At 35.7% G+C, this 120,342-nt stretch overlaps 7 protein-coding genes and 1 pseudogene across 8 annotated transcripts; 3 read left to right on the forward strand and 5 right to left on the reverse strand.

Annotated features, from left to right (window-relative positions):
- Positions 1–17,158: 17,158 nt before the first annotated feature.
- Positions 17,159–19,201, forward strand: LOC125581538. The gene is made up of 7 exons (XM_048747170.1): positions 17,159–17,244; positions 17,309–17,438; positions 17,513–17,632; positions 17,719–17,895; positions 18,002–18,223; positions 18,301–18,563; positions 18,811–19,201. Exons 1-7 carry the CDS (start codon positions 17,159–17,161, stop codon positions 19,199–19,201), a joined length of 1,389 nt encoding a protein of 462 aa, XP_048603127.1.
- A 3,297-nt stretch (positions 19,202–22,498) lies between these two features.
- LOC106380451 (kinesin-like protein KIN-14N) lies at positions 22,499–27,530 on the reverse strand. Of its 2 annotated transcripts, none has more exons than XM_013820210.3 (17): positions 27,280–27,530; positions 26,813–27,088; positions 26,206–26,350; positions 26,018–26,127; positions 25,834–25,953; positions 25,555–25,758; positions 25,115–25,291; positions 24,959–25,033; positions 24,729–24,875; positions 24,505–24,643; positions 24,303–24,412; positions 23,913–24,074; positions 23,626–23,834; positions 23,465–23,546; positions 23,272–23,376; positions 23,091–23,195; positions 22,499–23,006 (listed from the first exon to the last, which is right to left on the reverse strand). In XM_013820210.3, the coding sequence occupies exons 2-17, from the start codon at positions 27,005–27,007 to the stop codon at positions 22,827–22,829; spliced, it is 2,265 nt and encodes a 754-aa protein (XP_013675664.1). In that variant the 5' UTR covers positions 27,008–27,088; positions 27,280–27,530; the 3' UTR covers positions 22,499–22,826. The 2 variants fall into 2 exon arrangements, with proteins under 2 accessions (XP_013675664.1, XP_013675663.1); XM_013820209.3 differs by having other exon boundaries at positions 27,174–27,517.
- Positions 27,531–37,993: 10,463 nt separating this feature from the next.
- On the reverse strand, positions 37,994–39,771 carry LOC106380453 (21.7 kDa class VI heat shock protein). The gene is made up of 2 exons (XM_013820211.3): positions 38,795–39,771; positions 37,994–38,366 (listed from the first exon to the last, which is right to left on the reverse strand). The coding sequence occupies exons 1-2, from the start codon at positions 39,108–39,110 to the stop codon at positions 38,128–38,130; spliced, it is 555 nt and encodes a 184-aa protein (XP_013675665.1). The 5' UTR covers positions 39,111–39,771; the 3' UTR covers positions 37,994–38,127.
- An 11,606-nt stretch (positions 39,772–51,377) lies between these two features.
- On the forward strand, positions 51,378–53,199 carry LOC106380454. Its single transcript, XM_013820212.3, has 2 exons — positions 51,378–52,239; positions 52,437–53,199. Exons 1-2 carry the CDS (start codon positions 51,474–51,476, stop codon positions 53,078–53,080), a joined length of 1,410 nt encoding a protein of 469 aa, XP_013675666.1. The 5' UTR covers positions 51,378–51,473; the 3' UTR covers positions 53,081–53,199.
- Positions 53,200–54,608: 1,409 nt separating this feature from the next.
- Positions 54,609–56,526, reverse strand: LOC106380455 (50S ribosomal protein L24, chloroplastic). The gene is made up of 4 exons (XM_013820214.3): positions 56,234–56,526; positions 55,567–55,605; positions 55,113–55,343; positions 54,609–54,951 (listed from the first exon to the last, which is right to left on the reverse strand). Exons 1-4 carry the CDS (start codon positions 56,348–56,350, stop codon positions 54,739–54,741), a joined length of 600 nt encoding a protein of 199 aa, XP_013675668.1. The 5' UTR covers positions 56,351–56,526; the 3' UTR covers positions 54,609–54,738.
- A 1,022-nt stretch (positions 56,527–57,548) lies between these two features.
- On the reverse strand, positions 57,549–60,400 carry LOC125581539 (calcium/calmodulin-regulated receptor-like kinase 1). Its single transcript, XM_048747171.1, has 4 exons — positions 59,380–60,400; positions 58,424–59,164; positions 58,147–58,350; positions 57,549–58,062 (listed from the first exon to the last, which is right to left on the reverse strand). Exons 2-4 carry the CDS (start codon positions 58,433–58,435, stop codon positions 57,736–57,738), a joined length of 543 nt encoding a protein of 180 aa, XP_048603128.1. The 5' UTR covers positions 58,436–59,164; positions 59,380–60,400; the 3' UTR covers positions 57,549–57,735.
- Positions 59,012–60,024, reverse strand: LOC125582156 (calcium/calmodulin-regulated receptor-like kinase 1). Its single transcript, XM_048748709.1, has 3 exons — positions 59,708–60,024; positions 59,380–59,533; positions 59,012–59,164 (listed from the first exon to the last, which is right to left on the reverse strand). Exons 1-3 carry the CDS (start codon positions 60,022–60,024, stop codon positions 59,012–59,014), a joined length of 624 nt encoding a protein of 207 aa, XP_048604666.1.
- A 7,066-nt stretch (positions 60,401–67,466) lies between the features above and the next one.
- On the forward strand, positions 67,467–69,235 carry LOC106379120 (annotated as a pseudogene).
- The last annotated feature ends 51,107 nt before the right edge of the window (positions 69,236–120,342 follow it).

A 120,342-nucleotide genomic window follows, 5' to 3' on the forward strand; every position in this document is an offset into this window, starting at 1 on the left:
TTTCAAACGAGGTTCAATCGGTAGATAACAACGATATATGGTAAAAGAAGCAAACACTCCAACGATATAAAAACATATTTTTACGTATTGGTTTCGTTTGATTACTGTACATAACACATATTATAGACACATACATTATACATGTATATAAGTAGCTTTTTTCTTGAGAAATATAAGTAGCTATTTTTCTTGCTTTAAGATGACATTAGTATTTAACTATTCAACTAGCATTGCAAATATTAATATATTTGTGTGTGTCAGTTTTTTGAAATGTAAATATAAGATTCCCATGACATCTCAGGTTCATATAAAACATTGCTATACAGAGGGGTAAAATATAAGAATTATTCTTAGGTTCACCCCCTAGGGTGGTGAAGGTTCACCAACTAATAGGATTGTGTTATTTTATATTCGATATCTTATAAAAAATGAAACAAAATATTGTCAAATTATATTATCTTTTTAAAATTAAAAGATAAAAAGAAATAAATAAAAAATAGTAGTAATTACAAAAAAATATTTTTAACGTCGTCAGCAAAACATTAAACCCTAAATCCTAATCCCTAAACCCTAAATCTTAAACCGTAAACCTTTGGGTAAACCCTAAACTCTATGATAAATCTTAAACTCTAGGATAAATCTTAAACTCTAAATCAAAATCACTAAACACTCGAGGGTTTAGGGTTTAGGATTTAGGGTTTAAAGTTTTAGGGTTTAGTGTTTTTATTTAGAGTTTAGGATTTATCCAAGGGTTTAGGGTTTACCCAAGGGTTTAAAGTTTACCCAAGGGTTTAGAGTTTACCCAAGGGTTTAGGGTTTATCCAAGGATTTAGGTTTACCCAAGGGTTTAGGGTTTAGGATTTAGGGTTTAAGGATTAGGATTTAGGGTTTAGTGTTTTGCTGACGATGTTAAAAAGATTTTTTTAATTCTTTTTTTCTGTAGCTGCTATTTTTTTTTACTTTAAAAAAAAAACATAATATAACTTGATAATATTTTGTTTCCTTGTTTAAAAGATATCGAATTTGAAATAATGAAATCCTATTGGCTGGTGAATCTAGAGGTTCATCCTAGGGGGTGAACCCAAAAATAACTCAAAATATAATAGCACCTCTTCTGTTTTATTTATAAGAAAACTAGTTAATACTTTAAGTTATAGGTGTATAACAACGAATAATAACATCGTGAGCTTTTCGCATTTTCTAATAGAATTTTGCATAAATGTATCACGTAGAAGGCAACTTATTTTCTTCGGGCAAAGCTAAATTGATAAATAGACTTATCAACTACTGCTCAGAGTCGGGGATATGAGGATATCCATCGAGACACCGTGGGTATATACCATTACTATATTATACTAATCTATTTAGCAAATTCTATTATGTTATTTTATATGTTCATGGTCCTCCTTGTCTTGATATCTTTATATATATATATATATATATATATATATATATAGTACATACACAAATTTAATCATATGCAAAGTAATTACAGGGGATATTATCCTCTTCTTCTTATTATAAGCTTCCACTACTATTATTTGAAGAATCACAAAAAAAAACTATACTCCGGCCAATCCAACTGCTTTTAGTTTGATTAAATAATGTATGCAGAAGTGACGTTATATATCAACTTGAGTATCTTATCTATGATAAACTTTCAATATTCTGAATCAAATGTAATATCGTATGAGTGTTCTATATATTTTAGAGTTTGACTTATTCCGTTACCAAGTTCGGTGGCAGCATGAATTGTGCCGTTAGTGCTCCAGATGTTTCTTAGTTTAACCTTATCCAGAATTCAAGAGCAGTTGACTATATAAATCATACAAAAAGTTTATGTTTTTTCGGTGTTTCAAAAAAAAAAAAAAAGTTTATGTTTTTTCTAGGCAACATTCATTATTTATTTTATTATCCCTTAATATAAAACATTGTTATTTAATGTTTTCACACTACATTGGACACGTGTGAACCTTACGTCGATTTAAATTTGAGTATACTGACGTGTCGGTCTTACAATCGTTTAACAATTAATGCGTTCACACACTAATTTTTTAACTCCACTGTAGATAATTTAAAGTGTTTATACTAATTTCTTTTAATCAGTTTATTTTTAGCTACTGCATTTTTAACATTTGTATTAGTGAACTGCATGTATCTCTCTACTACTAATGAATAATATCATTTTGAAAGAAAAAAATTACAAAAATATTAAGATTCCCATAAGCTAAAATGCTGAAATGAGAATGTTTATAGAAATTAAAAGTTTTGTATCTTGCCGAACTTAACCATGGTTGAGGTTTCTGTACACGAAGGTTATAAATATTGTGATTGGCTATGCATTAAGGAAATTAAGGTAAAAACATCATACACAGAGTCGTATCTTTAGTTTAGCCAAATATTACTTTTCTGTATGAAGTTTTCATATCATACCAAGAATTAGAAACATAATCAGATTACTAGAAAAAATAAGAAATCAGAAAAAGCTTTAAAAGAAAAAAAGTTCATGAAATCGATAGAAAAACAGAATTCAGGTGCCGACTGAAGAGATCACATTATTTTTTACGCAACTCTAAAAATTTTCACTCGATTGACTCGTGTTTTTATTATATTTACCAAGAATTTTTATAAGAAAATACACGTTAATGGTATAGACTACGTCAGTTTTGCAACATGCCCAACAATATTGACACGACGCCCAACCATTTTTATTGGTATTATTAAGTATGGTCCAATAATTATGTATGTTAAACAAGCCTAGAATATTTGTTCTAAATTTATGTTATTTTGCTTTATATTATTAGAAGAAAGTAAGTCTGTGAAAAATATCTGGATCCAAAGAACCAAATTGAACTAGATTTAAAAGTAATACTAAACACAAACTAAAACTGATTAAATACTCACGTGGATCTAAAAGTTTAATATCAAAAAAAAAGATCCGAATCTGATACAAACTAAAATATTTTAGATACCAAAAATATCTAAATCACAATTATATATTTTAATATGTTAATTATTTTATTTTATTTCTATAAGATATTCAAAAATATGAAAACATCTAAAAATTATAACCATAGTCACAAGTAAATATCTAAAACACCAGAAAATATTCAAAATACTGAAAATATTTATTTGTTCTCCATCCAAATATTTAAATTGAACTAATTTTTATGTAAATTTAAATATTTAGTCTTACATTATTTAAATTTTTATGTTTTATATTATTTTATTTCTGGATTTTGAAGATTTAAGTATATTTGAATTTTTGTTAAAAAAATACGTAGTTAAAATGGGTACCCGAACTTGAATCCGAACCGAATCAGCAATGATTCGAACCAAAACCAAATCAAAATTTGTAAATATTCAAATACGATTTAAATTTCTAACTTTAAAAATCTGAAATCCGAATAGATAAATTGAATCCAAACGGATATATGAATATCAATCCCTAGAAAAGCTATACAACAAATCTTTTAATACAACATAAAATAAATAATCTAATAAAATATTTTACTCCGTGTACAGCGTGGATTACCATCTAGTTATAATCCATGTTCTAAAAGTCGACCGCCTAGCCGCCTGGGCGTTACGCGTCACTCTTACGCCCTGATTTATGCCAAATCGGTTAAAAAAATCGGATATCCGATTTTCTTTGCCTAGACCGCCTAATCTATTTTTCTTAATTATTTTTTTTTTTATTTTATTTTATTTTTAATAATATTTTTATTAATTTATTAGATCTATAATTTTATAAATATCATTTATATTCATAATTTTGATGAAAATTACACTATATTAAATTTATATATTCTATTTATGTGTTTTGTACAATCTTAAACATGAAAATGTATTAATGTTATACACAATCAAAGATTAACATGTTTTATAACATAGTAAACAATCTAAAATTTTTGCCCCGCATAATTTCCGATTAATCCCCGATTTTCTCTTTAGGCGCTGGGCCCAACCCGACCGTCCGACTAGAGCCTAGCGCGTTCCCGAACATGGGTTATAATCTGTATAATTTGATTTGATTTGTTATCCTTTTCGATTTAATACAAAAAAAATCAGATATTTATAACTTTAGGAATAAAACAAATAATAATATGTAATTCTATAAAAAAATATGCAAATAACAAATATTAATATTTTTTAAAATGAATTTTCGTAATGATCCCCTATATGAATATGTAAGTAAAAAGTTGTATATATAAATTAAAATTATTAATTTTAGGAAAAATTTCACAAATACCACATTAATAGTACCATATTTTATGTTTACACTAACCATTTTTACCCTCACTTTTAATGAAGGGTAAAAGACTCTTATAACCCCTAAGGTTAATTAATCTAGACATAGGGTTTAGAGTTGAGGGGGGTGTAGGAGTTTTGGAACGTGAAATTTAGGATTCTAATAAATATATAAATAAATATTTAAAACATTATATTATTTTAATATAGTTTCAAACATAATTTTCAAAAAGAAATTTTGAAAAAAAATACAAAAAATTATGATTTTCAAAAAGAAAATTTGAAAAAAATGCAAAAAAAAAATTATAAAAAAAGTTCGAATTTGAAAAATTATAATCCGAAAAACATTTTTTTTATTTTTTATTTATTTAAATAATGATTTATTATATATAGAGAGAACAATGGTATAAGAGTCTTTTGCCACTTAATGAATAAGATATTTTTGAAAATGTATCTTTAGTGGCGGTAAAGATGAAAAGTGGTAATATGAAAGTCGTAAACATGAAATTTTCCTTAACCTATGTAAATTTTAAATATTATCACATTAAATTGATTATATATTATTAGATTTTTAAAAATTAAACAACATTTTATTTTTAATAAAATAATGTTATTTTATATTAATTTTGGATTTTTGAAAAAAAATAACTTTATTTATATGGACCGAAACATATGTACAGTAAATATATATATATATATATATATTCAGATATTAATAGCTAGATAGTTCTGGATCAGTTGTCCAAAAAAAGGGAAAATTGCCAAAAATACAATTTTCAAAGTACCAATTTTCATGTTTACACTAACCATTTTTACCCTTATCTGAAGGGTAAAAGACATTTATAACCTTTGGATTAACTTTGAAAAAAAAACATATGGTTAACTAATCTCTATTATTAAAAGAGAAGTACCCATTAAAAAATACCCCTAAGTTTTCTAACTTATTTACACTTCCATGCCAGTGAGAATTAAATTAAACTACCTATTTTAATGCTTGGAAATTCTTTTCCAGATAAATTAATGAGTTTTCCTTAATCAAATTTAAACTTAATGTCATTAAATAAACCTACATATTTTAGTGCTTGTCTTTTCCAGTTAAATTAATGAGTTTTCCTTAATCAAATTTAAACTTAATGTCATTAAATGAACCTAAAAATACATTATATTTAATGTAGCTTATTACGTACGAGTACGACCCAATAATGAACTTGAATTTTATTTTTACGAAAACGTGAATCACTTGACTTATGTAATATTTAAAATATATTAACTACAATATAACAAATGCATATAACCTACCTATACTTTAGTTTGAAATGATCATGTTCAAGTTTTATATAGTCAACGTACATCATGCATCGATCGATGTACAATATTCAAACCACCTATAGTTTTCGTTTTTTTATAGGATGTATTTCTAAGCTTTATAAAAAAACAAATCAATAAATACAAACTCAAAATCCAATATCTTCTATTAATCAAAACAAAATATCTTCAATGTCGTATCTTTAATGTACCTATTAAATATAGAAACTCTAACCATAATTACACTAATTATAAGAATAGATTTGATTCCAACCAATTGATCTATTACTTCGGTAATTGATTTGCTTGCAGAAGAGGAAACAATAAATTTAAAATTTATAAGAATATAAAGATATAGAGATTCCAACCAATTGCCTATAGTTGCGTATGATTTCCGCATAATAAGCTTCAAATTGAACATTGAAAAAGATAGAGAAATTTTTTTTAATCTTTTACCGACACAAACTTAAACAAAACGAAGAGTTAAATGTAATTTTTTTTGTTACACTTCCCGGAAAAAAACGGTTACAACATGGGCTTTCATAATATGGCCTTTTAACATATTAATGTTATGGACATTTAATAATTATCTTGACGAAAAACAAAGACTATAAATAATTTATTATTAATAAAATTATGAAATTATTTACAATTTGATGACTAATTCATCGCCCTTTTTTATATGTTAATTTTTTCATAGAAGTTTATAAATTATTTTATTTTCTTTAAACATGTATAACTAATTTATAATCTTTTATGCCATACTAAGTCATAATATAATATTTTTTCATATTTTACATTAATAACCATTGTTTTTATATATCGTCTACAATTCTCTAATTACGTCTATTTGTTCAATTTTTTTATATGATATCGAATATTCATCGTAAATAGATGGTTTAAGATGCCAAAAAAATAATTTACTTGGTGAATATAATACATCAAATATTACAAATACATTATTTAGTTAAATAAATAACCAAAAACCGAAAATTCAAATCCGTGCCGGCGCGCGGGTCAGGGTCTAGTGTAAACTTAAAACATCAACTCTAAACCCTAAATCATCAACTCTAAACTCTAAACTCTAAACCCTAAACCCCGAAACATCAACTCTAAACCCTAAACTATAAACCTTCAAATCTAAACCCTAAAACATCAACTCTAAACCCTAAACGTAAACCCTAAACTCTAAACCCTATATTTTTCTGAAATTCGAACCCTAAACCCTAAAACACTAAAACTTTAAATATAAACTCTAAAACATCAACTCTAAACCCTAAACGTAAAACATAAACTCTAGGGTTTTAGGGTTTAGGGTTTAGGATTTAGGGTTTAGGGTTTAGAGTTGAAGGTTTAGGGTTTATGGTTTAGAGTTGATGTTTTAGGGTTTAGGGTTATTTTTTTAGGGTTTAGGGTTTAGAGTTTACTTTTAAGGTTTAGGGTTTAGTGTTGATAGTTTAGGGTTTAGAATTAAAGTTTAGGGTTTAGGGTTTAGCGTTGACGTTTTAGGGTTTAGAGTTGAAGGTTTAGGGATTAGGGTTTAGAGTTGATGTTTCGGGGTTTAGGGTTTAGAGTTGATGTTTCAGGGTTTAGGGTTCGTATTTAAAAAAAATAGGATTTAGGATTGATGGTTTAGGGTTTAGAATTGAGTTTTAGTGTTTAGGGCTTGAATTTCGAAATAGTATAATTTGAAAAAAATTAAAAAAAAATATTTTTTATTTTTTTTTAGTTTTTTATTTAGGGCAAATCTCCAAAATAGCACATTTCTAAGTTTATATCACAAAAATAGCACTCAAAAACTAAAATGACCAAAATAGCATCTTTCTAAGTTTATCCTTTGAAAATTTTAATTTTTTTTATTTTTCAAAATTTGAAATCTTATCCCCAAAACCTCATTTCTCAACTCTAAACCCAAAACCCTAAACTCTAAACCCTAAACCCTAAACGCTAAACCCTAAACCCTAAACCCTAAACCTTAAACCCTAAACCCTAAACCCTAAACCCTAAACCCTAAATCCTAAACCCCACCCTTTAACTCTAAACCCTAAGTTTGTGACTTTTGATAAAACATTAAGTGCTATTTTTGTGACTTTTGACCTTGAATGCTAGTTTGGGAACAAAAACTTGATTTAGTGCTATTTTTGTCTTTTTCTATTTTATTTATTTAAATATTTATTTATTATATATGTAAAGAACAAGAGCATAAAAGTTTTTTGCCGCTTAATGAAGAAAGCATTTTTTAAAATATTTCTTTAGTGGTGGTAAAAATGAAAAGTTGTACCTTGAAAGTGGTAAACATGTAATTTCCAAAAAAAAATAGTTGTGGATCAGATACAGATTCGAAGATTGATGATCCAAATGAAATAATCTTTAAATTTTGGAGTGCTTTGTAACCATCTCTGCGTGTTAATACGGAGTGCTAAGGTTTATCTTGGTTAATGCATTATCAGATGACTAAGACTAACAGAACATATTGGAACGGAGTTTTAGTTTTGTTTATAAAGTAAGAAATACGACGGTGGAACATTCATGTTCGAAAACGCAGCCGTAACGGTTGATTCCTCGCTGGTAAAGTACTCGACAGAGCTTCACCGTCGCCATTATTTAAAATCGCTTCAAAACTTGGTTCAGTAAAAAAATTATTGTGACGATTTCGTGTCCTTGATCGGTGTATTTATCATATTTTAGTGTAGTAGCAAAAGAAACTAAGATTAATTGAAGTAAATGGCTAAAAATGGTGATTTGTGTTGAAAATATGAAAACGGCTACAAAATTAGGTCTGGGTAAAAGAAAATTTGAGGAAGAAGATGAAATGATAAATTACTGTTTTCTAATTCATTAATAAAATAATTAAAATAACACAAAAATAGCTTACTTCTGCCTTTTATCTCAGGTTTAGACGATTGCGACTAACCACCGTACCATCATATATATACACTGTCATAACGGGCACAAACAAGTATTAGAGCTACGTATTGAATATATTTAAAAAATTTAAATAATTGAAAAAATTATGCCCCGCTTGCTCCCTGATTTTCCGCCTTTCAATAACTCGCTAGGTCTGTATGTGCTGCATACATTACGCCTAGCAAATTTTCAAAAATGGAAAATACAATAAATGTATCACTACAAGAAAACAGCGATATTCTGACGGACATTCCGACGGAAAATGAAATCCTCGGAATATACCGAGGAATTTCCGAGGAAATTCCGAGGAAACCCAATTTTGGGTTTCCTCGGAATTTCCTCGGAATATACCGACGGAATTCCGAGGAAACTACAGTCCGTCGGAATATTCCGAGGAAATTCCGAGGAAAACTGTGTTCCTCGGAAAAAACCGATGAATTCCGAGGAAATATTATAGCCGTTGGAGAGCCGTTGGGGGATTTTACAAAATTCCGAGGAAATTCCGACGAACAAGTTTTGTCCGTCGGAATTCCGTCGGAATTTCCTCGGTATGTCGGCAGGATTTAAACTATAAATACAAGCACTCCTCTTCCTCTTCATTCACTTCATATCTTCATCCTCCCTCTTACTCTATTTACACACGAATTTGATTCATAAAAAATATGTCTTCTTCAAATTATTTTCGTTCTTGGATCGATCGACCTCATTTGGATCCGAACACGAGATTGCTTACGGAAGAATACCAACGAGGTATAACTGAATTCATGGGGTTAGTTCACCGACAACCGGAAGCAAAAACAGGTATGTTAAGATGTCCTTGCTCTAATTGTAAAAATAGAAAGGTTATTAAAGAGTGGGATGTTTGGACTCATCTATATTTGAGTGGGTTTACACGAAGTTACAAAATTTGGTATCATCATGGGGAAACTGATTATGAACATGGTAGTACTAGTGAACCTCAGCCAGCGGTTAGATTAGAAGAACCAATTAGAACGGATGTAGATTATGGTGTAGGTACTGAGCAGATGGTAAATGATCATTTTAGAGGGGAAGATTTACCCAATGCAGAAGCTAGGAGATTTTATGATATGTTGGATGCTGGAAAGCAACCATTGTACGAAGGTTGCAGAGATGGTCATTCAGCTTTATCATCTGCTACAAGATTGATGGGCATTAAAACAGATTATAATTTGGCTGAAGACTGTGTGGATGCGATTGCTGATTTTGTAAAAGGTATTCTACCCGAGGATAATGTAGCTCCTGGTTCATACTACGAGGTTCAGAAACTCGTAGCTGGTCTTGGTTTATCGTATCAGGTAATAGATGTATGCAGCGACAACTGCATGATTTATTGGAGGGCGGATGAACAGCGGGTTACATGCAAATTTTGTGGAAAGCCTCGTTATAAAGATACGAGTGGAAGAGTTCCAGTGCCATATAAAAGGATGTGGTATTTACCTTTGACGGAAAGGTTGCAGAGGTTGTATCTGTCTGAACGCACAGCGCAACCAATGAGATGGCATGCGGAGCACTCAACAGATGGTGAGATCAGACATCCTTCAGATGCAAAAGCGTGGAAGCATTTCCAATCAAAGTATCCCGACTTTGCGTATGAGAGAAGAAATGTCTACCTTGGATTATGTACTGATGGTTTCAGTCCGTTTGGCAAGAGTGGAAGACAGTATTCTCTATGGCCCGTCATTCTTACACCATACAACCTCCCCCCAAACTTGTGCTTGCGACGAGAGTTTTTGTTTCTCTCGATTCTCGTTCCCGGACCAGAGCATCCTAAGAGATCACTTGATGTGTTTCTTCAGCCACTAATATATGAGTTGCAACAACTATGGGCTCAAGGTGCTGAAACATACGATGTTTCGTGTAAAGAAAACTTTCAAATGCGGGCAGTACTAATGTGGACAATAAGTGATTTTCCAGCATATGGTATGTTGTCTGGATGGACAACGCATGGAAGGCTATCATGTCCATATTGTCAAGATAACACTGATGCTTTCCAACTAAAGCACGGAAGGAAAACGTGTTGGTTTGACTGTCACAGGAGATTCCTACCACCTGATCATCCATATCGTAGGAGTAGGAATTTGTTTACGAAGAACAAGAGGGTGTTTGACAGTCCACCTCCGGAAATTTGTGGGAAAGATTTGAAGATACAACTAAGAGATTTTGGTGCAGAAAGGACGCCAGAAGTCGGTGGACATGAGCGTTTTCCGGTAGATGCTGTTGGAGAACTACATAACTGGCACAAAAAAAGTATTTTCTGGGATCTGCCATACTGGGAGGATCATCTGCTAAGGCATAATTTAGATGTCATGCATATTGAGAAGAACTTTTTTGACAATCTCATGAACACGATCCTTAATGTTCAAGGTAAAACAAAGGATAATTTGAAGTCAAGACTGGATTTAGTCGATATATGTGCTCGTTCAGAACTTCATGTTGATGAGAATGGTAGGGCTCCTTTTCCCATATACCGACTTGATGCAGCGGGAAAAGATGCGTTCTTTGATTGGATTTCAAACGATGTGGAATTTCCAGACGGTTACGCATCAAATTTGCGTAACTGTATCGACAGAAAGGAAGGAAAGTTTACTGGCTTGAAAAGCCACGATTGCCATGTAATGATGCAGCGCCTCCTTCCGTTCGCCTTCAAGGAACTATTACCACGAAATGTTCATGAAGCAATTGCAGGGATAAGTGGTTTCTTCCGCGATTTATGCACGAGATCAGTGACTCTTGAAGGTATTGAAAATTTGAAGACTAACATAGCCGTGATTCAGTGCAACCTTGAGAAGATATTTCCTCCCTCATTTTTTGATGTTATGGAGCATCTTGTTATTCACCTGGCAAGAGAATTGGAACTTGGTGGTCCTGTGCAGTATAGATGGATGTATCTGTATGAGCGGTATATGTTCCATTTGAAGAAGATGGTGAAAAATTTAAGTAGGGTGGAAGGTTCTATAGTCGCACAGATGATCAATGAAGAAACTTCAAACTTTGCCGAGTACTACTTTCCAGCAGAAGTTCAGACCAAAAACAGAAGACCTGCTCGGCATGATGATAGAGGCGAACGGGCAACATATCATGTTACGGTTCCAGACATTTTCACAGACGTTGGACGACTTAGCGGAAAACCAAAGGACCGTCGACTTACTGAGCAGGAGCGCAGTCATTTGCAAACATATTTGCTCACCAACTGCGAAGACGTTCTTCAATATGAGAGGTAAATAAATGAGCTTACAAATTTTTATTTTAACAAGTTGAAATTTAAATCTTAATTAATTACATTATTGTCATCATATACAGGATTTTCATGGCAGAAAAGCGGTTCGAGTATAGATACGCCACAGAGGACGAACTAGAAGAAATGAAGCAGAGAGAATTTACTGGATGGATGTTTACTTATGTGAGTGCTTTAAACAAATTAAAATATATTTTATCACATATTTATACTAATTCACATTTATTGATATAATATATATATATGTGCTATTAATAGGTGTCTGCTGGTTTGGCCAGAGGTGAAACATTTGACGATTGGATACGTGAGATGGTCGTTGGACCAAACTTTGTTGTGAAGTCATATCCGAGATTTTGTACTCGAGGATATGCATTCACAACTCAGAAGAGGAGACGTTCGAGTACGACTTATGATGCTGGCGTTTGTTCTGCATCAGGAGATGATGTATACTACGGACACATACATGAGATTTTGGAAATCAAGTATTTGGGCATGGTTGGATTGCGCTGTACTGTTTTCTATTGTGATTGGCACGACAACACCCCAGATCGAGGTGTGAGAACAGATGCATTTGGTGTTACATCAGTAAATTCGAGGCGAAAGCTGCAATATTATGATCCTTTCATTCTTGCTTCTCAGGCCGATCAGGTAATTAAATGTTAATTATTCAGAATGATTCATCATCATGTGTATTAATTTATAATTTTTCTAAATGTTACAGGTTTGTTATATCAAGTACCCCCGGGTAAGGAACAGAGATGATCCATGGGTTACTGTTACAAGACTCAACCCGAGAGGCCGAGTTCAGGGAAGTTCTGAGCTGGAAGACCCACTACAACCAAGCACATCCGGCAACTGTAGTGCAGCAGAAGATTTAGCTGGAGTTGGCCTTGTAGTCGATTTAACCGACTTTGGAGAGGAAGCCGTCGTTCACGTAGAGGATGAACCAGTGATTGGAGAGTTTCACCAAGATCCAGATTCAGATTCATCTGGTGATGATGACTCGGAAACAGACTACCATTGAACTTATTTTTTTTTTTTTTAAGAAATACCGAGGAAATTCCGAGGAACACTTGATATAACCTCTTTCCTCGGATAATAGTTATTTGGTTTATCTAGCAAGGCAAAGCTGAATACGAATTAAAAGCTACACAAAACACAACCAAATAAAACAAAGAAACCATGTAAAAGAAATACGAACTCATAATTAAGAAACCTAAAAAAAAACTCAGTTCAAAATTAACAGAAAATAAGACCATAAAACGTTAGAATAGAAAAGAAAATAAAATAGCCGGTGATAGCTCCTACTCCTCGTCTCCTGCTCCAGATGTTCCTGCATCGTTGGGTCTCTTGGACCTCTTTCTTACCCTGTGTGTACCACTCGAACCCGAACCAGAGCTGGATGGAGAGTTGTCCCGATGAACTACATCATCCTTTTGGCAACGACACGGCCTGATACGTGAAATGGCAGCCCAGATCTTGTGTAGCATGTCGTTGTTTGTCTTTATGCTCTGATCTCTCCAATGTTGTTGCTGGCGCGAAGTGGCGTTCGGTGGAAGCTCTTGCAGCTTGTACTGGCTGGAGTCTGATGGGAGTAGCTGATGGGGTTGTGAATCATCTGGAATGGCTTGTGCAGCCTCATCTTGTCCTTCTTCATCAACCACGCCCTTGCCTTTGGTCTGATATTTTGGCGTGAAGAAGGATGGCTTGTCTACTAGTGCGGTAGCAGGGGGTAGGAACTCAACTGCAGCCTCTGAAAGTAGAGCAGTCAGGCCGATCTGAGGCAGGTGGCAGTAGAGTGTTTTCTTCGCTCGGTCCTGGAATACGTAGACGTAAGGACCATCCCGATCGATCCTCGAGTGGGGACCAGCTATGAACTCCTTACTTACTAGAGAAATGACATCCAGGTAGTTCCAAGCAATGTTGTTCGATCTGTCCAGTGCTACCTGCTGGTTCTCGCAGTCTACACCCACATGTCTAAGGATCCGAGTAATCACTGCACCAAATCCACATGCATTGCTCTTGGATTTGGTTACTTTCCCCTTGTATCCTGCTAAGTTTGCGGCCAGCACCGCTCCCATGTTGAAGGCAGTAGCAGGTGGGAATGTAGAGTTTCCAAATGCCGGTAGCAAATGCCTCACACCTTGGTACAGGAGGCACAACTCCCATTGCGTGACTGATGCGGCTGTGGTTGTCCCGTATAGCAATGAGCCAATGAGGCGTGTCGCATATCTCAGTACTGGGCTCCGGATAAGTGACTCCTTTGCCTGAGAAGATCTATAAACCCCTGTGCCAATCGTTTCCCAGAAGTTCAACAGCTCTGAAGTCCAATAAAGACCAGATGTCCTCTCCCCCGCACTCAATCCAAATAGTCCGCAGAGGTCTGTGAAAGATACCTCATAGTATACTTTCTGCACTACGAATGCCAGAAAACCTTCCTGATGGCTATCATCGGGACGGGTGACGTATGCGGATGCTATGAACTGGCGTACCAACTCCGGATAAGTGGGTTCCTTGAGGTTGCATAGTTGGCCTAGACCCATGTTCTGGAACAGTCCTTCAATGTCTGCTTTGATTCCCAATATTGTCATCGTCTCAGGACATGCTAGTTGTGTAGCCGGAACGGCTACCTTCTTCATGTTGTTGTAGTGGGTGGTATCAGACTTATCCCACTTCTTTGGCCTTTGCTTCTCCAGCTGTGACGAACCCTCTTCTTGTGTGTTTTTCTTTGCTGATGTTTTCGTGCGCTTCATTCTCTACAAAATAGAATCATTGCTCTCAACATGGTTATAATCAATTAAGAACTCAAAGCAACATGAAAATGAAAAGCGAAATCGAGTTGTGATAAAAAAAAACGAAATTGAAAAAAATTCTCTATCCCTAAATCATCTCAAATCATGTTCCAAACTCGTTGATCACAGACAATTGTGTTCTATTCCATGTTTAAACATCTGTTTCATGCATATTTGATCAAGGAATCAACACGGAAATAAGAAATTCACAAAACCCAAAAAATTGCTCAAGAACACGATTTCAGAATGTGGAGATTCGCGGAGTATACCTGTCTTAGGGTGAAGACGAGTGTAGGAATCAGGTAGAGCTCGAAAAATCAAGTGGAATAGAGCCCAAAATTGTTCAAATCGGATGATTATAGAGAGAGAAAGGGGGGGCGAATTATAGGGGAAATCGGAGGGGATGAGAGTTCTAAGGTTTAGATCCAAAAAAGGTCGGGTTTTGCCTTATAATTCTGTTTTCCGAACACGCATCGATCGATGCGTTTTTGTTCTATAACGCATCGATCGATCACATTCTTACGGCCCGGGCCATCTTGGTAATCGATCGATGCGTTTTTGTTCTATAACGCATCGATCGATGCGTTTTTAAAAAAACATACAAGATTTTCCGAGGAAATTCCGAGGAACAATTCAGATTGTCGATCGATCGATGGGATACTCTCATCGATCGATCACAATCTTACGGCCCGGTCCATCCTAGTAATCGATCGATGCGTTTTTGTTCTATAACGCATCGATCGATGCATTTTAAAAAAAACATACAAGATTTTCCGAGGAAATTCCGAGGAACAATTCAGATTGTCGATAGATCGATGGGATACTCTCATCGATCGATCACAATCTTACGGCCCGGTCCATCCTAGTAATCGATCGATTGTTTTTGTTCAAAAACGCATCGATCGATGCGTTTTTAAAAAAACATACAAGATTTTCCGAGGAAATTCCGAGGAACAATTCAGATTGTCGATAGATCGATGGGATACTCTCATCGATCGATCACAATCTTACGGCCCGGGCCATCTTAGTAATCGATCGATTTGTTTTTGTTCAAAAACGCATCGATCGATGCGTTTTTTTAAAAAAAATTACGTTTTGAAACCCCAAACACTAGTTCGTCGGAATTTCCTCGGAATATTCCGAGGAAATTCCGAGGAAGAAGAGGGTTTCCTCGGAGTTCCCTCGGAATAATCCGAGGAAATTCCGAGGAAATAGGGTTTTTAAACCGAAAACAACGTTTTGCCGTTTGAATAACACCTATATAACCCTTATTAAGTGTCTTACGTTCATTATGAAGTCAAAAATTTGTTCCTTACCGTATAATTAACACTTTTCCGATTGTATGAACGAAATCTCGCAACATAAGAGAAACACTTATACCTTTTAATGAACGGTAAAGGGAATACTTTCAATTAGTTTTGAAATTTGTTATTTCATGGTTTATGCTCATGTATACAAAGAATCCTCAATGGTATGCATTACAATTGTATAAGAAATGAAATACGGCAAAAAAAATTGATGTTTTGAAACCCCAAACACTAGTTCCTCGGTATTTCCTCGGAATATTCCGAGGAAATTCCGACGGATATTTTACTATCTGTCGGAATTTCCTCGGAATATTTTCATTTTACCGGGCAAATATTTCGCGAAAATTGAAATTAGAATTCCGACGGAATTCCGACGGATAATGTCCGTCGGACCCTAGGTTTTATAACCACGAGCCCCTTCTTCTTCCCCATTTCTCTCTTCTTCCTCTGCGCGACTCCTCTCTTTCTCTCCGGCGATTTCCCCCTGAAATCCGACGATATCTCCGGCGATCTCCCTCTTCTCTTACACAAATCATGTAAGGACCCTATCCCACTCTCTTAGGTTCTATTTGTTAGGTTTTTGTGTAGTTTTGATAGATTTTTGTTAGGGTGATTGGTTAGGATTGTGATTTGGTTGTATAATAGGTTTAGAATTGTGATTTGGTTGAATAATTTGTTTTGTTGAATTGATTTAGAATTTTTTTATAATTTTTTTATTTTTTGTATTTATAAAATCGATTTTCGTATATAAAATCGATTTTTGTATTTTACAAAACGATTTTTCTAGATAAATTCGATTTTTTGGATTTTACAAAAAAAAATTCTATATAAATTTGATTTTTTGGATTTTACAAAACATTTTAAATATCTATAAAACTTTTTTTGTGATTAAATACTATTATTTGGGATTTAAAAATATTTTTCATATATATATATTATTAAAACTATTTTTTGCAATTATTAAACAATTTTTATTTATTAAAACTATTTTTTGTTTATTAGAACTATTTTTATATATTTATTAAAAAAATTTAATATATATAAATCTTTTTCTGTGATTAAATTATTTGGGATTTTTTTTAATAAAAAAAATTAATTTATATATTTCTGTATTTATTAAATATATTTTTTTAATTTACAGGTCTCATGATGATCAGACCCGGCCTCGACAGCGTCGTGGTCGTGGTGGTACGGGGAGCCAGTCTCGGGATTCCAGCCATTTTCAGGATTCCCCTTCGCCCCACAGCTCCAACCATACATCTCCCTCTGCTGCACCCGCTCATGCTCCTCTCGCTCCCGCTGCTGCATCCGCTCCTGTTCCTCCGGGTCCTCCGGGAGTGATGAGGGTTGCGGAGTTGGTTCAACAGCCCGGTCGTGACCATCTTCCGTATCTCACTCCGTATCCACATGGACGGGGTCAAACATGGTAATTAAACATTTTTTTTTCTTTAAATTTGGATTCATTATTAACCGTTTGTTCTTTTAATAAGGTTCAACCGATCCGGGAACGGGATCAGCGCATGGATCAACCGTATGATGTACTCGGCCCTCGACAGTGGACATCCGACTTTCACTCACTTCCCAACCGACAAGCAGGTTCTGTGGTTTCGTCAGTTTGCGGTAAGTATTCTAATTTTTTACTTATATTTTTAATCTTTAATATAAATTTTCTACTAATTGTGTTTTTTTTTCAGCAAGAGTTCAACTGGAATTCCGATGAGACGCTCTTTATCTATCACCACTTCGTCCATAAAGTAATGGACAACTATGGGAAGCAGATCCACGAGTGGAAGAAGAAGTGGGAAATCAATAAGGTTCGATTTAATTTATTAAACAATTTTTTAATTTATTAAACTATTTTTTAATTTATTAAACTTTTTCTTTTTTTTTTAATTAAAAGGTCCCAAAGTCGATGAACGACACGGTCTGGAAGGAGTTGTGTGCGCATTGGGATAAGGAGGAGACGAAAGAAACTTCTTCCACCAACTCCACCAACCGCAGGAGCGACCGTAAAGGGAAGGGCATCTACAAGCATAACTTGGGTGCTCAATCTATTGCCACTCTCGGAGATCGCATGGTAAGTTCAACCGCTTTTTCTTCAATTATTTGAGTTTCAGAATTTAAATTTATTGTGCATTTCTTCTAATTTCTAATGTTTCTTTAATTTTATGTTTTTTTTCAAGGCGGAAGAAAATGATGGCGAGCCGGTCGATGATCTCGCCCTAATGAGGAGGGCGTATACCAACAAGAAGACCGGCCAGATTGATGACGGTCTTGTGAGGGACGTGGTCGACCTGGTCCAAACTCAGGTGGTAGACGAAGTGTCTCAGCTTCAAACCGAGGATGACGCTTCGACGGCTTCGACCAACTTGTCCCGGTTTCGAATCAACGAAATCGTTGAATCCGTAAGTTCTTTTTTTTTTAAAGTTCAATTCATTTATTTCTTGGTTTAAATTTCTAAATTTGGCTTTTTTCTATTCAGTCGGTTCCAAAGAAGAAGGGACGTTTGTTCGGTTTGGGTCGTCGCACCCGGTCGGTTCCTCCTTCTTCTGCACCACCGCCCTTTGTTGATCCAGAAGTACTTACGGCTCAGTTGAAGGACAAAGATGATCGAATATCTTTGTTGGAGACCCAGATGGCGGCTCAACAGGCGGGCTATGAGGCACAGAGGAGGCTGAACCAGCAAATGATGGAGATGATGCAGAGGATGTACCCGAACGAGGTGTTCCCGGACGTGCCAGACCCGTAGTTTTTTTTTTCCCCAATCTCGGAATGTTTTATTTTTATTTGTGAAACTTTGAATATTAATTAATATGATTTCAATTTTACTTTTAATTTCATATTTTCGAATTTAAATTTCAGAAATTTTATTTTTTCAAAAAAATTAATATTTTTTACATTCCGAGGAAATTAATTATATTTTTCACTAGATCGATCGATGCGTTTTTTTAAAAAAATATAGCGAGGGACATTTCCCTCGGAATTTTCCGAGGGACAACTCCCTCGGAAAATTCCGAGGAACGGATCCCTCGGAATATACCGAGGGAACAGTTCCTCGGAATAAACCGAGGAAAAAGTCCGTCGGTATACTCCTATCGATCGATGTATATATGTCCAAACACGCATCGATCGATGAACTTCCGAGGAATTATCCCGACGAAGTTCTACCTCGGTATATTCCGAGGACTTTTCCGACAAACAAGGGATCCTCGGAATTTCCTCGGAAATTTATTTCCTCGGAATTCCGTCGGAAAATTCCGAGGGATTTCAGAGGAAAAAAGAAATTCCGAGGAATTATTTCCGACGACGTGTTTCGTCGGAATTTCGTCGGAATAACGATATTCCGACGAAATTCCGACGATTTTTTCCCTCAGAATCCTTGATGTTTTCTTGTAGTGTATTATGTGTTTTGTGTGATAATAATGGTATACTAATGGCATGGGTGGTGTACCAGCAGCGTTTGCGGTTGCGGTTCCGGATGGTTGCGGTTTTAAGCGGTTTATACGACTGGCACTGCGGTTAGAAATTGGTGTGTTTGCGGGATCGTATGACTAGTTAACCACCAAATACAACATCGGTTAAATAATAAATTAACAATATTAACATTTTATATAATTATAAAAATATTAAACATCATAATATTATAATAAATATAATTGTAGAATTATATTTTCAAATTTTTAAAAATTATAGAAAATATTTTTATTTTAAAAATTTATGATATAAATTAAAATATAATAGATGTATTTTAGTATTTCTATTATTTCAATTTAAAATTTTTACTTTTATTTTTTATATTTGTTTTTTATATTGTTTTTTTTAAAGAAAAAAATTACCTTTCCGGAACTGCCTGCAATAACAAATGGTAGCTGGAACCAACTTTTGAATTTAAGAGATTTAGAGCGGTTTGAAGCGGTTTAGAATGGTTTGAGTGATTGTTGTAAATGCCAACAAACGCAACCAACCGCAAAATCTGTGTTTGCGGGTGGTAGCGGAAAAACCAGTCATGCTCTAAATAGATTGGTTGGTATTCTATAGTTGTAGAATTTTAATGTAAAATTTAGTTTGGAGGCTTTTTGGATGTAGTTGTATATGATGTAGCTATATGAATTAAATGATGAAAAAACGTTAAAATGAAAAGATATTTCTAAAGCAATATTTTGTTTTTACAGCTTAGTAAATAATGTTTTAAGAAAAAAAATTGCAAAAATTATTATTTTTTACTTTTGTTTTAACTTTAAAAACTAGATAAAGCATGATTAGTAATTTTTTGTGATTTTTTGAAACAAGTAATTTTTATGGCTGTTAATAGTTAATAGAAATTAAATAAAGCTATAAACATTAGCTACATCTCAACCGGAAAACATACATTACATGTCGCGATATGTTCGATCTATATATCAAGTATATCGTCCCCGTTCGATACGATAGCTTTTTTTTTGAAAAAAAGAGATTTATCATGTTTTTTTTGTTAGTGGTATAGGCACATGCAACGTCATTAGAAAAACGGTACATTTCCATGCATGACTTAAAAGAGTTTGGTAAATATACTTTAAAAACAGGAAAGTATACGAATGTTAACCATCAATTTTTACATAATAGAGTATGATCCTATCAACTAGATAACTCTTTTGTAGCTCTCTCCCAGGCACAGACATCGAGGCGCCGTTTCGTTCGTCGTTTCCTGACGCCGGTGGAGTCGAGGCTCGCCGGCGTCGCCTTTATTCATCATCTTCTTCACCTCTGTTCATCCTCTGCTCCTCCTATGTTTCCTCCTTCGTTGTTATCAAGCTCTCGTCTCTGTTTCGTACCGGTATGTGTCTCTTCTCCAAGGAGATCCGGTCACCTTGCTCAAGCTTCACCTCTTCTCGCCTTCACCGCAACCTTGACGACTCTGTGACCTCACGCTCCAGAGTTGTGTGCCAAGAAGCTTTAAAGATGATTTTCATAAGCTCCAATATTGAGCTTCAGATCTATGGCCTCAAGCTTGTCTCCCTCCGCACGTACGAATGTACCGGATCTACTCAGTCCGTGGATGAGCTCACCGGATCTGTTCGACTTTCTCCTGTCGCCACCATTCCTCGTCTTACCGTCGCCACCACTCCTCCTCTCACCGTGGATGCTGAACTTACAAGATCTGGTCGGCTCTCTTCCACCGCATCTCCATCTCCCCCGACTGAAACGACTTCACCACCGTGGGTCTATCGCCTTCCTCACTTAGAAAGAGTAACCGTCAGCCGTGTGCTCGTTCCTCCGCCGCACTGTGTCTTCGCTTCACCAAACCGGAAAGAAGCTCCGAGAATCCATCTCGCACGGGAACTTGACTGTTCCGATGGGATTAAACCTCCACCACCTGATGCTCAGCGCCCATCACCTAATGCTGACTCACGCTCTATCATGTTCTTTAAGTTTGTTGACTTGTCCGCTCTGTCATCAAGCTTCATTATTTTCAGAGTCACCGTTAAGGTGAAGGCGATTCCTGTGTCGGATTTGTCTACAGGCTTGCGGTTTGGCTTAGGTTTCAGTGAGAGCTATGAGTATCGATACGGTAATATCGGAGTCCTCCCTCTCAGCCTGACCTCAGCTCCCATCCCCCGTTGAATATCAGTTTTAATTATCTCAATAGGAGTCTCTTTTTACTCTGGAATGAGGACGTTGTGCTCTCTTTGATGCTCTTTTTACCTCAGTTTGAGGATGTTGCAGGCTTTGTGGGTTTCTTCATGAAACTCTATTTACCTCAGTATGAGGATATTACACTGTGGTGTACCAGTTTCTTACCCAAGTATGAGGTTATTTGGACCTTTGCCTTTGTGGTTTTGGTTTCAATTATTTCAGGTTTACTCAGTTGGCAGTGGTGGTCTTCTTCACAGCTTTCAGACTTCATAAAGCATGGCTTTGTTGCCTCTATGTTTGTAGCTGTAAGGTCCCCAGTTGTTCATGTTAAAATCCTTCCGACTGATTTGGTGAATGGAATGTGGCTTAAAGCTTTTAAAATTGGAGGTTTTGGATGGTCTATCTATGGAAAGGGGGAAGCCCTTGACTCCCAAGGCTCCTCTATCAGTTTGAGCGCAGGTTCGTCCCTTGCCAACGAAGCTGGAAAAATGATTGAAGCTCTTCAATCAGCAAAGACTCGTAGACTCTCAAATCTTCAGTTAACTTTGGACTCTATTGTCCTTTTCTCTGCCATGCGTTCATGGTTGGACATGATTAAGATCACAAGTCTTCTTTTCAGAAACCTTGTCACTTTTTTCACTCCACTATCTTGTACTTTTAATAAATGCGCAGCCACTTGTTTTGCTGCTGCTTTCACAATGAGTGTTGTATCCAAACTATGTTCTTTGATTACTCAGTTCTGAGTTTATGAAAGGAAATCTTTGACAAAAAAAAAAAGAGTATGATCCTATCACTGTCAACTTTTTCCTTTTCTCAAAAAAATTCACACACCAATACCACATACTGTACAAATCGAAAATTTGTTGATAACACCGACTCAATAACCTTAATAACAAAAGTAACTACTCGACTACAAGTTGAATTGTTTGTACATAATGAGAGCCGTGCCAAAGTTGGTGAATGGCTGAATGCCATAACCATTAATAAAAAATCCAAGTTCTGACAAAAATATTAAAAAGCAAACATTGTAATCTAAAGTAAGAGTATAAAATTTGATGTTTCACAAGTTTTAGTTCAGACCAACCATAATCACTAGTCTCAATTTTTGATCAAACATTAACATTAGACTTTTACACCAGGTTCACTGATCAATAACAAAGAGAAATTAACGTTGTGAACCCCAGAAAGAAAGAAAAAACCTGAATCCAAACACAAGCTAAACCAAACAACATGTATATAAAAATGCTAAACCAAACTATACACAGATTACAACCAAAAGGTCTTTGTGTGTGTTTTCCTGTTAGAATCATCTCATCCTTCCATCCAAAAGTACAAACATTCATGTAATTAACTTAGAGAATAATGCCTTCAGCTTCACACATCTTTCTGTTTCTCTCATCCAAGACTCAAACGATCCAATGGTTTGATAATGTTAGTCTGCCTACGCGGAGTTCCAATCTCACAAGCATTCACTCTCGCTGCAAATCTAAGCGAGCAGAGAGACTCACCGGTTGAAGAAGATTCAGGAGCAATGTTCACAAACATCAGCGTCTTTGAGTCACCTCCTAAGCAAGGCTGATCATTACAAATGAAAACATAGTTTCATCATCAGACACAAAGTATTTTGATAATATGTGTGTTTTGTAAAGTAGTAAGTACCTGGAGAAGATAAGTCAGCTTCGAGTTTCGGAATGGAACATGATCATCTTTCTTTGCTAAGGCAAAGATGACATCACCAAGAGACGACAAGCTTTTGTTGATTGCCTAAAGAAAGAATGTTTACTTAGCTACAGTTACAAGAATCATAATGTTGTTTTATGTCTTTCTTTAAAGAGCTTACTTGAGTTTCTTTAAGTCTATCACCGGTTGATCCACTCTTGGACAAACGCTCACTCCCCGCAAGATCAATCAGGTTCAAGACCCCTTGTACTTGCTGCTCAGTGCTCTGTAAGAACAAGAGCACAAAACAGTTTGGTTTATAAAACAGAAGCCAAGCTCTGCAAGAAAAAAGGACCAGCTTAGTTAATAGATACCTCGTTAACACCTGAGATTCTTAACGTGAAAACGAAATGGCTTCTTGAAGACTGCTCGTTCATCTGAGTCTTCCCCACCGATCTAGAAAAGGAAAGAAAAGAAACCAACGTTTATAAAACCATAACCCATCTGTTAATGGGTTTCACTTTTAGCTGTTCACCTGTTACGAGCAGCGTGGTCCAAGAGGAATGAAACCTCTCGGGAGCTTTTAACATCCAATATAGTAAGCTCAGCGACATGTGTGTTCCCATGAGCATCATGTTTAATAGCATGTTTCTGTGGAGATACACCGTTGTCTGTTCTCACTGCTTCTTTGTTTGTCGACAAGAGATCTCTGATCGTTTCATTGTATATCTCCAACATAGAAACCTACGCACATGAAACAAGACTAGGTAAGTTACATATTGATTTTAACCAAAAGGATGTATCTTACTTATTGCTACTTACCTGCAATTCGTACTTCCAACCTTGAGATCTAAGAGACTGCCTCGTCTCAAATATTTGCTCCAAACATCTTGGGATCAGTCCTTTCTCCTCAGCATTCCCTGGCTTACCCATCATTGTGTAAGTCTTACCCGAACCGGTTTGTCCATATGCAAAAATGCACACCTGCAAAATGAATTAGTATCAGCTTAATGCAACAAACAGACCAATTGGTCTAGTGGTAAAGGAGTGTCTAGTAGGCATTCCGCTTCTCGAGTTTAATATTTGTTGAGAGAGACTATTTAATTTACATTGTTTGGATTCCAGGCAAAGAGGTGAAACAATCTTTTTTTTTTCTTAGCAAAAAAAAAAAGCAACAAACAGCATAATAGAATTTGTTTCCATTTACATTACCTTGTAACCATCAAGAGCACTTTGAACGAGTTGAGAGATCTCTATGAAAACGTCTTCTTGTGTTGTATTAGGCAGAAACACCTTATCAAATGTGAACGAATGCTTTTGCGCTGTCCATAGCAAACACACACAACAACAAATGTTTTTTTAAATAAAACTGTGTCATTTCCACAAGAGCCAGAGGTTTTAATTAGTTTCATACCATTTTGCATCAAGTCAATACCGCGACCAAGTAGTTCTAGAGATGCTGGGTAAGATATGGTCTTCCCCTCATCACCGTTGTTCTCTCCTGGTAATAGAGGTCTAACTCTACAGAACACACGTATGTTCCCTTTCAGTTCCTGTAAGATGAGAGACAAAACAGTGATCAGGCTTCAGGCATAGCTTACACAAATGGTGGCAGAGGTTACTTAAAGAGGATCATACAAGAATAGTATTGTGTAGCTTCTTCCTTAGTTTCTCTCCTTCAACGAGTTTAAGCTCTGCTTCTTCCACGCGGCTTTTGAGATCGATAATGGTTTGCTTCTGGTCTTCAAACTCGTTCATTTTCTCAAATGTAGTTAGATCAGACATCTAATAAACCATAAAAAAATCAAAAATGGTATCAGAAAACTTGGAAAAAATATAATGCAGCCACTTGAGAAATGTGATGAAACCTGAAGTCTCCTATCACAAGATACTAGTCGGTCTTGCAACTCCTGTATCTGGTTACTCTGGGAAGAACAAGTGGTCTGGACCAAAAATTTTAAATCATCTTAGTAGAAAATAATCTGCAGTAGATCTTGGCAAGAAGATATGAAAGTATAGGCAACCTCGAGCTCGGTTATGGTGTCTTTGAAGTCATTGTACTTGTTTGCCTCAGTTTGTAAGGTTTTTAGTTCTGTTAAGTGGTAATCACGTTCATCTTTAGCCTGCTGAAGCTCCACCTTGAGACTCGCAACTTCGTTTACCAATTCAGCTTTCTGCTTCATGATATCATCTTGAGAAGCCTAGCCAAGAAAAGAAACAAGACACACAATCATATTCTGATGACTACTTAACATATATTATCTACTGGACGAATTAAAATGGAGTATGAACCAGAGGTCATCAGCTCAATTCGAAAGGACCTGACAATTGTGTCAGAGGTCCCCAGTTCCGCTGGGACAAAACTAATATTACATGATGTGGTTTCGGACCTCAAGGATTACATGTTTCTGCCCAAAACTCCTTGTATTAAAAATAAATAAATAAATAATAATGTATGAAACACCTTAGAAGCAGCAAGCTGATCCTGCAATGCTGAGAATTGACCCTTCAAGTTGCCAATGTTCTCAACAATCTCAGTCCTTTCTTTCTCGCCGCGTTTCATAGTTTCATGAGCTTCATCAAGGTCACCTTGTAGCTTGCTGTTATACAGCTGCAAGCTTGAGTTATACTCTTGCAACAGTTTGTACATGTCATTTACTGATTGTATCTGAACAAAAACCCACAAAAAGTCATTAGGTGACATTTTTCTGATCCTCTTTTTTTTTTTATTGAGTTTACTGACCCTTTGATTAGCCGTTTGAAGCTCTCCTTGTGCTTTTCCTAGCTCTTCTGTGAGACCAGATTGTGCCTTTTCAACAGCATGTCTTGCTTCTTTCTCTTTTACAAGAGAATCATTTGCAGCCTAAAAGCAAATTAAAAACATCAGACAACAAGTGTTTTAAACTAGAAACTAGCAGCTTTCTTACCAATTTCTCTGTTTGTTCCTTAGCAAGTTGGATTTGAGCAGATTCAAAATTCTTCCTCAGTACCTCAATGATCATATTAAGCTCCTCTTCTTTGTGTTTCAAGCTAGCCTCTGTCATCAAATTGCAATAATTTTGAAGTTTAATATCCCAAAACTTCAACAAACTAAACTCAAGTTTGCAAAACGCACCCATATCAGCACAATGCTTCTCATTCAATACCAAAGCGTTCTTCAACTTCTCTTGCTCAAAAGCGTAGTCCAGCTCAAGTTCTTGAAACCATCTGATGCAAAGTCTAAGTCTTTTTATATATTCCATCATGTTCTCGCATCTCTCCTGCAAAACCAACCACCAAACCAAGGTGAAAATTCAAAATTCTCAGACCAAAAATGGTCAAACACATAAACAAAAAGTCTTTAATGCTCTTATCAAACAGACAAAAACTATTTTGTCCCCACAAGTTGTCTTATAACATTTCAAATCTTCTTCAAAACCCCAACAGATCCAATGAGAAAAGTCAGTAAGCAAACTAAAAGTGAACCACAAAGGATCAACACATAAAACAAAGTCTTCAATGCTAATGCCAACTAAAGGTCCCACAAAATGTCTTATAACAATTAAATCTTCTTCAAAATGAACCAACAAGAAAAGCCAGTAAAACTATTTAAAACTCAAAACTTCTTTAATCAAGATTTATTAACTTAAACTCTTTGGTATTAAGAATCCTAATTGATATGCTTATCCATGACCACAACACTATCAAATTCAAACATCAGTCATATTATCAAAGGTAGAAACCTTGTAGTTGAACTTGCTCTTGTACTTGATTCGCTCATTAAGAAGAGCTTCAACGTCTTCTCTTGTGAACTCAACCTGACCACATTCAGATCCCGCCGTGCTCACCGGAGCACTGTCCGGCGTCAGATCTTTAGACCCATTCGCCACCGGAAAAGCTGACCGGATTCTTCCATTGTTTGCCATCGTCCCCACCATAACAGAGGAAGACTTGTTCTCTCTTCTTGTTAATTAACTTCTTCAAGTGTCTCTCTCTTTTCTACCAATCGAAGTATAAACCTGCAACAAAGGGTAGAGATCTTTAGACATTAATATAAATGATAAATTGAGTAAAAAGATTTAAATGAAGGAAAAGGAAGGAAACCCGTGAAGATGGTGTAACTAAAACATTGATTTGAACGAGAAACAGAGCATTTTGAGGATAAAGATTGAGACTTTAAGAGAGAAGAATGAAAAGTAAAGAAACCCACTGATCTTAAAGAATGAATGTGGAAGACATGTTAAGATTTGCGAGAGCTGTTGAGAGTGGAGGAACACGAAATATTGAAAAGAAAGGATCTTTGAGCATTTAAGAGGGTCTTTGTAATAAAGGATTTGGGTTTAGATATGGAGGCACGTTTCAGTTCTGTTCTTCTGGACCTCTGGTCTCTTCTTGCTGCTGCTGTGGCAACTTGTTTTCTATATTTGTTGTTTTGAATGTTCAAAGAGAGAGAGAGAGAGAGAGAGAGAGGTGAGAGAGATGAACGTGGGGCCGTTGATTGGATCTGAAGTCACCCGAGGTGATGCAATCACAGCCGTTGCTTTGTTAAGCAGCAAACAGATGGACCAAAGGGCAGTGTGGGTAAGGTAAGTGGACTTGATTATGACTTTAATCCATACATCCAAATAATTAGTTAATTCTGATTAGTAACACAGAAAACATAACATTCCTTAAAACAGGGATTTTATGTCAAGAAAAAAATAAACAATAGTTTGCAAAATATTCATTATGAAAAATATTTTCTAAATTGTAAAAATAAATCATCTAGGATTTTTTCTTCAGTTAAAAATTAGTTTACACAAGTATTTATTTGTATTTTCTTTCCAAACAGATTTTTAAAAATATTTTAAAAATATGTATCTAATAAATAGAACACACAAGTAAAAACCATATTCATAAAAAAGGTTAAATGATATATATATATATATATATCAAATTTTTGTAAGTTATTTTAAATATCATTATTTATGTTTAATTTTCAAAAATAAGAATTTTTGAAACTATCCTTGTATATTCAACTAATTAGCCCAATTTTATATTATGTTATAATTTAATACTCTATCTATTTTTTTATTTGACATTGTAGACTTGTGCATACAAATTAAGAAAACATTTAATTTTGTATATTTCATATACAAAAACATGAAATATACACTTAACCATATTTCAATCAATAGAAAAATAAACTACATAATATAAAGAGTCATATAACATGTAAAGTTAATAGATTTTGTATTAAATTTGAAAATGTCATTTACTTTGAAATATTAAAAAATTTCTAAAACGTTATTTATTTATTTTCTTAAAAGAAAAATCAGTTATTAAAAATGAAGAGAATATTGTTTAGTACTCTTTCCATTTTTAATTGTAAATAATTTTACTTAAAAACATATCATTTAATCAATTAATTCAACCAATTATAAAAAATCTAATATTATTTCATTGATCACACAATATCCAATAAATAAAAAAAAAGTATTAAAATATATAAACTACTTATATTATAAGATAAACTATTTTTGATAAAACTATTTATGGTTGCAAACAGAGAGAGTATACGTTTTGATATTTAAGAGAAAGGAAAAAACTCAAAATGAGTCAAAGCCCAAAAATTTAGATGGAATCTTCTTGTTTGGTTTTAAACAAGATGTAAAATACGTTACCATATGCTGTATCGGTAATCTCACATATTTAAAACGACTTAAGAACAAAAATTAAGAAAAGCTAACAATAACGTGTCGGCAAAATGTGATATGTCAACATTTATAGACAATAGATTCCTTTCAGGAAAAATGGATATTTTATTTTACCGAAATTACCCTTAGCATCGTTTCAAATTGCTAAAAGTAGTCACGTTTTCTGGTTTGAAAAGGTATGGGCTAAAATTGTCCGAATGAAAAATTGTCTTTTGTCGTATAGAGTTCTTTAGATTCTGTCTCGAACCCTGACGAGATGTCAAATTTCATGTGAAATTCTTATGGTCCGAGGGGTCCGAGGAGCAAGGGAGCAAGCTCTATTGGCAGTTGAAATATCGTCGTTGATGAGGTTATGAAATTGACGTAATTGAAGTACGTTTGGGACGGATCGGCTATCTGAACAATTTTAAGATATCTGGATCAGGATTTTTATTTGGCGGATCCATAATTTTACTATCTTTATCCAGATCCGGGGTTCGTGATATCCGGATGTCGGATATCCTTCTAAAAACTATAATATCTGAATCCGGATTTGGATCCGTAAAATAAATAAAAATAATATTAATATATATAAAATATTAACAATAATTTCAAAATAGAAATATATATAATGTTTTTAATTATTTCTATGTATAATATTACAAAATATACATAAAATTTATATATACTATTATAAAAATGAAAATATATTAAATAAAATTAGTTTTTATATATAGATATTACTATTTTGAAATAGTTATTAATAAAATTTACGGATCCGGATATCCGGACTAAAAAACAAGATATCTGGATCCGGATTCGGCTTTGACGGATCCAACATTTTACTATCCGGATCCGGATCCGGATTCGGCCTCTCCGGATATCCAGATTCGGTCTCTCCGGATATCCGGATTTTTGGATCGGATCCGGATCGGATTTCGGATCGAATATGAATCTCGGATAAAAGTTTCAGACCTACTCTTAAGCATTGAATTAAAACGAAATTTTATGGTAGATCATATTACTATAGCTTTGGGGGTTCAAAAAAGGTAAATTGTATGATGTCAAGAAAAGAGGGTAAAATGTATATCATTTTATATATCAGCAATTCAAAATAAATAAATGAATGTTGCTTTTTTGGTTAGTTAATGGTTGACAAAGAATCATTTAGTGCATTCGAGACTCACTATAATCATTTTTAACTTTATACACTCTAGTTACATTCTTAAAGTTAGCAATTCTTTTGTCTGTTTAGCACCATAATGTTGCAAACTTTTTTATTCACCTTTTACAATTTGAAGCCATTATTGTAACTAATTTTTTTATTATTGAGATGGGTTTTGAACTTTGCGCATTTTATACAGATATTAAAATGAAAAAAATATATGTACCTAGATAACGCACATACTGATAGGGGTGAGTTCGTATACCCATTCGAGTTCGGATCGGATATTTCAGATTTTTGGATATTTCGGTATAAGGATATAGAACCCGTTTGGGTATTTATGTACTTCAGGCCGGGTTCGTGTATTTTAGTTCGAGTTCAGTTATTTCACATCGGATTCGGATATTTAGAGTTTGAAAGAAAAAATTAAAATTTTCATTTTTAAGTTTTTTGTATATAAAAGTATAACTTTCACCTAACTGATATTTTTTTTATTTCTAATAGATTGAATGATTAATAGATTTGGAGATAACATTTCAAAAATAAAAAGACATTATTTTTAAATTTTGGATGTAACTTTTGTTAATACATGAAATAAAAAGCTTGACATGCATTTTAAGTGAGTATCAAATCATTTTGTCTGTAATTATATGTAAATTATATGATTTTAAAGTATATGTAACATCAATATAAAATATTTTAAATAAAATATTTTAAATAAGCTAAAAATATAAGGTTGAGTATACATATGTTCGGTTATGTTCAGATATCTATTCGGGTTTGGATATTACCGTTCAGATTTGAATATCTAATTTCTCCTAAATCAATACCCGCTTAGGTATTTTATTATTTCCATTCGGTTTTTGGTTCAAGTTTTTCGGATCGGGTTCGGATACGAGTTCGGTATCGGATAAAATGTCCAGGCCTAGGTACTGATACTACTTCATGCAAAGGTGATTAATAGGGTGATGCAAGGATCTCGCCAAATCTGAAATAGTCAAACTGTATCATGTAAATTACAATAAACTAATATAATTTTTTTTTGTCGACGCCCATCTTCTAAGATCAAGTGGTAGTCGGGTTTGAGTCGTTCTGAAGAGACGCTCTGTCCGGCTGGGTCTGGTCTATATGGGAAAAGAGAACACAGTTACATCTTGCCTCCTTGGCGAGAGAATCTACACGAGAATTTCTTGTCCTCGGTATATGGCCGATACTAAACTTCAAGAAGTCGGATCGTAGAAGTCGGAAGGAAACTAACTCGGAGGCAAAGGTCGGCCAGTCAGTAGGGTTAGCAATCATATCCACCAGGTCAGAACAGTCTGTCTCGATATGAATCACGGTGTACTGCAACTCTCGTAAACAGGACATCGCCCATATGAGTCATTCCATCTCTGCATGGAGGGCTGATAGGCTTTTCCTACAACCTTGTAGTCCAAATCTTTCGACTCCCATTTGATCCTTGTAGAACAACCCGAAGCCACTAACCGTGCTATTATCAATCCATGATGCATCGATTTGGCAGGTCAGACTTTGGGGGTCCGCAGGAAGAGTCGAAACCAGCGACGGAGTAGGATGTTGCTCCTCTTCTTCTCCCTCCTCAAGTACATTCGCTTTCCTCCAACATTCAGCTTCAAGGGAAGCTAGCTGGAGGGTATCAAATGGTGAGATATCCTTACCATTGAAGAATTTATCATTGCGAGCCTTCCAAATGTACCATAAAATCCATGAAAAAGTCTCAATAAGTGGTTCCATAGAGGCCACGTTTCTCTTCTTCCAAAAAAGGAAGTTCATGTTTTGATAAACAGAAGTACTCGGGAAGTAACCCGGAAGGGACAAATAGTCTGATAAAGCCCACACCTGGAGAGCCGGGGGGCATTCAAAGAGGAGGTGATTAATGGTTTCCTCAGAGTCACCGCATCTAAGACAGCTCCTATCGGTGCCCAAGTGTCTATAGGCAAGTCTTTCGGTTGTAGCAATACATCCTGTCAAAGCTTGCCACATAAAGTGTTTCATCTTCCCAGGAGCGGGGATACTCCACACATGGCTCTGTAAACCAGTGATACTCGGTTGTACAATCTAGGCTTCATCATCACACAATTTAGTCTTCTGTAAACGTTGATATCCTAATTTTACTGAGTAAACGCCCGATTTTGTAAAGTTCCACGCGTACCCATCCATAGACCATGTATTACTTGGTCGTAGTTTGAGTATTTCCTGCTCCGTCGGTTCAGCTGTAAGAGTGTCATTTGTTGAAGCTGAAACTTTATTTTTTATGAAGCGCAAAGAAGCGTCCATATCTGTAGGTATAGAGGTAGAGAAGAGATCTTGGAAATATTCGACAGCCACCTTTTTTATTCTCCGATCGCTCTCTACCATCCTGCCCTCTTTATCCTTGATACAAATGACCCGATTCCTAGCTCGTCTTTGTTTTGTGATCCCATGATGGAATTTTGTATTTTTATCACCGGCTCGATGCAATTGTGTTCTACTTTTTTGTTGCCAGTATTCGTCCTCTTCTGTGAAAGCGGTGATAAGTTGACGTCGTAGATCATCTAGCTCCTCCAAAGTAATATGGTCATCTTCATGGGCTAGATCAATTTTATTTTTCAGCTCTTCAATAAGTCTTGCTGAATTTTTCGGATTATTCTTTCGCCAAGAAATTATGTTTCGTCGGCAAGAGGCTACTTTATGGTGAAAGTCCATATCATGGGCTTCACTGAAAGGGCCCCATCCTGAAACAATTGCCTCCTTAAATCCGGGTTTCCCCAGACATCTTTTGTCAAATCTAAAACTCTTCTTCGATCTTCTGTATACGGATTGTATACGTGCTAACACTGGTCGGTGATCTGATCCCCAAAGCTGTAAGAACTCCACATTTGTGGCCGGGAAGAGTAAGTGCCATTCTTCATTCGCCACGACTCTGTCTAATTTACATTTGACTTTTCCGGATCGTCTCCTTCCCACCCACGAAAACGAGTTTCCCTTATATGGAAAAGCAAGCATCCCATAGTTATCCTGCATGGTGCGGAAGGGGAGGAAAGAATTTTCCGGTCTCCTCCTTCCTCCTCTCTTTTCATGGTTTCCTGTAATCTCGTTGAAGTCACCAATCATAAACCAAGCTTGGCTCTGGTTTAAACTCATTCATGTTAGTCGCTCCCAAACCAAATCACGATTTCTTATAGCCGGATCACCATAAACAAAGGTCATATAGATAACATGTCCTTCAAAAGTAGATTCAATATCAATCATGTGCTCATCCGCATACAAAATAGAAACAACAGGATCATCCATATAAAAAAAGAGCTAAACCACTGTTGCGACCACGTGGATCGACGGTGTAGACTCGATCATAACCATAAGAAGCTTGCACATCTTGCAAAAAAGATCGATTGTTTTTTATCTCCGATAAAAATAAAAAGCCTAGGTAGAAAACAATGATGAAGTTCTTGAAGATGTTCCTTTGTCAATGGAGCTCCAGCTCCTTGACAATTCCAAGCAATAGTATTCATCACGGGACTTTCGGTGGCCTTCCGCTTGCCACTTTAGAGTTGGTGTTCTTTGGTAATACTGCCTCTCGGGCTTTTCTCTGATTAGCTGAGGGAGATGGGCCTGGCTGTTTTACTTTTGATCCATTTGGCCCAGTGCCTGTTGTGAGGGACTTTGGAGAGCCAAACCCAGCTTTGAGATTACGTTGTCTTAGTGAAACTCCAAAGGTCGAAGGACTACGCGACCCTCTTTTGTTCTTCATCGACGCCGAAGAAACTGAGAAATGATCCGATGAAGAACTGTCCCCTTTCGTAGGAGTCTTATTCTTTGAGTCGACAGTGGATTCAACCACCTTGCCCGAGCCAGAGCCGTCTGTGATTTCTAGAGTTGCTCCTCTGTCAGTCCTTTTGATTCTAGAATCGTCGATTTGGAGGTGTTTCTCGTTCTCAATCCGTAGCTCCTCGCCAAGTAGATCATCCTCCTCCATCAAATCAATATCTTCTTCTACAAAATCATTGCCATCTACATTCCCAAAGTCATTCTCATCATCCAACGAGTCTTCTTCTTCCAGGATTCTCTCAGTGAGTGGTAAGATACTGTTGTTTAAAATCTGTGGGGGAGCTTTTGAGTTCATCGCTTCTTCAGTCATAGAACCCTCCTCTTCTAGTGTCATGTCATACCAACTTTTAGGAATCTCCTTGAGTGATGAATCTTTGGTCAGTGTGATAGGTAGATTGACAGAAAGTAGGTGTGAAGGAGCTTCAAAGTTTAAGATTTTCCTAGCAGAACTTTCCTCATCTGAAACCTCATCTTCATCTAAATTTTTTTTAAAATATAATTAAATGTATTAGATTGCGTTTTTCTATTAAAATCGTGGCTTCGAATGTCAAGTTGAAATGGTCTGGAAATCCAAGTTTGCTAACTGGTATAATATCTTAATATAAAATGCTTTTCGTAGTTATATTTATAATTTTAATGATTTGTGGTCTGCATGTAGTTTGTATTTGAAATTTTGTTGTTCCAGGAAATGGTCTACAGATTTTTTATAATAACTAAAATACTAATTTGATTCCTGGTCGTACTATGTTTTAATCTCATTTACATTTAATCTATTTTCTCCTTAGTTTAAGAATTTGTTTCATATAATTTATTTCTTTGCGTCAAATGGGTGCCAAGTATATTTTCCCTTTTTCTTTACAACTTTATTATAACGTGAATTTGTTCATACTTCAGTGTTAAGCCATGATTTTGTACTCCCACTCATCTAATTGAATCAAATTATATACTAAGTATTATATCTTCAGAATCTAAAATAAACCATGTATAACATGAAATCGTGATATATAGTTATAGACAATCTACTATTTGCAACATTCGAAGCCTAATTAAATCATTATAGAAACAGACTATTCAATCTATAGCACACAAAAACTGTCAGAAAATGGATTTAAAAAAGAGCTCTCAGAAAACTAAAATCCGTCATTTAAAATTCTTATATACATTTAAAATATTAAATCCAAAATATATGTCTAGACGTTTATATGGACAAACGGCAAGATAATGATATTTATTCAGAAATTTGTTTTTATTTTTGTTCGTGTACAGTTTTCTATATTAAAATAGAAGTTAAGGAAGTGCACCAAACACTTCACATGAAGAAAGGGTTGTTGCCAAATCTTTTTCCAATTTATGGTCGAGAGCTCCAAAGTTTTCATCGAAAGTCATTTTCTCACATCAAACCTAGACCTACTTCTTCGGTTAAAAAATTAGTCTAGTACTGTTCTGTTATATACTTAACTTGTTCCACTAACGCACTATGTCATACTTTTTAATATATGTAATAGTAATTACTCTTATTTCATTTTCTCCTAATCGGTAGATCGACCTCCCGCATCTATTATGGAGTAGAAAAGTAACTAGTTGGGTCGTTGCGTTGGATTGTACTACTTTACATTTAGTTGCTAAGATGGTGAAAAATGTATATCATGGGAAGAATGTTCAGATCTGAGATGGATTGTACTACTTTACATTTAGTTTCTCTATAATCGTAATTGAGTGTTTTCTTGAGTCTAGTTCCATTCTCCATATGCCTAATCAGTCCACACTTTGATCTAGATTCAGTGACTTACTATACTTGTGTCAGTTGTCCGTGTGTAAACGTGGAAAAGATATGAGTTTTTTACAGAGACACTTTATCACTTTTAAATTACATCCAAAGCCACAATGCACTTGTAAGACATTTTTTCATGGGCCTACAGAGAGAATATACAAATTTGCCCTTAATGAAAAGAAAATTAGATCTTTTTTAGACTAGAGGAAAGAGAAAATATGTTTTTTTATTATTATTTAATGTACTTCTTAATATTTTGTTTTTGCTTATTTTTAAATTTAAAATACATATAACAAATTTTGTTGATATAATAAATTATGTTTTTTTTATTCTCTATAATTTGATATTCACTTTGATATAATTTTTTGTTATATTTTAAAATATCTACTTGTACACATATTCAATGATTGTGTTATGGATGAGTGATATGTGGATGTTTGAAGACCGTGGATAACTACATGTAGAATATAAGCATGGAAAGACACATGTGGATGAATGTGGGAAGATAGTGTGGACGGATAAGCACGAATGAGTAAATATGGACGACTATTTGTGGATGAGTAAAATTATGATTAAAAATCATAATTTAGCATACTACATATCTCATGGTGGAGGATTGTGACGAGCTCGAACCAATGCAGCTTCACCGAGCTCATCCACGACGATGTTGAGCTCGGAATCAATGGTGTGGCTCACCGGGAAGAGGAGCCGACTCGTTTTGACCGTTGGTTTTGGAGGATGAGCTGACTCGTTTTAACTTTTTGGTTTGTTTAACTTTGTTTTTATCACTCAAGCTTGTGTTTTTTTCCCTAGACATGTATGTGGTCGTAATTGGTTTGAAGTTATTAATTTGTTCATCTTTGATATTGTGGACACATTGACATCCATATCATAGTCTTTCAATATGTTACATTTTTTTAATCAATGTTTAGCGTTTGAGTTACTACTCTATCCACCACATCAAGCTTAAATTTTCTATCCACAAATTTAAGAGATCTCTCTTGTTCTTTATTCATGGTTATGTTAGTGTCCATATCCATAACATAATCAAAATCTTCTTTCCTGTCCACAGACAAACATTATTGTTGGGGTTGTGTCATTAAGCTCAGCTATTGTGGAGTTTGCTCTGATGAAACTTCTGGAATTTTTACACTCATCTCCGTCCACGCATCAACGTCCACGAATCACCCGTCCACACATCATCCGTCCACGCATCAAATGTCTATTAAAGGCAAAGTTGTCCACAGTTTATTGCTGGCCCACAACAAAGTGCCTCACATGTAAGAATGTAAAGATAAGTCAAAAAGTGGTCTAGAGAGTAATCAACTCAAAATATATTCGTCGAACATATCAAGTAAAAAGTAATAATAATCGACAACCATGATAAAGCTGACATTTAATACTAATAAAAATGAAGCATCTACATACCTCTACAAGTAGTTATTGATATGAGACAACAATTCGTTTGGATTTTGGTTTTATGCTCAACAGAGAATGGAAAATGCCGATGGATATTGAATATAGTCACAATTTTGTGGAAACAAGGGACTCAATACTTTATAAGAATTGCTTTATATTAGTGATGAGTACTGTCTACTACGTGTAACTTAAATTTGCAAATAGTTTTTTTCAACAGATTTTCAATATATCTAGTGAGAAAATAGAATCCAATGATGATACATCAATGTTGCCTGACCTAAAGAGGCATGTAGTTTGAGACATACGTAATTCCAGTATGTTTGCGTCAATTTGGTTACGTTGGTGATTGAGTATTCTACTTATTAAGAATGGTTCCTAAACCTAATCATAATCTTATTTTTGTTGTTGTTTTGGGTACACTGATTCAGCGACCACAAACGTGAGTAAACTCAATTTACCAAACCAAACCAAACTAAAACCGAACCGAACCAAATTAATTTCGATTGACTTTTGTTAATTTTTTCTTACACCCACATAACTCAAACCAAACCCGTAGCTAAACCGAAATGTCCACATAATACGTACTAGATTTAATGACCACAAACGCGAGTACACTCAATTTGCCATATGTTTTGATATTCGCTGACCATTTTCACCGGTTCCAAGAAACATTGTGTTTACTGTCTCTGTCTGTAAGTAGAAGTACGCTGATACTGAAATCATATAAAAGATTATACGCTTTCATTAGAAACTAAGCTTACTTCTTGTTGGGTTATATATTTGTGTGTTAATATAAGTGTTATCTTTGAGGTATTAGACTGGGCTCAGTTTGGGCTTAAATGTTTTTCCAACTTGGGCTTGTTAATTCCGGTAAATACCTTATCGTTTGATAAATAATTCGCATGCCATTTAGGCATTTAATAATAGGGTCCCTTAATAATACCCAAAAACATGCATCTAGCGCACTTTCACCGGATGCAATTAAAAATTACTCCGGTAACATGTGTAATCCCTGTAATGATTAGTCTATGATCGATATAATCATATAGTCTCTGTAACATACACGATCTTCCGCTCAAATATAGTATATACGAATGTATAGTATCGTTCATGATATTTGTGTGTCCACCACAGAAAAGTATTACATATCATTCAACATAAGAAAAACTAAAATTAATGCTCATCAACGGATGACACAACATATTAAAACTTGTTCTTGGGGATTTTGATCTCTAAGAAAGAGTAGCCGTCTTTGTTTGAGATGAAAGCTTCGGAGTTTTTGAGGTCGGCATCGCCGGGAAGCTCGAGACGGCGGACGTAGCCGTATTCCCACCACCGGCAGCTTCTCCAATCGCCGTTGGCCGCCGTTTTCCATTGGCCGCTAATCTCCATCACTTTTCCATTAACGTCCACATACACCTGCACGTTATTTTTCCCCACCACTAATATACAAGAGTATCAAAAAAATTTCTGATCAGTTTTTCTTGAACCCTCTAGAAAAGGATGACATAATATAGTTATTTGATATGGTTTCATTTATTTCCGTATTTCTCATTAGATTAGTACGTAAAGTTGTACGATTCTATACACTTGATTAAAAAGATATTGTAACTAGTTAAAGGAAAACCAATATATATTTTATATATATATATATATAGTATTGATCTGTGTATGTTATAATCAAATAGTAGTATATATATTTAGCTTAACGAAAAAAAAAATCAATTCATTTTTTTTTTGGATATAAACTAACATTCAATTGATTTTCATATCAGTTTTTCGTACGGATCAGATACATGTATAAAACAATATATATGTCATTTTTCTCTTGAAAAGCTACAAAAATAGAGAATAGTAAGAAAATATATACCGGGGAGGTCCGATTTAAGGACATAAGCTTGATCGGTTTGAGACCAGTCGACTCTACTCTGTCCTAAGCTCCTGAGGCTCCCCAGCAAAACATCCGCCTCGAATTCCCATAAAGGAAACGCATCTGACGGATCAAAGTACTTCCCGAACAAAAAAGGGCTGAAAATAGATCCCTCGCTGAACACAACCTTCTCCGAGCCTCCTCCGCTGCTCAAGAAACTCCGGAAAACGTCCTCGCCAAGCGGTACGCTCCACTTTCCCGGCGTCTTGTCGTCGGTGCTGATCTCTAATTTGAGGCTTCCACTACTCCTAGCCATGAGAGAAATCAAGAGAAAGATTAGACGAATAAAAAAAGGAATGTGAGTTTGTGTGTGAGAGAGTTTTGTAATCAAGTTTTTGTTTTATATTATGCGTTTTGACATAGCTGATAAAAAAATGATGCAAAAAGCTTACTAAAACGAATTTGCAAGTAAGAGACGGAATTGTAAAATTTATCGTGCATAATAAAAAGAGATTAATATGTATTAGTATTATTTTAAAACAAAGATTATATATATATATAATTGAAGCAAATACATTACTGGAGGCAGTAAAGAGAGTTTTTAAGATTAATTAAACAATTGAGTTATTCTCATTTTGCATTACGAAACACATTATTTTCAAATGTGACTGGGTGTCCATTCCCTCTTCTTGTATCCGATCATGTTTGCAGTAATACAGTGATAGTTGTATTATTTTTTGTAGTAAACGTAGTTGTATTATTTGTATGACTTACTTTATTCATTATATGATCTTTATCATGTAAAAAACTATGATGATATTATCAGGTTTAACATGTACATGGCTATTAACTAGATGTAGTATATTTTTAAAAATAGTAGGAATATCTTTATTATTTGACGTATTTTTATCGTTTTATTTGTTTATTAGACTTTTTTTTTGCCCTTTAGGTATTGTTTAGTTAGCAAATACAGATCAAAATATTAGTTAGTTAATAGTGAAGAGATCATGCATGTTATATAACACACAAAATATCAAAAGACGCATCTTGTTGATGAAAAGAATGTTTATGTGGAGGTATATTTGTGGCATAATTAAATTAATTTTACTTTGATTGAAATGATAGATCTAAAGTCAGATTAAAGAAGACAAATATACCATAAAAATGGAAAATATTGGGGGCTTACATTTATTTGATGAATGATGATAATAAGGGGAAAAAGTTGGGATATATTCTCCTTTCGCTGTGACAATACTTTAGCGTGGTTAAAGTAAGAAGCGAATATGTTCTCTTTGACGTAGAAATTGCTCGAAGGGTCACAAAGAAATGTGCATTTGCTTTTAGCCATACCATTTTGATTCTTCATCTTACCGAAAGATGATATATCATATATTTTTGTTTTTAATTCGGATGAAATTAAGAACGATGAATCTTTTAGGTAAACATTTTAAAAAGAACATATTTTAGATTATAGGGTTTTTTGTAGGACGATCAATTGCTCATGTCCACTAAATTGCTTATAAGATTTTAGATTCATCGTTTTGTAGGGTTTTTAATTTATATATCATTGTTCTTATGAACAAAAACGGGATGAAAATAGGGTTTTGTAGGACGATTGCGTATGTCCACCAAATTAGAACAGTTTGTCTCCATGTGAATCGTTGACATTAGTAACTCATGTAAGTAGGACATCGCTCAAAAAAATCCTTTCACTCAGCATGTAGGGCTAAGATATTCTAGTGGCATTCTTGAAGCCCAAACCGTTCAACTCCCATTTGGTTTCTATAGATCTACCCAAGTCCACTGACCTTACCATGATTAATCCATGGGACATCAATTTGGCAGGTCGAGATTAAGGGTTTCACGAGGAGAATCAAGCTAGGAGCCGGGACTGATGGTAGCCTAAGAGAGATTGTGATCCAAAGTTTGGAATTTCCAATGTTAACAAAACAAAATTGTAAAATATTATTCGTAGCCAAATTAATATATATGCAAAGTCATTCAATTTATACGCGCGTATTTGAGTTTCTCCAATGGTAAGAGGAAAAAGATAGTTTCTTGTGCTATAATCTATAACTTAGTTTAACAAAACAAAAATATGGTTTTCCAATTCATCATTCTTTAACAATCTTTTATCCCTCTGTATCACTTTAAGTGGTGTTTAGAGATATTAATTTTGTTTCATATTATGTGATGTTCACATTATTCTAGATAAAATTTAATGTTATTAAAAAATTGTGACCAATTATAAAATATTGTATTTTTTTTATTGGTTAAACTAATTTTATTTAATGTTACTTTTATGTAACCAAGATAAACTACATAAAATTTTGTATTTTCTTAATCTTTGTGTAAAAACCTTAAACACCAACCAAAATGATACAGAATGATACACAGGGAGTAAGAAAAGTAAGAAACTAGGTGTGAAAGGAATATCATAAATAAGCCATTGTTTCGAAAATGGAATAGTAAATGCAATACTATATCGAGATTCGATCGAGAGAATTCAAGATCATTCTTTATTTTAACTCTGCTTTCCCCAAAAAATTGACTTTGAGAGATGGTCCTTGCATCCATCATGCATGCATATCTCCTCATACCTTCGAAAATGGTAGAAGAAACATGGGATAAGTTGTTTGTCATCAGAGTTTAGAGTTCATTTACTTTTTATTGAATATAAAAAAAATTATCCAACCAAAAAAAACTTTTTATAATCAGATGCTTCTATTTTTGATAATTAATTGGTACGTGCATTATGAAGGTAGTCATTGCAAGTTTTCCAGGTCAAAAAGCTATCTTTTTCTTTGAAAGCTGGTTTTCAAATTAAAATCAAGAAATCAAGAAAACTACCTTGCGGAGGCTTCGTGGTCACTTCGTCGATCCTTGTCGCAAGTGTGATTTCCAGTTCTAGTAGAGATGAGAGCCTGTTCTAGAAGTTATTGTCGATAAGTTTGGTTAGTCTTGTCATCGGTTACGGTGTTTAACCAAAATTTTAACTGTTTTCCCCCGCTAAATATGATATTTTTCTTTCCAATTTCCAGTTTTTTTTTTTTTAATTCTGTCTCCAATCTATCGTGAAAGGTTAGCCAAGTGAAAAACTGAATATTTTTGGTGTCGCATATAAAACAAGACCCCTTTATTCTATTATTCTCTTTGTCAATCCACTCACATTAGAGCATGTCCAATGAAGGTATTTTAGTGCCCATTTGAGCATGTCCATTAAAGGTATCTTAATGGATATTTCAACTCAAAAAAAATTGTCAAAAAAATTATTTAGACGGTTCCTGAAGCTCCTAGAGGCGGTTCTTTAGACTGGAAACCGAATGAACGATGGTACATATAAGGGTAGTGCTCAAGCTTTCAAGCGAGACTCTCTTTTGAAATTAGCAGATGTGAAGGGAAGTAGGGAACTGATGGGAAACAACGCTCCTCCATTTCGTTGTTCAAGAGATAATTAGAACTGAAGGAAGAAGAGCTGCTCGTACTTTGGTGAAAAGTACAAGGGAGGGACTACTTTCATCTGAAAGCAGAAAAAGATGAAGAGTTGTGTTTCTTTGTGATTGTACTCTATTTCTTGGTAATCGTAGATAAGTCCTGCAAAATAGTCAGAGAAGCACGAGGAAAACCAGTAGAGATGGCAAGAAAACAAGGTTTAACAGCCATAGCTTCTTCTGAATTTCACGACAATCCCCTTCATTAGATCCTAGACAGAAACTGTTTCCAGCTATTACAAAGAGACGCATGGACATGAACCAGTCTAGCTCAGATTATATTCAGACTAAACAAAAAAGTATAATCTTGGGTTTTGTTACATGTTAGGACGTAAATCCTCTGCGGTTTTGCTGAAAGCTTCATCAGAAGATCTTTTCTTCTGTTGGGAGTGGAATGCTGCAGAGATGTCAGTTCTTAGTAACTGATGATCAGATGAAGCCTGAAGGAACAATCACAAAAGAGGTTTTGAGGTGAAAAAAAAGCTAGGGACTCGTTGACTTCGCTAGTACTGACTTATTATTCAGCCTTAGTTTTAGGAAGAATCATTTTCATTTCTTCTTCTAGATTCTTGTAACATTATTATTCATGTTGAAGTTATAATCTTGTGTTCATTTTAAGTATAATACTTTCATAAGTTCACACAAACTAACAACTTGTTGTCCAAGCAATAGAAAGAAACAAAGCCCTAAACAAATAAGAAACCTGTGATCTAGCCAATACTTTCTTTATTTGATCTTAAAACCAAACAGATTTACAGAGTCAGAGAAACGTTGTCCTATATCTTGAGTTAAAGACCTAATCTTCCTGTTTGTTCTGGAAAATTAGGTCTGGCAAAGTAACAGGCCGAATATGAGCCTGATTCTTTTTGCTGACAAGACCAGGCGACCCAAGTTGAAGACTTAAATAATCAGAAACAGTTTTCAGGAAAAGTAAATTCAATTTATACATTTTAATTTTATGGGCTGGATAAATCGGATTGAATTACAAAGTTAGCAGGCCTAGTATGAGCCTGAAGTGTGAAATTAATTTGTGTACTCGCAACTTGTGTACACTAAAGGTCGAGCCCCGCGCAAGGCGCAGAGTTATTTGTGTATGCTGTTGTTGTTCAGTTTTACTTAGTGTTAGCGTTGTTAGTTATGTTGTTCTTACACTTGTGTTGGTGCGTGCAGTTATTTGGCAAAGCAGAGGGTCGGAGGTGGTGGAATTAGTAAGGAGACAGCTGTTTGTTGTTGATTACGTGTAGGACGCTTTGTGAACGAAGACCAGTTGATACATATATACTTTTGGTATTTAGTTGTCTGCATCTCAATTCCCACCGAAGAACATATGATGGTGTGCTTATGTCACTTTTGTTTTTGTTTTGTTTTGGTGGCTATTGGATTTTAGTTGGTTTCTTTGTTGCATTGTTTAACGTCGATGCCATGTAACTATCTGAACATGTTCCCATGCATGAAGCAAAAGACATGCTTATTTTCACGAAATGCATAGACCCATCAACCTTCCCCTTTATTTAAAAACCAAGTAGCTCTTCTCCTGGTGGGAGATAGTTTACAGATAATTAAAGACAACCAAAGTTGAAAGTCGGAAAAAACATACAAAAATGGTTATTTCATTGACACATAAGCTAATTGGGGATGACGGTTTGATGGACTTGAAACAATCACTCACATGCCTCTTTTCTTCGTTTTCAAAGCTTGGCATTGCTTCATCAACTTCTTCGGCTCTCCTGGGCACATGAACCGTGTAGCTAATAGTTGCTGCTGGTAGTATAGATTGGGAATCCACGTCTGGAGTTTTGTTGCTGCTGGCAGTCTGAAACACAGTTGTACGTGTGTGTTATATTAGATGATGTTATTCTGTTAAATATATGCATGGAAGTACTATATTCAGCAGAAATTGTTTAGCATCAACATGTTTTTTGAGAAAAAAATAGATGACTATCCCTAAATATTTTTTGGACTGACCGTGGTGACCACCATGACAAACTGGGTTATATCATCTGAGTTCATAAGACCCCTAAAGGGGCCGCATCATCGTCAGTCATACAGTGCTCGTAGATATGAGAGGTTTGACTCCTGGATCATGACCTATATATAGTGAAGCCGCTCGTATCAGTTATGAGACGCTAGCGATTTTGATGGTGTGCGTAAAGAGGGGGAGATGAAGAGATAGAGGGAGACTAAGAGTTCCATGGATTTGATTGGAGAAGTTTAGACAGTAGCGTCTGTGTATTGGAGGGGAGGCGCATGATTGGGAAAACCATAGGTCTCAGTCGAAGACGAAGAGCTGACGACTTGTAGGCTTTTTAGGGCCAGTTTTATGGTTTATTAAGATAGGCTTAGGCTTTAATCAAATGTATAAGCTGGTGTAATAGATGGGCTAGTGAGTTTAAAAAATAAGCCCACAAATCAATCAGCAAATAATAGAGAACGTGATTTGTAAATCATTTTATTTATTTGTGGGACATTATTAAACTGACCTTCATAAATATATATTAGTTTCGGTCATCAATGTACAAAGTATCATTTAGTTTAGTGGTATAAATGTTGGTGTTTATATGTCAATAACCCGGTTTCGAGCCATGGGCTTGACATTTTATTATTTTACTTTTTTTTTATAAATGGAACCCACAAAATACTGACGTGGTGCGCTGAGGAACTTTGAAACTAGCTCATTATAATGTTGATTCTGCGTAGAAAAAAGTTTCAATTAATTTTTTATAATTACCTGGCTGAGGCATTTCTTTATAAAATATTATTAATCCTTTTGTGCATCACCACTGTGAAATTTGAAGTGTGAGTATTCATTCTACTCTACACGGTCTAATGTCTATATTACTACGTTGACGAACATACAAATCATATAAAACTACGTTGGATATACGAAAACATCATTAAATAAAAGGATATGAAAAAAGTTTCTATATATATAAAGAGTTTAAGATAAATAGTATGATCGTCTATTATACGAATAGCCGATTTCCACTATCTCTCAAGGATTATGGTGGGGATTAGATCGGAGATCTTCTTTATAAATATGTAAAAGGAAAGTATTCACATGTTTTTAGCTTTTATTTCAGTAACATTTACTAATACAAGTAATACTAGTAAGAAGATATCAAAGGTTGGGACAGACCAGTCAGTGTGGTGTGGTCGAATGATGGTCATGTTGGTTAGGGTTTAGAGCAAATTGGGAAACCCCAAAGGACAAATATATCAGTATGCTATATCAGTATGCTTCGAAAATCAATTTCTAATTTAATGTCTTACCTTCAAATTCAATGAGGCTATAACGACACCCACACCTACCTCCCCCCCTCCCCCCCCCCCCCCCCCCCCCCCCTCTCTCTCTCTCTCTCTCTCTCTCCAATATCTACAACCAACATTAAATGCACGTTGATCCTTAAGATTTAAAATTCTCATATTCTATATTATTAAAAGAGAAGTACGCATTTAAAAATATTTTTACTTCATTAATTAAACTCTTTATTTTTTCTTCTTGTCTTTTTCAGTTGCATTTATGAAATATCCTAAAACGAATAAAACTGTATAATTTATTACTTGTCTTTTCAGTTAAAATATGATTAAAAGAATTTAAACTTTCTATTTTATTGTTTGTCTTTTTCAGTTACTTTAATGATATATCCTTAAATAAATTTGGACATACTGTCATTTAATCAACCAAAAAAACTCATGAGTTATCCTTACGTGCATAATTTTAATAATGGAGATTTTTAAAAATGTGCATCATTAAAATGTTACTTAAAACATGCAGCACTAATATATAACATGCATCAATAAAACTAGAATTTGACTCACACAATTGTACGAATATTATTTTCAGTTGATTAAATTTAAAAATAATTATTTATTCAAAAAATATTTAAGAATGACTATGTTTTTAAAAATTATATGGTATTATTTGCTCATAACTCATTTCTCATTTGATAAATTGTTAGAAAGAAAATTTTATCATAGCATTTGCTAAATTTATGATTTTTATTTATATTTTTTATTATTTAATTATAATATTTTCATTTTATATTTGAAAGATAAATGAATTTTCTTTCAAACAATATTTTTGATATCACACATTCGTAAAAAAATAGATAGTTTAAGATGCAAAAAAAAATATTTACTTAATGAATATAATATGAACGAATATTACAAATACATCATTTAATAAAATAAATAATTAAAAACTGAAAATTCATATCCGCGATGGCGCGCGGATCAGGGTCTAGTTTCATTTTTAAAGAATAAGCAAACCTTATATTGTCATTTGTCAGTCCTGCTCCATGTTTGAAAACATTATGATGTAAAGACAAGTTAAAAATGTTGCTTCACTACAAGCCGGGAGTGAGTGTAAAATTAGTGTGTGTGTTGTTTTATGTAATCTTTGCGGTTTTGGTTTTATGATCTAAGCACATAAATCTCATGTCTCATTGGGTTCAGAAGATTATTTTTGTAGCGTATTTAGGGCATCTCGAATGGTGTTCTATAATTTTTGTTAAAATAGAGTAACTATATTATATAGTTGGTTTTGCTCCAATTGTTAACTATATAATAGAGTGAAATATAGAGAAATGTTGATTTTTTACTCTTCTATTATAGAGTAACTATTGGAGCAAAACCAACTCTATATTTTAGCGGAAATTATGGAACACCATTGGAAACAGTGTTAAATGTTAATACTAATTATAGTGATTTAACTCATGTACTGTATTACACTATTACTAAAGAGAGTATACTTTATTGATTACTATCTTCCAAGAATTGTCAGAATGCTTCATTTACCCTTCTGGTTATTTAAGAGTGAAATGACAGATGCTAGCGGAAAGGAGTGAGTTGAAATCAATGTTCCTTTTTTCAAACATAGTGACTACATAGCTATGCTGCTACTGGAGAGTAACCTATTATTTAGTTGTAACTCAACAACAACAATCTTTCATCACTACTAGTGAGGGACAACTACATAGTTTTAGGCATCTCCGTAAACAAAATCTATTTTGAAGTTTCCAAAACTTTATATTTAAAATTTAAATGTGTTCTTTTCTAAAACTAAAACTTCAAATTCAACTTTAAAACTATTTCTATTTTATAATATAATCTTTATATTTGTCATAACCAATTTAAATTTATAAAACTTTTGTAAATAAATAGCACATATTACAACAATATTAATTAATAAAATATTCTATTAAAATATAAAATTTAAATAAAAATAATTTAATCAATATTAAACTTCAAACAAAATACCATATTATTTCATAAAATGATTTTCGTAATGCATATATAATCTATTAGTACATTTCGAAGTAAAAATGGCTCTCCTTATTTTTATTTTATAGATTACGAGCCAAAATTTGTTAAAATCGGGTGATATTTGATACTTGTAAATACATTATATTTGAACAAGAAAATAAAAGGAAAACATAAAATATTGAAAAAACTAATATCTTTTCGATGATATTAATACTCGTGAATATATTCGATATGAATAAGAAATATTTGTACGAAAAAGACATCAAAAACAACAACAACAACAACCATCTTCAGTTACACAAAAAATTTAGAAAATATTTGAAAATTTTGAAGGTTCCGGATCAAACTTACCTGACTATTAGTGTTGTTATAATATTTAAATTTGTGTAATAATTATATCTTCGTGTAATTCTTAAAAATCTTTTTGTTAAGTTTCTTTTGTATATTATTGTTGTCTAAATCTAGTTTAAAATATTCTACATCTTATTTTAAATTTTTATTTAATTTTATGTATAAAATTGAAATTCTGTAAACAAATTTAAAATATTTATGAGATATAATTTTTTTAAGGATTAAAACACTAAACAAGAAAATATTTATGAATCATAAAGGTGATGTGTGATTGGAGGGAATAAAATACAAATAAAAATATAAAAATTCAAATTTGAAATTTTGAAAAAAAAATTTGGAAAGTAAAAAACTTCATATATGAAGTTATATAGTGTATTTTGGAGATGCTTTTAGTCCGAGTAAGTTTCTGAGCATTATAGTCCACATTTAAAGATTCATCAAATATGAAAATTTGTTTATTTTGTACCTTAGACGATTAATCCGTGGAATCTCAGTCAAAATCCTACAACTCAAAATTTTTGTGAATCTGCCCAGTGCCAACACATAATCTCATTAATTGACGTTCTTATTATTTACTGTAATTAAATTTTGGAAGTATAATAAAAACTCAAGATTATTTATTGCAAACTATAAGGTACGAAGTAGTCCTGGGCATATTATCTGAAACCCGAAAACCGAATCGAAAAAACCGGGACCGAAATCGGACCGAAAATTACAAAAACCCGAACGGTTCCTATATTACTAAATCCGAAAAACCGAAACCGAACCGAACCGAACCGAGAACCGAACGGGTACCCGAATATTTTGAATATATTGATTTTTTATTATTTTTAATTTTAATATATATAAAATATAATTTATAAATAAAAATATCAAAAAAAAATCTGAACTATCCGAATAACCCGGATATTTTTCGATTTTTTCCTGGTCTAGCTCCGGTTTTTTGAGGTTTTTCCGGGTTTTTGGACTTTAAACCCGAATTATTTGTAATACGGTTTCATTTCGGGTTTTATAAAAAAAAATAGAAACCTGAACCCGACATTATTCGAATCGAACGATCCGAAAAATGTCTAGTTCCTAAACGGTTCCTAAACATCCCAACCCGAATAATCCGAAAACCGAATAAACCGAACCGATCCGAACCAAAAACCCGAATGCCCAACACTAGTAGGAAGATAGTGGATGTATCTTTTTGGAACCAAAATTTATTGCAAGTGATTAGAGTTTAAGTGGTATCCATCGTAGTAACACTATAAATGATTAAAGAATAAAATAGTAAAAATAATGATATTTTTTCTCCTATGCTTTCAAATGTAATGATGAACAATTTTATTCTATAATATTCCATTCGTTTCGAAATATAAGATGTTTAGAATAATTTTTATTTTCTAATACGTAAGATGTTATCATATTTCTAGGTAGCTTTAACTTTATCAAAAATTGTGTAACCAATCAAATTTAATAATTCTATTTTATAATTGGTTGAATAATTTTAATTTATAATTTTAATAATACTTTTAGATAAAAAATAATTTTCTTAATAAACGTGTTTTCTCTAAACCATCTTATATTTAGAAATGGAGGGAGTATTCTGTAAAAATGAAAAAGAATAAAAGAAAATTTTATTTTTTATAAATGATGTAAGTTCTTTGGAAAGGTTAGAAATTTAATATTTCTCTTATTCTTCAGTAACCATTCAAAATTATGAATACTAGTTCATTCTAGGAGAATTTTCATGTTTACTACATTGTTTTAGCATTATTCATGTTTACCTTCACTAAATAGACATTTTTAAAAATATATTCTTCATTAAAAGCCAAAAAACTCTTATACACTTGCTCTATAATATATATAACAAATAATTATTTAAATAAATAAAAAAGATATTTTTTAATATTTTCGAATTATACTTTTCAAATTCAGATTTTTTTTTGAAATTCGTAAATTCTTTTTGAAACTATTTTGAAATTTTTTTAAAAAAATTTCTCAGTATTTATTTATATATTTACTATAATCTAAACTCCACATTCCAAAATATCCTTATTCCATCCATCGATTATAAACCGTAAGTCTATATATTAGTTAACCATACGATTATAAGTGTTTTTCACTTTTTAAAAGTGAGGATAAAAATAGTTAAGGTAAACATGAAAAATAGTTTAGAAATGTTGTATTTTTGGCAATTTTCATTCATTATATTTTGGCAATGCCTTTAGTTAATTAAAATAATATACAATTTTGATAGTTAAATAATGGTAAAACTAAATATTTAACTATTTTAATTTATATGAGAATAATTAAACTACAACAAATTTGAAATAGAAAGAGTACTACTTAAGAAATTTAAAATGCTCATTTGGTGTTATAATATAGTAGGAAATAGTTAAACTAGTCATGTTTAAGAAATGTATCCCTAAAATAACTGAAAAACATTTTTATGCAGTAACATTAACTACACTGTTTAAGTGTTAACACTACAACTTTTTCATAATTTATATTAAAAATGATTTCAATTATTACAAATATTACATAGCTTTCATTGTATATAATATAGCGAAAAAGTCATTAATTAAATGTTCACAAATAACTTTTTTTCTTTTCGTAATAAAAATTACATGATTATTTAATGTAATTTACAAATATGATAATTAATAATACTGAATAATTTTGTTCTGTCAACAATAATACTGAACAATAAATTTGATAACAATTTGTATATCATCTATTTTTTTGTTTAGTTTTCTATTATAAAAATAAATTAAACATTCATATTACCCATATAATAAAATTTATATTTTTAATGCATGTAAAATACTTTGAATTTTTGTTATAAGAAAAATGATTATAAAAATTATGAATATGTTAATATCAATTAATAAAAATATTATATATATATATATATTAAATATCATTCAAGTAATTATATAGCATATAAATATTTTAATTTTAATATTCATATCATTTTGAATTGATAAAAATTTAAATACTTTTACAATTTGAACTTGATTAAATCGTAAAATTTTACATATCTCTATTATTCTTTTAAAATTATTTATTTAACAATATTTTATAAAATATCATATTCTATTACCTAGTAAAATACTATTTCACGATCGTTATCCACATAGTGAGAAGAGATGTCTTTTTTATTCATAGATTCGTAAAATGGTAAATGAAGGAAACATTCTCTCGTGTTATATATTTACATAGGTGAGTTGAGACATTATAGACCTCTTTTAGATTCATATGGACGTACAAGCCTACTAACAAAATAAATACAAAATTTTATTCTTTTTTTTTTTTGCCAAACAAAATTTTATTCTTACCTATTACATTTTATTGTTTTTATTACTCTCATTTAATTGACTTAAGTAATAAAGACTCTCATTTAATAAAAACAACTGTAGTATCTTCATAAAAAACGAAGAAAACATATTTACTTGCCTGTTTTGCATCTTCTTCCTTATTTTTCTATTAAATTAAAATATCACTTCCAAAAAATACCAAAACCAAAAATCTCAGAACAAGATAGAGAGAGAGAGAGAGAGAGAGAAAGGAAGGTTACAACCACAATGGACGATTCAAACACAAGAAGCCAAACTAAGAAGACGAAGAAGCTTCAGAAAGACAAGAACAAGAAGAAGAACATCCCTACTGTTTGGTTCTCTCTCAAGAAATCTCTCCACTGCAAATCCGAACCATCCGACGTCCACGTCCCCAAATCCACAAAACACCTCACCACAATCTCCACCAAGCGCATCTCCACCGTCAACTCCTCCCTACCCTCCGCCGGATGCGGCGGCGGTTTATCCGGATGCTCGAGATCGATAGCGAATCTCAAAGACGTGATCCACGGAAGCAAACGCCACTTCGAGAAACCGCCGATAAGCAGTCCTCGCTCAATCGGAAGCAACGAGTTCCTCAACCCCATAACTCACGAAGTCATCCTCAGCAACTCCACCTGCGAGCTCAAAATCACCGGCGTCGGAGACATGGCTTCCCCCGCCGGAGCAACGGAATCCGGCGGCAGCGGAGTAGGAAACGGACGGTCGACGACTTTTGTGGGGATGTTGAGGCCGGGAACGCCGATGCATCATCTGAACCGTTCTGCTTCTCACCGGAGCCAAGCTTCGTCGACGGCGGCGAAAAAGGGCTCCTTTGCTTCGTCGGAGAGAGACGGAATAGGAGAAGGGTTTCACACAAAGAGGAGAGTTTCTTTGGAGATGAACAGAGACTCCGCCGTCAACGGAGGCAAATACTCTGTGTCTTGCCATAAATGTGGTAAACAGTTCAGCAAACTCGAAGCTGCAGAAGCTCATCATCTCTCTAAACACGCCGGTAAACTCGAAACTTTAACCATTGGGATTATATAATTAATGAATATAATATAAAGTTTTCAACTTTATGAAGATTTTGGCGCATATTTATAATTATATATAATAGTATAAAGTTGATTTTCGCAAAATTAGATTATAAAGTTCTAAACTTTGATTTAATAAAAAAAAATGTTATAAACTTTGATCATAATATTACAGTGACGGAGCTCGTAGAAGGCGACTCGTCGAGGAAGATAGTGGAGATAATCTGTAGAACGAGCTGGTTAAAGTCAGAGAACCAATGCGGGAGAATAGACCGTGTCCTAAAAGTACACAACATGCAGAAGACACTAGCTCGGTTCGAGGAGTACAGAGAGACGGTGAAGATCAGAGCGAGCAAACTCCAGAAGAAGCATCCGAGATGTCTCGCAGACGGTAACGAGCTCCTCAGGTTCCACGGCACCACCGTCGCTTGCGGTTTGGGGATAAACGGGTCGACGAGCCTCTGCACGGCGGAGAAATGCTGCGTCTGCCGGATCATACGGAACGGGTTCTCGGCTAAGCGGGAGAAGAATAACGGTGTTGGGGTTTTCACGGCTTCGACGAGTGGGAGAGCGTTTGAGTCGATTTTGGTGGAGGAGGACGATGGGGAGAGGACGGTGAGGAAGGTGTTGATTGTGTGTAGGGTTATCGCCGGGAGAGTTCATAGGCCGGTGGAGAATGTGGAGGAGATGAATGGGTTGATGATGAGTGGGTTTGATTCTTTGGCCGGGAAAGTTGGGTTGTATACAAATGTGGAGGAGCTTTATTTGCTTAATCCTAGAGCTTTGCTTCCTTGCTTTGTGGTTATCTGCAAGTCTTAAAAAATATTTAGCATTTTTGTTTTGGCAAAGAGATCAAAATGTTCTTATTATTTGTTTATTATTTCTATCTTGTTCCGAATTTGTTTTCAAGGTGAATTTGGAATTTGAGTTTTATTTTTTATTTTTTGGCTAGTTTATGTATGAGTTCTTAATTATTCTTACCTAGAGAGACAAAAAAAAGTATTTTTGTTCATATTATGTTAAGATAAATTTTTATTGTAGCGTATTATACTGATGTAAAAACCAGTGGTCAAGAGAGAGATTGTGAAGTGTGTCAAGAGTGAGAATTTAGTTTCACGGGTGGACTGTTGGTAAAAGTGCTACGATAAATGCCAACTTTTCATTCAGTAAAACGTTGGTCGACGAGAAACCTTTTCAAAGATTTGGAACACGAATGTTGGCTTGTTTGGTTGAATCATGTTCATTGTTCAATATGGATTTATGTTGTTTAAAGTATTCTGATATTTTTTTAATTTCTTATCATATATATATTTCAATAATAAATAAGATATGAAAATAGAACATAATCATATATAGTACTCAGACGACCTAAAACACAATTTGGCATTTTTTAGCTTCAAATTTGTTTGGAACCATCCCCGTATAGTCCTAGATTACATATTTATATAAGAAAACATGGCATATAAAAACAAAACTAACATTAATGATAATTAGACATTTTGTTAAAACGAATAAAATGGTCCATACTAAATTACTCGATAGTTTTCATAATGTCAGCGAGACAAAGCTTACGTCAAAGGTGTCGACAAAATTCTATCCCATGCAAACATTTATTTGGAGCTTTTATTAGTTCTATCTGCAAAAGCCACCCTCTCATCAATATATATCCGCCGAGAAAAGAAAAATTGGAATATGTGAGCCCAATAATAATCAAAATTTCAAATCTTGAAATTTCGAATTTTGAAAACAAATATACATTTGATTTTTCAGACATATTATTTCAGGGCTCTGCAAAAATATTTGTGATATACATTTTGTACTTAAAAGTTGTTTGTGGACAAAGCAAAATTTGTTTAAGAGTGAGCATAGTCTAGTGAAAATGAATCATGGATATCTCAAAATGTGGCTATTTCGATATTTGATTACGTATGTGTATACATACACTGTATGTTCATTTTTCATTTTTGAACTGACACATAATAAATGTATATTTGAGAACGAATGAGAAATGACGAGGCCTGAAATGGACAGTGTATCTATATCAACCGCCGAAGTAACGGTGGGATCATACCACATGACGTCTCAGAAAATTGTATTCTGTACATACATACCTTGTAATTTAATTATCTCCACTCGACAACAATCTATGTCGTCATTTTCGGATCTTTTATATAATGACGAGAACGCATTAGTAATCCCCTAAGTATGTGAAATATACAAAAGCTAAAAGCGAGCTGATTAAGGCTTAAAGACCATGGTTTAGCCATATGAAACCGTTTGTAGATTCTTTGTTCCCTGTAAAACGTTGATTGTTAGAAACATATTTCGTAGCTTTAAGCTTTGTAAGTGAAGAAAGTGTTTATCTGGTACGATTTTTACACTTTTTAACTTAAAAGGGATTCAATATATCCATCAAATACATAGGTCCATTAGTCTACAAATCAAAAGTGCAATGAAGAAGAAATAAGGGAGAGATGCTAAGATGCTGAGGCAGCTGCAACTTGGGATGTTTCTTTATCCTTAGCCTCCTTAAGTTGCTTCCATTTCTCAATGGTGTCGATAAGTTCCCCAGTTTTGATCAGATACCTTACCTTCTGTCCATCTTCAAGGACCTTGTGACCCACCCGGCTAACCACCTCCTTTTCTTTCGAATACAGCATCACATTTGAGCTGTGAATCGGTGCTTCAATCTGGAAAACATAATGCATTTTAGCACAATCCTCAATCATCAATCATCAATCATCAATCATCATCACTGCCAAAGGCAAAGTGAAGGGAGCTACACGATGTGGTTTCTGTTTTGCAAATTATTTTAAGAGAGTCATCATGTATGTCTCATGGACTGACTGACCTTGAGAATTTGGCCAGGCTCTCCCTCTTCACGGCTCTTCATGTGTTTGGTCTTGAGGTTGACATCTTTGATGACGATGGTGCTGTTGTGAGTAAAGATCTTAGTGACTTCTCCAATTTTGCCCTTGTCTCGTCCAGATATAACTTTGACCGTATCACCAAACTTGACATGCATTTTGTGCAGAATTGGAAGACTGTTTGGTTTGCATTTCTTCCGTTCCCAACGCTTAAGCTGAAGAAAGGAAAAGAAAAAAAACACAACATAACGAACATTAATCCTGTTAATGCCCTTAGGAATCAAGAGATGAAACTCAACACTCTCCTCATATGCATAAAAATAAAAACTTTCATATCCAGAAAGGTTGACAGTTGACACCTCGTTTGTTATGATACAAAGCTACTCAAATGCAGAATGGACCAAAAGTATTACGAGGAAACGGATGTTGGTTACTAACCTTAGCAAAAACAAGACATGGGTTTCCGGTGGGCTTGACCTGCAATGAGTTCCAAAAGAAGAGCAGAGTAATTAAGGAACCCCCTCCAACTGCAGGACGTGAAAGCATTAAAAACGCTAAACCATTCTTCTAACTCAATCAATATAAGTTCGTTCGAGCAACAAAACCATAACCAACCAAATGTACAGACCATACACCATCACCACCAGGTGCTAAATATCACTAGCATTCATTAGATTCGAAAAGGTTCACCAACCAACCAATCAATCAATCAAAAAGAGCACAATTGAGATACCTAGTTAGAACTTACAAGCTAAGATGCATCGCGAAGCCAAGTAGAGAGATAAACATAATTCTACTGAGAAAATATCAAAAGCTCATAATTTCATCTCAGTTCAGTACTAACACAAAAAAAAGACAAGAAGCAATACACATTCTCCACTCCATTTATAGCGCAGAAACACATAACAAAGTTTCAATTTTTACTTGTTTTAGAGAAAAAAAAAAATTAGAATGGGCACCAAAATTCCCCATACCAAAAGCAAAAAAAAAAAGAACCTAATCCACAGGTCCAATGAAAGATATCAAACCCGTTACAGGGCTACATGTTCGAGCTAAACGTGGCAATGTCTTTGATTAGAACGAGAATTTCGAAAATGGGAGTTACCGGAGAAGCGGCGGAGAGGGAAATCGGGGAAAGGAGACGCTGGCCTAGGAAGGAGGAGTTGGAGGATATCGAAAGAGATGTAAACGAGCTCTGAAGAGAAGTCATCATGGTCGCCATTTTAGTTCAGACTCTGCAAGTAACTCCCGCTTGCTAAGTGGGTGCTAACAGTTCATATCTCTGTTCGACTCAAGGCGATAAGATGAGGATAACGATTATCTCTTTACTTGTAAACGACACCGTTTTAGTACCATGATTAACTTCGCGGGTGGGTTTTCTTTCTGGGTTTAGGCTAATGTTTGGGCTTTCGTGTAATACCCCCTAACATATATAGTAGTTCTGTATTTTGATTTTTTTTTTTTTTTTATAACTTGGCGGACCGAAGCCTAACCGACTAATCCACTGGAGCCTGTTCAACGGTACCATATAGATCCAATTATTTGCAATGAAAATTAGATATCCTTGTCACTTGACCAGGATAAATTAAATTTTTAGTAGACTTCCAATCTAGGGTGCTTAACACATTTCCAAGCCTGTCGTACATAGTTAGGTTCGGTATTTCTAAGATTTTGTTTTTGTTTTTGGTTTTTTACTCCTCGTTCAAATATTTATAAGTTGCAGAATTTTTGGTTCCTCGAGTGTTTTATTTCTCCAAGACAATATTACACAGGGACGAAGCCAGGTTGCACTCTATGGGGGCATGTGCACCCGTAATAATTATATATAGATTAAATGGCGTAAATGTAAACAAAGAAAATCTGTAGGAACAGATGGAAAAGTGAGGTTGTGCGCATACATTAACCCGGGTTCGATCATTCATCTCTACCTTTTATGTTTTATTAATGATAGTGCACCCACTATATAAATTGTCCAGCTTGGTCCCTAATATTACACATACGGGTTTTTTTGGAAGAACCAAAAAAATTGGATTAAAATGTATCCATAACCAAACATTTCAAATAATTGTGCTCATTGCAACTAGATTATAATTTTTAGAATGAAATGATGTGGAACGGTTGATCCATTAATTTTACATTTTTAAACCATTTACTCTATATATTTTTTACTTTTTATTATGAATGGAATGAAATACTCATTCAATAAAAATAAATAAAAAAATTGCAAAGAAAACGATTTTATAGCAATTTGTTCATGAATAAATAGAATAAATCTATTTCATTTTTGATGTATTCGGTATTCCACTACTATTATTCTATTTTATTTAACTACATTAATTCTATATTAGTTTACCAGTTACGACTTACAATGGTCTCCATTATCTAAATGCTAAACTTTTTTTACAACAAACCTCCAAAAATTAACACAAAATAATTTTTCCATCCACTATTTTCAGTTACCATCAACATCCTCCTAACAATACGTCTATAAATCATCCTAAAACCCACCCTCCCAAAATATATAAAAGCCAATTACAAAGGTAATATATTACAATTATAAATAAATTTTTCTTTTTGTTTAAACAAACAACAATGCATCACTAGACACTAGTCTTCAAGTGTACTGTCCATGGAATTATCTCTCCTATGATTTTCCGACAGACCCGATCTATCTCCAGTCTGCTCAACACTTGACTCCACCGTAGGTGGAAGCAAGGAAGACTTCTTCTGACGTTTTCTTGAATGTCTCGCCTTGACAACACGTGTCAAAACCTGCACAACATCCCTCATGTTGGGACGTTTTCTCGGTGCACGAGAGACGCATTTATATGCAAAAACCGCAACTTCATTCACTTCTTGCAAATCAAATCTCCCATCTAATCTCGAATCCACAATTTCTTCCCAACCAACCTTTTCCTCTGCATTCATCGCCGCCTAAAACAAAAAAGTTGTCTTAAAAAATGTAATTCTTCAAAGAGACAAATGTGGAGTTGAGGATCGTGTTGGTGTCTTTTTTACCAGTTCAACATATTCCATAAGATCTTGTTGAGGGTTTCTTGCAGCTATAAGCTCAAAAAGCAAAACCCCAACACCATAAACATCACTTTTCTTGGTGAATGTTTTTGTGGAGATATACTCTGGATCGAGGTAACCAAAAGTTCCTCTGATGTTAGCTGCATGTTTGTTTACCATTTCTTCTCTAGACAGGCCAAAGTCAGCAACCTAAATTTTAAAGACAATTAAAATTAGAAAATTTGAGGTAATAAGGTATAAGTGGGATGGAGAAGATATTTACCCGAGCTCTCATTGACTGATCCAACAAAATGTTGGAAGATTTGATATCTCTGTGGATTACACAAGGAACAGCCTAGAAATTTTTTGAATACAACATTGCTTTATAAAGTTTTTTTTTTTTTTTTTTTTTTTTTTTTTTTTGTTTAACCAGGTGGTGGGTTCGGGCCTTCGGCCCTACTCCCTCCCCCTAGGCCCGGAGCCAGCCTGCGTCTGTACCGGTTAAGGCTCTGGACACTCCTCCCACGGTGGATCGAACCCAGGAACGCAACAACACCAACGCCTGCACTTAAACCAACTGGGCTGCCACATCCGTGGTAAGAGATGGTGGATGGTTTTCAGTAATTTAGCTTACCCCATCATGAAGATACTCTAGACCGCGTGCCACATCTAAAGCAATATATACTCTCAAATCCCAGCTCAGCGGTTCATATTTATTGCCTGTATCAAGAAAACATTTTAGTGAATCTCAGATGTGTATGAAAGTTCATCAAATTGGTGAATTCCAAACCATGTTAGATAATATAGGTGTGTGACTACATTTCTATAGCAAATAGTTCTACATTAATTTACTGACAAGCAGATTGATAAATTATGATGAATAAAGTTGTTGCTTACTGTACAAGTGAGAAGCTAAGCTTCCCTTACTCATGTAGACATATATAAGCATGTGTTGTCCTTTCTCTGCGCAATAGCCGACCAAGTTCACTAGGTTACGGTGATGTAACCTCCCCAATAACATAACCTGAAACACAAAAAAAATTTGAGTGAGCGAGTTTAGGAACAGCCTGTCTTATAAATAACAAATTCTGCGTTAACAGAGATTTAATAAAGTGTAAGTATGGGCTTGCTCAATCATTCCTAATGGCTACTGATTATTCATGTTAATCAAACTTATTCTTTGGATTTGAGTGTCATACAGAATCATCAAGCACATTTTCAGAGATATGTGTGTTTTACCTCTGTGTGGAACTCTTTTTGGCCCTGTTTAGAATCAGTGGCAAGAACTTTGACAGCAACAGTCTCACCGGTGGACATTTGAGCTTTGTAGACAGGTCCAAATGCTCCTTGGCCTATCAAATTCGTGAAATTGCATGTTGCTTTCTGCAAATCCCTGACTCAACCACCCACAAAAGAACATATGTGCAAAAACGAGATATAATGCCAAGAATTCAAGTATCATATCCGTAATTAAACACTCTAAAACGTTATATAGATCCCCAGCATTTCCCTTCTAATCCTCATTGGTTAAGAGACAATAAACTTATAAAGGAACTCTTAGCCAAACCTGTAAGAATATTCCAAAATGCCAGAAGCAGAGATCACATTGCTCCTCTTGCTAAACCCAGCAAGCCAAACAGACCTCCCGTTGCTTGATGATTTCATAGGTGAGTCTGGACCAAGAGTCGAATCCGACATGATGTTGCAAGCATCAGGTCCATTCTCTCTGATGGGAAGCGTAGCACTTCTGCTTGAAACACTGTTGAGAATCTGAGGTTTCTGTCTATGGTACCTAAAGCATAAGAATGCTGCCATAGCTAACAGCACACCGATCACCAAACCAAGTGAGATCCCAACGATCAAACCAAAGGATTCTCCTTCCATTTTTTCAATAATGTTATCAAGTAGTCCTTAATGCCTCGAGCTCTTGTACAAAAAGAACAAAATAATAATAATAATGGATCAGAGATGAAGAAGAAGTAGAGGAGGACATCAACTATTTTTTCTTTGATAAGAAATATTAGCTAACGTTGACCATATATCAAAATCTTGAACAAAAGCTTTGCTGATGAAAATTCATATCATATGTCTTCAATTGTATAAACAAATTAAGAAAATAATATATACCCCAAAGATGGTATTTAATGAGGTTTCGAGAGCTTTGCTTTGGTTGCATAGAAAAGAACCCAAAGAGAGAGTGATACCAGAGGGGATCTACTTCAACCAAACGATAACAAAAGGCAACAATTGTTAAGCTTCGTGTTAAGAAAAGGTTTATGAAAATTTCAAATTTTTTTTTGCAATATTAGCAACGTCTTCTTCAAAACTTAAAGAACAAAACTGAAAAGCTTCTTTTTCTTATTTAATTAATGTTTTAAATGAAATGACGTTACTAAAATTGAATTCGAAAGATTTGATTATGTGATGATTGCGATGTTGTTTTCGTGTTATTGATTACATCTTCCAATATTTGTATATAAAAAGTGATTGGTTTCAAAATGTCACTAAGTATTGTAATTTAAAATTATATAAAAAGATTACATTTTATGAACTTACATATTGTAATGGCAGTGAACATTTCAGTAATTGATGTGTTCTTGACCGTAGCCATTGACTCGCATTTAGACTATTCTATATCAGCCTTAGACCATGATTAACCCGGATTTTTAGGATGGGGTTCTTAGCTTCGGTCAAAAACCGTTTCTTAGCTTTTAAATAAGAAAAGCTAAAAACCGGCTCTTAAATAAGAGATATAAGAACTGGTTCTTAGCCGAAAAGTGTAAAAAAAAAAAACAAAAAGTGTCAAATCTGTTATAAATCAATTGGTGGATGTCCATAACCGGTCCGGTTCATAACTGGCTCATACACTTAGAGAGAGAGACGGCCCAACCCTAGAGAGAGAGAGGCGGCCGCGAGACTTGGAGAGGAGAGAGAAGCGGCTACAACTTGCCTATTTTCTAATTCGTTTATGTTTATGATTTGTAATCTTTCCTATTATTGTATTTTCCATTTATCTCTCTTGTAACCCTATATAAAGGGAACACTTATTCATTAATAATATACAGAAACTTACAGTTCTAAATTCTTAAGTTTACAACACGTTATCAGCACGATAGCCTCTAACACCCTGAGCCTAAAACCAAATCGCTAAAACCCTAAAACTCTAAATGAAAAGGAATCTGCCTCGGAACTTCGAAGAGGCCGTTCTCCCAAACCATTAGGACCTAGAAAACGATCAAGATATCAAATCGAAGCCCTGGCCGAGACGAATCAGTCAGTGCAAACCGTTTTTCGATCTGACCACTGACGCGCCCTCACTCACAGATACAGTACGCGCCGATTTGCTTTGGAACCCTAATCTGAACCCGACAATACCGACGAACCCTAATCCGTTCGCGACTCCGTTCCAGCTCGTGTCAACCTGAGCAGCTCCAGCCCCAAGGCGTTCCTGATCCTAGACGAACTCAGCTCCATCCTACATCAAGGACAGCTCGCGATCCGACAGCAATAGCTCCCGCTCGCATCATTCGTCATCATCTAGCTGAGAGTCTCAAGGATCAATATCTGACCATTAAGAATCCACTACATCTTTGGACTGAATTGAAATCGAGATATGATCACCAGAGAACGGTGATCTTACCAAAAGCTCGGTTTGATTGGACGAATATGAGGATCCAAGACTATAAGTCGGTGGACGAATATAACTCTGCACTGTTTAAGATTGTTTCTAAAATGAAACTGTGTGGTGAAAGTATTACGGAACAGGATATGCTGGAGAAAACCTTTTCCACTTTCCATGCTAGCAATGTGCTGTTACAACAACAGTACCGAGAGAAAGGTTTCAAAACCTATGCTAATCTTATTTCTTATCTCTTTCTCGCTGAGAAGAACAATGAATTACTAATGAAAAACAGTCAGATGAGACCACTTGGATAAGCTCCACTACCTGATGCACACGCTACAGAGGACAATAAAGAGTCCAATCACGTCCAAGGAAATGGCCAGCATGGCCGTGGTCGAGACAAATTGAACGGACGTGGCCGCGGTCGAAGATCCTTTGGCCGCGGGCGAGGAAATGGTCGAGACCATGGACGGGACCGTGGCTCATTTGGACGAGGCCATGGCCGTGGATCTTCTTTCAAACCCCAACACTCGACTAAATTAGATAAATACGTGTGCCATAGATGTGGAATGAGCAATCATTGGGCTAAGACTTGTAGGACTCCCAAGAATCTTGTTGACCTCTATCAAGAGAGTCTGAAAGGGAAGAATCCTGAAGCCCATATGACTTACCAAGATGATGAAAATGACTTCAATCATGAGAAGGACGATCTTATGGATTATGAAACTTCAGATTGTGTAGAAAAAAAAAACTATACTTGCATTCTCTATTGATCTAGACTATGCCAAGATCAGTATGATAGAGGCAATAGTCATGGTAACCATAATGGTTTACCCATGAAATTATACACTTTATGGTATGACCGGATTAGCCATCCTAGTCTAAAACATGATGCGAAATTGATATTGGAAAGGGCACAAAGAGTTATCCCATAGAATCTCACGTGTGTAGCATGAATACAAGGGAAAATCATTAGGCCATGATGTCCCAAAGCACTTAAAGATTATAGTATGTCCATGAGGGGGCAGTGAGAACAAATCCGCACATATCCATACTATATATAGCTTGGCTGAATCCTTTTATAAATCTGTATTGACCATTACCCATAGGTCCAAACTCTCAGTCCAAGGCTTGGGGACACACGAATTTACATGCATCTTAACAAATAAGCATCAGACCATTAAGTAAGCATAGATATTCCCATCTCAAATTTGTTACGGGTCATGAGCCAGACATATAACATCTTGAGATATTTGGATAAGCCACCACAAATATATGTGCCGTCTAAGATGAATCCTTAGAAGAGGATGAGGATGGGGATATATGTTGGATATGAATCTCCCACAAATAATGAAGTACCTTGAGCCAAATATGGGTGATCTATTTAGTGGCCAAGAACACGGATTGCAAAGTTTAATGGATCCGACAATCCAACATTAGGGGGAGAAAATAATAAGCTGGTGAGAGAAACAGAATGGCATCAACCATCGTTGTCTTGGCAAGATCCTCAGACTAAATAATGTGAAATAGACGTCCAAAGATTATACATTTACAAAGCTAGCTAATCAAATGCTAGACACATTTGCTGACCCGAAAAAATGACTAAGTCATATATAAACCAGCTTGTAAAGCACCAACTAAATTGATGTCCAAGAGAGACACAATCAAGTTGCTACAGAGTCTATACAAGATAGACCAATAAGTTCCAAAGATAAGAATCCTCGGAAACAAAAGAGAAAGGTGCATAGAATGATAAAACAAATCTGAGGTCAAGGAAACCATCCCAGACATAGAGATAAGGCCGGCCGGCTCTAAGGTACATGTACCAAACAATGTAGCTTGGGACGCAAAGCTGCAAAGTATTAAAGGTCCTGATAATAATGAATCTCAATCGATTATATCATGTCTGGAACATAATGGAACACAATAAGGAATGTCGACATAAGATGATACAAGGTAGCACTTGAATCTATGAATATAAGCGAGGATCATGAACCCATGTCAATATAAGAGTGCGCACTTGTAGAACATATTGAATGGAAACGTGAGGTTAAATAGTTTAAAGAAGAAAGACGTATTTGGCCATATGATTAAAACGCCATATGATGTTAAAACCAGTGGATATAAATGGGTCTTGTGAGGAATAGAAATCGTGAGATATAAAGCTAATGTTGCACAAGGATTCTCACAAAGACCAGTAATAGATTATGAGGAGATATACTCCCATGTGGTGGATGCAACTACTTTTAAGATTTCTCATAAGTCTGGCTATATAAGAGAGAAAATTAGAATTGCAGCAAACTGATGTAGTGACTGCATATTTATATGGTCCACTGGATAATGAAAGTACTAGAGGTATTGAGCTGAATGTACAACAAGTTCTCGAGAACAATATTGATAATCATCGAAATATATGATCTGAATATCCTATGAACCTCTGGATACAATTTCCCAAACGGTTGAATACCTTAAGAAAGAATTCGAGATGAAAGATCTCGGGAAAACAAAATTCTGTTTGGGATTACATCTTGAGTACATAAATGATGGGATCCTTGTGCATCAGATGACATACACTGAAAAGGTACTCAAGAGATTCAATATGGCCGATTGCCATTCTTTGACCAGTCCCATGGTCGTGAGGTCTCTCGGCCTGGACACTGACCCATTCCGTCCCAAGATGGAAGATGAAGATGACCTAGGTCCCGAAATTCCATATCTCAGTGCCATAGGAGCTTTAATGTACTTGGCAACTCACACACGGCCTGATATAAGCTTTGATGTGAACCTAGTATCTAGGTTTAGCTCATGTCCGACCCAGAGGCATTGGAATGGGATCAAACATGTTCTTCGTTACCTGCAAGGATTGAAAGACTTGGTTCTATATTATACTAACCATAACAAAGATGGTTTAGTTGGCTTTGCTGATGCTGGTTATTTATCAGATCCACATCAAGCTCGATCACAGACAGGATATGTCTTTACACATGGAGGTACAGCCATATCAGAGCGTTCCATGAGACAAACCATCGCGACCACTTCATCTAATCACTCGGAAATCTTGGCCATACATGAGACCAGCTGCGAGTGTGTTTGGTTGAGGTCGATGACCCAACACGTCCGAGCTGATTGCGGGATGGCCGAGTGCAAAAAGCCAACCGTGATGTATGAGGACAATGCTGCGTGCATTGCTCAGCTCAAGGACGATTACATAAAAGGTGATAGGACGAAACACATATTGCCTAAGTTCTTCTTTACTCATGAGCTTCAGAAAGCCGGTTAGGTCTAGGTCATCCAAGTACGATCCATTGACAATTCAGCTGACCTATTCACCAAGGCACTTCCTACATGCACGTTCAGGAAGTTCACGCATCAGATTGGGATGCGTAGGCTGAAGGACCTCCACTAAGGTTCACATCAGGGGGAGTAGTACGTGTTGTACTCTTTTTTCTTCATCATGGTTTTGTCCCACTGGGTTTTCCTGATAAGGTTTTAATGAGGCAACATTAAGCGTATTACAATCCCTGTATGGTTATGGCATCCAAGAGGGAGTGTTATAAATCAATTGGTGGATGTCCATAACCGGCCCGGTCCATAACCGGTCCATACACTTAGAGAGAGAGAGGCGGCCGCGAGACTTGGAGAGGAGAGAGCGGCGGCTACAACTTGTCTATTTTCTAATTCGTTTATGTTTATAATTTGTAATCTTTCCTATTATTGTATTTCCATTTATCTCTCTTGTAACCTCTATATAAAGGGAACACTTATTCATTAATAATATACAGAAACTTACAGTTCTAAATTCTTAAGTTTACAACAAAATCATGAGTTAAGAATCCGGATTAATCATTCTCTTAGCTATTTTATACTGATGTCCATTTTGATTGATGTGTTCTCGACCGTAACCGTTGACTCGTATTTAGACTATTGTAAAAATGGAAAAAAAAAGTTTTTTTAAAAGTTTTGGTTTCTGATGGTGGCTAAAATTAAATTACTGAACGGTGATGTGATCAATTCTAATTCAAAAATTAAATTACTGATAGAAATGTATATTTTTATATCTCATGTGAGTTATGGGTCCCGTGAATATCGATATGCTTATCACTGATTGAATGAAAGAAAGATCATTCTTTTGGGATCGTGCACATTCGTACACTGGACTTTTTATCGCACGAATTTATCCTCCTAGATTGAATGCAACCCATCCGGTTAAAATATCACTAGGGAAAAAAAGTCACCAGCGCAGATTCAGTAGCTCCGGCGGTCGGTGGTTCTCACCGCCGCCGGGAGTGGTTCCGTCTCAGTTCCGTGTAGGCTTATATGGTTTTCTCTTGGGCTTCTCGACAATTTTTCTTGTAGTGGCATCAGATCTGGGCTGAAGGTAAGATTGTGACGTCTCTGATGTTGGTCTCTGGTCGCCCTTGTCTGGATGGGAGAATCGATGGGTGTTGGTCTCTTTGGCCTTGGTGTGGTGGTCCGAATCAGTCTGGCAGATTCTGGCACCGCTGTAGCTAGACGGTCAAGCGTTCTCTGGGATTCTTCTTCTGGTTGTCTCTATTGAAGGTCGAGGTTGGTTTTCATGTCTGTAGTTGTGTTGTTATTAGTTCCTTGTTGTTGCTTCATGGTCACGAGGCTTTGATGGTCTTGGATTCACTGGAGAGTGTTGGGTTTATGTATCTCTATCTCGCCTGGCTTGGATTGCTTCTCTAGGTTCGTATCGGTTGGTCGTGAGGCAGTGTTGGTTTCTTTGTATCTTCGGTTTTGGTCTCCCAGCGGGATTCTAAGGCTCTATCCTCTGTTCTCGATAGCCTCTTGTTTCTTCCCGAATTATCTTCGGTAAGGTCTTGGTGCTCGACCTTTGCGTTTGTTGGTGAATTATCCATTGTGAAGCTTCGGTTTGGTGACGTTGTGCCGTTCCTTGGTTTTAAACCGACGGGTTCTTCCGGATTTCTTGGTAAGGGACTTTGGAGCTTTAGCTCAATCGTGTTTGGTCATGGAGTAGTTTGACTGTAATCAGTTTCTTCGTCTACTGCATCCGTTTTCTCGTTGCTTCTCTTAGTTGAAGCTTGTTCGTGAGTGGCGGTTGCTTGTGGTTCTTATCTGAACTTGTCTTGAAGCCTTGCTATCACCCCAATAATTTTGACCCTCATCGCCTTCTCGCTCATCCCGACGTCCTTATCGAATTGCTTCACTTTCTTGATAATGTTTTGTTAGCTCCAGAATTCTTAGTGACCTTGTTGCTTTTAGGTTGTGTAAGGTTGTGTTCTTTTTAGTTGTCTTTCTAGTCTCCGGACGATATTGTTAATCGTGCTGGCTGTCGCTTCCGGAAAGGTTTGTTCCTTTGCCGGTTTGTGTACTTGGCTTTGTGCACTTCCGTTAAGTTAAATAATAATCCATACGACAAAAAAAAAAAAGATTGAATGCAACCTACTCTTCATATATCTGTAATAGTCGCCTATGTATATATTTTTTAAGAGGTGATAAAAAAAAGGGGTATGCAGTACAGTATATGTTTTACGCTAATTGTTAAACTTTAGTCTACTTTACACTATTAAATTTTCTGTAGACAAAATTAAGTATTTTGTTTATTTACTCTTTGTTTCTAACTTTTGTTAAAAACATCTATGCCGTGCCCGTGACTCTAAGAACTTTAACTATAAACAAAAATGCTTTTTAATTCTTTTCTTTGTCTTGTTTTATTTTCCTTTCCCCACATCACAACTAAAACATATAAATAGATTTATACTAACTTAATTTTAAATTGAATTTGATAAATTAATCATTAACTTTTTTTCATGTTCTTTTGAAATCCATATTGTCTGTCATATATTATTTCCTTCATTATATAATAGATGACTTTAAATATTCTTATATGATTTCCTTCAACAAAAATGTTGCTAAATACGGAAAGGGTAACAAAATATATAATAAATGACCTATAATATTCTTGATACTGAAATCTAATACAATCGGAAAAATATGCACCACACGAAACGAAACATTTTGGCACTCAAAAGATTGGCGTAAAAAGAGATGTTTGAAAAAAAAAAAGTCTTACTTTAATTGTATTGATTCATTAATATCATAAAGGAAAAAGCAATAAATAGTAAATATCCGACCAAAAACTTGCCGTGGTGGGCAAGGCTATCCTCTGTACTAATGGAAAGGTTTTAGGAGGAGAAGATGGAATATTATCAATTCTCTTAGAGCTGTCTCGGTTTTTTTTCCCCTAAAAACATTCATGTCTTTGTTTCTTAGCCGTCTCTCGAGGCTCCGCCTTGTGAAACCTGCGTTGGTGAGAAGATCATCCTCTGTTTCTCTTCTTATCTCTAACGGCTTCTCAACTACTTCCCTGCGGCAAACCCCTCCTTGTTCCGTCATCGGCGCTAGACCTTGTGGAGACGATCTCGGAGGACTCATAGTTGCCTATGCAGATACACATGCCTGGACTGAACTGGACAAAATGGTACGTCTGGAGTTGGTGTGTAACAGTATTAATCATGGAAAAACGCTAACGATCGGGGCTTCTCATGGGTGGGTAGCTAGTTTGAAGGAAGATGGAACCCTGTGTCTCCAAGATGATCTAAACCCGTATGCATCGTATACAGATCCTAAACGCATCCCTCTGCCTCCTCTTGTGACTCTGCCACATTGTCAAACCAAAATCATCACCAACGTGTCAATGTCCTCATCTTCTCCAGAGGACGATGAAGACTGTGTCGTGGCTGTCAAGTTCTTGGGACCTCAGCTCAGCTTTTGCAAACCAGCCGGTAAGAGTAGTAAACCAGAGTGGACCAACATCAAGATCGAGAACCCTTGCTTCTACTCCTCCCGTGTCATGTTTTCCAAGAAACACAACATGTTTCGTATGCCCGGATATGGAGGCCACCTCATCGGGTCATGGGACCCCTGCAATCCCAGCGATGGCCCTGAGCTTCAGAGCGTGCGGTTTACTAACATTCGTAAGCTGACCAACGCTGAACATAATCTTATGGATTAGTGCAGCAAGAGCGAGCACTTGGTGGAGTCACGACCCACTGGTGAGACATTCTTGGTTAAGCAGTACAAGCAGCTAGCCGAGAACGGTGAAGGTGTTGCCATAATGAAAACAGAATTTTTAATGGTGTACAAGCTAGATGATGAAGGAAACGCAGTTCACACTCGAGACATGGGAGATCTCGTCATGTTCATCTCAATGTCTGAACCTTTTTGTGTCCCTTCTACTTCTTTTCCTGGCATGTATACTAACAACGTTTACCTCTATGATTATGATGAAAACGGATGTGTGGATGTGGCTGGCACCACCTTCGACATGGCTAGTGCAAAAGGTCCACTTTATTCCCCTTATCATATTCCACCTCAAGATATCGGCAACTAGTTTTGCAACTGTCTTGTTATGTTCTCTGTGAGATGTTAAATGTATTCTCTTTGGATATATTTTTAATCTTAAGACAAAGAATCATAAATTGATGATGATGTTTTGTTCTGTTTTCTTACAAGCTTTGAGTCACAAGAACCTGCTATGGTTAACCATATATTAGGTTACTCAAAATCAAAACCTTTTTCTCCACTGCTACAGAACAATTTTGTTTCAAAAGCCTTTAACGTCATCCTTCATGTAGCCCAAGTTGCAACAAGTATTCCAAGTGTAACGCTCAAATCCTCCTTGTTTTAAAGTACACAGAAGATATAGTCAATTTTTAATATGTGATGTATTATATGCAAAACTTGGTTTTAGTTTCACATATTCTATGAGAGCCGTGCCAACAGTTTCTGATGCAAATATGATGTAATAATATAGAAAATAATTAAAAATTGAAATAAAGTTGTGATAAAAGTATACAATATTTTCTTATTGTTGTAAAACGAAGGTTTTAGGTCTGAATATTTCTGTGTTTTATTAATGAATAAGAGATCCCTTTATATAAGGGTTACATGAGAGATAAATAGAAATACATAAATGAAAATATTACAAATCATAAACATAGATGAAATAGGAAAACTAGAAGAATGAAAAGTCTCTAGCCGACTTTCCCTCTCTCTCCATGCCGCGGCCGCCACCTTTCTCTCTAGGGTTTGGACCGTTTCTCTCTCTAGGGTTTGGGCCGGTTATGGGCCGGGCCGGTTATGGACATCCACCAATTGATTTATAACACTCCCCCTTGGATGCCATAACCATTCAGGGATTGTAATACGCTTAATGTTGCCTCATTAAAACCTTATCAGGAAAACCCAGTGGGACAAAACCATGATGAAGGAAAAAGAGTACAACACATACTACTCCCCCTAATGTGAACCTCAGTGGAAGTTCTTCAGCCTACGCATTTGATGCGTGAGCTTCCTGAACGTGCAGGTAGGAAGTAAACAAATCGGCCAAGTTTATTACTGAACCGTAACTGGATTACTTTGACCTTTCCGGTCTTTTCTCATGTCTTATGACATCGTGTGTGCATGGTCAATAAGTGAATCTTTGCTGTCGACTACTCTTAATTTGGTCTGTCAGACTTATAGACAATATACATGCTGAGCATGGTGCCATGAACTTGTAATCTCAAGTCATAAGTCTATGTCCTGGTGCATCTTTTCTACACGGATGTATATCAACCACACTCTAATCTGATCGATTCATGTTGAGTCATAGATCTCGCCTATACATGTTTATAACTTGCCTCATGAGTGTCTAAGATCAAGATGTGATTAATGATTGTTGCTGTAATGAGTTCTTACGATCTCATTGAACTATGGCTCTGCAGCCAAATACACTCATGGACCTCATACATGACCATCGACTCTTCTTGCCTTTGGCAATGCTACATTCATTAGTCTTTGCAGTTCTATCTTAATATATGATGACGTCCCATGACCTTTCTTGCCGTGGACCATATCACGCATATTAGGTCATGGACCTCGGCCACATGTGTTTATGGACTACAACATGATGGCTGATCTTTCTTTTCACTAGCCATGATCAAAGAAGAAGGGCCGGACGCCTCTAGCCGGACACCCACACAGATTTAATAGATAATATGTATCAATCAACTAACCTTTCTTTAGGCTGGTTTAGTATAAGTAAACACAAGGAATTCAAATCTCTTTTATAAGTATATGGACTGAATTGGATTGTTCTTATACAACTCCTTTACATAATATATGCAGCTGCTTTGTTTCAGTCCATGAACAGCTTAGGAACAATGATGTTCTTTATCCAGTGATCCATATGCTGCTTACTACATCAGTGTATGTCAATCTAATTTCTTTCTTATGACCAGACCTTTTGTCAATTTCGAAAATCTGTAGCAGCATCCACCACATAGGAGTTTATCTCCTTATAATTTGTTCATTTGGTCTCTGTGAGTATCCTTGTGTAACAAGCTATGATCGAATGTTGTTAGTAGGAAAACATGAACACCTTTACACCTCGTGATCATTTACCATCTCTCACGGTTTCTTTTTCCTCACAAGACCCATCTATTTCACTGGTTTATCAGATGGTGTTTCTGTATATGTGTATGGCCAATACGCCTATCTCTTCTTTAGATACCTTGAACCCCACGTTTATCTTTCAATCTAATCTTTAATCTTTATGAGTACTCTTTCGTGGGTTCATAATCCTCGTTTATATCTTTAAACTCAAGTGCTACTACTTTATGTATCCTTATACAAATATAACTCTCATGTGTCGACACTTATATATATGTGTGGTTCCATTGTGTTCCAGACATGATCTAATCGATTTGAGATTTCATTATCCAGGACCTTTGTTACCTAGTAGCTTGGCGTCCCAAGCTACATGGTTTGGTACCTTAGATGTTTAGCTGCGCAGCCTTTTCTCAATGTCTGGTATGGTTTCTATTTTGACCTCGGATCTGTATTCTATGCACCTCTTCTTTCCGAGGTTCCTTATCTTATGGAACACTTTGGTCTATCTTGTATAGACTCTGTAGCAACTTGACTGTGTCTCTAGAACATCAGATTTCGTTTGGTGCTAAGCTGGTTATGACTTAGTCATTCTTTTCTTTTCTTTTCGGGTCAGTGTCTGGCATCTAGATTAGCTAGCTTTGTATAATCTTTCTTTGGACGTCTTAAATCATACTTTTAGTCCGAGGATCTTGCCAAGACAATGATGGTTGATACCATTCTATTTCTCTTATCATTCTTTTAATCTTTACCAGCTTATAACTTTCTCCTTCTAATGTTGGATAGTCGGATTCATTAGTCATGCAATCCGTGCACCTGGCCTCAATCTGATCACCCATATTTGGCTCAAGGTCTCTTAAAACTCGTGGGAGAAAGACATACTTTTATCCAACATATATTTCCAATCCTCTTCTGAGGTTCCATCTAAGACGACACATATGTCTGTGGTGGTTTATTCAATAGTCTCTTAAGATGGTATATGTCTGGCTCATGACCCGTATTCAATCTGAGATGGAAATATCTATTCTCACTTATATGGCCTGATGCATATTAACCTTATATACATGTAAAACTCGTGATGTCCCCAATCTTATAGAATTTAGAGTCTGAACCTTATAGGTAATAGCCTGTACGGCCAAGCTGTTATCAAGCTGTTATATCCGTGTTTATAGTATGGTCATGGACCACGGGTTTGTCCTCACTCCCCCTCATGATCATACTATAATCTGCAGATGCTTGGGACATTATAGCCTAATGAGTTTCCCTTGTGTACATGTTACACAACGTGAGATACTATGGGATAACTCTGTGTGCCCTTTTAATATCAATCTTTTTCATCAATTTTAGACCATGATGGCTAATCCGGTCATGCCATATAGTGTACAATTTTCGTGGGGTATACCAATCTGGTTACCATGGCTCTTGCCTCTTATCATACTGATCTTTGCATAGTCTAGATCAGTAGAGAATGCATGTGTAATTTCGACCACTCTTTGTTTCCTTTACCCATTGTTTCTATATGGAAACCATTCTTATATCATATATCTTATAAACTCAATGGGCTTCTATGGGTGGATATAGGGCATTAGGTCTTTCAAGCCTGCGTGCTCTTTTTAGGCACCAATGTACTTAGCCTCTTTAGGCGCCAATGTACTCAGTCTAGCTGTAGCCCTTTAGGCAATTCTATACTGGTCACATGCCCTTATCTGACTGACTATACCCGCAACATTGCCTTATATATTGGCGTTTTCTTAGTCATATCTAAAATCATTCACTCATCTTATAATATAAGTTCTTAATTCAAGAAAATCACAAACATAAAGCAAAGCAAACACAGAAGTCGAAATCAACATTATTCTTTTTAGACAATCAGATGTTTTAGCCTAATGATTCCCCATTACATATCTTATGGCACACTGACTTGGTCGAGTGTGGTGGCTTAGAAATGCCACAGCCTCCTCTCCTTTAACCATGGCCAAAACTGGGTCCACAACCACGGTTATAGTGATTCCTATGTCCATGGTCGTATAAGGTGGTTTGGCTATGCCCACGTCCTTTCCATCCATCACGGTTACAGCCGTATGGTTTATCATGATGGACGTGGTTGCTCTCTTTAGATTTTTTTTTCTGCAGCCTCATTGGCTTAGGGTTGGCGAGTAATCATTTTTGCCCTGTATCTATTACTTTCACTTGCATTATTGTCCTCAATGATACATTCACCGAGGCCCTTTGATTTCATGACAATCTCTGTGTCTAATGCCCATTGTAAATAATTATCTCCAAGGAGATTTAGGGCAGCATAATCTAGATTGCAGATTTTCGACATCTGTAATCATATATCACTCAATCTTTATAAGAAAATAAATCGTGTGACCAAGTAAACAATCAAGTTAATGCATTCCTAATAAATACGCCACACGGCTATAGGGGTGATGTGCAATGAGGCCACACAGCCTAGGTGATGTATGATGCGGCCAAGCAAGCAATCATGTAATGATCAATGCATCACTAAGTAAGCCACACAGCTATGAGGGTTTAATGCAATACAATCAAGGCCACACGGTCATACAGTCATGATGCAAGCAAAGAGGCCACACGGCTAGATAGATATATGATGCATACGATCTTAGCTTTCGGATTCTATATGTGATCAAGGTGATATGATGTATGCAAGCCACACAACTATGATAGTAAGGTGCAATAAAGGCCACACGGCCAAGCTATGATGCAAACAATCTATGTTGATCCAATTAGGGTTTTATCATCTCAGCAATACAAAATGTGGCTAGAGTTTCTGATTTTATGAGAATCAAAATAATCTAGCACCTTAGCTTTCAATACATCAATTAGATCAGTCAAAATAACAAGAATCAAACCTAAACTCAATTTGGATCAATATCATGTGATTTAGGGTTTCAAGGCCCTTAGGGATTCAAATTCGAGATTTAGGGTTTCAGATTCAATATGCAATCAATCTAGCTGACTTAACTCACAATCAATAGAATCAATCAAGCAAGCAAGACTTATGGCTAAGGTTTATGCCTCATGGCCAAGAAGAAGCCACACGGCCATGAGGAAGCCACACAGCCAAAACAGGAAAACAAGCCGCACGGCTAATGATTCAATTCAGGATCAATGCATGTAGTTTGTTGTGTAATTTCAATCCTAGCATATATGTATTCTATCAGTTTATACAATGTAGTCAACACAAGCAAGCTAATCGGCCAAGCAAAGAACAATCATACTTGATTTCAATTTCAATTTCAATACCATCCTAACATGAGATTCTAAGTGCAATTGCAATCAATCAATGTGATTAGGTTTAGGTATGAATGCAACAAGGCCACACGGCCACAAGTATGATTATGTCTAGAACAGTTTAACCTAATCATATAGTTTCAGATTTTAATTTTTAAACAATCTAAACTAGATCATTAGGGTTTTGATTTAAACAAGCCAATTACTTCAGATTCAAGATTCAAGTTTAAACAATCCTAATCATAGTTCTAGGTGATCAATCAATCAAACAAAAAATTTTAAAATCCAAACAATTAAAATCGATTTTTTAAATTATGGTTTTGGGAATTCGATTTGATCTTAGATCAAGGGAGTTTAATTTTGAGATTCAAAACCTTCAAGGTTCTGATTTTAATTGATCAATGGATCAAATCTCGATTTTAGGGTTTGGATCGAACTTATAGACCTTTGATTTACTCATAGGGTATCAATCTATTATCCTATGGCTTTCATCCTTTTAGAGATTATATTTTAGGGTTTCAATCTTTACAAAACAACAAGATTCGATTCATGTTTTCAGAATTCGAATTACCTTTAGGTTTTGAAGATTGTAGAACCGGACCACCAAGAGAACCTCGAGCTGGACGGGACGTGAGCTGGAACAAGCTGGAACGCGAGCTGGAACGAGCTAGAACGGATGCGTGCTGAGGCGCGAGCTGGAATGGAACGCGTCTGATCGGGAACGCGAGCTGTAGCTGTCCGGGATGTAAGCTGAGAACGGATGGAGCTGAGGCTGAGTTCGTCTAGTATGAGGAACGCCTTAGGGCTGGGGCTGATCAGATGAACACGAGCTGGAACGCTTGCAAGAACATATTAGGGTTCGTCGGGTTCGGATTACGGTTCCAAAGCAAATCGGCGCGCACTGTATTGGTGCGTGAGAGCACGTCGGTGGTCAGATCGACAAACGGTTTGCCCTGACTGATTCGTCTTGGCAAGAGCTTCGATTTGATATCTTGATCGTTTTCTGGGTCCTCACGGTTTGGGAGAACGACCTCTTTGAAGTTCCGAGGTAGATTCTTTTTGTTTAGGGTTTAGGGATTTGGTTTTAGGCTCAGGGTGTTAGAGTCTATCGTGCTGATAAACGAAGGTTTTAGGTCTGAATATTTCTGTGTGTTTATTAATGAATAAGAGATCCATTTATATAAGGTTTACATGAGAGATAAATGAAAATACATAAATGGAAAGATTACAAATCATAAACATAGATGAAATAGGAAAACTAGAAGAATGAAAAGTCTCTAGCCGACTTTCCCTCTCTCTCCATGCTGCGGCCGCCGCCTCTCTCTAGGGTTTGGACCGTCTCTCTCTAGGGTTTGGGCCGGTTATGGACCGAACCGGTTATGCACATCCACCAATTGATTTATAACACTTATTGTTTTATGTCTAATTTTTTATGTCATCGATTTCATTTCATAATCAATCAAACAGTTTTCCCTAGGCTAACTATATGAGCTATCCAAACAGGTTCAACTTCGCTTACATAGTAGTAACTTGCTGTTCGACACGTTCTCCTTTGGCGAGGGGATCGGCTTTAACATTCATAGTACGAGAACAATAAGAGATATTAAACTCAGTAAACTCATTTCTGAGATGTCAGATTGCATCTAGTTCAAGTTCCATCAACGGCCACTCGTGAGTCGTCATGAATGATTTAACCAGCTGAGCGCAATCTGATTCGAAGTGTACGGAGTGAAAACCATGTGCTAAGACTTCATGAAGTGTACGGAGTTAAAGCTTTTGCTTCTGTATGCATCAGTGATAGTGTTTGCGGCCACCCCTTTGCTCCTATTAACATACTTTTTTTTTTTTTCTGTGGGAACAATATCAAGCTAAAACAATCGAGTGATTAGTAATGAAAATTGTAACAACCAAGTAACATAGATGGTTTTGGTTTCAGATTTTAAATGGAGCTAAGTTTAGAGCGATGAGTCGGATATCTAAAGCGTATAATAAACATATTAAGGATTTTTTAAGGAAAATTCTGTTAAAATAATTTCCATATAAATATAATTCAAAAAAATATTTTTGAATTATAAGAATACAGAAATATTAAAGTTAAGAATTTTGAATGTAACTAATGAAATTTCTAGTATTATACTAACTAAAATATAAAGCTTAAGAAATTTATCAACTTAAATACACCTATATTTATAAAACTTTATTTGTTTATTTTTTGTAAGTGTTGAATTTATTTGGAATATAAAGAAATTAAGGAACATATAAATTTAACATATTATATTGCTAAAATATTGTATTTTGGATAAATTAATAAATGTACTAGGATATATAAACATAACTAGATGATTAAATTTATAAACAAATACAATTGAAAAATGATCTGCATAGTTAAAAATGATCAAATGATAAATATGTTATGCAATATTTCATTTTGATTGGTTTAACATCTAATCATAATATGAACAACTTACACATACTTGATCAATAATAAATATTATTCATTGAAAATAAGAAAACATCTGCCATTTTTCAAAGATTAAAAAAAATATTAGAAAATAAAATATAATAAAAGTATAATATATATATATATATTTAAAATATATATTTTTGAAAATGGACATCATATCTTGTACTAAAATGTATAGTTTTGAAATTGTTTTTCCACTATTAAAACATGTCTGGTTTTTTTCTTTGGGAATTGATTGTCTACTGTGACAAATAAAAATAAAAACAAAAATTAACATTAACATCACTGACCCTAAGTTGAAGAATTCCCAGTTTTGAATTTAAAACATTAAGGGAAAATGTTTTACGAAAGAAAAGAAAAACAAATATCTCGCTTTCCGCTAAAAACATCCAAAATGAATTACCAAATATTCAACAAGGGAAATTCATGAAGGAGTAAAGTGTACAAATAAAAGTAAATCGTAAATAAACGACCAACTTAACTGAACCGAACCCGGCCCATTTTGAATATATATTTTGAATATTTTTGTTCAATTTTTTAGTTTTTAAGATTTTTGTGCGATTCAAACATTTGTTATAACCTTATCTGAATTGCACCAAGAAGGAATCAAACTGAACCGAACCTGACCCGACCCAAAAAATAGTAAACTCTAAATGAAACTTATGAACATAGTACCAAAAATCTGAAAATCCAAATCAACTGAACGGGACACCAAATGCCCGACCCTAATCATAATGACGAATAATTGAATTCAATGTTGCATTACTTTTTAAGGTGGTAGATATTTGTAAACGAAGGATACATAAATACTTTTTGATTAGTTTAGTATTTTTTAAAACTTATATTATTATTGAGTTTGTTTGGAAACGAATACATATCAATTTCAGATTATATATTGCATGTAACATTGTTTGGGCTTTTTGGCGATAGATGTAAGTTAGTTCTTAGATTACTTACTTAATTAAATAAACTAAAGATAAAAACATCAAAAAATTAAATTATAATTTTGAGAGATGAATGATATGTCAATAAAAATCATTAAGTTGAATTTATTTTTAATATATAATCGAATTTATAAACTTAGTTGGGATGATATACCCACAAATTTATAAAACTTAGTTGGGATGTTATAACTTAGAAACCTTTGCAATTTTAGATCCATTCATTGATGATGATGTTTTCTTCTGTTTTCTTACAAGCTTTGAGTCACAAGAACCTGCCAGATATTCTTGATATGAATAGGTTACTCAATATCCCTTTTTTCTTGAGCAATGAGTCGGATATCAAGCATCAAGAGCTGTATATAAACATATTAAGGACATTTTTTTTAAAAAAATATGTTAAAATAATTTACATATAAATATAATTCACAGAAAATTATAAGAATACAAACATTTTAAAGTTAAGAATTTTGTATGAAATTAATAAAATATCCTATATATCATTTGAGATGCATTTTTAATGAGTAACCTTAAAAGTGTAAGTTATTCACATAATTATCATTATGATTAGGTTTCATTACCACAAGCATTCTCGCATCTCATACTTTGAAAAACTGTTCTCTTACTCGATTGATTACACAATATGCCATTAGACATAATTTGTATATTATTATCACATATTATCATATTATCATCGAATTTTATATATTTAATAGTTACCCTAAGCTGAAGTCCCAACATTAATCTAAACCAAAAAAAAAAAAGAAATACGACCCAAACCGTTACAAAAAACATCCGAACATGACTTAGGATCTATGCACTTTGGGTTCGGGAACAACCAAATCCAAACCAAAAAAATGAACTAGGATCCAAAAATATCTGAAATTAGTTAAATATGCTAATTTTTGTATAGTTTAAGGTAACTTAGATATTTTGAATGTTTTATAATTTTATTTGTTATTTTAAATATTTTAGTTACTTTAGGTAATTTAATTAGTTTTAAATTAGATTTTTGACTATATATTTGAATATTTTAATTCAATTTTTTAGTTTTTTAGATTTTTGTGCGATTTAAACATTTGTTATAACCTTATCCGAATTGAACCCAGAAGGAATCAAACCAAACCGAACCCGACCCGGCTCAAAAATTAGTAAAATCCAATTGAAACTTATGAACATAGTACCAAAAATCTGAAAATCCAAATCAACCTGCGGGATACCAAATGCCCGAGCCTAATCATAATCACGAATAATTGAAATTATATATTTTGTTGAAAGTAGATATTACTATGTGTTTTGAATATTTGAAGGCTTGTTGAGATTCCAACAAATATTCAAATTCATGGCATATGCAAGGAGTAATGCCAACTCCAATGAGACACTAAAACACTAGTTGAAATTGCGAAGGTGTTTGTGAAAGCGGATTTATCTAAGGAGTTACCGACGAGGATAAAGTACAATATTCAAGGGAAAGAAACAATAGTTGACTTCACTTATCCATGGCTTCCTCCGAAGTGTACTATATGTGGTAGATGGGGTAACTATGCAACGTTTTGTAAAGAGGATCAGAAGGAAATAAGAGAGAAGGGAAGTATATCAGAAGAAGTTAAGGAGGCAAATGGGCAGGAAAGTGAAGTGACTAGAAGTGTAACGGAGCATGAGGTTGTTAATGAGAAATCGCAGGAGGAGGCAGTAGCAGGAGAACAAGAGAGAGTAGTGGAGAATGGTAAGGAGAATGAAGAGGGGGACATAAATGAATGGCAAAGAGTTTCACAAGAGAAAGCTAGTAGAACTCCAAAGTCAAAAGATCTGAAATTTGATCAAGTGATGATTGCTACTCCTTCGAGGTATGCAGCATTGAGTAATTCCGGGGAAAATGGGGAAGATATAGAACATGAGAGATTGTAGGATTGGAAGAAGAGGATAGAGAAGTTGTAGGAGAAGGTACAATAAATAAAATGATAGAGGATGCGATTAAGAAAGTTGAAGAAAGTAAAGGAGGTAACACAAGGCAAATGCTTCCTAGAATGTCGAAGACCAACCACAGAGTTCTACCATCAGAGACTTCAATTCAAGCTGGAGATAAAAAATCTTGGGGCTTTGAAAAGAGGTTTCCGTAAAAAACATCAATAATGGTGGGGTTCTTTTGGAATGTGAGAGGTTTCAATAAAGCAACTAAGCATGCTGTGGTGAGGAAATGGGCTAGTGATCAAGAATTTAATTTTGGATGTCTTATAGAAACAAGGGTAAAGGAGAAGAAAGCAGGAAATATTGTAGAAGAGGTGTTTGCTGGGTGGAATTTTATGGCGAATTACAAATATAATCGGTTAGGACGTTTATGGGTTGTTTGGAGATCTACTGTGAGGTTAACTCTTGTGTATAAGAGTGCACAAATCATCACTTGCTCAGTGCTTCTTACAGGAAGTAAGGAAGAATTTTTTTGCTCGTTCATTTACGCATATAATACCATGGAAGAGAGGAAGAGTTTATGGGAAGAGATGAGAAATCATCATGATGCTCCGATGTTTAGAAACAAGAAGTGGATGTTAATGGGGGATTATAATGAGATTATGGACAGGGAAGAACACTCAGGGTTTGAAGACTCTCCAAAATTACCACCGGGTATGAGGGATTTTCAGGATATAATTCGCTACTGCAAGTTAACAGATATGGGGTATCAGGGGCCGCGTTTCACGTGGTGCAATAAGAGAGAAGAAGGTTTGATCTGTAAGAAGCTAGACAGAGTATTAGTTAATGAAGAATGGTTGTATAATGATTCTCATTTGGAGACTGAGAAAGAGAAGAAGAGAAGACCATTTAAGTTTACAAATGCAATTTGTAAAATGCCGGAGTTCAAAATGTTAATGGAGGATCAGTGGAAGGATTATGAAGCTTTATTCCACTCAACTTCTGCAATGTTTCGCCTCACAAAACGTTTGAAAGCACTGAAACAACCCCTAAGAGCTCTGAGTAAGGAGAAACTTGGAGATTTATCAAAAAGAACCAGGGAGGCGTATCAAACTCTTTGCACTAAGCAGAAGGAAACATTAGAAAGCCCAACAAGTGAAGCAATTTGAGAGGAGGCTTCTGTGCATATGAAATGGGAGAGATTAGCTGAGATAGAAGAAGAGTGTCTCAAGCAAAAATCAAAGGTCCATTGGTTAGATGTGGGGGACGGGAACAACAAATTCTTTCACAGCTCAGCAAAAATAAGGGAGATTCGTAATGCTATACATGAAATCCAGAGAGAAGATGGGAGTCTGGCAATTACAGGGGAGGAGATCAAAAAAGAAGCAGAGAGTTTTTTCTCAGATTTTATGCAGAAGCTTCCTCAGGGGTTTGAAGGAGCTACTGTGGAAAGACTTAAAGAACTCTTGGGGTTCCAATGCAGTAAAATGGATTGTGCCAAACTTGAAAGGGAAGTTACAAAAGAAGAAATCAAAGAGGTGATGTTCAAAATGCCTACAAGTAAATCGCTGTGGCCGGATGGATACACTTCAGAGTTTTTTAAAGAGGCTTGGCCGGTGATTGGTGAAGATATAATCATTGCTATTCAATCTTTCTTTACAAAGGGGTTCTTGCCAAAGGGATTAAACTCCACCATTCTGGCTCTCATACCAAAGAAGGAAGAAGCAAAAATGATGAAAGACTATAGACCCATCTCATGTTGCAATGTATTATATAAGATAATCTCTAAGATCATCACCAATAGATTGAAAGGTATTATGCCGAAGTGTATTCCCCTAAATCAGCCAGCTTTCGTCAAAGAGAGACTACTGATTGAGAATGTTCTTCTAGAATCTGAGTTGGTGAAGGATTATCACAAAGAAGATATTTGTCCAAGATGTGCTATGCAGATTGATATATCAAAGGCTTTTGATTCAGTTCAATGGCCTTTTCTGTTAAACACTCTGCAAGCTTTGGGGTTCCCTGAGAAGTTTATCAAGTGGATCTCTCTGTGTATCACATGGCCTTCGTTCTCTGTTCAGGTTAACAGCGAATTGGGGGGTTATTTTCAGAGTAAAAAAGGTCTCAGACAGGGCTGTTCGTTATCCCCATGCCTATTTGTTATATGTATGAGTTTGCTATCAAAGATGATAGATGAAGCTGCTGGTAAAGGAGAGATTGGGTATCATCCGAAGTGCAAAAATATTGATATCACCCACCTTTGTTTCGCAGACGACTTAATGGTTTTTGCTGATGGGACAAAAAAATCAATAGAAGGTGTCTTGAAGGTGTTTGAAGAGTTTGACAGAATGAGCGGTTTGAAGATCAGTATGGAAAAGTCGATTCTTTTTATGGCGGGTAACACAATTCAGAAGAGGGATGACATTCAAAACCACTTTCAGTTTGCGACAGAAGCACTTCCGGTACGTTACTTGGGCCTTCCTTTACTCACTAAACGCATGACCATCTTAGACTACTTGCCACTGATAGAGAAAATTAGGAAAATAATAAGCTCTTGGACAGGGAGATTTCTTTCATATGCGGGTAGATTACATCTCATAAAATCTGTAATTATGAGTCTTACAAATTTCTGGATGACTGCATTTAGACTCCCGAGTGGTTGTATTAAAGAGGTGGAAAGAATCTGTTCTGCATTCCTTTGGTCTGGTCCATTTCTAAATGGCAGGAAGAATAAGATTGCTTGGAAAGATATTTGTAAAACAAAGCAGGAGGGTGGTTTGGGGATAAGGCCTCTGAAGGAAGTTAATTTTGTGTGCTGTATTAAACTGATTTGGAGGAGTCTGTCATCTCAATCTCTGTGGGTCAACTGGATTAAGAACTATCTTATCAGGAAAGGATCTATATGGATGGTAAAAGATAGTACGCAAACTGGTTCTTGGATGTGGAGAAAGATACTAAAGTGTAGAGAAATAGCAAAATGTTTTTACGGAGTGGAGGTTAAGGATGGTATGAAGGCTTCGTTTTGGTATGAGAGGTGGTCTCCTTTGGGCTGTCTACATGATATGCTCAGTGGCAGAGGTCAATATGATTTGGGTATTCCTGCTAATGCAAATGTCGCGGCTTGCTGGAATCACAGAAAGAGACAACACATAATTCAGATTCTAAATAGAGTGGAGATGGAAATTGAGAAGTATAAGGCTGATTGGAAGCAGGAAGATGATATATCAATGTGGAAAAATGAGAAGGAAAAGTATAAAAAGGTATTCTCTACTAAAGAAACATGGCTCGCAATAAGGGAGAAGCATCCTTTGTGCGATTGGCATCAGGCTGTGTGGTTTAAATATGCAACTCCAAGGTATTATTTTATACTTTGGACTGCAATTCATGAGAAGCTGTCTACTGGAGAAAGGGTCAGAAGTTAGAACCAAAATGCTGATGTTTCTTGTGGGTTTTGTCAAGAACCTTTGGAGACAAGGAAGCATTTGTTTTTTGAGTGTCCATACTCTTTACAGATTTGGGAAACGCTTGCAAGAGGTGTGATGGGTGATCTGGAATGAGAGGGCATTCTCAAGCTTACATCACAAGCTTCAAGCTGGAGCAAGCTTACTCTCTTTATAACAAGACATGTATTTCAATCAGTAGTTCACGCCATATGCGAGAAAGAAACAGAAGAAGGCACGGAGAAGATCCGGCACCAAGCATGCTTCTAATTAAGAGAATCAACAAGGAGATGAGGAATAGATTCACTATAATTAGGCAGAAAAGGAGATATGGAGTATGAAGGAGGAATGACCTTATGGTTTAGCACAAGATAGAGGTTTTGGAGTTTATCATATAATTATAAAATTGTAGTAGTTAAAGTTTGGAGAAGATAGAGAAAACTCTAAAATAGGTAACACATGATGTAACAAAGTATTTTTTTTTTTTTGAATTCAATTTAACATTCAATTCAAAAAAAAAAATTGGTATAATTTTATCTCTAACGAGAGATCAAAAGTTACACAATCCACTAAATTTGGTGTATGTTGAATCGTATTGAACCAAATTCATTATACTAAATATTAAAATAGTGTATTTTTATTTAATTACGGATAGATTATCATTTTAATTTTTGGTTAAAATAAATATATCATACTATTTTATATTTTTCATTTTTTATTTCACATTACTTCTCAACCTCCATGCGGCAAACCTCTCCTTGTTTTGTCATTGCCGCTAGACCTTGTCGAGAGTTTTCCCATCATAATCGTCGTCATTCGTTTGAAAAAGAAGGTGTCTGTGGATTTGGTGCACAATGATCTTAATGATACTATGGTAACGATCGGGGCATCTCATGGGTGGGTAGCTAGTCTGAAGGACGAAGGAATCCTGCGTCTCCATGACGATCTAAACCCGTATGCATTGTATAAAGATCCCATTTGCATCCCACTGCCTCCTCTTGTGACTCTGCCACACTGTCAAACCAAAATCATCCCCAACGTGTCCATGTCATCATCTTCTCCGGAGGATGATGAGGACTGTGTCGTGGCTGTCAAGTTCTTGGGTCCCCAGCTCAGCTTTTGCAAACCAGCTGGTAAGAGTAAACTAGAGTGGACCAACATCAAGATCGAAAACCCTTGCTTCTACTCCTCCCGTGTCATGTTTTCCAAGAAATACAACTTGTTTCTTATTCCCGGATCCGGAGGCCACCTCATGGGTGCATGGGACCCCTGTAATCCCAGCGATCGCCTTATGTTTGAGAGCCTGCGATTTGAAAACCCTCCCAAGCTACCCACTCCCGTACACGAGCTTATGGATTCATGCTGCATGAGCCAACACTTGGTGGAGTCAACATCCACCGGTGAAACTTTCTTGGTTAAGCAGTATAGGAAGACAGAATATTTAATGGTGTACAACCTAGATGATGAAGGAAACGCGGTTTACACACAAGACATGGGAGATCTGACCATGTTCCTCTCAAGGTCTGAACCTTTCTGTATCCCTTCTACTTCCTTTCCTGGTTTTCGGCCTAACTGGGTTTACATCTTGGATATGTCAATCTGGAGCTCGATGGTTGCCCCTTCTTTGCTTCAGTTAAAAAAACCCCCGCGCGCTCCTTACTATATTCCACCTCGAAATTATCCTCCACGGTTAAAAAGCAGATTGCACTGGTGTAAAATATTATTCTTGTTTTGAGTTTTGGAAGAGAAGAGAGTATTCCGTTTGAGATTGGTATTGCTGCATTTGTTCCATTATCTTTTTATACGTTATTGGACTCTTTTGACTATGAATTTAATTAATTTAACAATCATATTGATCAACATTTTAATTATACCCACTGAAATGATGATCTCTGATCATGAAATTTGTATGCAAACAAGCCTTTGTTGAGATTAAGATCCTAGTTACGCATGGGCTTTTTTTTTGAGAAAAAGACAAAAATAGCACTAAATCAAGTTTTTGTTCCCAAACTATCACTCAAGTTCAAAAGTCACAAAAATATCACTTAAAGTTTTATCAAAAGTCACAAACTTAGGGTTTAGAGTTAAAGGGTGGGGTTTAGGATTTAGGGTTTAGGATTTAGGGTTTAGAGTTTAGGGTTTAGAGTTTAGAGTTTAGAGTTTAGAGTTTAGGGTTTAGGGTTTAGAGTTTAGGGTTTATGGTTTAGAGTTTAGGGTTTAGGGTTTAGAGTTTAAGGTTTAGGGTTTAGAGTTGAGAAATGAGGTTTTGGGGATAAGATTTCAAATTTTGAAAAATAAAAAAGTTAAAATTTTCAAAGGATAAACTTAGAAATATGCTATTTTGGTCATTTTAGTTTTGGAGTGCTATTTTTGTGATATAAACTTAGAAAAGTGCTATTTTGGAGATTTGCCTTTTTTTTTTTACTCTAAGCTGAAGTTCCAACATTAATCTAAACCAAAAAAAAACACTATGACCGAACCGTTATAAAAAATATCCAAACAGGAACCAAAACAAAATCTGATAGGATAAAAAAATATCTGAAATTAGTTAAATTAGATTTTTGAATAGTTTGTATATTTCAAATATTTTTGTTCAATTATTTTTCATAGTTTTTTTTTTTAGATTTATGTGTGATTTCAGACATTAATTATAACCTGATCCGAATTGAGTCCATAAAGACTCGAACGAAACCGTCCCAAAAATTAGTAAAATCTGAATAGTAATTATTATGAACATAGTACCAAAAACCTAACAATCTAATGAAGTAAAAGCTGTTTACACTCAAGAGTCCAAGACATTGGAGACGTCACCATGTTCCTCTCAAAATCTGAACCTTTCTGTGTCGCTATTTGTTCCTTTACTGGTTTGCTTCGCAACTACGTTCACATCTTAGATGTTAATGAAATCGGAGGTGTTGATGTAGCTGACATCCCCTTCTCCATCGCCAGTATAGCGGTAAAATGGGTGGGCTGACCATTAGTTGCCCATATGCAAATACAAATGAATCTATTTTGGTGACACCCATTTATCCATGCGGATTATAAATGGACAAGAATCACAAGACCAATGGGCATTAGTGGATTTGGAATTGGTTGACGTGGTCGGTCCAACGGTCACAAAAAGGTAGGGTTTCTAAAATTTGAGTTTTCCGGCTAAAACTACAAAATTGAGTTTTCCGGCTAAAATTACAAAATTGAGTTTTCCTGCTAAAATCTTAATATCGAGTTTTCCCGCCAAAATCGAAAAATCAAGTTTTTTCACTAAAACAGCAAAATAAAGTTTTTCCGTCAAAATCAGAAAACCGAGTTTTCCCGCTAAAGTCATAAAACCGAGTTTTGCTAATAAATTTTGCAATTGCGTGGATCTTTACAATAAGCATTTGTATAAAGTATATTGTGTGAAACTATGGACTTTTGTGAAAACTCATTTCAGTATTATATTTTTAAAGTTTTTGCAAGATATTATAGAGAAGAGAGAAGAGAAGGTTTACCTGTAAGAACTGTCGCAGTATATTGGTGGGCAAGGCAATAAAAATCAATAGTAAATTAATTAATATATTTGCTTTCAGCTAAGAACATCCAATAATAAACTATCAAATATATTCATTAATATCATGAAGCAAAGAGTAATAAATAGTAAATATCCCACCAAAACCTTGCCGTGGGGGGCAACTGGGCAAGGCTATTTCTGTGTATTAATGGAGAGAAGATGGAACATGATCAATCTCTCTCAGCTTTTTGCTTAAAAGATTCTCATGTCTCGGTTTTTCAGTCGGCTCCGCGTTGGGGTGAGAAGATCCTACTCTGTTTCTCTTCTTATCTCCAAACTTCCAGCTTGCGGCAAACCTCTCCATGTTTCGTCATCGGCGCTAGACCTTGTCTACCATTAGAGTCTTTCTATCATAATCGCCTAGGAACACTCAGCATTGGCATTGTCAATCCAGAAAAAGGCTGCGTCATTCGTTTACCAAAGAAGGTGTCTGTGGATTTGGTGCACAATGATCTTAATGATACTATGGTAACGATTGGTGCATCTCATGGTTGGGTAGCTAGTTTGAAGAACGATGGAATCCTGCTTCTCCATGACGATCTAAACCCCTATGCACTGTATGAAGATCCCATTTGCCTCCCGCTACCTCCTCTTGTGACTCTACCTCACTGCCAAACCAAAATCATCACCAACGTGTCAATGTCATCATCTTCTCCAGAGAATAATGAGGACTGTGTCGTGGCTGTCAAGTTCTTGGGACCTCAATTCAGCTTTTGCAAACCAGCCGGTAAGAGTAGTACACCAGAGTGGACCAACATCAAGATCGAAAACCCTTGCTTCTACTCCTCCCGGGTCATGTTTTCCAAAAAAGACAACATGTTTCGTATTCCCGGATCTGGAGGCCACCTCATCGGCTCATTGGATCTCTGCGAACCTAACGATAAACTCAAGTTGCAGTGCGTTGGATTTGAAAACCTTCCTCCTAAGCTACCCACTCCCCTTATGGATTCATGCTGCATGAGCCAACACTTGGTGGAGTCAACATCCACCGGTGAGACTTTCTTGGTTAAGCAGTACAGGAAGACAGCCGAAGGTGTTGCTAGAATGAAAACAGAATATTTAATGGTGTTCAAGCTAGATGATGAAGGAAACGCTCTTTACACTGAAGACATGGGAGATCTGACCATGTTTCTCTCAAAGTCTGAACCTTTCTGTATCTCTTCTACTTCCTTTCCTGGTTTTAAGCCTAACAGGGTTCACATCTTGGATTTCGAAGAAACCGCATGCGTTGTCTGGTGGATGGTTTCCCCTTCTTTGCTTCAACTGATAAAAACTAGAGATGGCAATTCATGAACTTGCCCGCGGACCCATTAGGACTTGCTGCGGGGCGGGATTGGTCACTAAGATTCAGGCCCGATTTTTTAGCGGGCATCGCGGGTTGAACTTGTGCGGGTTTGGGCCATAAGCGGGATGGGCTCGGTGTGTACCGCGGGACGCGCGGGATCCGCACAGACGTCGTCACTTTGAGTCTTCAAGCTCTCACCGAAAAAATAACCTGAGAGAAATGACGATTAGAAAGCCGATCTCTTATGGCTTCTCCTCTTCTTTGATCCATCACAAAAACTTCGATCCACGAAAACAACTTCTCCATGCATGTTCTTCATCTTCTCGTTTGATCAATGTAGAGTCTCTTCTCTGTTTCATCTTCTTTCTTTCCTTTTGAGCCACTATTCAAGAACTATGGGCCTTTTGAAGTTGCTGTTAAACATCAATGCATTCAGGTAAGGATAAAGTTTTCGATTACATGTTCTTTTGCTCATTACTGTGATTTAATTTGTAAGGAAAGATAAAATTTTTGGGTCTAACTCTTTATTGTCGATTACATGATCTTTAATGAAAGAAGAACAAGATATTGGGTCTCTTTTGTCTCTTATCAAGCGGCTACGCATTGAACAATCATGTAAGTTGTTCTGTCTCATTGTTGTCTCTAATCAAACAGCTTCTTATCGACAATATATGGGTTATTTTAGTTGTTTGTTTGTTGTCATCAAGTCAATGTTTGTGTGTAGTTGTTCTTGTTTGTTCTCATCAAGACAAACGTTTAAAATGTTCTTGATTCTTATCGAGAATATATGGAGCTTGTTTTGCGATGTTTGCGTGAACAAGAATATTGTTGTTTGTTCTCATCATGTCAAATTTGGATTTTCCATTGTTACTTCAAAACACTCAGCGCTCTTCGAAGAATCATATGTTGCTTGCTTTGTTAGTCAATGAACGCAACTCTAACAAATCTAGTTATCTAAAAACAATGACAGCTTATTATGGTCTGTGTCAATCGTCTATATAACAGACAAGAAACTCATATACGTTTCCGGCATCAGGTCTGTTAAGAAACTTGAGAAGCAAGCAAGATGTTGCTATGTTTCTTGATTATGTGTTTCTAATTCTGTCCAGATCAATGCATTGTTTTCTTGTTTTGTTTTGTCTTGATGACTCGAACTCAAGATTGTATTGTCAGGTTGTTTAGGTTTTATTCTGTTTTACATCTTCAGTTGCTTGATGTCAATACACATGGTTCTGGTTTTCTATTTTAGTTATTAAGTGACTTATAAGTTTAAGTCTTTTTTCTGTTTTAGTTGTTAAGTCTTTTTTCTGTTAGTGGTTAAGACAAATGACAATGCTTCTAACAATGATTACTGCCCAAAAAACTTGAGTTAAACACAAGTGTTTGTAACAATCCAAAGATTTTGAACAAACCAGTTTTTCTAATGACTAGTAATGACTTCTTTGTCCAGGCGTTTATACTTTAAATTTCTATTTTGATGACAAGAGTTTCTGTGTCCAAATGTTTATAGCTAATGACAAAACTAGTTTTGGTAACCCAACAAGAGTTTAGATGTATATTTTGATGTTTGTTTCTGTGTCCAAACGTAAGTGAGTTATGTCTGATCATGTTGTTTGGTGTATGCAGGTATGATGAACCGACGTCCCGCGGGCCAACCCGCTTAGGCCCATGTACCATGTGGGTCGGGATTGGTCAGCCCTCGACAAGACTGCATCCCGCGCGGGACTGTCCCGCTGAGACCCATTTGAACTGAAGACCGCGGCGGGGCAGGACGGGATGGGACGGGAAGACCCAATTGCCATCTCTAATAAAAACCGCGCTCCTTACTATATCCCACCTAAAAATATAGTAAACTAGTTGGGAATTGAAGTTGGAATTATCCTTCACGGTTAAAAAGCAGATTGCACTGGTGTAAAAGATTATTGTTGTTTTAAGTTTTGGAAGAGAAGAGAGTATCTCGTTTGAGATGGTATTGCTGCATTTGTTCCATTCACTTTCTAATTGAAAAAGAAAAATCGTTATTGGACTCTTTTGACTATGAATTTAATTAGTTTAGCAATCATATTGTTCGACTTGTTAATTATACCCACTGAAATGACCTCTTGATCATGAAATTTGTATGCAAACAAGCCTTTTTGAGATTAGTAAGTAGAAGTTCCAACCTTAACCCTAACCAAAATGATCCGAAATCCAAAGAAACGGTATTAAAAAGGGAAAATTGACAATATAGAACAACTAAACTAAAGTATTGTCCCCTTATAATAAAATCAAATTTTGTCACTTTTGGACATTCACTACCCTTTCTGTATACAAAAATTCATATCAATTTTTTTAAAATGCAAAAAAATCTGGAAAAATAGTATATTTGATGTAGATAAGCAACTTCATATAAGAAAAATATATTTGGATTCAAAAAATGTTTGAATAGTAATTTCAAAAATGGGGTAAAGGTGTTAGAAAATCAGATCTACCATCTACGGAGGTTTAGGATATATAATCTAACAAATACATTGTGATCTACCAACCGTAGAATGCGCAATACACCGAAAACATTAACAACTACTAGGGAAGAATATAAAATCCTCATTCCCTCTATGCTCTATATAACCGGTAGATTTGATGCGCTATAAAAATTAATTAATCTACTAAGGTAGGAAATGCATTATTCGAATTGTCTTTTTGTCTACATTGGTGGTATACAATATTTTACCAGACCTTCTAATTTCTAAACAGATAGAATGCAAATTCTACCTAATAAAATTACAAAATCCGAAAATCTAGCCAAAAATGGTTAGGAAATATTCACTAAATATTTTAAATGTTTTTTATTTCCTTTTTTAATTTTTTTTCCCTAAAATCTAGTCTTCTTCAACATAACACGATTTCTGAAATTAAACATGGAAGTTCTTCTTCATTTTTAGTTCTTCCAAACTATTGTTATTCTAAAATACAAAGATTAACATCTATGCTTCATGTGGTTTGTGGAAATCGTCGATGGACAATGGATGGGGATTTCTTGTTGATGAAGAAAAAGGAGGCAGGTTACTTACTTTAGACACAAGTTCAAGCTTTGAAAACCTAAAGGTTATGGTGTGTGAAGACTTTGTAATTGATGTAAACATGGTCAATATAGAGCTGGGTTATTTACCTTACGATTTGATCAATAGCATCTACTCACCACATGTTATCATCACCAGTGATCGGCAAGTTGATCAATAGCATCTACTCACCTCTCCGACGAACATAGACGGCCAAGAGAAAGAAACAGTCGACGGCAGCAAAATGAAATCGCCTCTGCTTTTAGAAACGGGAGTCGGAGATGAAGAAAATTTTGTTTTTTTTACTGCTTATGTTTAGTTTTTACTTCTTACTATTAACTGTATTTTACTAAAAAGGACAAAACAAGTTTTTCATATTTTTTTGTTCTAAGAGGACAAAGATTGGGTTTTTTATTCTAAGGGGACAAAAGTATACTTCTTTTGTTCCTTATCGGCAAAAGTCCCTATTTTTATCCAAACGAGTTTTATGACCTATATACTTTCAAGTTCGGGTACAATCAAACCGAAAGTTGAACCAGGATAAAAAAAAAATATCTGAAATTAATTAGATATGTTAATCTTATATATTTTAAGGTAACTTAGAAATCTTAAGGATTTTGTAGTTTTTACTTGTTATTTTGAACATTTTAGTTATGTTAGTAGTTTAATTAGTTTTAAATTATATATTTGAATAATTTATATATTTTGAGTATTTTGGTCAGTTTTTTTTAGTTTTTTTAAAGATTTTTGTGCGATTGGTATTGGTTATAACCCGTTCCGAATCGGACCTAGAAGGAATTAATCTTACCGACCCAAAAGTTAGTAAATCCGAATGAGATTTATGAGCATAATATCAAAATATGAAAATCCGAATCAACCAAACTGAATCCGAACGGAACACCAAACATCCATAATCTTAATCACGAATAATTGAAACTAGAATCGGGTCCGCGCACTCGTGAAAATTATTATTGATCTGTAGTTATATATGTATATAGTATATACACTATTATTTGCAAAGTGATTTTTCGGAACGGAACTCTCACGTTAAAAGTGAGACTGGCTAAAATCAATGTTAACCTTAATAAATATATTCAATTCTTATATAATTAAAAGGAATTTCATATTAACAACACAATATGTAATGTATCAATTAACGCATTAAGAAATTTTAAAGACACATGTTCAATAATGTTGATAAGTATAATATATACTAGGTGTTTAGGCCACACATTATCTTTTTATTTTAAAATACATATTTTTGTTATAAACCATATGATGGATGTCCATAACCGGCCCGGTCTATAACCGGCCCAATACCAAGAAAGAGAGAGAGACGGCCCAACCCTAGAGAGAGAGAGAGAGAGGCGGCCGCATGAAGAGGAGAGAGAGACGGCTTAGGCTACACTTTCCATATTTATGTCTTTCCTTTTATCTCTTTGTAACTCTCATATATATGAGCACCTTATGATTGAACCTTATGATTGAGTAATAATACACACAACTTACAGATTCCTAAACCTTAAGTTCATAACACGTTATCAGCACGATAGCCTCTAGCCCTAAGCCCCACGAAATATTTTTCAACTCAGCCGAAAATCATCAAACCCTAAACGAAAAGGAATCTGCCTCGGAACTTCAAAGAGACCGTTCTTCCAAACCGTGAGGACCCAGAAAACGATCAAGATATCAAATCGAAGCCCTTACCGAGACAAATCAGTCAGTGCAAACCGCTTGTCGATCTGACCACCGACGCGCCCTCACGCACAGATACAGTGCGCACCGATTTGCTTTGGAAACCAAATCAGATTCCAACAAGGATTTTCTAACCGAACTCAACTCCTGTGCAAGTCTAATATCAACAAGGAGTTCAAGCCGAGAGGAGTTGCTGCCCGTGTGATCAAACTCTCTTTTCCATTCAGATCAAAAGGAGTTCATAGCTCGTTCGCGACAGACGATCAAGGCGTTCCCGATCAGACGTTCGCGACCTGATAGAAGCGACTCTATCCGTTCCAGCTCGTGTCCACCTGATCAGTTCCAGCCCCAAGGCGTTCCTGATCCTAGACAAACTCAGCTCCATCCTGCATCAAGGACAGCTCGCGTTCCAGACTGCAAGCGCCCCGTTCGCATCAGAGCCGCTCGCGATCCCGACTGCAACAGCCCCCGTTCGACGATCAGCTGCTCGCGTCTCCAACCTCAATCCTTTCGCGTCCAGGCCAGCTCGTGTTTAGCTCGCGTCCAGCTCGCGTTCCTGCCCAGCTCGAAGTTCATTCTCTTGGTGGTCCGGTTTCAACAGTCTACTAAAACTAAAGGTAAATTCGAATTCTAAGAACATGAAATCGAATTTGGATTGCTTGTAAAGAATGAAACCAAACCTAATTTATAAAAATAAAAGCCATAGGATAATAGATCAATCCCTAATGAGTAAATCGAAGCTCTATAAGTTCGATCCCCAAACCCTAAAATCGAGATTGATCTATTGATCAATTAAAATCAAAGCCTTAAAGGTTTTGAATCTCAAATCAAATCTCTTTGATCTAAGATCAAATTTTCGAAAATACCTAAACCCTAATTCGAAAAACTGATTAATTAAAACTGATTGAATGTTGATTGAGATTGAATTGACCACCCTGAAATTGTAATTGCTTGTTAATCAAATCGAAACCCTAAAATCCTAATTTTGAAAATCGATTTTGATTGTTTGAACTGAATATTAATTGATTGATTTGATCACCTAGAACTATTGCTAAGATTGTTTAAATTTGAATCTGAATGAATTAAGATTGTTTAGATTGTTTAAACTGAAACCCTAATAACCTAGTCTAGATTATTTTGAAATCGAATCTGAATTGTGGCCGTGTGGCCTTGTTGCATTCTAGGTTAATAGTTCTTGATCATACCTTGTGGCTGTGTGGCCTTGTTGCATTCATACCCTAGTTTGATCACAATTGATTGATTGCAAATTGCACTTAGAACTTTTCTAGGAATGGTATTGAATCAAATCAAGTAGCCGTGTGGCTTGTTCTTTTGTTTGGCCGAGAGGTTTGTTTGTATTGATTGCATCATATAGAAACAATGTATGTTAGGATTGCAATTATATGACAAACTAAATGCATAAGATTGAACTGATTGCATTCATGTCCGTGCGGCATGCTTATTGGCCGAAAGGCATAAATCTTGGCCGTGAGGCATTGATTGATTGTTTAAACCTAAAACCCTATTCGTTTAAACCCTATTCCTAAAGACCTAAAGATATTAATCTATGATTTCAGATGTCGAAAATCAACAACCTGGATTTCGCTGCCCTAAATCTCTCTGGAGATAATTACCTTCAATGGGCGCTCGATGCTAAGATCATCCTGAAATCCAAGTGTCTCGGTGAATGTATCACCGAGAACAATAATGATAATGAGAAAGATCGTTACAGAGCCATCTTGATCATTCGTCATCATCTAGCTGAGAGTCTCAAGGATCAGTATCTAACCATTGAGAATCCACTAGATCTTTGGAACGAATTGAAATCGAGATATGATCACCAGAGAATGGTGATCTTACCAAAAGCTCGGTTTGATTCGACGAATTTCAGAATCTAAGACTATAAGTCTGTGGACGAGTATAACTCTGCACTGTTTAAGATTGTTTCTAAAATGGAACTGTGTGGTGAAAGTATTACGGAATAGGTTATGCTTGAGAAAACCTTTTCCATTTTCCATGCAAACAATGTGCTGTTACAACAACAGTACCGTGAGAAAGGTTTTAAGACCTATGCTAATCTTATTTTTTGTCTCTTGCTCGCTGAGCAAAACAATGAATTATTGATGAGAAACAGTCAGATGAGACCTCTTGGATCAGCTCCACTACCTGAAGCACACACGACAGAGGACAATAAAGAGTCCAACCACGTCCAAGGAAACGGCCAGTATGGCCATAGTCGAGACAAGTCGAACGGACGTGGACGCGGTCGAAGATCTTTTGGCCGCGGGCGAGGAAATGGTCGAGACCATGGCTCATTTGGACGAGGTCATGGTCACGGCCATGGATCTTCATTTAAACCCCAACACTCGACCAAACCAGACGAATCCGTGTGCCATAGGTGTGGTATGAGCAATCATTGGGCTAAGACTTGTAGGACTCCCAAGCATCTTGTTGACCTCTATCAAGAGAGTCTGAAAGGGAAGAATCCTGAAGCCCATATGACTTACCAAGATGATGAAAATGACTTCAATCATGAGAAGGACGATCTTATGGATTATGAAACTTCAGATTGTCAAAAAGACTGAAGATTGATTTCGGCATTTGTAATCTAAATTTATGTGTTCTTTGTTTTGGTGTTTTTCATTCCTATGTTTTCATTTCTTCGAACTTGTTTTATTAAAAATTAATAAAAGGAATGAATGATTTTATTAAAAAACGCCAATATGAGTTTATAAATTGCGGGTATAGTACAGATAAAGGTCTATGGCCAGATATGTATAAGGGCAAGCATTTAGATGATTTATATTCACCCAGAGAAACCCATTGAGATTATAAAATATAGAGATATAAGAATGGTTTCCACAATGATACAATGGGCAAAAGGAAACAACAGTTCCTTCAGAGTTATGAAAATCGCCCAAGGCCATATTAAGTCCTAAAGACTATACCTGCATTTTCTATTGATCTAGACTATGCCAAGATCAGTATGATAGAGGCAAAAGTCATGGTAACCAGAATGGTTTACCCACGAAATTATACACTTTATGGCATGACCGGATTGACCATCCTGGTCCAAAACGTGATGCGAAATTGATATTGGAAAAGGCACAAAGAGTTATCCCATAGAATCTCACGTGTGTAGTATGAACACAAGGGAAACTCATTAGGCCATGATGTCCCAAAATACTTAAAGATTATAGTATGTCCATGAGGGGGCAGTGAGGACAAATCCGCACATGTCCATACTATATATAGCTTGGCTGAATCCTTTTATAAATCTGTATTGGCCATTACCCATAGGTCCAAACTCTCAGTCCAAGGCTTGGGGACACACGAATTTACATGCACCTTAACTAATAAGCATCAGACCATTTAAGTGAGCATAGATATTCCCATCTCAAATTTATTACGGGTCATGAGCCAGACATATACCATCTTGAGATATTTAGATAAGCCACCACAAATATATGTGCCATCTAAGATGGATCCTTAGAAGAGGATGAGGATGAGGATATATGTTGGATATGAATCTCTCACAAATAATGAAGTACCTTGAGCCAAATATGAGTGATCTATTTAGTGGCCAAGAACACGGATTGCAAGTTTAATGAATCTGACTATCCAACATTAGGGGGATAAAATAATAAGTTGGTAAGAGAAACAGAATGGCATCGACCATCATTGTCTTGGCAAGATCCTTAGACTAAAGAATGTGAAATAGACGTCCAAAGATTATACATTTACAAAGCTAGCTAATCAAATGCCAGACACATTTGCTGACCCGAAAAATGACTAAGTCATATATAAACCAGCTTGTAAAGCACCAATGAAATTTATGTCCAAGAGAGACACAGTCAAGTTGCTACAGAGTCTATACAAGATAGACCTATAGGTTCCAAAAGATAAGAATCCTCGGAAACAAAAGAAATGTGCAAAAGAATGATAATCAAAATCCAAATCCGAGGTTACTAAGGAAACCATCCCAGACTTGGAGATAAGGCCGGCCGGCTCTAAGGTACAGGTACCAAAAAATGTAGCTTAGGACACCAAGCTGCAAAGCATTAAAGGTCCTGATAATAATGAATCTCAATCGATTATATCATGTCTGGAACATAATGGAACCAATAAAGAATGTCGACATAAGATGATTTATTTGCATACAAGGTAGCACTTTAATTTATGAATATAAGCGAGGATCATGAACCCACGTTAGTATAAGAGTGCACACTCGTAGAACAAATTGGATTGAATGGAAACGTGGGGTTAAATAGTTTAAAGAAGAAAGACGTATTTAGCCATATGATTAAAACGCCATATGATGTTAAAACCATTGGATATAAATGGGTCTTGTGAGGAATAGAAATCGTGAGATATAAAGCTGATGTTGCACAAGGATTCTCACAAAGACCAGTAATAGATTATGAGGAGACATACTCCCATGTGGTGGATGCAACTACTTTTAGATTTCTCATAAGTCTGGCTATATAAGAGAGAAAAAGTAAACTTGCAGCAAATTGATGTAGTGGCTGCATATTACTATATCCCACCTAAAAATATAGTAAACTAGTTGGGAATTGAAGTTGGAATTATCCTTCACGGTTAAAAAGCAGATTGCACTGGTGTAAAAGATTATTGTTGTTTTAAGTTTTGGAAGAGAAGAGAGTATCTCGTTTGAGATGGTATTGCTGCATTTGTTCCATTCACTTTCTAATTGAAAAAGAAAAATCGTTATTGGACTCTTTTGACTATGAATTTAATTAGTTTAGCAATCATATTGTTCGACTTGTTAATTATACCCACTGAAATGACCTCTTGATCATGAAATTTGTATGCAAACAAGCCTTTTTGAGATTAGTAAGTAGAAGTTCCAACCTTAACCCTAACCAAAATGATCCGAAATCCAAAGAAACGGTATTAAAAAGGGAAAATTGACAATATAGAACAACTAAACTAAAGTATTGTCCCCTTATAATAAAATCAAATTTTGTCACTTTTGGACATTCACTACCCTTTCTGTATACAAAAATTCATATCAATTTTTTTAAAATGCAAAAAAATCTGGAAAAATAGTATATTTGATGTAGATAAGCAACTTCATATAAGAAAAATATATTTAGATTCAAAAAATGTTTGAATAGTAATTTCAAAAATGGGGTAAAGGTGTTAGAAAATCAGATCTACCATCTACGGAGGTTTAGGATATATAATCTAACAAATACATTGTGATCTACCAACCGTAGAATGCGCAATACACCGAAAACATTAACAACTACTAGGGAAGAATATAAAATCCTCATTCCCTCTATGCTCTATATAACCGGTAGATTTGATGCGCTATAAAAATTAATTAATCTACTAAGGTAGGAAATGCATTATTCGAATTGTCTTTTTGTCTACATTGGTGGTATACAATATTTTACCAGACCTTCTAATTTCTAAACAGATAGAATGCAAATTCTACCTAATAAAATTACAAAATCCGAAAATCTAGCCAAAAATGGTTAGGAAATATTCACTAAATATTTTAAATGTTTTTTATTTCCTTTTTTAATTTTTTTTCCCTAAAATCTAGTCTTCTTCAACATAACACGATTTCTGAAATTAAACATGGAAGTTCTTCTTCATTTTTAGTTCTTCCAAACTATTGTTATTCTAAAATACAAAGATTAACATCTATGCTTCATGTGGTTTGTGGAAATCGTCGATGGACAATGGATGGGGATTTCTTGTTGATGAAGAAAAAGGAGGCAGGTTACTTACTTTAGACACAAGTTCAAGCTTTGAAAACCTAAAGGTTATGGTGTGTGAAGACTTTGTAATTGATGTAAACATGGTCAATATAGAGCTGGGTTATTTACCTTACGATTTGATCAATAGCATCTACTCACCACATGTTATCATCACCAGTGATCGGCAAGTTGATCAATAGCATCTACTCACCACTCCGACGAACATAGACGGCCAAGAGAAAGAAACAGTCGACGGCAGCAAAATGAAATCGCCTCTGCTTTTAGAAACGGGAGTCGGAGATGAAGAAAATTTTGTTTTTTTTTTACTGCTTATGTTTAGTTTTTACTTCTTACTATTAACTGTATTTTACTAAAAAGGACAAAACAAGTTTTTCATATTTTTTTGTTCTAAGAGGACAAAGATTGGGTTTTTTATTCTAAGGGGACAAAAGTATACTTCTTTTGTTCCTTATCGGCAAAAGTCCCTATTTTTATCCAAACGAGTTTTATGACCTATATACTTTCAAGTTCGGGTACAATCAAACCGAAAGTTGAACCAGGATAAAAAAAAAATATCTGAAATTAATTAGATATGTTAATCTTATATATTTTAAGGTAACTTAGAAATCTTAAGGATTTTGTAGTTTTTACTTGTTATTTTGAACATTTTAGTTATGTTAGTAGTTTAATTAGTTTTAAATTATATATTTGAATAATTTATATATTTTGAGTATTTTGGTCAGTTTTTTTTAGTTTTTTAAAAGATTTTTGTGCGATTGGTATTGGTTATAACCCGTTCCGAATCGGACCTAGAAGGAATTAATCTTACCGACCCAAAAGTTAGTAAATCCGAATGAGATTTATGAGCATAATATCAAAATATGAAAATCCGAATCAACCAAACTGAATCCGAACGGAACACCAAACATCCATAATCTTAATCACGAATAATTGAAACTAGAATCGGGTCCGCGCACTCGTGAAAATTATTATTGATCTGTAGTTATATATGTATATAGTATATACACTATTATTTGCAAAGTGATTTTTCGGAACGGAACTCTCACGTTAAAAGTGAGACTGGCTAAAATCAATGTTAACCTTAATAAATATATTCAATTCTTATATAATTAAAAGGAATTTCATATTAACAACACAATATGTAATGTATCAATTAACGCATTAAGAAATTTTAAAGACACATGTTCAATAATGTTGATAAGTATAATATATACTAGGTGTTTAGGCCACACATTATCTTTTTATTTTAAAATACATATTTTTGTTATAAACCATATGATGGATGTCCATAACCGGCCCGGTCTATAACCGGCCCAATACCAAGAAAGAGAGAGAGACGGCCCAACCCTAGAGAGAGAGAGAGAGAGGCGGCTGCATGAAGAGGAGAGAGAGACGGCTTAGGCTACACTTTCCATATTTATGTCTTTCCTTTTATCTCTTTGTAACTCTCATATATATGAGCACCTTATGATTGAACCTTATGATTGAGTAATAATACACACAACTTACAGATTCCTAAACCTTAAGTTCATAACACGTTATCAGCACGATAGCCTCTAGCCCTAAGCCCCACGAAATATTTTTCAACTCAGCCGAAAATCATCAAACCCTAAACGAAAAGGAATCTGCCTCGGAACTTCAAAGAGACCGTTCTTCCAAACCGTGAGGACCCAGAAAACGATCAAGATATCAAATCGAAGCCCTTACCGAGACAAATCAGTCAGTGCAAACCGCTTGTCGATCTGACCACCGACGCGCCCTCACGCACAGATACAGTGCGCACCGATTTGCTTTGGAAACCAAATCAGATTCCAACAAGGATTTTCTAACCGAACTCAACTCCTGTGCAAGTCTAATATCAACAAGGAGTTCAAGCCGAGAGGAGTTGCTGCCCGTGTGATCAAACTCTCTTTTCCATTCAGATCAAAAGGAGTTCATAGCTCGTTCGCGACAGACGATCAAGGCGTTCCCGATCAGACGTGCGCGACCTGATAGAAGCGACTCTATCCGTTCCAGCTCGTGTCCACCTGATCAGTTCCAGCCCCAAGGCGTTCCTGATCCTAGACAAACTCAGCTCCATCCTGCATCAAGGACAGCTCGCGTTCCAGACTGCAAGCGCCCCGTTCGCATCAGAGCCGCTCGCGATCCCGACTGCAACAGCCCCCGTTCGACGATCAGCTGCTCGCGTCTCCAACCTCAATCCTTTCGCGTCCAGGCCAGCTCGTGTTTAGCTCGCGTCCAGCTCGCGTTCCTGCCCAGCTCGAAGTTCATTCTCTTGGTGGTCCGGTTTCAACAGTCTACTAAAACTAAAGGTAAATTCGAATTCTAAGAACATGAAATCGAATTTGGATTGCTTGTAAAGAATGAAACCAAACCTAATTTATAAAAATAAAAGCCATAGGATAATAGATCAATCCCTAATGAGTAAATCGAAGCTCTATAAGTTCGATCCCCAAACCCTAAAATCGAGATTGATCTATTGATCAATTAAAATCAAAGCCTTAAAGGTTTTGAATCTCAAATCAAATCTCTTTGATCTAAGATCAAATTTTCGAAAATACCTAAACCCTAATTCGAAAAACTGATTAATTAAAACTGATTGAATGTTGATTGAGATTGAATTGACCACCCTGAAATTGTAATTGCTTGTTAATCAAATCGAAACCCTAAAATCCTAATTTTGAAAATCGATTTTGATTGTTTGAACTGAATATTAATTGATTGATTTGATCACCTAGAACTATTGCTAAGATTGTTTAAATTTGAATCTGAATGAATTAAGATTGTTTAGATTGTTTAAACTGAAACCCTAATAACCTAGTCTAGATTATTTTGAAATCGAATCTGAATTGTGGCCGTGTGGCCTTGTTGCATTCTAGGTTAATAGTTCTTGATCATACCTTGTGGCTGTGTGGCCTTGTTGCATTCATACCCTAGTTTGATCACAATTGATTGATTGCAAATTGCACTTAGAACTTTTCTAGGAATGGTATTGAATCAAATCAAGTAGCCGTGTGGCTTGTTCTTTTGTTTGGCCGAGAGGTTTGTTTGTATTGATTGCATCATATAGAAACAATGTATGTTAGGATTGCAATTATATGACAAACTAAATGCATAAGATTGAACCGATTGCATTCATGGCCGTGCGGCATGCTTATTGGCCGAAAGGCATAAATCTTGGCCGTGAGGCATTGATTGATTGTTTAAACCTAAAACCCTATTCGTTTAAACCCTATTCCTAAAGACCTAAAGATATTAATCTATGATTTCAGATGTCGAAAATCAACAACCTGGATTTCGCTGCCCTAAATCTCTCTGGAGATAATTACCTTCAATGGGCGCTCGATGCTAAGATCATCCTGAAATCCAAGTGTCTCGGTGAATGTATCACCGAGAACAATAATGATAATGAGAAAGATCGTTACAGAGCCATCTTGATCATTCGTCATCATCTAGCTGAGAGTCTCAAGGATCAGTATCTAACCATTGAGAATCCACTAGATCTTTGGAACGAATTGAAATCGAGATATGATCACCAGAGAATGGTGATCTTACCAAAAGCTCGGTTTGATTCGACGAATTTCAGAATCTAAGACTATAAGTCTGTGGACGAGTATAACTCTGCACTGTTTAAGATTGTTTCTAAAATGGAACTGTGTGGTGAAAGTATTACGGAATAGGTTATGCTTGAGAAAACCTTTTCCATTTTCCATGCAAACAATGTGCTGTTACAACAACAGTACCGTGAGAAAGGTTTTAAGACCTATGCTAATCTTATTTTTTGTCTCTTGCTCGCTGAGCAAAACAATGAATTATTGATGAGAAACAGTCAGATGAGACCTCTTGGATCAGCTCCACTACCTGAAGCACACACGACAGAGGACAATAAAGAGTCCAACCACGTCCAAGGAAACGGCCAGTATGGCCATAGTCGAGACAAGTCGAACGGACGTGGACGCGGTCGAAGATCTTTTGGCCGCGGGCGAGGAAATGGTCGAGACCATGGCTCATTTGGACGAGGTCATGGTCACGGCCATGGATCTTCATTTAAACCCCAACACTCGACCAAACCAGACGAATCCGTGTGCCATAGGTGTGGTATGAGCAATCATTGGGCTAAGACTTGTAGGACTCCCAAGCATCTTGTTGACCTCTATCAAGAGAGTCTGAAAGGGAAGAATCCTGAAGCCCATATGACTTACCAAGATGATGAAAATGACTTCAATCATGAGAAGGACGATCTTATGGATTATGAAACTTCAGATTGTCAAAAAGACTGAAGATTGATTTCGGCATTTGTAATCTAAATTTATGTGTTCTTTGTTTTGGTGTTTTTCATTCCTATGTTTTCATTTCTTCGAACTTGTTTTATTAAAAATTAATAAAAGGAATGAATGATTTTATTAAAAAACGCCAATATGAGTTTATAAATTGCGGGTATAGTACAGATAAAGGTCTATGGCCAGATATGTATAAGGGCAAGCATTTAGATGATTTATATTCACCCAGAGAAACCCATTGAGATTATAAAATATAGAGATATAAGAATGGTTTCCACAATGATACAATGGGCAAAAGGAAACAACAGTTCCTTCAGAGTTATGAAAATCGCCCAAGGCCATATTAAGTCCTAAAGACTATACCTGCATTTTCTATTGATCTAGACTATGCCAAGATCAGTATGATAGAGGCAAAAGTCATGGTAACCAGAATGGTTTACCCACGAAATTATACACTTTATGGCATGACCGGATTGACCATCCTGGTCCAAAACGTGATGCGAAATTGATATTGGAAAAGGCACAAAGAGTTATCCCATAGAATCTCACGTGTGTAGTATGAACACAAGGGAAACTCATTAGGCCATGATGTCCCAAAATACTTAAAGATTATAGTATGTCCATGAGGGGGCAGTGAGGACAAATCCGCACATGTCCATACTATATATAGCTTGGCTGAATCCTTTTATAAATCTGTATTGGCCATTACCCATAGGTCCAAACTCTCAGTCCAAGGCTTGGGGACACACGAATTTACATGCACCTTAACTAATAAGCATCAGACCATTTAAGTGAGCATAGATATTCCCATCTCAAATTTATTACGGGTCATGAGCCAGACATATACCATCTTGAGATATTTAGATAAGCCACCACAAATATATGTGCCATCTAAGATGGATCCTTAGAAGAGGATGAGGATGAGGATATATGTTGGATATGAATCTCTCACAAATAATGAAGTACCTTGAGCCAAATATGAGTGATCTATTTAGTGGCCAAGAACACGGATTGCAAGTTTAATGAATCTGACTATCCAACATTAGGGGGATAAAATAATAAGTTGGTAAGAGAAACAGAATGGCATCGACCATCATTGTCTTGGCAAGATCCTTAGACTAAAGAATGTGAAATAGACGTCCAAAGATTATACATTTACAAAGCTAGCTAATCAAATGCCAGACACATTTGCTGACCCGAAAAATGACTAAGTCATATATAAACCAGCTTGTAAAGCACCAATGAAATTTATGTCCAAGAGAGACACAGTCAAGTTGCTACAGAGTCTATACAAGATAGACCTATAGGTTCCAAAAGATAAGAATCCTCGGAAACAAAAGAAATGTGCAAAAGAATGATAATCAAAATCCAAATCCGAGGTTACTAAGGAAACCATCCCAGACTTGGAGATAAGGCCGGCCGGCTCTAAGGTACAGGTACCAAAAAATGTAGCTTAGGACACCAAGCTGCAAAGCATTAAAGGTCCTGATAATAATGAATCTCAATCGATTATATCATGTCTGGAACATAATGGAACCAATAAAGAATGTCGACATAAGATGATTTATTTGCATACAAGGTAGCACTTTAATTTATGAATATAAGCGAGGATCATGAACCCACGTTAGTATAAGAGTGCGCACACTCGTAGAACAAATTGGATTGAATGGAAACGTGGGGTTAAATAGTTTAAAGAAGAAAGACGTATTTAGCCATATGATTAAAACGCCATATGATGTTAAAACCATTGGATATAAATGGGTCTTGTGAGGAATAGAAATCGTGAGATATAAAGCTGATGTTGCACAAGGATTCTCACAAAGACCAGTAATAGATTATGAGGAGACATACTCCCATGTGGTGGATGCAACTACTTTTAGATTTCTCATAAGTCTGGCTATATAAGAGAGAAAAAGTAAACTTGCAGCAAATTGATGTAGTGGCTGCATATTACTATATCCCACCTAAAAATATAGTAAACTAGTTGGGAATTGAAGTTGGAATTATCCTTCACGGTTAAAAAGCAGATTGCACTGGTGTAAAAGATTATTGTTGTTTTAAGTTTTGGAAGAGAAGAGAGTATCTCGTTTGAGATGGTATTGCTGCATTTGTTCCATTCACTTTCTAATTGAAAAAGAAAAATCGTTATTGGACTCTTTTGACTATGAATTTAATTAGTTTAGCAATCATATTGTTCGACTTGTTAATTATACCCACTGAAATGACCTCTTGATCATGAAATTTGTATGCAAACAAGCCTTTTTGAGATTAGTAAGTAGAAGTTCCAACCTTAACCCTAACCAAAATGATCCGAAATCCAAAGAAACGGTATTAAAAAGGGAAAATTGACAATATAGAACAACTAAACTAAAGTATTGTCCCCTTATAATAAAATCAAATTTTGTCACTTTTGGACATTCACTACCCTTTCTGTATACAAAAATTCATATCAATTTTTTTAAAATGCAAAAAAATCTGGAAAAATAGTATATTTGATGTAGATAAGCAACTTCATATAAGAAAAATATATTTGGATTCAAAAAATGTTTGAATAGTAATTTCAAAAATGGGGTAAAGGTGTTAGAAAATCAGATCTACCATCTACGGAGGTTTAGGATATATAATCTAACAAATACATTGTGATCTACCAACCGTAGAATGCGCAATACACCGAAAACATTAACAACTACTAGGGAAGAATATAAAATCCTCATTCCCTCTATGCTCTATATAACCGGTAGATTTGATGCGCTATAAAAATTAATTAATCTACTAAGGTAGGAAATGCATTATTCGAATTGTCTTTTTGTCTACATTGGTGGTATACAATATTTTACCAGACCTTCTAATTTCTAAACAGATAGAATGCAAATTCTACCTAATAAAATTACAAAATCCGAAAATCTAGCCAAAAATGGTTAGGAAATATTCACTAAATATTTTAAATGTTTTTTATTTCCTTTTTTAATTTTTTTTCCCTAAAATCTAGTCTTCTTCAACATAACACGATTTCTGAAATTAAACATGGAAGTTCTTCTTCATTTTTAGTTCTTCCAAACTATTGTTATTCTAAAATACAAAGATTAACATCTATGCTTCATGTGGTTTGTGGAAATCGTCGATGGACAATGGATGGGGATTTCTTGTTGATGAAGAAAAAGGAGGCAGGTTACTTACTTTAGACACAAGTTCAAGCTTTGAAAACCTAAAGGTTATGGTGTGTGAAGACTTTGTAATTGATGTAAACATGGTCAATATAGAGCTGGGTTATTTACCTTACGATTTGATCAATAGCATCTACTCACCACATGTTATCATCACCAGTGATCGGCAAGTTGATCAATAGCATCTACTCACCACTCCGACGAACATAGACGGCCAAGAGAAAGAAACAGTCGACGGCAGCAAAATGAAATCGCCTCTGCTTTTAGAAACGGGAGTCGGAGATGAAGAAAATTTTGTTTTTTTTTTACTGCTTATGTTTAGTTTTTACTTCTTACTATTAACTGTATTTTACTAAAAAGGACAAAACAAGTTTTTCATATTTTTTTGTTCTAAGAGGACAAAGATTGGGTTTTTTATTCTAAGGGGACAAAAGTATACTTCTTTTGTTCCTTATCGGCAAAAGTCCCTATTTTTATCCAAACGAGTTTTATGACCTATATACTTTCAAGTTCGGGTACAATCAAACCGAAAGTTGAACCAGGATAAAAAAAAAATATCTGAAATTAATTAGATATGTTAATCTTATATATTTTAAGGTAACTTAGAAATCTTAAGGATTTTGTAGTTTTTACTTGTTATTTTGAACATTTTAGTTATGTTAGTAGTTTAATTAGTTTTAAATTATATATTTGAATAATTTATATATTTTGAGTATTTTGGTCAGTTTTTTTTAGTTTTTTAAAAGATTTTTGTGCGATTGGTATTGGTTATAACCCGTTCCGAATCGGACCTAGAAGGAATTAATCTTACCGACCCAAAAGTTAGTAAATCCGAATGAGATTTATGAGCATAATATCAAAATATGAAAATCCGAATCAACCAAACTGAATCCGAACGGAACACCAAACATCCATAATCTTAATCACGAATAATTGAAACTAGAATCGGGTCCGCGCACTCGTGAAAATTATTATTGATCTGTAGTTATATATGTATATAGTATATACACTATTATTTGCAAAGTGATTTTTCGGAACGGAACTCTCACGTTAAAAGTGAGACTGGCTAAAATCAATGTTAACCTTAATAAATATATTCAATTCTTATATAATTAAAAGGAATTTCATATTAACAACACAATATGTAATGTATCAATTAACGCATTAAGAAATTTTAAAGACACATGTTCAATAATGTTGATAAGTATAATATATACTAGGTGTTTAGGCCACACATTATCTTTTTATTTTAAAATACATATTTTTGTTATAAACCATATGATGGATGTCCATAACCGGCCCGGTCTATAACCGGCCCAATACCAAGAAAGAGAGAGAGACGGCCCAACCCTAGAGAGAGAGAGAGAGAGGCGGCCGCATGAAGAGGAGAGAGAGACGGCTTAGGCTACACTTTCCATATTTATGTCTTTCCTTTTATCTCTTTGTAACTCTCATATATATGAGCACCTTATGATTGAACCTTATGATTGAGTAATAATACACACAACTTACAGATTCCTAAACCTTAAGTTCATAACACGTTATCAGCACGATAGCCTCTAGCCCTAAGCCCCACGAAATATTTTTCAACTCAGCCGAAAATCATCAAACCCTAAACGAAAAGGAATCTGCCTCGGAACTTCAAAGAGACCGTTCTTCCAAACCGTGAGGACCCAGAAAACGATCAAGATATCAAATCGAAGCCCTTACCGAGACAAATCAGTCAGTGCAAACCGCTTGTCGATCTGACCACCGACGCGCCCTCACGCACAGATACAGTGCGCACCGATTTGCTTTGGAAACCAAATCAGATTCCAACAAGGATTTTCTAACCGAACTCAACTCCTGTGCAAGTCTAATATCAACAAGGAGTTCAAGCCGAGAGGAGTTGCTGCCCGTGTGATCAAACTCTCTTTTCCATTCAGATCAAAAGGAGTTCATAGCTCGTTCGCGACAGACGATCAAGGCGTTCCCGATCAGACGTTCGCGACCTGATAGAAGCGACTCTATCCGTTCCAGCTCGTGTCCACCTGATCAGTTCCAGCCCCAAGGCGTTCCTGATCCTAGACAAACTCAGCTCCATCCTGCATCAAGGACAGCTCGCGTTCCAGACTGCAAGCGCCCCGTTCGCATCAGAGCCGCTCGCGATCCCGACTGCAACAGCCCCCGTTCGACGATCAGCTGCTCGCGTCTCCAACCTCAATCCTTTCGCGTCCAGGCCAGCTCGTGTTTAGCTCGCGTCCAGCTCGCGTTCCTGCCCAGCTCGAAGTTCATTCTCTTGGTGGTCCGGTTTCAACAGTCTACTAAAACTAAAGGTAAATTCGAATTCTAAGAACATGAAATCGAATTTGGATTGCTTGTAAAGAATGAAACCAAACCTAATTTATAAAAATAAAAGCCATAGGATAATAGATCAATCCCTAATGAGTAAATCGAAGCTCTATAAGTTCGATCCCCAAACCCTAAAATCGAGATTGATCTATTGATCAATTAAAATCAAAGCCTTAAAGGTTTTGAATCTCAAATCAAATCTCTTTGATCTAAGATCAAATTTTCGAAAATACCTAAACCCTAATTCGAAAAAATGATTAATTAAAACTGACTGAATGTTGATTGAGATTGAATTGACCACCCTGAAATTGTAATTGCTTGTTAATCAAATCGAAACCCTAAAATCCTAATTTTGAAAATCGATTTTGATTGTTTGAACTGAATATTAATTGATTGATTTGATCACCTAGAACTATTGCTAAGATTGTTTAAATTTGAATCTGAATGAATTAAGATTGTTTAGATTGTTTAAACTGAAACCCTAATAACCTAGTCTAGATTATTTTGAAATCGAATCTGAATTGTGGCCGTGTGGCCTTGTTGCATTCTAGGTTAATAGTTCTTGATCATACCTTGTGGCTGTGTGGCCTTGTTGCATTCATACCCTAGTTTGATCACAATTGATTGATTGCAAATTGCACTTAGAACTTTTCTAGGAATGGTATTGAATCAAATCAAGTAGCCGTGTGGCTTGTTCTTTTGTTTGGCCGAGAGGTTTGTTTGTATTGATTGCATCATATAGAAACAATGTATGTTAGGATTGCAATTATATGACAAACTAAATGCATAAGATTGAACCGATTGCATTCATGGCCGTGCGGCATGCTTATTGGCCGAAAGGCATAAATCTTGGCCGTGAGGCATTGATTGATTGTTTAAACCTAAAACCCTATTCGTTTAAACCCTATTCCTAAAGACCTAAAGATATTAATCTATGATTTCAGATGTCGAAAATCAACAACCTGGATTTCGCTGCCCTAAATCTCTCTGGAGATAATTACCTTCAATGGGCGCTCGATGCTAAGATCATCCTGAAATCCAAGTGTCTCGGTGAATGTATCACCGAGAACAATAATGATAATGAGAAAGATCGTTACAGAGCCATCTTGATCATTCGTCATCATCTAGCTGAGAGTCTCAAGGATCAGTATCTAACCATTGAGAATCCACTAGATCTTTGGAACGAATTGAAATCGAGATATGATCACCAGAGAATGGTGATCTTACCAAAAGCTCGGTTTGATTCGACGAATTTCAGAATCTAAGACTATAAGTCTGTGGACGAGTATAACTCTGCACTGTTTAAGATTGTTTCTAAAATGGAACTGTGTGGTGAAAGTATTACGGAATAGGTTATGCTTGAGAAAACCTTTTCCATTTTCCATGCAAACAATGTGCTGTTACAACAACAGTACCGTGAGAAAGGTTTTAAGACCTATGCTAATCTTATTTTTTGTCTCTTGCTCGCTGAGCAAAACAATGAATTATTGATGAGAAACAGTCAGATGAGACCTCTTGGATCAGCTCCACTACCTGAAGCACACACGACAGAGGACAATAAAGAGTCCAACCACGTCCAAGGAAACGGCCAGTATGGCCATAGTCGAGACAAGTCGAACGGACGTGGACGCGGTCGAAGATCTTTTGGCCGCGGGCGAGGAAATGGTCGAGACCATGGCTCATTTGGACGAGGTCATGGTCACGGCCATGGATCTTCATTTAAACCCCAACACTCGACCAAACCAGACGAATCCGTGTGCCATAGGTGTGGTATGAGCAATCATTGGGCTAAGACTTGTAGGACTCCCAAGCATCTTGTTGACCTCTATCAAGAGAGTCTGAAAGGGAAGAATCCTGAAGCCCATATGACTTACCAAGATGATGAAAATGACTTCAATCATGAGAAGGACGATCTTATGGATTATGAAACTTCAGATTGTCAAAAAGACTGAAGATTGATTTCGGCATTTGTAATCTAAATTTATGTGTTCTTTGTTTTGGTGTTTTTCATTCCTATGTTTTCATTTCTTCGAACTTGTTTTATTAAAAATTAATAAAAGGAATGAATGATTTTATTAAAAAACGCCAATATGAGTTTATAAATTGCGGGTATAGTACAGATAAAGGTCTATGGCCAGATATGTATAAGGGCAAGCATTTAGATGATTTATATTCACCCAGAGAAACCCATTGAGATTATAAAATATAGAGATATAAGAATGGTTTCCACAATGATACAATGGGCAAAAGGAAACAACAGTTCCTTCAGAGTTATGAAAATCGCCCAAGGCCATATTAAGTCCTAAAGACTATACCTGCATTTTCTATTGATCTAGACTATGCCAAGATCAGTATGATAGAGGCAAAAGTCATGGTAACCAGAATGGTTTACCCACGAAATTATACACTTTATGGCATGACCGGATTGACCATCCTGGTCCAAAACGTGATGCGAAATTGATATTGGAAAAGGCACAAAGAGTTATCCCATAGAATCTCACGTGTGTAGTATGAACACAAGGGAAACTCATTAGGCCATGATGTCCCAAAATACTTAAAGATTATAGTATGTCCATGAGGGGGCAGTGAGGACAAATCCGCACATGTCCATACTATATATAGCTTGGCTGAATCCTTTTATAAATCTGTATTGGCCATTACCCATAGGTCCAAACTCTCAGTCCAAGGCTTGGGGACACACGAATTTACATGCACCTTAACTAATAAGCATCAGACCATTTAAGTGAGCATAGATATTCCCATCTCAAATTTATTACGGGTCATGAGCCAGACATATACCATCTTGAGATATTTAGATAAGCCACCACAAATATATGTGCCATCTAAGATGGATCCTTAGAAGAGGATGAGGATGAGGATATATGTTGGATATGAATCTCTCACAAATAATGAAGTACCTTGAGCCAAATATGAGTGATCTATTTAGTGGCCAAGAACACGGATTGCAAGTTTAATGAATCTGACTATCCAACATTAGGGGGATAAAATAATAAGTTGGTAAGAGAAACAGAATGGCATCGACCATCATTGTCTTGGCAAGATCCTTAGACTAAAGAATGTGAAATAGACGTCCAAAGATTATACATTTACAAAGCTAGCTAATCAAATGCCAGACACATTTGCTGACCCGAAAAATGACTAAGTCATATATAAACCAGCTTGTAAAGCACCAATGAAATTTATGTCCAAGAGAGACACAGTCAAGTTGCTACAGAGTCTATACAAGATAGACCTATAGGTTCCAAAAGATAAGAATCCTCGGAAACAAAAGAAATGTGCAAAAGAATGATAATCAAAATCCAAATCCGAGGTTACTAAGGAAACCATCCCAGACTTGGAGATAAGGCCGGCCGGCTCTAAGGTACAGGTACCAAAAAATGTAGCTTAGGACACCAAGCTGCAAAGCATTAAAGGTCCTGATAATAATGAATCTCAATCGATTATATCATGTCTGGAACATAATGGAACCAATAAAGAATGTCGACATAAGATGATTTATTTGCATACAAGGTAGCACTTTAATTTATGAATATAAGCGAGGATCATGAACCCACGTTAGTATAAGAGTGCGCACTCGTAGAACAAATTGGATTGAATGGAAACGTGGGGTTAAATAGTTTAAAGAAGAAAGACGTATTTAGCCATATGATTAAAACGCCATATGATGTTAAAACCATTGGATATAAATGGGTCTTGTGAGGAATAGAAATCGTGAGATATAAAGCTGATGTTGCACAAGGATTCTCACAAAGACCAGTAATAGATTATGAGGAGACATACTCCCATGTGGTGGATGCAACTACTTTTAGATTTCTCATAAGTCTGGCTATATAAGAGAGAAAAAGTAAACTTGCAGCAAATTGATGTAGTGGCTGCATATTACTATATCCCACCTAAAAATATAGTAAACTAGTTGGGAATTGAAGTTGGAATTATCCTTCACGGTTAAAAAGCAGATTGCACTGGTGTAAAAGATTATTGTTGTTTTAAGTTTTGGAAGAGAAGAGAGTATCTCGTTTGAGATGGTATTGCTGCATTTGTTCCATTCACTTTCTAATTGAAAAAGAAAAATCGTTATTGGACTCTTTTGACTATGAATTTAATTAGTTTAGCAATCATATTGTTCGACTTGTTAATTATACCCACTGAAATGACCTCTTGATCATGAAATTTGTATGCAAACAAGCCTTTTTGAGATTAGTAAGTAGAAGTTCCAACCTTAACCCTAACCAAAATGATCCGAAATCCAAAGAAACGGTATTAAAAAGGGAAAATTGACAATATAGAACAACTAAACTAAAGTATTGTCCCCTTATAATAAAATCAAATTTTGTCACTTTTGGACATTCACTACCCTTTCTGTATACAAAAATTCATATCAATTTTTTTAAATGCAAAAAAATCTGGAAAAATAGTATATTTGATGTAGATAAGCAACTTCATATAAGAAAAATATATTTGGATTCAAAAAATGTTTGAATAGTAATTTCAAAAATGGGGTAAAGGTGTTAGAAAATCAGATCTACCATCTACGGAGGTTTAGGATATATAATCTAACAAATACATTGTGATCTACCAACCGTAGAATGCGCAATACACCGAAAACATTAACAACTACTAGGGAAGAATATAAAATCCTCATTCCCTCTATGCTCTATATAACCGGTAGATTTGATGCGCTATAAAAATTAATTAATCTACTAAGGTAGGAAATGCATTATTCGAATTGTCTTTTTGTCTACATTGGTGGTATACAATATTTTACCAGACCTTCTAATTTCTAAACAGATAGAATGCAAATTCTACCTAATAAAATTACAAAATCCGAAAATCTAGCCAAAAATGGTTAGGAAATATTCACTAAATATTTTAAATGTTTTTTATTTCCTTTTTTAATTTTTTTTCCCTAAAATCTAGTCTTCTTCAACATAACACGATTTCTGAAATTAAACATGGAAGTTCTTCTTCATTTTTAGTTCTTCCAAACTATTGTTATTCTAAAATACAAAGATTAACATCTATGCTTCATGTGGTTTGTGGAAATCGTCGATGGACAATGGATGGGGATTTCTTGTTGATGAAGAAAAAGGAGGCAGGTTACTTACTTTAGACACAAGTTCAAGCTTTGAAAACCTAAAGGTTATGGTGTGTGAAGACTTTGTAATTGATGTAAACATGGTCAATATAGAGCTGGGTTATTTACCTTACGATTTGATCAATAGCATCTACTCACCACATGTTATCATCACCAGTGATCGGCAAGTTGATCAATAGCATCTACTCACCACTCCGACGAACATAGACGGCCAAGAGAAAGAAACAGTCGACGGCAGCAAAATGAAATCGCCTCTGCTTTTAGAAACGGGAGTCGGAGATGAAGAAAATTTTGTTTTTTTTTACTGCTTATGTTTAGTTTTTACTTCTTACTATTAACTGTATTTTACTAAAAAGGACAAAACAAGTTTTTCATATTTTTTTGTTCTAAGAGGACAAAGATTGGGTTTTTTATTCTAAGGGGACAAAAGTATACTTCTTTTGTTCCTTATCGGCAAAAGTCCCTATTTTTATCCAAACGAGTTTTATGACCTATATACTTTCAAGTTCGGGTACAATCAAACCGAAAGTTGAACCAGGATAAAAAAAAATATCTGAAATTAATTAGATATGTTAATCTTATATATTTTAAGGTAACTTAGAAATCTTAAGGATTTTGTAGTTTTTACTTGTTATTTTGAACATTTTAGTTATGTTAGTAGTTTAATTAGTTTTAAATTATATATTTGAATAATTTATATATTTTGAGTATTTTGGTCAGTTTTTTTTAGTTTTTTTAAAGATTTTTGTGCGATTGGTATTGGTTATAACCCGTTCCGAATCGGACCTAGAAGGAATTAATCTTACCGACCCAAAAGTTAGTAAATCCGAATGAGATTTATGAGCATAATATCAAAATATGAAAATCCGAATCAACCAAACTGAATCCGAACGGAACACCAAACATCCATAATCTTAATCACGAATAATTGAAACTAGAATCGGGTCCGCGCACTCGTGAAAATTATTATTGATCTGTAGTTATATATGTATATAGTATATACACTATTATTTGCAAAGTGATTTTTCGGAACGGAACTCTCACGTTAAAAGTGAGACTGGCTAAAATCAATGTTAACCTTAATAAATATATTCAATTCTTATATAATTAAAAGGAATTTCATATTAACAACACAATATGTAATGTATCAATTAACGCATTAAGAAATTTTAAAGACACATGTTCAATAATGTTGATAAGTATAATATATACTAGGTGTTTAGGCCACACATTATCTTTTTATTTTAAAATACATATTTTTGTTATAAACCATATGATGGATGTCCATAACCGGCCCGGTCTATAACCGGCCCAATACCAAGAAAGAGAGAGAGACGGCCCAACCCTAGAGAGAGAGAGAGAGAGGCGGCCGCATGAAGAGGAGAGAGAGACGGCTTAGGCTACACTTTCCATATTTATGTCTTTCCTTTTATCTCTTTGTAACTCTCATATATATGAGCACCTTATGATTGAACCTTATGATTGAGTAATAATACACACAACTTACAGATTCCTAAACCTTAAGTTCATAACACGTTATCAGCACGATAGCCTCTAGCCCTAAGCCCCACGAAATATTTTTCAACTCAGCCGAAAATCATCAAACCCTAAACGAAAAGGAATCTGCCTCGGAACTTCAAAGAGACCGTTCTTCCAAACCGTGAGGACCCAGAAAACGATCAAGATATCAAATCGAAGCCCTTACCGAGACAAATCAGTCAGTGCAAACCGCTTGTCGATCTGACCACCGACGCGCCCTCACGCACAGATACAGTGCGCACCGATTTGCTTTGGAAACCAAATCAGATTCCAACAAGGATTTTCTAACCGAACTCAACTCCTGTGCAAGTCTAATATCAACAAGGAGTTCAAGCCGAGAGGAGTTGCTGCCCGTGTGATCAAACTCTCTTTTCCATTCAGATCAAAAGGAGTTCATAGCTCGTTCGCGACAGACGATCAAGGCGTTCCCGATCAGACGTTCGCGACCTGATAGAAGCGACTCTATCCGTTCCAGCTCGTGTCCACCTGATCAGTTCCAGCCCCAAGGCGTTCCTGATCCTAGACAAACTCAGCTCCATCCTGCATCAAGGACAGCTCGCGTTCCAGACTGCAAGCGCCCCGTTCGCATCAGAGCCGCTCGCGATCCCGACTGCAACAGCCCCCGTTCGACGATCAGCTGCTCGCGTCTCCAACCTCAATCCTTTCGCGTCCAGGCCAGCTCGTGTTTAGCTCGCGTCCAGCTCGCGTTCCTGCCCAGCTCGAAGTTCATTCTCTTGGTGGTCCGGTTTCAACAGTCTACTAAAACTAAAGGTAAATTCGAATTCTAAGAACATGAAATCGAATTTGGATTGCTTGTAAAGAATGAAACCAAACCTAATTTATAAAAATAAAAGCCATAGGATAATAGATCAATCCCTAATGAGTAAATCGAAGCTCTATAAGTTCGATCCCCAAACCCTAAAATCGAGATTGATCTATTGATCAATTAAAATCAAAGCCTTAAAGGTTTTGAATCTCAAATCAAATCTCTTTGATCTAAGATCAAATTTTTGAAAATACCTAAACCCTAATTCGAAAAAATGATTAATTAAAACTGATTGAATGTTGATTGAGATTGAATTGACCACCCTGAAATTGTAATTGCTTGTTAATCAAATCGAAACCCTAAAATCCTAATTTTGAAAATCGATTTTGATTGTTTGAACTGAATATTAATTGATTGATTTGATCACCTAGAACTATTGCTAAGATTGTTTAAATTTGAATCTGAATGAATTAAGATTGTTTAGATTGTTTAAACTGAAACCCTAATAACCTAGTCTAGATTATTTTGAAATCGAATCTGAATTGTGGCCGTGTGGCCTTGTTGCATTCTAGGTTAATAGTTCTTGATCATACCTTGTGGCTGTGTGGCCTTGTTGCATTCATACCCTATTTTGATCACAATTGATTGATTGCAAATTGCACTTAGAACTTTTCTAGGAATGGTATTGAATCAAATCAAGTAGCTGTGTGGCTTGTTCTTTTGTTTGGCCGAGAGGTTTGTTTGTATTGATTGCATCATATAGAAACAATGTATGTTAGGATTGCAATTATATGACAAACTAAATGCATAAGATTGAACCGATTGCATTCATGGCCGTGCGGCATGCTTATTGGCCGAAAGGCATAAATCTTGGCCGTGAGGCATTGATTGATTGTTTAAACCTAAAACCCTATTCGTTTAAACCCTATTCCTAAAGACCTAAAGATATTAATCTATGATTTCAGATGTCGAAAATCAACAACCTGGATTTCGCTGCCCTAAATCTCTCTGGAGATAATTACCTTCAATGGGCGCTCGATGCTAAGATCATCCTGAAATCCAAGTGTCTCGGTGAATGTATCACCGAGAACAATAATGATAATGAGAAAGATCGTTACAGAGCCATCTTGATCATTCGTCATCATCTAGCTGAGAGTCTCAAGGATCAGTATCTAACCATTGAGAATCCACTAGATCTTTGGAACGAATTGAAATCGAGATATGATCACCAGAGAATGGTGATCTTACCAAAAGCTCGGTTTGATTCGACGAATTTCAGAATCTAAGACTATAAGTCTGTGGACGAGTATAACTCTGCACTGTTTAAGATTGTTTCTAAAATGGAACTGTGTGGTGAAAGTATTACGGAATAGGTTATGCTTGAGAAAACCTTTTCCATTTTCCATGCAAACAATGTGCTGTTACAACAACAGTACCGTGAGAAAGGTTTTAAGACCTATGCTAATCTTATTTTTTGTCTCTTGCTCGCTGAGCAAAACAATGAATTATTGATGAGAAACAGTCAGATGAGACCTCTTGGATCAGCTCCACTACCTGAAGCACACACGACAGAGGACAATAAAGAGTCCAACCACGTCCAAGGAAACGGCCAGTATGGCCATAGTCGAGACAAGTCGAACGGACGTGGACGCGGTCGAAGATCTTTTGGCCGCGGGCGAGGAAATGGTCGAGACCATGGCTCATTTGGACGAGGTCATGGTCACGGCCATGGATCTTCATTTAAACCCCAACACTCGACCAAACCAGACGAATCCGTGTGCCATAGGTGTGGTATGAGCAATCATTGGGCTAAGACTTGTAGGACTCCCAAGCATCTTGTTGACCTCTATCAAGAGAGTCTGAAAGGGAAGAATCCTGAAGCCCATATGACTTACCAAGATGATGAAAATGACTTCAATCATGAGAAGGACGATCTTATGGATTATGAAACTTCAGATTGTCAAAAAGACTGAAGATTGATTTCGGCATTTGTAATCTAAATTTATGTGTTCTTTGTTTTGGTGTTTTTCATTCCTATGTTTTCATTTCTTCGAACTTGTTTTATTAAAAATTAATAAAAGGAATGAATGATTTTATTAAAAAACGCCAATATGAGTTTATAAATTGCGGGTATAGTACAGATAAAGGTCTATGGCCAGATATGTATAAGGGCAAGCATTTAGATGATTTATATTCACCCAGAGAAACCCATTGAGATTATAAAATATAGAGATATAAGAATGGTTTCCACAATGATACAATGGGCAAAAGGAAACAACAGTTCCTTCAGAGTTATGAAAATCGCCCAAGGCCATATTAAGTCCTAAAGACTATACCTGCATTTTCTATTGATCTAGACTATGCCAAGATCAGTATGATAGAGGCAAAAGTCATGGTAACCAGAATGGTTTACCCACGAAATTATACACTTTATGGCATGACCGGATTGACCATCCTGGTCCAAAACGTGATGCGAAATTGATATTGGAAAAGGCACAAAGAGTTATCCCATAGAATCTCACGTGTGTAGTATGAACACAAGGGAAACTCATTAGGCCATGATGTCCCAAAATACTTAAAGATTATAGTATGTCCATGAGGGGGCAGTGAGGACAAATCCGCACATGTCCATACTATATATAGCTTGGCTGAATCCTTTTATAAATCTGTATTGGCCATTACCCATAGGTCCAAACTCTCAGTCCAAGGCTTGGGGACACACGAATTTACATGCACCTTAACTAATAAGCATCAGACCATTTAAGTGAGCATAGATATTCCCATCTCAAATTTATTACGGGTCATGAGCCAGACATATACCATCTTGAGATATTTAGATAAGCCACCACAAATATATGTGCCATCTAAGATGGATCCTTAGAAGAGGATGAGGATGAGGATATATGTTGGATATGAATCTCTCACAAATAATGAAGTACCTTGAGCCAAATATGAGTGATCTATTTAGTGGCCAAGAACACGGATTGCAAGTTTAATGAATCTGACTATCCAACATTAGGGGGATAAAATAATAAGTTGGTAAGAGAAACAGAATGGCATCGACCATCATTGTCTTGGCAAGATCCTTAGACTAAAGAATGTGAAATAGACGTCCAAAGATTATACATTTACAAAGCTAGCTAATCAAATGCCAGACACATTTGCTGACCCGAAAAATGACTAAGTCATATATAAACCAGCTTGTAAAGCACCAATGAAATTTATGTCCAAGAGAGACACAGTCAAGTTGCTACAGAGTCTATACAAGATAGACCTATAGGTTCCAAAAGATAAGAATCCTCGGAAACAAAAGAAATGTGCAAAAGAATGATAATCAAAATCCAAATCCGAGGTTACTAAGGAAACCATCCCAGACTTGGAGATAAGGCCGGCCGGCTCTAAGGTACAGGTACCAAAAAATGTAGCTTAGGACACCAAGCTGCAAAGCATTAAAGGTCCTGATAATAATGAATCTCAATCGATTATATCATGTCTGGAACATAATGGAACCAATAAAGAATGTCGACATAAGATGATTTATTTGCATACAAGGTAGCACTTTAATTTATGAATATAAGCGAGGATCATGAACCCACGTTAGTATAAGAGTGCACACTCGTAGAACAAATTGGATTGAATGGAAACGTGGGGTTAAATAGTTTAAAGAAGAAAGACGTATTTAGCCATATGATTAAAACGCCATATGATGTTAAAACCATTGGATATAAATGGGTCTTGTGAGGAATAGAAATCGTGAGATATAAAGCTGATGTTGCACAAGGATTCTCACAAAGACCAGTAATAGATTATGAGGAGACATACTCCCATGTGGTGGATGCAACTACTTTTAGATTTCTCATAAGTCTGGCTATATAAGAGAGAAAAAGTAGACTTGCAGCAAATTGATGTAGTGGCTGCATATTTATATGATCCACTGGATAATGAAAGTACTAGAGGGTATTGAGCTGAAAATACAGTAAGTTCTCGAGAACAATATTGATAATCATCAAAGTATATGATCTGAATATCCTAGGAACCTCTGAGTACAATTTCCCAAATAATTGAATATCTCAAGAAAGAGTTTGAGATGAAAGATCATGGAAAAAAAAGTTTTGTTTGGGACTACAGCTTGAATACATTAACAATGAAATCCTTGTGCATCAAATAGTATATACAGAAAATGGTACTTAAGGGATTTAATGTGGACCAGTCTCACCCATTATCTAGTACATGGACGTGAGATCACTTGTTTTAGACACTGATCTGTTTGGTTCACAAGAAGGACATGGTCGTGAATATCCCTGACTTGGACACAGATCCTTTGGTCCCAAGAAGGACAAGAAATATGTCTTTGGTCCGGTAAAGTCCATTACCCAAGTACCATTGGCGCCTTGATGTAATAGACAATCCATACTAGGCCGGACATGTGTTCTTGCCCAGAATCTCCTATATGTTTAGCTCATGTTCGACTATAAGGCACTAAAGACATACACGTCCCTAACCTTAAGTACTATTGGCGCCTTGCCTTGATATTGAGACCATTAGTCATTGGTATCCATGAAGCTCAACCATCAGGTTGTGATGCACCAACTTGAAGGACATATACGGAGATTGGGATACGTAGACTGAAAGATTTTCAGT

This window comes from Brassica napus, chromosome C2 (genome assembly GCF_020379485.1).
Source record: "Brassica napus cultivar Da-Ae chromosome C2, Da-Ae, whole genome shotgun sequence".
Classification (NCBI taxonomy): domain Eukaryota; kingdom Viridiplantae; phylum Streptophyta; class Magnoliopsida; order Brassicales; family Brassicaceae; genus Brassica; species Brassica napus.

Excerpts from the sequence above, each read along its gene's own strand:
- LOC106380454 (XM_013820212.3), top strand. The coding sequence starts at position 51,474 with ATGGACGATTCAAACACAAGAAGCCAAACTAAGAAGACGAAGAAGCTT. Across the intron at positions 52,240-52,436 it reads TCATCTCTCTAAACACGCCG|TGACGGAGCTCGTAGAAGGC; the intron begins GTAAACTCGAAA and ends ATAATATTACAG.
- LOC125581538 (XM_048747170.1), top strand. The coding sequence starts at position 17,159 with ATGAGGGTTGCGGAGTTGGTTCAACAGCCCGGTCGTGACCATCTTCCG. Across the intron at positions 17,439-17,512 it reads TGTGGTTTCGTCAGTTTGCG|CAAGAGTTCAACTGGAATTC; the intron begins GTAAGTATTCTA and ends TTTTTTTTTCAG. Across the intron at positions 18,564-18,810 it reads TTCCCGGACGTGCCAGACCC|GGACAACTCCCTCGGAAAAT; the intron begins GTAGTTTTTTTT and ends GAATTTTCCGAG.
- LOC125581539 (XM_048747171.1), bottom strand. Across the intron at positions 58,063-58,146 it reads TTATGGAATATGTTGAACTG|GCGGCGATGAATGCAGAGGA; the intron begins GTAAAAAAGACA and ends TTTTTGTTTTAG.
- LOC106380455 (XM_013820214.3), bottom strand. The coding sequence starts at position 56,350 with ATGGCGACCATGATGACTTCTCTTCAGAGCTCGTTTACATCTCTTTCG. Across the intron at positions 55,606-56,233 it reads CCCTCTCCGCCGCTTCTCCG|GTCAAGCCCACCGGAAACCC; the intron begins GTAACTCCCATT and ends AACTCATTGCAG. Across the intron at positions 55,344-55,566 it reads CATGTCTTGTTTTTGCTAAG|CTTAAGCGTTGGGAACGGAA; the intron begins GTTAGTAACCAA and ends TCCTTTCTTCAG.
- LOC125582156 (XM_048748709.1), bottom strand. The coding sequence starts at position 60,024 with ATGGAAGGAGAATCCTTTGGTTTGATCGTTGGGATCTCACTTGGTTTG. Across the intron at positions 59,534-59,707 it reads ATTTTGGAATATTCTTACAG|GGATTTGCAGAAAGCAACAT; the intron begins GTTTGGCTAAGA and ends TGGTTGAGTCAG. Across the intron at positions 59,165-59,379 it reads AAAAAGAGTTCCACACAGAG|GTTATGTTATTGGGGAGGTT; the intron begins GTAAAACACACA and ends TTTGTGTTTCAG.
- LOC106380453 (XM_013820211.3), bottom strand. The coding sequence starts at position 39,110 with ATGGCTAGGAGTAGTGGAAGCCTCAAATTAGAGATCAGCACCGACGAC. Across the intron at positions 38,367-38,794 it reads CCTTAAATCGGACCTCCCCG|TGGTGGGGAAAAATAACGTG; the intron begins GTATATATTTTC and ends CTTGTATATTAG.
- LOC106380451 (XM_013820210.3), bottom strand. The coding sequence starts at position 27,007 with ATGGTGGGGACGATGGCAAACAATGGAAGAATCCGGTCAGCTTTTCCG. Across the intron at positions 24,075-24,302 it reads GTGCTCTTGATGGTTACAAG|GTGTGCATTTTTGCATATGG; the intron begins GTAATGTAAATG and ends TTCATTTTGCAG. Across the intron at positions 23,835-23,912 it reads GTTGGAAGTACGAATTGCAG|GTTTCTATGTTGGAGATATA; the intron begins GTAAGTAGCAAT and ends TCATGTGCGTAG.